Source organism: Podarcis melisellensis, assembly GCF_964234715.1.
Source record: "Podarcis melisellensis genome assembly, chromosome: 1".
NCBI classification, from domain to species: Eukaryota; Metazoa; Chordata; class Lepidosauria; order Squamata; family Lacertidae; genus Podarcis; species Podarcis melisellensis.
In genome coordinates, this window is record NC_138528.1 from 17,641 (window position 1) to 155,886 (window position 138,246).

The following is a 138,246-nucleotide window of genomic DNA, read 5'->3' on the forward strand; positions in this document are numbered from 1 at the left end:
CCCATCTCGAGTCCAAAATCTCTGTGACCTCGTTGAGTGGTCCTGCTCTCGGCGACCCTCCTCCTGTTGGCGATCTGCGGGGTGGGTCTGGTACGTTCCCTGGCGCCTGGAACCTGTGGGGTTCCTTGTAGGGTGTAAGCACTGATCTATGAAAGACCGGGTGCATTCTGGAACCCTCCGGGAGTGTCAACCGGAAGGCTACCGGATTGATTTGTGCCTCGACTTGGTAAGGCCCTAGCTGTTTGTGTCTGAGCTTCTTCTTAGCTAACGTCCTGGCTGGCACTGTCTGGGCTGCTAACCAGACCCAGTCCCCTACCCATATGTCTTCCCCGACTCTCCTGTGCCTGTCTGCCTGCACCTTGTATGCTTGCTTTGCCCGTTCTAAATGCCTTCGGAGCTGCTCGTGGACCTCCCGCAATTCCTCTGCCCAAGCCTCTGCTCCCTGTGTCTCCCCCTCCCCCCTTTCTCTAACCCCAGGAAGGTTCTGGGATGCCGTCCATTGTTGGCGAAGAATGGTGTCACCCCTGTGGATACATGCTTCGTGTTGTTGTAGGCAAACTCGGCTAGCGGTAGGTAGTCCACCCAGGTCGAGGGCTGTTGATTCGCGTAGCATCGCAGGTACTGCTGCATGATGGCGTTGACCCTCTCCGCTTGTCCGTTGGTTTGCGGATGTCTTGCTGACGCTAAGTTGATCTTGACGTTCAGGATGCCCAGCAGCTTCTGCCAGAAGCTCGAGATGAATTGGCGACCCCGGTCGGACAAGATGGACCACGGCAAGCCGTGAACCTTAAACACGTGGTCGATGAACAGCTTGGCTGTCTGTTCCGCCGTGGCCACCTTCACGCAAGGGATGAAGTGCACCATCTTGGTGAACAGGTCTACGACCACTAGCACCGCTGTCTTGCCTCGCGAGCTGGGCAGATCTGTGACAAAGTCCAGGGCCACTTTCTCCCACGGCTCGAGAGGCGTCTGTAGCGGTTCCAACAAACCCGCTGGTGGCCTGTGTACTGGTTTGGCCCTTTGGCATGTGTCGCACCTCGTGACATAATCCGCGACTTCTCTCCTCATCTTGGGCCACCAAATGTCCCTGGCTACTAATTCCGCCGTCTTGTCCTTGCCAAAGTGCCTGGCGCTGGGTGCGTCGTGTAACTGCTGCAGCACCTTCGCGCGGAGATCGTCCCCCGGCACGTAGAGGGCCCCCTTGCGGATGAGCAGTCCGTCGCGTATCTGGAACTCGTTGTCCTTCGCTGTGCCTCTCCGCACCTCCTCCATCTTGGATCGTGCGAAGGAATCCGTCTGCAGCGCGCGGCATACGGCATACGGCGTCCAGGTCCATGGTGGCCAAAGCGTTTGGTTGCCACCGGTGCCGCTTCCTCGAGGTACTGCGGCTTCCTGGATAGCGCATCCGCCATGACGTTGTTGCCTCCCAGGATGTATTCTATTCTGAAGTCGAAATCCGCGAAGAACTCCGCCCAGCGGATGTGTCTCTGGTTCAGGAACCGCGCCGTGCGCCAGTACTCCAGGTTCTTATGGTCCGTGCACACCTGCACCGTGTGTTTGGCTCCGATGAGCAAGTGCCGCCACGCTTTGAAGGCTGCATGAATGGCCAGCAACTCCCTGTCCCAGATGGTGTAGTTCTGTTCCCGCTTGCTGAGTTTCCGGGAGTAGAATGCGCACGGCCTCCAGTCCCCTTGCGGATCTTGTTGCAACAGGACCGCCCCCATCGCTCTGTCCGAGGCGTCTGTCTCAACCCTCATTGGTTTGCTGGGGTTGACGTGTAGCAGCTGTTCTTCGGATGCGAAGAGACGCTTAAGTCCCTGAAAGGACTGTTCCGCCTGGTCCGTCCAGGTGAACTTCTTCTTCTTGGAGCTGAGGGTGTCCGTGATAGCTGCCGTCTCCATCGCGAAACCCTTGATGAACTTGCGATAAAAGTTGGCGAAGCCGACGAACTTCTGGACCTCCTTCTGACTGCGCGGGCTCTTCCAGTCCAACACCGAGCGGACCTTGGTGCTGTCCATGGCAAGTCCCTTGTCGGACAGCTTGTAGCCCAGGAAATCCACCTCCGTCATGTCGAACTGGCACTTCTCCCGTTTGGCGTAAAGTCTGTGCTCCCGTAGTCTTTGCAGGACCTCCTTGACGTCCCTCTCGTGAGCCTCCTTTGATTCCGAAAAAATCAGGATGTCGTCCAGGAAGCAGTCGCACTTCTTGTAAAGGAGTCCCGCTAACACGTGGTGCATGAAGGCTTGAAAACAATGGGAGCCATTTTGTAAACCAAATGGCATAACTCTGTATTCATAGGTGCCCAAAGGCGTAAACATGGCCGTCTTCCACTCATCGCCCTCTCACACACGTATGAGGTTGTATGCCCCTCGAAGATCCAACTTGGTGAAGATGCGTCCCTTCCTCACCGTCGCGAGTAGGTCGCCGATCTTGGGCATGGGGAATGCCGTGGCCTTCGTCCTCAAATTTATGACCCTGTAATCACAAACTAATCTCCGTTGGTTCGTGTCTTTCTTCTTCACGAAAAACATGGGACTGCCCCCCACTGCTTTGGACTCCTGGATGAATCCTCGCTTCAAGTTGTGATCTATGAACTCCCTGGGTTCTTGCAGTTCGTCTTCCGACATGGAATACAGTTTCCCGGTCGGCAGCGTCGCCCCCGGCAGGAGGTCAATCTTGCAATCGTAGGGCCTGTGGGGAGGCAGCTTGTCCGCTTCCTTCTCGCAGAAAACCTCCAAAAACGCTGCGTACTTGTGGGGTACCGCTTGCAGCGTGCCTAAGTGTAGCTGCGGGTCATCCTCTTGCCCCTCTCCCTCTGGGCTAGTCAAGATGCAGTGTTCTGCGCAGTAGGAGGAGCAGAAAGTTAATTGACGCTGGTACCATGCCAATGCCGGGCTGTGCCTGTGCAGCCAACTCATGCCCAATACTGCAGGCGTGTCCGACAGGTGGGTGACATTGAAGCTGATGACTTCCCGGTGATTTCCAATTTGCATCACCATCGGCGGTGTTTGCTTGACCACCTGTCCCCCCAGCAAGTCTCTTCCATCGACCGTGATGACTCTCAGGGGCATCGTGGCTGGCAGGAGCGCTATGCGATGTTGCTTGATGAAATCCACTCCTATAAAGTCTGCATTACTACCAGAGTCAATGGTAATGGGCACTTCCATAGTGAGTCCATTGGGCAGCTGGAGCGATGCAGTGAGTTGCACCACTGGTTTGGGTGGGAGTGGGTCTGTGGGCTGTAAAATCTCTGGGGACCACTTCACTGACTCGCCTGGCTGGGTCCCAGTGCTTCTGCTTCCAGCCAGGCTTCGTCGTTTCCCTGTAGCTGTGCCTCTTGCTGCACTGCTCCTTTTACTGTTGCTGAGGCTGCAGTGTGCTTTTGGAGCCTCTGGGGACACTCTTTGGCCATGTGCTGTGCACTGTCGCAGATGTAGCACTTCCTGCTTCCTCTAGGAGGCTTCGCCTTGACTGCTCCTGGTGTTAGGGCTCTGGTTGCTGTCTGAGCCCTGGCGCCACCTATCTCCATCGGCTCTTCTCCCCCTCCCAGTGGAGGCGTGGATTGGGCGCGCGCTGGCTCTCTGGGCAGGAAAGGAGCTGATCTGGCTGGCGTGCATCCCAAACGTCCGTCATCTTTGTTCCAAGGGCGTTCTTCCAGACGCACTCCTATCGCCAGCGCTCTGTTGACTACTTCCGTTGTGCTGCTGGGTCTGTCCCCCCTTGCAATTTCATCCTTCACAGCCCCATTCAGCCCCTCCCAGAACAGGTCTCGGACGGCTGCTGAGTCCTTTTCCCAGCCCAGTGCATTTACCAACGCAAAAAAGCGGGAGTGATATTGCCTCACAGTGGCTTTCCCCTGCTGCAACCCATGCATTTCCTTTCTGGCCAGATCCACATCAACTGTTGATTGAAAACAAGCGTCCATCGCTTTGATAAAGGCTGTTGAATCCTTGAGGGCGGGGTCATTTTCGCGCCACAAATTGCGCAGCCACGATTTGGCTTCCCCATGCAAATGAGTTATTATGAACCCCACTTTCTCCTCCTCATCTCTAAAGTCTTTCCGAAGCAAACTGAGCGCGAAAACTATGTCTGCCCTGAAGTTAGGATACTGCTGCAAATTCCCGTCGAAGTGGGATACGACGCTGCCCCCCCTCTTCCCGAGGCCAACTCCCTCCGGCTTGGGTCCTGGCAGCCCCTCCTTCCTCAAAATTTCCCACCTGATTTGCAGATCCTGGCAACGCGCTGCTGTTTCTTCCTCTCTCTTTCTGGATGCTTCTACTTCCATGGACAGCCTCGTGACTGCTTCTTGCAGGGCTGCCACTTTTTGCTCTGTAGTCATCCTCGCTGATCTTCGTGAGCTCGCAAAATGCCAAGTTTTGCCCCTCGCAGTGCCAACTCACGCTGCGAAGGTTTTTATTGAGACGGAGCTTGCTGTCAGAGCTGCCCAAGGTCCCAGCTCACAGAGGACCAACACCAGTTCTTGTTATATACAAAAGTCTTTATTAAGGTTCAGTTTCGATTCCAAAGCCGTGGTGCGCAGCTCTACGTCTCAACCCTAGACTGCTGAAGCTCCGTCTGAATCTCCTCCCCCCAGACACCAGTTCAAGACCCTAGCCTTGCTCCACCTCCTCCTTTGCTCCTTTCTCCTCTGGGTCCTTCTGCCCGCTGGGGTGTTGCCCTTTCTGGACTCTTCTGATGCTGATGCTGACGAGTCCCCAGATTCTTCCCCCTGCCTCCGGCGTGCTTTAGGACCTGGCTCCCAGTCTGCGCTCCCGGCTGTCCCATGCGCCTGTGCATTTGAACTTGGCGCACGCGCCCATCTGGTAACCTTCCTCCTGACTGTTACACTGCTCCCTCCTTCGGGGGGGGGCTAACTGGATCTGACTTCCCCTCTATTCCCTCACTCAGCGACAGGGGCGTGGTCAACCCTGACTCATCTTCTCTTTCCCCTGGAGTGGAAACCGGTCCTGACACCTGGGACTCTTCCCCCCCGCTACGCTCTGGTGGGGAACTTGGTCCCAATCTCCAGCTGCTGCTCTGGGAGTCACCGCTGGTTCCTTGCTTCTGGTGCCTCTCTCCCGGGAACCCCCTTGCTCTGGCTATCGGTGCCCCCTTCTGTGAATCTTCCGAATCACTGGACAGACTCATGGAATCTCTTGCCCCACTGTCTTCCTCACCTACACTGCCCTCGGATTGTTCCCCTTCGCTCTCCGCTTCCTCCTTCCCCTGTGCCTCCACTCCTGAACCCCTGACACAAGCGTTTCCTCACATGCGCAAGCAGACAAATACCTCTGCGCATGCGAAATGCTTTGCTCTGCCTATTTGCTTCTGAATCCCAGTTGCTGGAAACCTCAGGAGCAGGGAGGGCTCATGCGCTCGGATGCTGCTTGCTGGTTTCCCATGGCCATCCTGTTGGTCGCTGTGAGAACAGGAGGCTGGACTAGATGGGCCATTGGCCTGACCCAGCACAGCCTTTTCTTCTGTTCTTAAGCAACCATAAGGCCTGATTGAAGTGGAAGAAGGTTGCGCTGCATAGACAGAGGGGCATGGAGCTGAGCATGGCTGCGAGGCAAAAGGCTGGGGCAAGTTTTTGGAAAATGCTCCATTCAGTTCTGCCAAGCTTCACCTGGAAACCCAAATCCCCTCTATCGTAGGGCAGCAGTATTCTGAGGGCATCTTCCATGGGCCATGGGCCTGATCCAGCAGCCTCTTCTTGTGTTCTTAATGTAGAACGGTAGCAGAGGAGGGGAATCAGGGTTTCCAGGTGAAGCTGACCTTCTGATCGGCAAGGGTTTAGCGCGTGTGCCCGCAAACGTCTAGTAGCAGGGAGTTCCACAGGGCTTGGTTTGTCACACTAAAGGGTACATCCCTAGTGAAGACTAGATGAAACTCAGGGGTGCTGGGAACCACCAGAGATTCTCCGTGAGGGAGGTGGAATCATTTGGGTCCTAGTCGTTGAGGGCTTTTCTTTGCTTCTTCCCCAGCTTGGGCCTCCCCCCAATTCTCTGCATCCAGACAGTCCATGACACCCCTGTCCTGAGACCAAGCTTCTGGTCAGCAAAAGCAGGAAGGCCTAGAAGGCCTGGCAAGGCCTGCACAAATCTCTCCAGCCTAACTGTTAGCAGTCAAATGCTGGGACTCCTCCCTGTGATAGGAATTTTGAGGTCTTAGATATATGTTAAATGTTCATAAGTGCACCAACCAAGCACGTACATAGATCAGCACAGGAAGACTGACCTGGAACCATTTTGATTCCCAAACTGTCCCAAACTGACCAAATGTTTTCTCTGCAAGGTCAAAGGAAAATGGAAAAGTCTCCCCATTGACTTTTCCTTCACAAATCCTGTCTTAAGGGTATGTCTGTGTTTGAATAGGATGAGCCTGTGACCATCCCAGGAACTAAGTATTTCTCATTACAAAAGACTGGCTAGGCTCCCCAGGCAATCCAATCAAGTAACCTGCCAGACAGGAGATAAACAAGGACAGGAGAAAAACAACATTCAAATTTCTGTTTTAAACATCCCTCGAAATAGTCGAAATAGTCGCCAGGTGCTCTGTGGGCCTGAGGGTGTCTCAGGCAGGAGAAGTCTGTGGAATTGGGCTGCTGCTGCTGCTGTGTAAACTAAGGCAGAGTGGCTCCAGGAGCGCAGTTAATCTGTAAGGAGCCGCTCTGAGCACTCTGTGTATGCTCTTTGGCTGTGCTGTTTAGGAGCAAGTTTATTTTCTCAAGTCAAGTCTCACCGCTGCATGACAACCACTGCATGACAGCTTCCATCGGCTGCCAATCTCCCAGAGGTCTGGGGGAAGATGGAATTGAAGCAAGAGTTTCTTAGCCAATCAAAATGACCAAGGATTTGAGGGAAAGCCGCCCTTGATTAGTTGCAACTAGTCTCCAATCTCAAGAGACTGAAGCGATGTATGCACTTCAGACCAGACCTTGGACCCATTTCGAAAGGCAAGCCCTCATGACATAGGAGCAATGAAAACTGCTGCTCTGACATCATTTATGACGCAGGATGGAATTCTACAGCGCCGCTTTCCTATCTTCAAAGGGTCTTCCATTCTCCGGAGTTGGCCAGTTTTCTCGCTTCCTGGGTGAATGTGGCCTAGGTCACAAGGATTTCCTAAAGAGCAGTCACTTACTGTTCTCTTCTTTCAGTGTTGGGGTCTCCCTATTAGCTTTGGGGGTACATTCTGTCCTTTTGGTCTCTTCCGAGCAATCTTAAATCTTACAAGCTTCTTTTTAAGGCATTTATTCTCTTGTTGCCCTGTGTCTTCCTTGAGCTATTTTAACTCCCCTTCATTAGCAAGCTCTTGCCTTCCAAGGTAATATCTCCTGACAAGGTTCCAGCTGCTAGTTTGCTGTTGTTGTTGTTTAGTCGTGTCCGCCTCTTTGTGACCCCCTGGACCAGAGCCTGCCAGGCACTCCTGTCTTCCACTGCCTCCCTCATGCTGGTAGCTTCAACAACACTGCCCAACCATCTCGTCCTCTGTCGTCCCCTTCTCCTTGTGCCCTCCATCTTCCCCAACATCAGGGTCTTTTCCAGGGAGTCTTCTCTTCTCAGGAGGTGGCCAAAGTATTGGAGCCTCAACTTCACGATCTGTCCTTAGTCTTCCTAAAATAGTACTCATTATAAGCAGTTTTCCAAGACTTTTCTATATTTATAGATAATATTGGGGTACACAACAGCCTTCTGTTCAGAGAGACTCTCTACTCAGCTTTTAGGGTGTCCTTGTAAATAGTACTCTTTGAGGACAGACAGTCTCTTATATAGATTTTGATCACCTTTAAAATCATTAAACTTGTAGCAGGAACCCCCCCACCCCAATCATTCAGTTTTGTTACGGCTAAAATCTGGGTGCGAGGCTGCTCTGCCACCCAGCTCATCGGACTAAGTTCGTGGGTCCCTGCAGAGGAAAATGAGTTCAGCCGTAGACAGGAGCAAACTGCAGAAGATCCAGGTTTATTGCACAACAGGTTCAAGGCGAGATTGAACAGCGAGAAAGGGGTGACATGAACTTTTGAAACTCCCTCCATGTCCCAGAATACAGTGCAAAATACATCCCAGTTACATCATGAATACATTAAGGAGAGGTTGGGTTACACAGATTACATAATGAATACATTAAGGAGAGGTTGGGTTACACCGGATTAACATAAGGAGGAGGGAGGGGGGAATATGCAGAGCTACACCGGATTAACATAAGGAGGAGGGAGGGGGGAATATGCAGAGCTACACCGGATTAACATATGGAGGAGGGAGGGGGGAATATGCAGAGCTGGAGATATGCGCAGATAAGCACATCCTGAGTACTGGTGATGAGAAGACAATGGTAGTCTGCCACCTGGCATTGCCCGGAGGAAAAGTTTGGCAGAGTGATTTGACAGTGATTTGTAGTGAAGAAGACATGCCCCCCCCCTTCTGTAACAGTCCCCCATTCGGAGATAGATTTGCATTAAAGTTCTGTGAGAACTTGCAAATCTTTTCTCCGCACCCCTAAATCTCGGTGAAGGTAGGGGTGCCCTGTGAGTGGGAATAGGATCTAATGGAAAAGGAGGTGGGTTGAGCAGGGCAGCAAAGGAGGGAGCAACACTGACCAATACAATGTACGTTTATGTTATATAGATATGCACTAAATAATAACTTTGTATCTACCGTACCAGATGTGTGGGTTTATGCAAACCTGAAGGGGGCTTGCAAGCCATGCCTCTTAAGGTCATTTGCAAGTATAGTAGTGCAGATAGCTGGATATAGGATATCACATAAAAGAACACCTGTTGTATTTTGTTCAGTAGTGGTCTATGCTTTAGATTTAGCAGGAAGGTCCACTATTGACTGGAAAAAAATGCAGTTTGCTTTGTCCCCCGCCATTTTTTGTGTTCTCAGGTGTCAAGGTAGCTCTTCTGTGGTCTCACACCGGCATGGTGTCACAGTAGTGGCAATCCCTGGTGAATCCACTTAGGGCTTTCATATTAACCATGTTGCCTGGCACTCACCACAGCTGGCACAGGTTTGGGCACGTCAGGAGAGAAATGTCCTTGCCTGGCCTATGGGATTTTATTATTATAGGCTCTGGTCTTGCAGTCATGGGAAGTTGCTCACTTGTACATTAAGGACCAAAAAGCTAATTGCAGCCTGGATACACTTGCCCAATTCAAACTGAGTCCAATTTGAATTTCTCTTGCCCCATGGTTCTCAACTTTTCAAACCAATCTGTTAAAGCAAAACCATTCTTAAGGGGCATTTCTCCAAATAAGTCAAATTTAACTCTATAAGGGATTATTCCGGCTAAACCAAAGCATATACACCTTCCTGAAGCTTCTCCTCGGTAAAGTGAGTTTTAGCACATTTTTAAAATGGGTAGGGAAGTTGGCAGAGTGCCAGGTGAAACAACTAAATGTGGTTATAAATTTATCTAATTCTAAACATTGGACGACATAATAGCCTGATCTGTTAAAAAAAAGCATAAAATGTATGAGAATCCTCCACTGGGGTGTAAGGAATAAGACATTAAACATAAAAACAATTACACACAAAAATAGCCACAAAATAGCCCCCCCCCCATTTGTGGAAATAACACACTGTCAGACACATTGCAACATTCCTACATAATAACACATAATACAAAACAAACTAAGTATCAGTTGCATATCTTGAGACAATTGTGATATTGTTACGCATGTATCAAAAGTGAGAAAATGTCCTTGCAATTCAACTCCCCCCCCCCTTTGTCAGCCCCACTCCCCCGTCAGTCTATAGCCTTTGAAAGAGATAGCTGTAGGCACTTTGAAACTTTGGTGTCTGTTGCTGCAGGTGGTCTTGTGGTGGTGAAGAACTGAGTTGAGGGGTTGTTGCTGCTTTTTTCATCATTGCACATCTGTAGAAGTGATATCCTGTAAGGGGCAGGGGTTTTTTGGGACTTACTCCATATGTAGAGAAAGAGAACCGTAAGAAAATACAAGGTTAAACTAATAATCACACACACACACACACACACACACACACAATGACCTATGAGGAACGAAAGAGAATCGTAAGAAAATACAAGGTTAAAAAAATAATCACACACACACACAAAATGACCTATGAGGAACGAAAGAGAACCGTAAGAAAATACAAGGTTAAAATAATAATCACACACACACAAAATGACCTATGAGGAACCAAAAGTAAATAAATGCTAAGACACACAATTTTAAGAAATCTGAAGTAACAATGAAAATAAAAGAGTGTTTCTTGATGTGACAACATCGGCTAGAATGTTAATAGCAAAATACTGGGAAATGATTTAATGGCAATTTAAAGTTGTGCAAGTACCTTGAATTAGCCAAAATGACAGAATTAATAAGAAATGCTCAGGCAAAAGGTAAACAAATACCATTCCACAAACAATGTTTGGTTGTGCTTCGATTAACTTCATAGACATCATGGAAAAACGGATTAAATAAGTGAAAACAGATTATTTGTAACTCTAAAAGTGTCAAAACCTCAAAGAGATGGAAGTCACTAATGTGGAGTTTGGAACAAACAGGGTTAAAACTCCGTGGTGCCCTGCATCTGGGAGGGGCCGGAAGCAGGGCTGTACGTCACAGGCTTTGTCTGTGAGAGTTAGTTTCAGTTCTCACTGAGAGACGCTGAGAGACACAGCTCAACGGAGCTGTCTGTGTGCTTTTTAAAAAGCACGGAGGAACGCCTTTGGAATGGCGGAGGTTTCCGATGGAGAGACTGATTTATGACTTGTAAATAAACGCTTCTAGAGATAAGAACCAATCTGTCTTTGGACTTGATTTATCCCTTTCTCACATGGACTCAGGACCGCTGCATTGACTCTGCTGTTACTCTGCTAGGCCAGCTCAGAGCTTCCAGGGATACGGAGCTGAACTGGGAAGCTTGCTGGACCCAATATTCCGGACGGGGAATTTATTTTCATTCCCAGAACTAATATAGTAGGGATTCAGACTTGTTTCACAGAACAGAAAAAAAGTTGCTGTGGGAGGAAAAGGGACAAACACTTTGTTATCGGGGTTTACATATCCTGTTAAAATGCACACAAACAAAGTGTGTGATTTAAATCCCATTGAGGGGTGGAATGCTTTGATATTTACCTGTGAAAAGAATTTGGCATGTTAAGATTTCAAACTTGGGACACATTAAGGGTGATTTCTCTCAATGGTTCCAAGTTTTACATAAACCTCCTCTCCCCCCCCCCTACAGTTCCCCTCCTTCCCCTCTCTCTCTCTCTCTCTCTCTCTCTCTCTCTCTCTTTCCTATCTTTTTTTTTTAGCTGATCTAGCCTCTGTGCATGTGTGGAGTTCATGTCTCAGCAAACCTTTTATACTATTGAAATGTTGCATCTTTTGGCAAAATTAGAATTTGAATAAGGGAAGGGTAAGGAGTAGATTTTAAAAGAGGATTAGATTTAAAACAAAAAAAGAGAAACTCAGCAATTGAAGTATTCACCAACAAAAGCTAGCAATTTCAGCCCAAGCAAAGTGACTGTTTCCTTTATGTACAGGAAAGGGCTAATATCCCTCTGGCCATTCGCGGAACAATGCCACGCCCTTATATATGGGAAAAAAATGGCCAGAGAGTCAGAATTCATAGGATTTTTTCCCTTAACATTCTAAGTTATTTTGGCCTTACCATTTGCAGACAAAATTCCTGCCCCTTTATTTACAGGATTGGTCAAGGCCCATTTGTATTTGTATGTGTTTAAACTTTGAATTGACTTTGAAGTCTGATTTTTAAATAGTAGACAAAATGATAAACACTGTAATCACTCAAATGCTTGATATTACCAGTTGTGCTTCAAAACATCACATCTTTACCTCTCACCTTTTAGAACTAAAGAGCAAAGCTAGGCTGAATTTCAACCCCATCACCACACCAGAATTTAAGAATTATCCTGCAATGCTTGCGGACACATGTCCTTCCACACAGCCACAAATTGGGAGAGTCGAAAGGGACCCTGGGGTCATCTAGTCCAACCCTCCAAAATAAAGGGTTCACAGCAAGATTTCACAGCAAGATTTGTACTACACACACATACTTATGTACACAGGCACTACTGGGGAAGAGAGCACAATCAATGCTCCTATCATGTACTAAGGAAGAGGGAAATAAAAGTACCCAGCTTTATACTGAACCCTCTAAAGGAAGAGCAGTTTTCCTAAGATAAGATAGGGAGAGAATCTGGGAGAGAATATTTTATAAGCATAGGGTTATTTCAGTTGATATACCCACTCAAATAATAAAACCAGTCCTGGATTTGATTTAAACGGGATACAAAAGTTAATAATGTCTCTGAACTTGCATAGGAATAGTACGCCTAACTACGATTTTTAAATAACGATACATAGGAAAGTGCGATGTCGGGTACTTTTACCAAAGAATGTGCCCCCCTCCCTTGTTGAAGGAAGCTTACTCAGGAGTAAATTCACTTGGCACAGAAGTAAGAAGGGGGGGAACCTGAAAGAGACTGAAACAAGTGGGGGAGGTATTTTCCAATGAGAAGCCAGGAAACCCTGGTTGATCTTAGAGACTGGTATCAGGACTGGACTCTATAGATAGACAATTGTTGTCTATCAAAGCTTCTACCTTTTATGTGCTTCATGAAATAAATACACTGCATTTTAGCTTGAGAGAGCAGTTGGCTCAACTAGGCTTTTGCAGCAGAAACATTAGTTTCTTCACAGCATATTTCAAAATACTGGAAAAAGACTGGAACCCGGATGTAGAATCACAAACTCAAAGGTTGCAACATAACATTATCTACCATCAACTTAAAATCATACTCCTCATTTAAGCTACTTGGAGAAAGACTCTTCGGAGCCTCTCTCAAATAACAAACATTTGCACCCTTCATTCTCATTTTGTTTCCCTAGATTTAAATTTTGAAGCAAGCTTGCAGTTTAAACTATGCACACTTTAGAAAGCCAGTCTGTCAGAGACAGAAGGAACAGACAACACACATAACAGACAACATGTAAACATACATATTTTCATATATGTATTAACAGACAACACACATAACAGATAACATGTAAACATATATATTCTCATTCTTTAGTTGGTTATTGCAAGGAGTTGGGCCGCTCCCTTTGGCTTCATTAAGTGAAATTAGTAGGAAGGTCCCACATGGTTTTAAGAGCCTCCTTGCCTCTTCAAACACAACCAGTTAACCAAACTGGCAGGGCTCACAATGCTTAGTTGACTGGGTACCCCTTTATATATGCATGCGTTGTTGTTGCTTTTTTTTGGTTGTTTTTCTTTTGGGGGGGATAGAGAAGGGAGAAAGAGAGGGGTTGATTTGGATTTGGGTAACTTGTACAGGGGGCTATTTAGGGTTTTTCCTTTTCCTTGTTGCTTGGCAACTTCCTAACAATTTAACGAGCTTCACCCACTTGGTTCTTTTCCTATTCCTGTCTTATTTCCTATTTATACGTTTTTAACGAGCTCTACCCGCTCGGTTCCTTTCCTATTCCTGTCTTATTTCCTATTTATACGTTTTTAACGAGCTCTACCCACTCGGTTCCTTTCCTATTAACTTGGGGTTCCTTTCCTATTCCTGTCTTATTTCCTATTTATACGTTTTTAACGAGCTCTACCCACTCGGTTCCTTTCCTATTAACTTGGGGTTCCTTTCCTATTCCTGTCTTATTTCCTATTCCATAACTTGGGGTTCCTTTCCACTCTGCCGATCCTGCCCAATTCCTCATGGGCTATCCCTCCTGGCAACCTCCTACCTATCGTCACAATCTCAGGAAAAGGGGCCCTACTGAACGCCCACGCCATGCGGTGCCAGATCGGGTGATCCCTGGATAGACTTTCGAACCAAAAATCCCCCTTGCTTTTGGAAGCGGGCTCACGCACGATACACGTGTTACGTGGCACCGACCAATGCGGCTGGGATTAATTGATAGAAAGCAAGACCCCTTCCTGCCCCCTCCGTAAGGGCGCTCGGGAAGTTTGGAAGAAGAACTCCAGCCCCTTGCTTTCAACTGAGATGCCCGTTGCGGAGAGTCGGCTGTCTTTCCAAGCCGGGTCTCTCCGTCTTACTTTCGGACTCTCAATTGGTGCGGCTGACTAGAGGGTTTGAGAGGAGAAAGAGATAGAGCTCAGAACCCCCCTTTTGGGTCGAGCAGCAGTCCACGGTCTCTCTCACCAATTGGACCAAGAGACAGGCGAGAAGGAGCAATAGAGAGGAGGGCAGAGAATTCAGTTGCCAGGAGATTTCCACCCCTTTCCCACCAGTGCACTGGATTTTTCCTTTTCCTTATACTCACGTGTCTTCTATGATGATCCCGGGATTGATGAATAAGCCGGCTGGATCCCTCTTTGCTCCCCAGCTGAACTCCTGGGGCTTTTGATTACCGCCCGGAAGATGGCCGGGGGTCCAAAGGATCTTCCCAGACAAAATGGCCTGGTGCCGGCTGAAGATTTCGGGGGCCCCGGTCAGCAACGCGGGAGAACCGCATGCCCCACGTTGGGCGCCAACTGTTACGGCTAAAATCTGGGTGCGAGGCTGCTCTGCCACCCAGCTCATCGGACTAAGTCCGTGGGTCCCTGCGGAGGAAAATGAGCTCAGCCGTAGACAGGAGCAAACTGCAGAAGATCCAAGTTTATTGCGCAACAGGTTCAAGGCGAGATTGAACAGCGAGAAAGGGGTGACATGAACTTTTGAAACTCCCTCCATGTCCCAGAATACAGTGCAAAATACATCCCAGTTACATCATGAATACATTAAGGAGAGGTTGGGTTACACAGATTACATAATGAATACATTAAGGAGAGGTTGGGTTACACCGGATTAACATAAGGAGGAGGGAGGGGGGAATATGCAGAGCTACACCGGATTAACATAAGGAGGAGGGAGGGGGGAATATGCAGAGCTACACCGGATTAACATATGGAGGAGGGAGGGGGGAATATGCAGAGCTGGAGATATGCGCAGATAAGCACATCCTGAGTACTGGTGATGAGAAGACAATGGTAGTCTGCCACCTGGCATTGCCCGGAAGAAAGGTTTGGCAGAGTGATTTGACAGTGATTTGTAGTGAAGAAGACATCCCCCCCCTTCCGTAACAGTTTGTACAAACTTCGCACACACTCACACACTACATACGCCACACTTCTGTTATAAATTCATAGAAAAATCAACCATACTGTTACACTTTTATTTTACTCCATGAAGGAAAGACTACAAAATGGGGAAGGTTTGATACAGGGCACCATAATCCCTTCATCATCCCAGCACTTCCACAGGAGCCCTGCCCAGTTGCTATGCCAACCCTGATGGTCCTAGACAGAAGACAATCAAGATCACAAAGAACTTGCATATGGGAGTGGGTTCAGCATGGACTGGAACAAAGGACAATGATCAGATCTTCCCTCTGGGGGCAGGAAACTGCAAACTCCTCTCTGTCACCTGGAAAGTACTCATGGGGAGTGGGAAAGGGGGAACCAGCCAGGTGACAGGACACTCAGGTTACCACCGCAACTCCTCCCTCAACCCCTCCTTTCTGTAATGTATGCAGGATGTTTCTGGGGGTGGTCTTGACCTAGAGGATGGGAATTTCAAAAGTTTTTATAAGGTCTTGCACACCATTTTTCTGTGTCTTTTCTCTCTCCTGCAAGTGAGGGGAACACCCTATTGCAACAGTTCAATAAAGGCCAAGCCTACAGGCTGCTGTTTTACTCCAAGTTATCCTGGTTGGTGTCTTTGTTTTTGTCCAAGGGAGCCCTCGGATTTTTGCGATAACAAACTGTACTGTTTTGCTTTCATAAAATTCCATTGTACGCATTCCCTGTACAATTTGTCCCTTGGGAGACCAGAGTTCGAATCCCCACTTGGCCATGGGGTGGGGGGTCAGTCAGTGCCTGTCAGCCTGGTCTACCTCCCAGAAAGTGGGAGAAGCAACAAGGGGAACAGCCATTTTAGATCTGGTCCTAACCAATGTTGATGACCTGGTTAGTGGGGTAGAAGTGGAAGGATCATTAGGCGCGAGTGATCATGCTCTTCTGAAGTTTACTATACAGCGGAAAGGAGCAGCCAAGCATACTAGGACTCAATTTCTTGACTTTAAGAAAGCCGACTTCATAAAACTTAGGGAAGTGCTGGGTGAGATCCCATGGACAGTAATACTAAAAGGAAAGGGAGTTCATGATGGCTGGGAGTTTGTTAAGAGGGAGATAGTAAAAGCACAACTTCAGGCAATACCAATGAGACGGAAACATGGAAGGTGCCTAAAGAAGCCAGGGTGTCTATCTAAAGAACTTTTAACTGAGTTAAGATTAAAAAAGGATGTGTACAAAAAATGGAAAAGGGGGGAAACCACGAAAGAGGAATTCAAACAAATAGCCAGCACGTGTAGACACAAAGTCAGAAAGGCTAAAGCACAGAATGAACTCAGGCTTGCTAGAGAGGTTAAAAGCAACAAAAAAAGGCTTTTATGGGTATGTTCGTAGCAAAAGGAAGAACAAAGAAACAGTGGAGTCACTCAGAGGAGAAGATGGTGAGATGCAAACAGGGGACACAGAAAGGGCTGAACTCCAAAGGGTGCTCATCAATGGTTCCTCTTCATCCTGGAGAAGAGTGACTAGTGGGGTGCCACTGAGTTCTGTCTTGGGCCCGGTCTTATTCAACATCTTTATCAACGACTTGGCTGATGGACTCAAGGGCATCCTGATCAAATTTGGAGATGACACCTGTCAGAGTTGCCTCCAGGTCCCAGCTCACAGAGGACCAACGCTAGCCGGTAGTAATGTACAAAAGTCTTTATTGAAGTTCAGTTTCCATTTACAAGCTGCAGCGTGCAACTCTACGTCTAGAAGCTAGATCGGCGAAGCTCCGTCTGAGTCTCCACCCCCTGTACACCAGTTTAAGACTCTAGCCTTACTCCACCTCTTCCGTCTCTCCTTTCTCCTCTGGGTCCTTCTGCCCCCCGGGGTCTCCTCCTTACTGGACTCCTCTGACGCTGACCCCCCTGACTCCTGTCCCTCCTTTCTGCGGGCTTTAGGACTTGGCTCCCTATCCGGGCTACCCACTGTGCCGCTCGCCTGTACATTTGGCGCGCGCGCCCAGCTTCCAACTTTCCTCTCGACTGTTTCCTCGCTCTCCGATGGAGGCGTGGCCAATCCTGACTCATCTCCTCCCGCTGGCGGTGAGCAGCCTGATCCCGATACCTGTGACTCCTCCCCCCTACTGCGCTCTGGTGGGGAAGCTGGTCCTGATTTCCAACTGCTGCTCTCTGAGTCCCCTCTGGCCCCTTCTTCCTGGGGTGTCCCCCTAGGCACCCCCCTTGCTCTGACCATGGGAGCCCCTTTCTGTGAGTCTTCCGATTCGCTGGAAAGACTCAGAGACCTCGGACCACTGTCATCGCTTACGTTTCCTTCGGATTCCTCCCCCTCGCTCTCCATTTCCTCCCTTTCCTGTGCTTCTGCTCCTGAGCCCCTGACAACACCAAACTGGGAGGGGTGGCTAACACCCCAGAGGACAGGATCACACTTCAAAACGACCTTGACAGATTAGAGAACTGGGCCAAAACAAACAAGATGAATTTAAACAGGGAGAAATGTAAAGTATTGCTCTTGGGCAAAAAAAATGAGAGGCACAAATACAAGATGGGTGACACCTGGCTTGAGAGCAGTACATGTGAAAAGGATCTAGGAGTCTTGGTTGACCACAAACTTGACATGAGCCAACAGTGTGACACGGCAGCTAAAAAAGCCAATGCAATTCTGGGCTGCATCAATAGGAGTATAGCAACTAGATCAAGGGAAGTAATAGTGCCACTGTATTCTGCTCTGGTCAGACCTCACCTGGAGTACTGTGTCCAGTTCTGGGCACCACAGTTCAAGAAGGACACTGACAAACTGGAACGTGTCCAGAGGAGGGCAACCAAAATGGTCAAAGGCCTGGAAACGATGCCTTATGAGGCACGGCTAAGGGAGCTGGGCATGTTTAGCCTGGAGAAGAGGAGGTTAAGGGGTGATATGATAGCCATGTTCAAATATATAAAAGGATGTCACATAGAGGAGGGAGAAAGGTTGTTTTCTGCTGCTCCAGAGAAGCGGACACGGAGCAATGGATCCAAACTACAAGAAAGAAGATTCCACCTAAGCATTAGGAAGAACTTCCTGACACTAAGAGCTGTTCGACAGTGGAATTTGCTGCCAAGGAGTGTGGTGGAGTCTCCTTCTTTGGAGGTCTTGTGACTTGCAAATTCATCTAATGTTAGCAAGAGCTAATGGAAAGTGTCAGGGAGCTAGCAGTGCCTTTTACCAGCTTTGTCTGGTTCGCTAGCTGCAGTAGGGCCATTCCTGGACGACAGATTGCCCCATTCCCCACTCCCTATAGGTCTTCAGCCCTTCTTATTTCTCTGAGTCCCCGTCATGGGATAGGGCAGGACTACTGTTCCTCGCACCATACAGTTGTGCTAGCTGAGGCTGATGGGCTTTGGACGGATAGTCCAAAACATCTGGAGGGCACCAGGTTGACAAAGGCTGTTCTCTATCATGGCCTGCGATGAAGTCTTCCTGAAGCAAGCTATGCCTGGTGTCAGGGGCTCAGGAGCAGAGGCACAGGAGAGAGAGGAAATGGAGAGCGAGGGGGAGGAATCCGAGGGGAGCGTAGGCGATGACAGTGGTCCGAGGGATTCCCTGAGTCTCTCCAGCGAATCGGAAGATTCACAGAAGGGGGCGCTGATGGCCAGGGCAAGTGGGGTGCAAAGGGGGATACCCCAGAAGGAAGGGGACAGCGGGGACTCCCAGAGCAGCAGTTGGAAATCAGGACCAGCTTCCCCACCAGAGCGCAGTGGGGGGGAGGAGTCCCAGGTATCGGGATCAGGCTGCTCACCACCAGCGAGAGGAGATGAGTCAGGATTGACCACGCCTCCATCGGAGAGCGGGGAAACGGTCAAGAGGAAGGTTGCCGGCTGGGCGCGCGCCAAGTTCAAAAGTACAGGCGAGCGGCACAGCAGGTAGCCCGGATGGGGAGCCAGGTCCTAAAGTCCGCTGGAAGGAGGGACAAGAGTCAGGGGGGTCAGCGTCAGAAGAGTCCAGGAAGGAGGAGACCCCGGGGGGGCAGAAGGACCCAGAGGAGGAAAGAACAACGGAAGAGGTGGAGTAAGGCTAGAGTCTTAAACTGGTGTCTAGGGGGCGGGGACTCAGACGGAGCTTCGCCGGTCTAGGTTCTAAGATGTAGAGCTGCACGCTGCGGCTTGGAAATGGAAACTGAACTTCAATACAGACTTTTGTACATTATAACAGACTAGCGTTGGTCCTCTGTGAGCTGGGACCTAGAGGCAGCTCTGACACCTGGCTTTCATCTTTCCCCATTATTATTATTATCTTCATCCACAAATCTCAGGGTGGTTTACCACCTAAAACTGCAATATAAAAAACACAAAATGCATAATAAAAATAAGAAGAAAAACAAGCACCCCCCCACCCAACATATTTAGAAAGATATCAGGTGTCAATCAGCCAAAGGCTGGGTTGAAGAGGAACATTTTCGCCTGACGCCTACAGATAGGTCGCAAGGTGCCAGGCGAGCCTCCCTGGAGAGAGCCTTCCACAAACAGGGAGCCACTGCAGAAAAGGCCTGTTCTTGTGTAGCCACCCTCCTCTCGGGGAGGAGGCACCCGAAGAAGGGCCTCAGAGGATGAATTTCCCTCGGAAATGCCTTTATCCTTTGTAGAAAGCACCGAGGCCCAGTTCGCCATCCCTAGGCCCCCTTGAAAGGTGGGGTGGTCTGTTCTTCTCATCGTGCGGACTCTCTTCTCTCTTCCAGTTGCCACCCGCATTCTGAGATCTGGTTTCTGGACCGAGCTCTCTACTGGCATTTCCTCACCACAACCTTCACCGCTTACTGCCGGCTCCTGATCACCCACCTGGGGCTGCTGCATTGCCAGTATGCCTTCACCAGCTACGGCATCAGCCCCCAGGCTAAAGTGAGAGAACGACAGGCGGCCCGTCCCTTTTCCTAGGCTCTGCCACTCCTGCTCATTCTGTCTTCACAAAAGCCCTGCGAGGGAGGTCAGGCTGAGAGTGAGTGACTGGCCAGATGTCACCCAGTGAGCTTCATGGCCAGACGGGAATTTGAACCCCGGCCTCCCGGGCCCTAGACCGACATTCTGATCCACTGTTTCTTCCCAGCTGTTGTCTGGACCCAAGGTTGAGAAACACTGCTCTTACCACTATGCCACACCACCTCTATACTGACTGGCTGCTGCTCTCCAGGGCTTCAGGTGGCATGTGGGGTCTCTCCCAGCCCTCCTTGCAGATACCAGTGAGGATTTGCCTGCAACATAAATGCTCCTGCCTCTGAACTTGAACACTGACTCTCCAGGATTTGGGCCCTGGATCTGCACACTAGACTTCTGTGGAGGCAGCCGAGAAGAGCATTCGCCTTTTTTGCTGCTGCTGCTGCTGCTGCTGCTGCTGCTGCTGCTGCTGCTGCTGCATCACAGCGTTAAGCTTCTGGTCTTCGCTCGCCCACCTCCCCAGCCTAGCCCATTCCCTGCTAGGTTGCATCTGTCCATGGAGGTCCCCCTGCAAGAGCTATGCTTCTCGGCCATACTGGCATCCCATCCTGCATTAACTCAAGTGAAAATCCCACGGTGCCCCCTGCCCCCCCCATGCTCACTGCCAAGGATTTTGCTGCACTTGCCTGTGCTTTTGCTGGTTTTGTAAACTGCTTTGAGGTTTTTTGTTCTACAATCAAGCAACACATACTTTTCATGAAATAGTGAAATGGAAACATGGCCACCTGCCCAACCTGAGGAGGTGTGTGCAGATCTCCAAAAACAGATTGGGTTTTCGTTGCAAGGGGACAACACCTGCTTCTGGTGCTCATGAGCAAGTGAGTGAGGGTCAGTTGCAGTCAAAGTGTACTTCCTGCATTGCAGGGGGTGGGCTGGATGACCCTTGGGGATCTCTGAAGCCTACAATTCTCTAGAATCTGAGCCAAACTGACAGAGTGCTTAGCTTGGCTGTTGGTTTTTCTTTGGGCCTTTCCCTGAACCCATACATTTGGGACTTGCTTTCAGAAAAATGTGTAGGACAGACCTGCAGCCATTCCATGTAAAGACAGGGGGGGAAAAACAACCTCTATGCTGACTTGCCCGTTTCAGGATAGCTTCACCCAGGTTCCAAAATGTCACATTGATCTCAACAAAATTTATTTCAAATTAGTGTGCATATAGCCATAGCCTTATATTATTGTTAAGTTTGCTTCAGATGATTCAGTTGGTTTCACTTCTGCCCTGTGTGTTTGCCAAAGGACTGGCAGTGGACTTTTTCGCCTGTTCTTAAAGACCACAAAGACCACAGAGAGAGCAACCTGCGTAGGGGAAACTTCTGCACCAAACACATCAGCGAACCCAATGCACCCAGGTATCTCTGCCTCGTGTGAGATAGAGAGAGGTTGCCAGTCAGTGCAGAGCAACCTTTCTCCACCTTGGTTCACCCAATGTTGTGGGAGTACAAGGCCCATCATCCCTGACCACTGGTCCTGCTAATGAGGTCCTGACCACTGGTGGCTTGGGCATGCTGCAGGCCTCGTGGTGAGTGCCGCCCAGCATCTTGTCACCCTCCTCGGTGGTGACGCCCAGGGTGGCACCCACCCACCACACCCCCTTCCTCTGCCCTTGCCTGCAGAGACAATGGAATGCATCCCTCCTGTCATAACCCTGTTTTTATCAAGGGACAGAGTTAAGAGCTTTCAGCAGCAGTAGCAATCTCCAAAGATGCTGTGTTTTGATAATCAGTTGGTGTTTGTTTCAGGCTGCTTTGGGCACCATTCAGTGCAGTGACATAGCGTATGAGCACACTCAACTAAACTTGCCATTTGTGGGCACTCTCAGTTGGCATCTCTGTGGTTGGCAATGATGGGAAAACAGAACTGAGATGTCTGTAAGAAGCTGGTGAGGTGGGCAAGGGGGCTTGGCTTAGCTCAGGCAAGGGACTGTTGGGTGGCCTCCTTAAGTACAACTGATAGCCAGTTTGGATGAAGAGCAAAGAACTGAAGAGGTTGTGCCTCAACCTACCAGGCACTTTCTTGGCAGAAACAGTGACGTCGCAGAGGGGTGTGTGAGATGGGTACCTTAGGGGGTATGGAAATCAGCAGCTCTGCAACTTACATCCGTTGGAGGGGTCGGGCCTCTGAGCACCCCAAGTGCCTCACTTCACAAACAGGCAGACTTCAGAGCCAGCTCCAAGTGGGTGCTGGTGTGGTAGGTTCTTTCATGGAGCTTTGACTGTGTTAGGCCATGGAAGGCTGGGATGCTAATGAAACTGCTCCATGGAGTAAATATTGTGGGAGTTTAGAAATCAAATCTAAAAATGCATATTCTTACTAGTAAGCAAGTTTGCAGTTGCCGAGTCTAAACTCCGCCCTTCCTCTTCTTCCAACAGGGGGAAAAACCCTTTTGCTTCCGCTCTTTCCCCTCCTCTCACTGACCTGCTTCCGCTCTTTCCCCTCCTCTCACTGACCTCTTCGCACCTTTGAGTTTTTGGGCTGTCTATTCCCAGCCTCTCCCCTTCTGTCTCTGAGCTAAGATTGGTATTTGGATCTTTGCTATCTGCCGCCTGCTCTCTGCTTTCTGAAGCTATGCCACTGGGCTGCCTCTCCTCCCTCTCACATTCCAGTGTCCTTCTCTCTCTTTTCCTGCTTTGATTCCCAGCATCAGCTGACACCTAGTGACACCGTGGAAGACACCAAGTTCAGAGCCCATGAGGAGGGGGCAGTGTCAGCATGGGCGCTGAAGTCCCCCAAAACCAATAGGTTAGGGAACTCCAAGGCCCAGCCTGCCACCACCTCCAGCAGGCCTGACTGGGCGGCTGCCAGTGCTCTAGGTGGTCGATACACCCGCCAGACAGCCAGGCTCTCCTTGGTGCCCCACACCAGGCCAACACATTCAATGCTGGAGATCTGTGGCTCTGGCATTACCCTGAAAGAGCAATTCTCCTGGATTAACGACGACACCCCTCCCCACAACCCACAGTCCGCAATTGAACTACGCTTCATTCTGGTCTTGCTTTAAAATGTGAACTGTTGACAGTGCAAAAAGATATAATTGCAACTGTTCACTTTGCAAAGGAAACCATCATTTGTAGTTACCATCTTTTCCCATGTGTTAGTCAATGTTTTTTGCTTTAAAAAACTTACTCAAAAATTGAGGTTTGTCTTATACACGGATGGTGAACCCCAAATTAAGAAATCAAAATTTTAAACATCAAACAGAACTTTGATATTTTCCTAAATATTCAAAACACTGGTATTTTTAGTATTGTATATTTAAACATCACCGGCAGTGAGCTTTTTTTAGGTGATTGCAAGCTCGCCTCCACCCCCTCCGTCTGCCGCCACTGCGCCAAGCCCACTCGTGCCTGAACCTGAGGCCGAGCCATTATACCTTCTATTTATATATGACGGGGGGGGGGGTCATTCATCCAGAAACAGTGAAAAGATTCCAGAACAGTCGTATATAAGTGGGATTGGCACTCTGAGCATGCACAGCTTCAGCTGGAAGTGCTGATAAAAGTAGAACTTTTGTTTTTTCCTTTTGCAAACAACTGACCAACAAATGCTGCCTACAAACTGTAGTGTCATGACTGCCTATAGACTGTGTCCGCCTGCATCTCGCTGCTAAAAAGAAAGAGTGAGACTTAAGTATGACGTTACAGCTCTTGCTATAATGATTGTAAATAGTGTTACCGTGAAGCATTTATGACCAGTCAAGCAATAAAACACTTGACTGAGTTTTACGGTGTCTGTGAATGTTTCTTCTCAAAGTGTAGCTTCAACTGCTGACGACTGCTTCCAGAAACTCTGCTGAAGGACTGAAAGCTGCTAACAAGGTGCCTACACATGAGTATACTTATGCAGCAAAAGTGTGATGGACTGTGACCTTTAATTCTCCTTGGAGGAAAAGGTGGTATAAAAAGGCAATAAACGAATTTTAATAAGGACAAATGTAAGGTTCTGCACTAACACAGGAATAATCAGCTGCACATATATACAATGGGTAATACTTGGCTTGACACGAGTCAGCAGTGTGATGCTGCAGTCAAAAAGGCTAATGTCTGCATCAACTGAAGCATAGTGTCCAGTTCAAGGTCAGACTAGTCCTTGGACAGACTACACCTGGAATACTGTGTCCAGTTATGTGCAGAGGAGGGTGGTTAAGATGATCAAGGGTCTGGAAAACAAGCCTTGTGAGGAATGGTTTAGGGAACTGGCTGTGTTTAGCCTCGAAAAGTGGAGGCTGAGATGGTGGAAATAGCTCAAGGAAGAGCTTTCTGGTGGTGGAAGCTGTTAAACAGTGAAATGAACTCCCTCAGAGGGTGGGGGGTGCTCCTTCATTGGAGGATTTTAAGCAGAGGCTGGATGGTCATGTCATGGATGCTTCAGCCGAGATTCTTACATTGCAGGAGGTTGAACTAGATTAACCTTGTTGTTGTTTAGTCGTTTAGTCGTGTCCAACTCTTCGTGACCCCATGGACCAAAGCACGCCAGGAACTCCTGTCTTCCACTGTCTCCTACAGTTTGGTCAGACTCATGTTTGTAGCTTCGAGAACACTGTCCAGCCATCTTGTCCTCTGTTGTCCCCTTCTCCTTGTGCCCTCCATCTTTCCCAACATCAGGGTCTTTTCCAAGGAGTCTTCTCTTCTCCTGAGGTGGCCAAAGTATTGGAGCCTCAGCTTCACTATCTGTCCTTCCAGTGAGCACTCAGGGCTAATTTCCTTAAGAATGGATGCGTTTGATCTTCTTGCAGTCCATGGGACTCTCAAGAGTCTCCTCCAGCACCATAATTCAAAAGCATCAATTCTTTGGCGATCAGCCTTCTTGATGGTCCAGCTCTCACTTCCATACATCACTACTGGGAAAACCATGGCTTTAACTATATGGACCTTTGTTGGCAAGGTGATGTCTCTGCTTTTTAAGATGCTGTCTAGGTTTGCCATCGCCTTTCTCCCAAGAAGCAGTCTTTTAATTCGTGACTGCTGTCACCATCTGCAGTGATCATGGAGCCCAAGAAAGTAAAATCTCTCACTGCCTCCATTTCTTCCCCTTCTATTTGGCAGGAGGTGATGGGACCAGTGGCTATGATCTTCGTTTTTTTGATGTTGAGCTTCAGACCATATTTTGCGCTCTCCTCTTTCACCCTCATTAAAAGGTTCTTTAATTCCTCCTCACTCACTTCATGGATCACTGCCTTGCCGTGGTGAAGGGGCTTGAATAACTCGGAGAAGCTATGAGCTATGCCATGCAGGGCCACCCAAGATGGACAGGTCATAGTGGAGAGTTTTGACCAAACGTGATCCATCTGGAGCAGGAACCGGCAAGCCACTCCAGTATCCCTGCCAAGAAAACTCCCATGGACAAAGACAAGAGATTAACCTTAGGGTCCCTTCCAATGCTACAATTCTCCCCACGGTGAATTATTTAATGGGACGTGAGCTTGGTGCTCTTACTGAAGTTCTTTCCACATTCCAAGCACTGATACGGTTTCTCCCCTGTATGAATTCTTTGATGGACCACGGGATTCCCCTTGGAATTGAAGTTGTTTCCACATCACAAGCATTTTAATGGTTTCACCCCTGTATGAATTCTTTCATGTGAAGTGAGACTTCCTTTCCAGGTGAATCTCTTTCCACATTCCAAGCACTGATATGGTTTCTCCCTGCTGTGAGTTTTTTGATGGGAAGTGCGATGGGAATTTCGACTGAATCTCTTTCCACATTCCAAGCACTGATATGGTTTTTCCCCTGTATGAATTCTTTGATGGGAAGTGAGATTTTCCTTTTGGTTGAATCTCTTTCCACATTCCAAGCACTGATATGGTTTCTCCCCTGTATGAATTCTTTGATGGGAAGTGAGAGTCCCCTTGGAATTGAAGCTGTTTCCACATTCAACACACTGATATGGTTTCTCCCCAGTGTGAATTCTTTGATGGGCCGTGAGATGGGCCCTCTTACTGAAGCTCTTTCCACATTCCAAGCACTGATATGGTTTCTCCCCTGTATGAATTCTTTGATGGGAAATGAGATGGGTATTCTGATTGAAGCTCTTTTCACATTCCAAACACTGATATGGTTTCTCCCCTGTATGAATTCTTTGATGGGAAGTGACACTTTCTTTCCGACTAAAGCTCTTTCCACATACCAAGCACTGATAGGGTTTCTCTCCGCTGTGAATTCTTTGATGAGAAATGAGATTATCCTTCCGAATGAAGCTCTTTCCACATTCCAAGCACTGATATGGCTCTTCCCCTCTGTGAATTCTTTCATGTGATGTGAGATGGGAGTTCCGACTGAAGCTCTTTCCACATTCCAAACATTGATATGGTTTTTCCCCTGTATGAATTATTTGATGGGAAGTGAGACTTACTTTCCAGGCGAAGCTCTCGCCACATTCTAAGCACTGATATGGTTTCTTCCCTGTATGAATTCTTTGATGGGAAGTGAGACCTTCCTTCTGGGTGAATCTCTTTCCACATTCCAAACACTGATACGGTTTCTCTCCTGTATGAATTCTTTGATGGGAAGTAAGATTTACCTTCCAAGTGAAGCTCTTTCCACATTCTAAGCATTGATATGGTTTCTCCCCTGTATGAATTCTTTGATGGGAAATGAGGCTTTCCTTGCAGGTGAAACTCTTTCCACATTCAAAGCACTGATAGGGACTCTCCCCACTGTGAGTTCTTTGATGGGAAGTGAGTGGGCCCTTCTGACTGAAGCTCTTTCCACATTCAATGCACCGATACGGTTTCTCACCACTGTGAGTTCTTTGATGGGAAGTGAGATGGAAGTTCCGACTAAAGCGCTTTCCACATTCCAAGCACTGATATGGTTTCTCCCCTGTATGAATTATTTGATGGGAAGTGAGACTTGCCTTCCAGGTGAAGCTCTTTCCACATTCCAAGCAATGATATGGTCTCTCCCCGCTGTGAGTTCTTTGATGGGAAATGAGATAGGAGCTTTGACTGAAGCTTTTTCCACATTCCAAGCACTGATATGATTTTTCCCCGCTATGAGTTTTTTGATGGGAAGTGAGACTCCTCTTGGAATTGAAGCTCTTTCCACATTTCAAGCACTGACAGAGTTTCTTCTCAATGGGATTTTTTTGATGGGAAGAGGAATGGAAGCTCTGACTGAAGCTTTCTCCACACACCATGTAGTTATATGGCTTCTCCACTGTGTGGATTTTGCAGTGATCTCTCTTATTCTTAATTTCCAATTCATCAGCACCTGCGACAATAAGAGAAATGGATTAGAGCCTTAGGAAGAAACTGAGACCCAGATTATTGAACAATGATAATCAATGCTTGTGAGAGAGAAAAAAGAGAAGGGAGTTAGACAATTATTTATTCATTCATTTATTGATAATAATTAAATTAGTAATAATAATAATAATAATAATAATAATAATAATAATAATAATAATAATACCCTGCCCATCTGGCTGGGTTTCACCAGCCACCCTGGACAGCTTCCAACAAAATATTAAAATACAATAATCTGTCCAACATTAAAAGCTTTCCTAAACAGGGGTGCCTTCAGATGTCTTCTAAAAGTCTGGTTTTTTTTTTCTCTTGACAACTGGTGGGAGGGTGTTCCACAGGGTAGGTGCCACTACCGAAAAGGCCCTCTGCCTGGTTCTCTGTAACTTGGCTTCTCGCAGTGAAGGAACCGCCAGAAGGCCCTCTGCACTGGACCTCAGTGTCCAGGCAGAATGATGGGGGTGGAGACACTCCTTCAGGTATACTGGACCGAGGTTCTGATTTGAAAGAGAGGTAGAGCTGGATATTATATGCATACTGATGAACACCCAGGTCTTACTACAAGGTTCAGTGTCTTTGTATTAACTGACATATTTATAGGAACCTGAGGTCAATAAAGCCTGACTCTTTTCTGGGATGGATTTTGCTTGGCCCAATCATGGACTCTTCTCCATCTCCAATGTTAGTTTTCTCGAGTCAACCAAAAACCCTGACAGAAGCTGTTTCTCCAACATGCTTTTTATTGATTTCCATAATAAAAGAAAAATACAAGAACATAATACACAACGTTAAATGCTCATTTTCACCAATCTAGAATGTGACTTCCTTCAACCTTTCCACAAATCATCCGTACTAATCTTTTTTATACAATTTCGCGTTTGTTATTTTGTAATGTCGTTGATCTATCTGATTCTTCCATTCCTCTTTAGACAATACCCTTTGCTTTTTTTTTACAGAGCTCCCTTAAAACCCACCAATGTTATTTGTCCCTCACTTAAATTTTCCAGGTAGTTCGTAAAGCTTTCCCAGTCCTTAATAAACCTCTGATCCCTTAAGTATCTGATTTTCCCTGTCATTTTGTCCATCTCCACATATTCTAACAGCTTCGCTCTCCATTCCTCAATTGTTGGTATACCCTCTGATTTCCAGCTTTGGGCTAATAATACTCTAGCCGCCGTTGTTGCGTACTGGAACAGCTTATGGTCTTTCCTTTTTATCTCCCTTCCTAACATACCCAGCAAGAAGGCCTCGGGTTTTTTAACAAAGGTGTATCTTAAAATTTTCTTCATTTCGTTATAGACGCTCTCCCAGAATCCTTTAACCTTTTGGCATTCCCACCACATATGGTAGAAAGACCCCTCCCCTTTCTTACACTTCCAGCACTTTTTACAGGAACCATACATTTTGGCTAATTTTACGGGAGTTAGGTACCAGCGGTAGAACATTTTCATTAGGTTCTCCTTCAGTATCACGCAAGCCGTAAATTTAATATGTTGTTTCCAAATCTTTTCCCACTCTTCAAAGTATATATTATGACCGAAGTCCCTAGCCCAGTGTATCATTGCCGGCTTAACTTCTTCGTCTATTAAATTCCAATCTAGTAACATACTGTACATTTTGGATAGGGTTTTGTAATTATTGTTTAGTATCTCAGTCTGAAATCTGGAGGCTTTATCCATATATCCTTTATCTTTAATGTCTTTCCTAAACATGTCATTTAACTGAAAGTAATGCAGCCAGTCATAGACTTGTTCTTTAACCTGCTCGTACGGCTTCATTGTCCACTTTCCTTCTTATTTTCTTAGCAATTGTTCGTAGGTGGCCCAATTGGCCCTCATATTTATCTTTTTGACACCCATAACTTCTAGTGGCGACAGCCAGTGCGGTGTTTTGGGCTCTAGCATGTCTCTGTACCTCTCCCATACCTCAATCAGTGGACCCTTAAAGATATGATTTCCAAAGTCTTTATGTACTTTCCTGCGCCCATGCCATAGGTAGGCATGCCAACCAAACCGGTTGTCGTGTCCCTCTAGATCTAACATTTCCCTATCTTCCAGTTTTATCCATGTTTTTACCCAGCATAGGCATGACGCCTCGTAGTACAATTTCAGGTCTGGCAGGGCAAAGCCCCCTCTTTCCTTTACATCTGTTAACAATTTGTATTTTATTCTCGGTTTTTTGCCCTGCCAGACAAATTTTGAAATTACCCTCTGCTAATCCTTAAATATCTTCATGCCTTTAATCACGGGGATATTCTGGAATAGAAACAGTACTCTTGGTAGCACAGACATCTTAATTGTGGCTATTCTGCCCCAAAATGACAGTTTAAGCCTGCCCCATGATTCTATATCTTTCTTGACTCCCTTCCATACTGTTTCGTAGTTGTTTTTAAATAGATCTATATTTTTTGGTGTTACCCATATTCCTAGATATTTCACCTTTCTAGTCACCTCTATTTCTGTTTCTTTTTGTAGTTCTTCGACTTTGTCCGTGTTCATATTCTTAACTATCATTTTTGTTTTCCTTTTATTTAGTTTGAAGCCGGCCACCTTTCCAAATTGGTCAAATTCTGCAAGTACCTCTTTTAGTGAGACAGTTGGATCTTCCATTGTTACGACCAAGTCGTCTGCGAATGCCTTGATTTTATATTCGTTCCGCCCGACTGTTACACCTTTTATTCCTTTGTTTTCTCTTATTGAGTTTAATAACACTTCTAGCACCATTATAAATAGCAGTGGGGACAGCGGACATCCCTGTCTTGTTCCCTTTGTTATTGTTATTTCTACGGTCTCCACATTATTTATGATTAGTCTTGCCTTTTGATCTGTATAGATTGCCTTTATCCCATTATAGAATTCTGTGCCCACTTCCATGTATTCCAATTGTTTCAGTAAGAAGTCCCAGATTATGTTATCGAACGCTTTTTCAGCGTCCACAAATAACAGCAGACCTTGTTTGTCACACCTATCCGTTAGGTACTCTATAATGTTTACAATGTTTCTTATGTTATCTTTTATTTGCCTACCCGGCAGAAAGCCTGCTTGATCTTTATTTAGTCTTTCTACCAGAACCTCTTTTAGTCTCCTTGCCATAATTCCCGCAAAGATCTTATAATCTATATTTAATAGGGAAATTGGTCTATAGTTCTTAATCTGTTGTAAATCCGAATCTTGTTTGGGAATTAGTGTGATTAATGCCTCCTTCCATGTTTCTGGAATTTCTCTCTCTTTGAGAATATTATTCATTACCTCTTGCAGTGGGTTCAGTACCACTGACTCCATTTCTTTATAGAATCTGCCAGTGAACCCATCTGGGCCTGGGGCTTTCCCTTTTTTTAAGTCCCTTATTATTGCTTTGATTTCTTCTTCTTCTATTGGGGCGCTGAGTTTCCCTTTTACCACTGTGGGGATCTTTTTTATGTTCTTACCTTTTAGAAACCTTTCTATTTTCCTCAGGTTATTCCTTTCGGTGTTACTGCAGAGTCTTCTGTAGAAATCCAGAAATGCCTTCCTTATTTCTTTAGGCTTGGTTATTTCTTCACCTTCCACCTCTATTTTATTTATTGTATTCTGTTCTTTCCTTTTTTTGAGTTGCCAGGCTAGTAACTTCCCTGATTTGTTGGCGTATTCAAAGCTTCTCTGTCTTATTTTTTTGATTTTCCATTCTATTTCCCTATTTATCAACATCGCAAACTGGGATTGTAAAACTTTAATATTCTCTTTTATTCTCTTATTTTTGGGGTTTTTAATTAATTTTTGTTCATTTTCCCATATTTGCTGTAAGATTTCTTTTTTCCCTTTTTCTCTTTTTTTATTCTTGATTGCACTCTGTTGAATAAAAAAACCCCGCATCACCGCCTTTCCTGCGTCCCACACCACTTTCGGCTTTGTGTCATTGCCTAAATTGTCTTCAAAGTATTCCTTAAACCTTATTTGAGCTTTCTCTACTACCTCTTGGTCATCTAACAAGTAATCTTTCATTCTCCATCTGTATATTCTGCTTTCCAACCCTTTCAGTACCATTTTTATTGGATTATGGTCCGAAATCGTTTTTGCCTGAATCCCCACCCATGCCGATCTTGGGACTAGTTCTGCCGAGATCCAGATCTGATCTAGTCTCGAAGATGAGTCATTAGGTTCCGAATGGAAAGTAAATTGCTTTTCCAGGGGGTGTTTAAATCTCCAAATATCTACCAGGTTACAGTTTTGTACCATTGAGAAGAAGGTTCTGGGTAGCTTTCCTTCTTTGCTGTCAGGGAACTGACATCTAAAGCGCCGCAGGTGCAAAGGCTCCCTGAGGTTGAGAGAGCAGTAGCAGCGGAAGAGGGAACCAGTAGAGGGCGAGCAAGAACTCCAAGGGAAAGTGAGTCGGAGGGATGGCTCAGAGACGCTTCAAGCGAAACCAGTGGGGAGGTCTCAGGACCTCCTATAGGGACACCCACACCTCGACGGAAACTGTCACGCCGAGAGGCCAGACGACGTGTTTCCGTTAAGGAGCTTTTATGTTGGAAACGTTTCCGAAAGCAGCCACTTTCGGATTCTACTAGTGATTGACGCAGCCATGCTGGAGGGGCTCCGTCACAGGCAGAGGTTTGAAAACCTGATCAAACTCTGAGGGACTTGCATTTTACGCACAAGCAGCTCATCGTCCCATCACATTTGCCTATCCTGTCCCTTAACCTATCCATCTCTAACGACACCACCCCGTTCATATCTCCTAATAAAATGATTTTCTGATCGGAGTGGTCAGATAACATTCTTTCCAACTCCTTATAAAACTCCGATTTATTGTCATTAGGTGCGTATATCCCCACTATTATTATCTTTTCTCCTTGCCAATTGATCTGAACTCCCACTACCCTCCCTTCTTCGTCTTTAAAGATTTGTTGCGCTTCGATTTGTTTGTTAGTGTAAATGACCACCCCCCTTTTTTTGCTTTGGTCAGACGATACAAATTCATTCCCTAGTCCTTTGCTAATCAGGACTCTTTTATGCTTCCTTGCTATGTGGGTTTCCTGTAGACAGATGATATCTAGGCTTTCTTTCTTTAGAATATGTTCAATTTTATTCCTCTTACTTTTATCGTTCATCCCATTCACATTCCAGCTCCAGACTTTTAGCGCCATGATTATTTACTTTTGTGTGGACCTACTGTCTTCCCTTAAGCTCTTCCCGCTGCCTCCTCCTCCTCTTCCTCTACCTCTCCCTCTGCTCTCTCTACTTCGCCCTCTGAGTCTTTTTCTTCTTCTGCCTCCTCGTGTTTGTTTTCTTCTTTTTGTATTTTTAGTTCTTTATATTTCCTTAGAAATTTGCTGGTTTCTTCTGGGTTTGTCAATTTTTGCCTCTTACTCCTATAAGTGAAGGAGATTCCTTCAGGGAACTCCCACTTAAACTCAATATTGTTCCTTTTCAATGTCTGCACCAATTCTTTATATGGTTCCCTACGTTTTAGAAGCCTGATAGGAAGGTCTTTGAAAATTTCAACTTTCCTAACAGCTCCGAAGCCTAACTGGAGGGAGAATATGCACAGACAAAACAGTTGATAGTCCTCCATTGGGGAGTTAGAATCCTTGATGCTGTAGATGGTGCTGTTGAGCTCCATCCAATTACTGGAGGTTTGTCACAATACTCAGTATCAAAACAGAAATTATGAAGCAAGAGGGAGTCTTACTGAGAGAGTCCATGACCTCACGATTCTCCTCCATGACTTCCTTATGCAGAGTTCTCTGGTCAGGATTCAGCAACACCCATTCCTCATCTGTGAAATGAACAGCAACATCTTCAAAGCACACTGGACCCTAAAAGAAAAAGGTTGTCCTCTTAGACAGCATGAAGAATATAAACTGTACACTGCTCTGCTATTTTCTGCCTGTGAATTGCTGTGTTGTTTTAATTGGATGGGTTTGCTGCACATTTCAATTATGTGAGCTTGTTTTAACATTTTAATGGAATTTTTGTTGTGTATGTTAATGATGGGTATTAATTTTGTGTAAAAGGGTGGAACTTCAAATCCTTCTCTCTGTGCAAGCATTCCAGCTTGCCATATGGAAAGATCCCCACTCCACTCCCCAATGTGCTGTTCTTGGCGGCGGGGGGGGGGGGGCTAAAGCCAACTGCAAGGGGTGCATGGGGGCGCAAGGAGCTGAGCCCCATGGTGCAACTGATGTGGCTGGCTAGAGGACTCCTGGCCACTGCTTAGAAGCCTGTCTTAGCATTCAACAATAAATATATAAATAAAAGTGCAACAACATACCTTATTTTTCACTCCATAAGACGCGCTTTTTCCTCTTAAAAACTAAGGGGAAATGTCTGTGCGTCTTATGGAGCGAATGTGTGGTCCCTGGGGTTGGGAACCTGGGCTTCCCCTACCAGCTCCACAAGCTCTGGGAGCGGAGGCAAGGCTGCGCTCAACCTTGCCACCGCTCCCCGACCTGTTCTGGGGGCTGGTGTTGGGGGAAGCTCGGGCTTCTGCCGCCCCAGCCCCGTGGCTAAAAACAAAGCTAAGGCAGCGCGCAACCTCTCCAGCCAGGAGAGGTTGCGCACGGCTAAAAACGAAGCCAAGACAGGGAACCCGGGCTTCACCTGACAGCTCCAGAAGCCTGTCCGCTGCTCTTTGGGGCTGGGGTGGGGAATAAGATTCCCCCCAAAAAAACTAGGTGCACCTTATGGTCCAGTGCGCCCTATGGAGTGAAAAATACGGTAAATAATACTACCAACACTCAGAAACCTAGTTAAGGAGAGGTGGCTGTTGATTATTCACAGCACACAAATCTTCTGGAATGGCATGTTCAGACTTTGTTAAGGGCAGTTTCACAGCAGCAAGAGGAGGGGGAGAGATTCATTTGTGCCCGGAGGCACCCAGGCAGCCCCACCCCTCAGCCTCTTTCCCCACAAGGCTTCTTCCTCCTACTTGATCTGGTTCCACAGCCGCTGCTTCCCCTCCAGCACCATGAAAAGATGGAGGAGCATGTCTTGATGGCATCATTTGGTCACCTGTAAGTAAGAAGGCAAGTAGGAAGACACAGGTGCATGCTTCTCTCAGAGGTTAAGCAGCACGGCTCTAACTTCAGATGGGCCTTACATAAAGTCTTGCCTGCTGAGTGCATTTGGATGTTTGTACTCATTTCACATTTTCATGCTACAAAAATGGATCTCCTCTCCTTGGGGTTCTTGGGACTCAGCTACACAGCCACAAATAAAAGGCTTTAAGTGTGTTTTCAGTGCAATATACAATGTGACACTAAATGACGGTGGTGAGCCTTATGGAAAATTCAATGTATTTTTTAAAAAGCATTTTCAGAACAGTTTTTATGTGTGTGTAGACTCCATGTTGGGCCCAAATGTCTTCCTCAAAAGAATTCAAAGAACCCATTATATTCGTTTCAAAATCAATAGCATGTGCCAAAATGTAGAAAGAACTCATCAATCCTTACCCAGCAGCCTCTCTCTGGTTTCCAACAGAGTCCTCTCTGAGGAATCCAAGCCCTTTTCTGCAAACAGTTCCTTTCCCTGAAAGAGCAACAAGGATTTAAAACAGAGAAATTGGAGAAGTACTGGAAAAGGAATGGCAGAGGCATTCCTTGGATGCTTTCCAAAAAAGGATGGGATTTAGGGATGTTCTCCCTCATGTTTGGAGCCCCTTAGGAGCATCCAGAGGAAAGTCTCTCTCACCTGCTGCTCTGCCTGCTTCCTCTCCTCTGCCTGACTCAGGAGAAAACCTTCAGCCAGGGCCACTGCCTGGGAACTGGTCTCCGCTCCACATTCCCTCACCCAGCTCTCCATCTCTAGTGGAAGGACAGCCAGGAACTGCTCCAAGATCACCAGGTCCAGCATCTGAACTTTTGTATGCCTTTCTGGCTTCAGCCACTGACCATCAAGACGGTAAAATTGGTTGCAAACTTCTCGGGGTCCTTCAGTCTCCAGGGAATGGAACTGCCTGAACTGCTGGCTCTGCACCTCTGAGCAGAGGGTGACCTCCTCACCCAGGACCTTCTGCAGAGAGTTTCCCCAGAAACTCTCACTGCTCCCAGTTTTGATAACATGGCCTCTTCCTGCTTCAGGGTCAGCTGACTCTTGCTCATCCATTTGTGCTCTCATGAAGCCTCGCGGAGATCCCTTTTTCTTCTGCCAAGTACTGTCTGTCCCAATTGGAAGCACTAGCAAGTCCTACAAAACAAGTGCATTGTTCTGTTATAAAATTGGTACACTGTCAGGAGAAGAAAAATGTTCCCTGAGTAAGGGTGGATGAGTCTTACTAGGAACCAGGGTTGGACTGCACCACAGCACAGTCTCTGAGCTTTCTCTAAAAGAAAAAGGAAAACTTTAGCCCTCCTAGAAGTAATGTTGCCATACAAAATGTGCAGACAACTGAGGGGATTTCTGTGAGATGAATACCCCGCTGGTTCCTGCCTTTCAGTCAATGCATGAAGTCAGAACTGCAACTGACGAGTGAGTACCAAGTGCATTGTGGACACTAGGCTGTGGTGGGTCCCCTAAACCTGGGGCCCTCAAAAGCTGCTCCCCGTCCTGTCCTCCCCCGCTAAACACACATTTATTTCCTGTTTCTGTCTCATTTTTTAGCACTTGGAATCTCCAATGTTCTCAAAACATACTACTGGTGTGGAGTCTCCCCTTTTTTGTTCTGAGGGCCAGATACTTACCTGGCCAACCCCCTGAGGATGACGCGGGTAAGTTCAAAGCACGTGGGGGTGGAGCCAAGGGACAGCACTAAAAAGCAAGTAAAGAAAGACTCATCTTCTTTCTGAGATCGTAAGTTGTTTTAAACGGTTTTAATGTGGTTTTTAATGTTGTAATCTGCCCTGGGAACTGAAGGTGAAGGGTGGATTAATAATGATGATGATGAAGATGATGATGATGGTGTGACAAAGCTTAACCCACACACAGCCATATATGCCTGGGGGGTACTCCTGAATCCAGCATGGTCACTTGAGGCTCAGGTGGCCTCAGGGACTAGAAGTGCCCATTTCCAGCTCTGGGCTAGTTTGCCATCTCTGTCCCTTTGGGACTGTGACGAGGTGTCCTTTGTAATCCATGCTCTGAATCAGATTGAATTACTGAAATACCCTCTGTGTGAAACTGTCCTTGAAGAGAAGAAGAAGAAGAAGAGGAGGAGGAGGAGGAGGAAGAAGAAGTTTGGACTTGATATCCCACCTTTCACTTGCCTTAAGGAGTCTCAAAGCGGCTCACATTCTCCTTTCCCTTCCTCCCCCACAACAAACACTCTGTGAGGCTGAGAGACTTCAGAGAAGTGTGACTAGCCCAAGGTCACCCAGCAGCTGCGTGTGGAGGAGCGGAGACACGAACCCAGTTCACCGGATTATGAGACCACTCTTAACCACTACACCATGCTGTAGGAGGACTTGGAAGATGGTCCAAAATGCAGTGAGCAGATTGTTGGCTAGCTGGTGGGCTCACTCTCTTTATTAACTGTATTTATATCCCACCTTTTTCTCCAAAAAGCTCTACTTGGCATACACCCCTCCTCATTTAATCCCCACAATGACCTGAGAACACATTTACTTGCTTTTTTAAAACTGCTGCATTGGTTGTGAGTTCATTTCTGAGCCCCATTCAAGGTGCTCACATTATCTGAAGAACCACCTCCTTCTCTAAAATACCAGTTGGATGTTTTTGAATTGGGAGAGGTCTTGGTAGTCTCACCATGCTCAGAGTTTTGGAAGGGGGATGTCCCAAGAGAGGCATTCCTTGGTTGGGGAATTCCCTCCCACAGAGGCACATCCGGCACCTTCACCAAAGCCTCTGACACCGCAGACATGTGTTTACAGGACCACCCTATTCCTGTGACTGTATTTTGCTTCAACTCTGTTTAATGTTGATTTTAAAAATTGCTGTATCCCGCCCTGGATAATAAATGGAGTAGTAGTAAAAATAGTGATAACAATAACAACAAGAACAGCAGTAACATACATCCTCAAGAAAGTGGGGAAATTGCCTGCTGGAATTTGCAGAGGTTTTGTTGCCCCTTGAGGTTACAGAAGAAAGCACACACATCATCAGGAGGGCTTTAAACTGACTAATGTGGGGGAGGGAGACAGTGCTCCTGAAGGTAGGAGTCTATCAATTGATGAAGATGATCATCCAAATGTCATAGACCGAATGGAGCAAACAGCCCACAGACCTAGTGGTGGGAGGAAAAAATCCTTAAATAAGAGACATGGGGGAATGATTAATGGACTTCAATGTCTGTACACTAATGCACAAAGCATGGGAAATAAACAAGATGAGCTTGAGCTCTTGGTACAGCAAACTAAATATGACATAATAGGCATCACTGAAACCTGGTGGGATAAGTCCCATGATTGGAATGTAATAATGGAGGGATACAATCTATTTCAGAGAAACAGACCAGACAAGAAAGGAGGAGGAGTGGCGTTATATGTCAGGGATGTGTATACATGTGAAGAGATCCAAGATTTAGAACCTCAAAGCCAAAGTGAGAGCATTTGGGTCAAAATTAAGGGAGAGAAGAATAACAGGGACCTCATTGTGGGAGTTTACTATAGATCCCCAAGCCAAACGGAGGACATAGATGATGCCTTCCTGGAACATTTGGCCAAGCATGCAAAAGGAAGGGAGATAGTAGTAATGGGGGACTTCAATTACCCGGATATTTGTTGCATGTCAAACTCAGCCAAGAGCATAAGGTCAAACAGATTCCTCACTGGCCTTGCAGACAACTTCATTGTCCAGAAAGTGGGAGAAGCAACAAGAGGAACAGCCATTTTAGATCTGGTCCTAACCAATGTTGATGACCTGGTTAGTGGGGTAGAAGTGGAAGGATCATTAGGCGCGAGTGAAGTTTACTATACAGCGGAAAGGAGCAGCCAAGCATACTAGGACTCAATTTCTTGACTTTAAGAAAGCTGACTTCATAAAACTTAGGGAAGTGCTGGGTGAGATCCCATGGACAGTAATACTAAAAGGAAAGGGAGTTCATGATGGCTGGGAGTTTGTTAAGAGGGAGATAGTAAAAGCACTACTTCAGGCAATACCAATGAGACGGAAACATGGAAGGTGCCTAAAGAAGCCAGGGTGGCTATCTAAAGAACTTTTAACTGAGTTAAGATTAAAAAAGGATGTGTACAAAAAATGGAAAAGGAGGGAAACCACTAAAGAGGAATTCAAACAAATAGCCAGCACGTGTAGACACTAAGTCAGGAAAGCTAAAGCACAGAATGAACTCAGGCTTGCTAGAAAGGTTAAAAGCAACAAAAAAGGCTTTTATGGGTATGTTCGTAGCAAAAGGAAGAACAAAGAAACAGTGGGGTCACTCAGAGGAGAAGGTGGTGAAATGCAAACAGGGGACACAGAAAGGCTGAACTCCTCAATGCCTTCTTTGCCTCAGTCTTCTCCGATAAAGAAAACAATGCCCGACCTGAAGAATTTGGAGCAAATGATTCAGCAGAGGAAACACAGCCCAGAATAACTAAGGAGATAGTACAAGAATACTTGGCTAGTCTAGATGTATTCAAGTCTCCAGGGCCAGATGAACTGCATCCAAGAGTATTAAAAGAACTGGCAGATGTGATCTCAGAACCACTGGCAGTCATCTTTGAGAATTCCTGGAGAACAGGCGAAGTCCCGGCAGACTGGAGGAGGGCAAATGTTGTCCCTATTTTCAAAAAGGGGAAAAGAGAGGACCCAAATAATTACCGCCCAGTCAGTCTGACATCAATACCAGGGAAGATTCTGGAGCAGATCATTAAGCAAACAGTCTGTGAGCACCTAGAAAGGAATGCTGTGATCACCAATAGTCAGCATGGATTTCTGAAAAATAAGTCATGTCAGACTAACCTGATCTCGTTTTTTGACAGAATTACAAGCATGGTAGATGAAGGGAATGCAGTGGATGTAGCCTAATTTGATTTCAGCAAGGCATTTGACAACGTGCCCCATGATATTCTTGTAAAGAAGCTGGTAAAATGCGGCCTTGACTTTGATACCACTCGGTGGATTTGTAACTGGCTGACTGACTGAACCCAAAGGGTACTCATCAATGGTTCCTCTTCATCCTGGAGAAGAGTGACTAGTGGGGTGCCACAGGGTTCGGTCTTGGGCCCGGTCTTATTCAACATCTTTATCAACGACTTGGATGATGGACTCAAGGGCATACTGATCAAATTTGCAGATGACACCAAACTGGGAGGGGTGGCTAACACCCCAGGGGACAGGATCACACTTCAAAACGACCTTGACAGATTAGAGAACTGGGCCAAAACAAACAAGATGAATTTTAACAGGGAGAAATGTAAAGTATTGCACTTGGGCAAAAAAAATGAGAGGCACAAATACAAGATGGGTGACACCTGGCTTGAGAGCAGTACATGTGAAAAGGATCTAGGAGTCTTGGTTGACCACAAACTTGACATGAGCCAATGGTGTGACGCGGCAGCTAAAAAAGCCAATGCAATTCTGGGCTGCATCAATAGGAGTATAGCATCTAGATCAAGGGAAGTAATAGTGCCACTGTATTCTGCTCTGGTCAGACCTCACCTGGAGTACTGTGTCCAGTTCTGGGCACCACAGTTCAAGAAGGACACTGACAAAATGGAACGTGTCCAGAGGAGGGCAGCCAAAATGGTCAAAGGCCTGGAATCGATGCCTTATGAGGAACGGCTAAGGGAGCTGGGCATGTTTAGCTTGGAGAAGAGGAGGTTAAGGGGTGATATGATAGCCATGTTCAAATATATAAAAGGATGTCACATAGAGGAGGGAGAAAGGTTGTTTTCTGCTGCTCCAGAGAAGCGGACATGGAGCAATGGATCCAAACTACAAGAAAGAAGATTCCACCTAAACATTAGGAAGAACTTCCTGACAGTAAGAGCTGTTTGACAGTGGAATTTGCTGCCAAGGAGTGTGGTGGAGTCTCCTTCTTTGGAGGCCTTTAAGCAGAGGCTTGACAGCCATATGTCAGGAGTGCTCTGATGGTGTTTCCTGCTTGGCAGGGGGTTGGACTCGGTGGCCCTTGTGGTCTCTTCCAACTCTATGAATCTATGATTCTATGATCATCAGTATTTGGCTCAATCTGGTTGATTTAAATTTAAATGTAAACATAAATCATCATCTTCACTTTGAGCCTCCCTCCCACAACTCATAAATAGACCAACATTTCCATTAAGAATCACAGATTTGTAGAGTTGGAAGGGACCATGAGGGCATCTAGCATTCTTCCATTTGCAACATGAAAAGGCGGGGGGGGAGAGTTAACCTAAGAGCTTGCCTCTTTAGGAGTTTGGCTATGCTATGTTGCTTCTGTTTAAACCAATTCAGGAACCAAGGAATCGAATCAAGAAATCCTACGCTGAACACTCATAATGAAACATATATTGCAGATATTCCTGCAGATGTATTTTGCTATTTTTGTGATATACAAATGACATGAGAAGACTCAATCTAATTATTGGTATCATTCATTACTTCTATTATCCTTGTTTATAAAGTTCAATTAAAAGTTATTCAAAGAAGAAAGGAAAAAGCACGCCCAGGCCACACCTGCAATGTACCTTCAAAGCAGAATCAGACCCCTTGAGAGTCATGGCTTCCAAAGGATCCTGGGCAAGGTGGTTAGTTAGGAATGTTGGGAATTTCAATCCTCCGTGCTGCAGATGTGTGGGACTGTTATACAGGCACATGTCTGCATTTACATTCCGGCACTGATTGTTGGAGTCTTGCGAGGGCGGAGAGCTGCCAGGCGAGACTCCCCCGTCCCGCCCCCGAGGGTTAACAGCCCGTCCTTCCTGCGGGAGGGAGAGCCATAGTTCACCGCAGGAAGAAGCGCTTTCTTGTCTCGCCTTCGATCTCCCGACCGTCTTTCTCTACGGATTGCGTGGCTCAGGTTCTCCTTTTTATTTTTTGCACAGATATTTCTGTCCAGATGGTTCTGTCTGGCTGCCCCGCCTGCTAATACTCAACGTGCTCTGTCTCTCGTTCTTTGCACGCCCGTTTCCCCCGAGGAAGAGCCGAGATGCTCGCCTCCCTCCTGCCCTGGGGGCCCCGCGCACCGGCCCCGGGACTGGCTCCCCCTCCCCGGGGGAAGAAAGACTCACCTCCGAGGCTCCCGGGCGGAGAGAGACCCGAGCCGGAAGAGACCCGCGAGGGACCTGCGCCCGCCCTCCTCTCTTGTCCTCTCTAGGCATCCGGCGCCACGCCCTTTAACCCTTCGCTGGGGCTCGGGATGCCTTCCTATCCTGTCCTCTCTAGGAATCCGGCGCCGTGCCTTTTAACCCTTCGCTGGGGCTCGGGATGCCTTCCTATCCTGTCCTCTCTAGGAATCCGGCGCCACGCCCTTCAACCCTTCGCTTGGGCTCGGGATGCCTTCCTATCCTGTCCTCTCTAGGAATCCGGCGCCGTGCCTTTTAACCCTTCGCTGGGGCTCGGGATGCCTTCCTATCCTGTCCTCTCTAGGAATCCGGCGCCACGCCTTTTAACCCTTCGCTGGGGCTCGGGATGCCTTCTTTTCCTGTCCTCTCTAGGAATCCGGCGCCATGCCTTTTAACCCTTGGCAAGCCTAGCGCGCCAAGCTGGGCCGCCCCCTGGCCCGGGAGGGAGTGCCCGCCTTGTTCCCTTGCTCGGGGCCTGAGCGGGTCTTCTTCGAAACTTTCCTTCGTTTGTTTAAGACCCTTGTTAACATCTCAGCCAGGGCTTTGCGGAGCTCGGGGGTTTCCTGTACCGGAAAAGGAAGGTTCTCCGAGGGACCTTGGCTTTGGACTAGTTTGAATGGCGGGAAGGGAGAGAGAGCGAACGTGTCCTTCCTCGGGACTGTGCGGCCCGTGCTGCCCGCAGATGCTTGTTCGGGGGACAAGGAAGAGACGCGCCTCTGGCTCACCCCCCCCCCCCGCTCTCCAGCCCCCAGCCCCGCTCTTCAGCCTCCGGCAATGTCGGGGGGAACTTCCCGGTCCACCAAGGACGGGGTTTGTTCTGAAGGAAGCACTTGGAGCACTTGGGAATATACTCTGCAGAGGTCTGGTTTATCTCCCAATGTTCTGCCAGCCCGTCTTTCCTTGGCGTGGCTCTGGCACTGCCCAAACACCCCTGCACCAAACTCCCATCTTATTTGCTGCCGCCACCACAGAGAGCTCCTCTTTGAACACTTCTCTCCTGAGGTAGCAAAGAAGGAGGGGTGTGGTGGACTATAAAGGATTTATTGAAAAATAAACAAGGGTTTCAAGATAACTGTGTAAAAATGTTCATTTTTGCTACTTTATTACAGCAGGAGCAATGGGTAGTATAATGCTATTCCTATAGTACTAATCTAACCAACCTGCTTCAGAACTGCCACTGCTCTCTCCCCTGTTAAGGAAAAAATACAGGGTGAGAGACTACTCAACAGCCCAGCTTGCCAGGGTGCAAGTCCCCCGCGGTTCTATGTGGTCAGTAAAAGAAAAAAGTTCCAGCCAAGTAATTTGGAGCAAAACAGTGATCAGTAGACCACGATCTTTATTGCTGCACAGCAGGTTCCCACACGGAGTAAGAACCCCAACATAGATTACACGCTCATTTAAGACCTTCCCCCACTTCCCATAATACCTTTCCCAAAGCATCACTGATACATCACTGATACACCATCAACATGTCATAAAGAGGGAGAGGGATCTTGAGGTTACCCCAGTTCATCAACTTGCTCCGCTTATCAGATTTAGTCCCAGACACCTTAAGTACCCGCCACCCAAAGAACAATAAAACTTCTGCTTCATTGACTATGCAAAAGCCTTTGACTGTGTCGACCACAGCAAACTATGGCAAGTTCTTAAAAAAAAGGGAGTGCCTGATCACCTCATCTGTCTCCTGAGAAATCTCTATGCGGGACAAGAAGCTACAGTTAGAACTGGATATGGAACAACTGATTGGTTCAAAATTGGGAAAGGAGTACGACAAGGCTGCATTTTGTCTCCCTGCTTATTTAACTTATATGCAGAATTCATCATGCGAAAGGCTGGGCTGGATGAATCCCTAGCCGGAATAAAGGTTGCTGGAAGAAATATCAACAACCTCAGATATGCAGATGACACAACCTTGATGGCAGAAAGTGAGGAGGAATTAAAGCACCTTTTATTGAGGGTGAAAGAGGAGAGCGCAAAATATGGTCTGAAGCTCAACATCAAAAAAACAAAGATCATGGCACTGGTCCGATCACCTCCTGGCAAATAGAAGGAGAAGAAATGGAGGCAGTGAGAGATTTTACTTTCTTGGGCTCCATGATCACTGCAGATGGGGACAGCAGCCATGAAATTAAAAGATGCCTGCTTGTTGGGAGAAAAGCAATGACAAACCTTGACAGTATCTTAAAAAGCAGAGACATCACCTTGCCAACAAAGGTCCGTATAGTAAAAGCTATGGTTTTCCCAGTAGTGATGTATGGAAGTGGAAGCTGGACCGTTGAGAAAGCTGATCGCCGAAGAATTTATGCTTTTGAATTATGGTGCTGGAGGAGACTCTTGAGAGTCCCATGGACTGCAAGAAGATCAAACCTCTCCATCTGGAAGGAAATCAGCCCTGAGTACTCACTGGAAGGACTGATCGTGAAGCTGAGGCTCCAATACTTTGGCCACCTCATGAGAAGAGAAGACTCCCTGGAAAAGACCCTGATGTTGGGAAAGATGGAAGGCACAAGGAGAAGGGGATGACAGAGGACGAGATGGTTGGATAGTGTTCTCGAAGCTACCAGCATGAGTTTGACCAAACTGCGGGAGGCAGTGGAAGACAGAAGTGCCTGGCATGCTCTGGTCCATGGGGTCACGAAGAGTCGGACATGACTAAATGACTAAAACAACAAAACAATCCAATCAAAATGTAGCAAGTTCTTCCGGAAGTGAACCTGTCTTTGAACTCCTTTTGACAGCTTTCGTTATAAATTCATTATTCATTATTTATTTCACTTTATACAACAAGGACTATCAAAGGTGGGTGGCTTGGCACTGGTCAGCCATAATCCCTTAAAGGAGAAGACACTTACTCTGCAGCCCTACCCAGTTGGCATGGCAACCTTGATAGTCATATTGATGGGCTCAGACACAAGACTATCAAGAACACAACAGGGGGCTGCATACACGAGTGGATTCAACGCAAGGACTATGAAGAAAGGACAGTGATCGGATTCCCCCTCAGGGGGCAGGAAACTGTGCCTACCCTTTTGTCTTCTGAAAATGACTCATGGGGAGGGGGAGAAGGGGCATCGGCCAGGTGTCATGATACTCAGGTTACCTGTGCAACCCCTCCCCTGACCCCTCCTGTTTTTAATGTAGTCATGATGTAGTTATGATGTATTTCTAGGGGTGTAACTTAGGGGATTAGAAGCTAATAAAAGTTGGGGTCTTCTTTTGTTCGGGGCTTCCATTTTGCTTCACCTTGTGGGCGGTGGGAGTCCTGTCGCGACAGTCTTCAATAAAGACCAGGCCTACAGGCTGCTGATTTGCTCCAAGTTACTCTGGTTGGTGTCTTTACTTTTATCCAAGGGAGCCCTCGGATTTTTCCAGTAACAACTGGGCTGAGACCCCCAGGAATCAGCAGAAGGGGGGAGCTATCCCTCCTCCTTCCCCCGTGGGTGAGGGGGCTGCATGCAACACTGCCCCTGGGAGCTGGTGGCTTCTTCATGGACATTTCCGCAGACTGCCCCCCTCTGTGCAGGAGGTTGAGGGGTGGGGTAGGGTGAGGCGAATCCTGGGGTTGGCTGATGCTCCTCTCCTTCCCCATGGCTGGCTCCCTCTGCCCCAGCCTCAGCTGCAAGCAGATGGGCCCCTGGGACCAGTGGGGGGAAAGAGGTGATGTGGGGCGGCCAGGCAGGTGTCTCTGGGGGAGGGTGGAACATACATGTGGAAGAACCAAGGGGTACACAATTACTACGGTTTGTTGAATTTGTTAGTTGCTTTAACTTGCTCAGCCCAAAGTGACATGCCACCAGCTGCTCCCTGGAAGAGCAGCCGCCTGCAGCCAGCCCAAGCCAAAAGGGATTACCCAGCCCCACACCCGCCTCTTCTCTCAGGGGCCCAGCAGAGGTTTTGTTGCCTTCCTGCAGCTTCCCCACAATGCAGCGTCAATGTCTCAGCTCAGTCTTAGCAAATGTAAAACCTGTGCATAGAACAGCTTTTTGTGCCATGAGTTATAAACCTTAAATTTCCTTCATCCTTTCCACCCACCACCCGTTTTTCTCTTTGCCCTTTGTTGTAATCTATTTACCAATCTCCAACAATTCACCCCCCTCCCGGCTTTCAAGAACCCTTCCAAGAGGCAGGTTACAATAAAAACAGAACATGCCACTGAGCCATGGCTGTGGCAGCTGTGGGGGTGGCCACCTTCCCACCCTTCAGCGAGGGGCAACGCGGAGCCGGTAGGCTTTGGGGACCATTGTCAGGAATGCTGGTGCTGGCGAGGCATCGAGGTCCTCAGGAGCCACAAGAGGGACCAGGTCAAAGTGTTGCAGGATGGATGTCAAGGCCACAAAGATGGTCATGTCCACCAGCTTCTTTCCAATACAGGCCCGCTGGCCTGCAAGCAGAAAGGGAGGTGAGCCCTGAAAGTGCCTTCCTGGCTGCATTCTTGGAACAGCAAAGCCACACCGGCTGGGGTGGCAGGAAATGGGACCAAATGAGATGCTAAATTGTCGGGGGGGGGGGAGGCAGAGCAGCTCTTCCACGCTGTGGGCACAAAATCTACGGCTGTCTGTGACCGCCCCCTCCAAGCAGCCAGAGACTCCAGCCATGCATTGGAATTAGGATGAGGCGTAGGAGAACCTGTTTGGCTGCAAGATTCCTTTCAGCTGTAAAATGAGGATTCATCTATTTACCTACGGAAAGTGGGATGAAGAATTTGCTCTCCTTCAGGCCTCCGTTATCATCCAGGAAATGCCCAGGATCAAACTGCAGTGGGTTGGGGAATTCTCTGCTGTCGTGCAGCGAAGGCTTCAGAGCAGGGAAGACTGTGGTGCCCTGGTGGGGGGACAAAGAGAGGAGACCCTCCTGGGCTCAAGAGGTTCTTCTCCAAAAGAGAAGGAAGCAGAGAGTTCTGCCCTGCAGGTGCAATCGCAGACAAGGCCCTCGAGGTCTGGGGTCAGGTGGGGAAGCCCTCAGTAACCTCCTCTGGGAACCAGGTGCCTGATGGAGAAATGACTTACTCTCCCCCCCCCCCAGCCCTGGCCTCCGTTCTGGGCACTCCTGTGCACCTCAGGAGTCTCAGGCTTGCCCTGGTTGCATGTGTTTGGAAAGGCCTTGAGCGTGCCCTGCCCAGCTTTCAAATCCTCTCCTCCACTATAACCAATAGCCACAGTGTCTGCTGTGGATGAAAGGAAACTGCACACAGGTTTCTTTGTGGCCATTTTAGAGACCACCTGGGAGGCCAGAAACTGACCTTGGGGATGAAGTATTGCCTGAAGAGAGTGTCCTTTGTGGTTGCATGTGGCAGATTCAGTGGCACCAGCACCAGGGTTCGATGGATCTCATGGATCACAGCATCTGTGTAGGGCATCTTTCCCAGATCCGCCATGCAAGGACTTCGTGATGAGCCAATCACAGTATCAATTTCTTGATGAACTTTCTCTAAGGTAAAAATAGATGAGATGTAGTGAGTGTGAGATTTTTGTGAGTGTGATTTGATTTTTGTTTTGTCTTCTGTTCCTGCCCCTCTTCTCTGCCCCCTTCTTTTCCAAGCTCCTCAGTCTCCCAACTAGAAGCCCCCCACTTCTGTCAGGGTGCTGCCCACCTTTGACCTCTGGGTGCTTCATGAGAGTCAGGAGGGCGTAACTCAGGGTGAGGCTGGTGGATTCTGCTCCTCCAATGAAAAGGTCTAAGATGCTCCTCACCAAACCTTGAAGATCAAACACAGACCCACTGTTCTGTTTCTCCTGTAGGGAGGTTGGAAGAGACGACAGATGCACAAAGCACATTATTTGCCCAAAGTAACTCTGCCATTACAGAATTCCACCACAAGCACCTCCCAAGGATCTGGGGCTGGGCCTGTCTGTCATGTTTGCAATGCAGAGATAAGTCCCAGTCCTGGAAAACTCTTCCTCTCATCCTGTGCGAGGGGAGAGGACTTCCCCAACCTGCCACCTTCCAAGGATCCCTCTCCTCAGCACACCCACCACTACCCAAGCCACCCCCCACTCCCTCCTGACCTCCTGCGTAAAGCTGGGGGGAAGGGGGTGCAATGAGAAGCAGAACAAAGCCTTTTGTGCTCCCTCCTTCTGCCCCTGCTGTCATGGCCCAGCATAAGGTGGGAGCAGGGGGTGCTTTGACCCTGGATGTGGGCTTCCAGAGCAAAAAATGTGCCCTGCTGCCCCCTTTCATACAGACATGTTTCCCTGCCACCTCCAGTCTGGAAACGTGGCAGAGAGGCTCTGCTGAGCACACAGCCAGGGGTGGCACAGCACCACATGCACCACATGCACCACATGGCACCTGCTCTCGGATGGCCGCCATAGTGAGACCCAGTGAGACAGCGGATCGGCTTCTGAGCAGGGTGTCCCAGGGATCACTGCAGACAGGACAGCCAAGGAGGCAGGTGACATGCCCCCACCTGTTCCATCTTGACGAGAAAGGCATCAATGAAGTCCTGCGGCTGGCTGGGCTTCGTTGTCTCCTGGTGTCTTTTCACCCGCCTTGAGATGAAACGCTTTAACTCCTCTGTATTTTTAAATATCTTCTTGTGAGATCCAGGGAAGTATTCCAGGATTGCCGGGAAAATATTGTACAGCTGTGAAGAGCAGGAAGTAAAACTCATCATGTGATTCCTGCATTGCAGGGGGGTGGAGTAGATGCCCTTTGGCTCCCTTCCAACACTACAGTTCTGGGGTTCTGTAGTTGCCTGGCCATAAAAAGGAGCATTTCTTACCATTCGAATGGCATTTCCAGTCTGCCTGCCCTATGTTCAGGTTGACCTGAGTAGCCCTATAACTGCTCACATCAGGCAGCCTTTTCCAAAATCTTAAACTGGAAACCAGCCAGCCAAGCTCCCTGCTCACCCCCAGGGTAGTGCATAGAGTTTACACAGGAGATGTTGCTCCTCTGCCCACCCCACCCCCCGCAACCTCTTCCTCCTCCTCTGGATGTTCATAGCTCAGCTCTCTGTTCTTGCAGGCTACCTTGCATGCTGCAGCCCAGGAGTGAGTTGGCAGGTGGGGGGCAGGCACTCTGACCCACTCCTTGGTCAGACGGGGTCCAGCGTCTGAGTGGCTTAAGGGGAGCAAGCGGGTTGGAGCTGCTCCCCCCTGTTCAGCCCTTGGTTCACGAACTTGGGACCCGTCTCTGTGAAGGGGGAAAGCTGACCTCTCCAGCCCCACACCCACTGCTGGGGACCCGCCCTAGCCAGCCCCACCTGCTCCCCTCACCTGGTGGGCAAGGGGAATTGCAAGGGCCCGGCTGATGGGAGCAGGGGCTGCCTTTTCGGTGAGACGGTGCAGGTATTTTAGGGAGTTTTCCATAAAGGGCCCCAACTGTGTGGCTGTGTGCACATTACTGTACCTGTTTTTTTCTCAATTCTGATCAAAGCTGATTTAGAGGAGAAAGACATCAAAATGCAGCATTTCATAGGGTAGATACAGGATAGATATGGATTGTGGCTTCCCCAGTCGGCAGTGGGGATGCCCTGGGTGCAGTCTGAAAGGGAGCGTGTCTTCTGTCTGTGCCTCTTGGCAGAGGGAGATGGGAGCAGCAGGAGCAGACACAGACCAGAGTCAGGAAGTGCTGGTGGGGGGCACCATCACAGAAGGGCCCCCATGCTACCTCAGGCATAGATTGCATGACGGGTCACTTCTTGCCCCACAGGAAGAAAGGAACCTTGGCCATCTTCTGCCCTCCCTGCACATTCGGTACAGAACGTTGCACCCCAGTGGCTGAATGGCTGGAACAGAAGCCCCTCCCCTCCTGCTGCCTGTGTGCTCACCTTTGTCATTGGGCTGGACTGGAGAAGGGCGTTTTCTTGAACCAGGTGGATGAATCCCAGGAACTCCTCGTCTTCATAGTCAAAACGACTGCCAAAGGAAACTGAGCAGAGGATGTTGGCAGTTGCCTGGCTGAGGAAGCGAGATGGGTCGAAGGGCCTTCCTGCCAGGGCACAAACAGAGGCATCATTTCGAGGCCGTGGGGAGATCCCGGCTGCATCCAGTCAGGCTCCCCTCCAAGGCCAGGAAGGGTAAGGGCCCATCTCCAGACCCAAGGGAGAGGACTAAGGATGGCTTTTGGCCACGTTGACTCTGCTCTGCTTCCACAGCCAGAGTTAGCAATGATTCTCAAACCCACAAGAGGGACTGTTTTTGCTCTCAGATCCTGCTTGGGGGTTTCCCATGGGGGCAGTGGCGGACTTTGGGCTTTCACGTCTATGCAACACTACAATCCAGCCCCCCCCTCTGTTCTACAGCCTTGTTTTGGTGCCCCCTGCAGGGTTCTCACGCTACCCTAAAACTGCCTCTGATGGGGTATCTGCTTGGCCCCTGTGAGCACGGGAGGCTGGCCTAGATGGGCTCCCCTTGGCCTGATCCAGCAGGCCCTTAGGTTCTTCTGCCCACAAGGCCAATCCTGATCAGGATCTGTCCTGTGGAGCCAAAAAGTTAGCGCAGTCTGGCATATTGAAGGTGGTTGGACTAGAAGACTCTCGGGGTCCCTCCCAACTTCACAGTTCTATGATTCTATGAGCCACCAGCCATTTGCTACTTGGAATAAAAGAAGTCTGCTTGGAACAAGGTCTGCTTGAGGAGCCCGTAGCACTGTGTGGTCTGGAGGTGAGGAAAAGAGGCCTCCTTACCATTTGTGTTTCTGAGTCTCTCCACCAGGAAACTCGCCTCCTCCTGGATCCTCTCCTCAAAGCTCCTTTTCCCCACCTCCAAGCTGCCCAAGGTGGCAACAGCAAACTGCCGCAGCTGCCTCCACGTCTCCCCGTTGCTGAAGCCAATTCCTGAGGACACGCAGAGAGGAAGGCAATGCATGAGGGGCAAAGGGGCCTTGTGGGGCCAGGATGCTTCCCCCCACCGCAGGGCTGTGCTGTCCCTCTGCCGTAAGCTGAGCAGCAGAGGGTGGAATTTGTCTGTCTGTCTCTCACACACCACAGGAGCCAAGGAAGCTCAATAGGGCAATTAGAGAGAAGGCGAATGGGGCGTGTACAGGATTCGGCCTCATTGCACAGGGGAAAACAATCTGCCTTTCTGATGCCACAGACTTGGATCTGTATTTCTGCAGGAAAAGAGAGCAGGAATGGGGATGGGGAGGGTTGTCCAAAGCAGAGAACTACTTGAATGGCAGATGAAGGTGATAGACTATATGGGACTGGCAGAAATGACTAGCAGAATCCGAGACCAGGGAAGAGAGACGGCGGAAGAAGATTGGAAAAAATTTAAGGACTATCTAAAGAAATATTGCAAAATTAATGAATGTTAGAATGATGTTGGTTTAGAAAATTAAGGGGTTTTTCAGCTGTAATGATTAAGTAAAAAGAAAAGAAAGGTTGAAAATTAAATGATAATTAAGGGAGAGGATTTGCTGAATTAATAATTAGAAATTGGAATACAAAAAGGGGAGGTATGAGGAGGTCGGGGAAGTAAGTTATAAGAAAATAAGGGAATGAAACTTTACTTGTTTTTAAATAGTTTTTAGTTTTTGTATTTTGTTTTTTATATTTGTTATTTTTTGTGTTTGTGTTTCGTTTTTATTACTGTTTTTTTGTATAATCTTTGAAATGTCAATAAATATCTTTAAAAAAACAACAACAGAGAACTGCTTGGAACAAGGAGCTCCCCCAATACTTACTTTTCCTCGGTTCCTGGCCTCTGGACCTTAGCCAACACCCCCCCACCCCCATGAAGGGGAGCTGTGGACCTTAGTCAGTCAAATGCCCAGCAGAGACCTAATAGGTGGCGCGGGGAGGGGGGCATTCCTGTGTTGCGTTCACTGCATTGCACAAGCCACACCTTAGAAAGCAGCCCATAAATACTTTTGACAAAGCCCCGGTGGGCTCTGCCTAAGGGGCTGGAGGCTGTGCATGTGCTGGCGTGCAGCTCTTCTAGAAACCAACCTGTTCCATTGGCTGTTTTAGCCAGAATGGGGTTGCTTCCTCTGGCCCCAAAGGAGTCTCCCTGGGCCAGCAAGGCCTCCTGCGCCACTTCGTGCCCATAGAGCACCACGACCCGTTGAGAGCCCAGGTGGATGGTGAAGATGGGCCCGTACCTCTGGCTGAGCTGTGAGAAGAGAAGGGAGGTGGGCAGGCTTCTTTGCGCAAGTACAGGCTGACCTCTCTGGGGGGACCCTCAGGCTGCACCCCAAGAGCCCCGGCCCAGCCTCCACTGCCGAGGGATGTGCCCTTCTGGTCTCCTCACTGGGAGCACTAGAAGAGGGCTGCTTATTGTGGCAAAACAAGCTGATGGACTATGCTGAAATGGCAAAATTAACTGGGAAGTTCAGAAATCAAGAAGACAAGAACTTTACAAAAGAATGGGGAAAGTTCATAATTTATTTACGAGACCATTGTAAGCAGGTTAAAACGTTAGCAGGATTTTAAACACACTTGTAAAGTAATGGAAAGTATGGATAATTTGGAAGGACAAAAATTTGGATAAGTATTGATATGCAGTTGTAAATATTATCATTAGGACCCATGGAAGGGATGTGAGGAAGTCAGGAAATTCAGAGTAATCTTGATAGTTGGATCTTGAATTGTTTTTTGTTGTATGTTTATATATATTTTAAAATCAAATAAAAATATATTAAAAAAAAGAAGAGGGCTGTTTATTTTGAGCCAGGTGCCTTCGGCCCGCCTACCTGGGCAGAGTCTCCTTCGCTGGCGGTTTCTGCAGCCATTTGGTGCTGCTGTAAGGAGGAGCTCCTAGGTGGTGCCTCTGGGCAGCTGAGAAGGGCAGGGCTGCCCTTATTGGGCCCCAGTGTGTCCTGCAGCCTCACCACCATGCGTGTCTCCTTGAGACAGGGTGGCAGAAGCACGCTGCAGGATGCGGTCCCCCCTTGCTCCAAAGCAGTCCTCCTGGGAACCCTCACATTGCAAAGTGAATCTCAGTCTGCAAACATCTGGGGCCTCCTGACTGTGAAGACCAAGAGGGTGAACTACTCAGGTCTCTTGCTGGGCAGGCCTGGGGTGGTACAGGCCCCATCTTGCTGTGGGGCTCCATGCCAGGCTAGCCTGCCAGCCCCCACCGGCCCGTACTGCATGCTGGCTTACCTTCTCCAACGATCTGGGGAAGTCCTTGGTGTCCAGCTGCAGGATGTTCCCCACCCAGGGCAGGGGCTGGGGGCCTGGAGGGAGCCTCTGGCGGCCAGGCGCCTTCCTCCAGACTGAGAGGAAGAAGAGGCAAGCAGCACATAGCAGAAGAAATATGCTAGGGGCCCCCCAAGTCTCCATGACCAAAAACTGCATTTCACCAGATTGCAGGACGAAGGGGAGCTGTTTTTTACAGTCCAAAATATGCAAAACTGCTCAGATGAAGGTGGGGCTGGATTGCTAGCCAATCGCCTTCTGTTGGTCTTCAAGATAACAACTGCAACCTTCTGTGCCCAAAGGTCACCGCCGGAGGTGTGTGGGAGGCCCTTGAAGGAAAGCCAAGGCAGATGCAGGCACACGCAGCCACCCACAGAGCCTCCAAAATGCAGGACTCTCCTGGCACGTCCGGATCCATGAGAAGGTTCCTGCTGGCTCACAGCAAGGTGGGCCCAACGTGCAGCATCCCCCCCCCAAAGGCCCATCAGGCACCTCCCTGGAACCCACAAGCCCCAGCCAAAGCTCCCTGCTTTGGGGCGTCCCTGCTTCTCTCTTTCACACTGCTGCAGCGTCTTTTCTGTCTCCTGCAGCCTGTCCCACTCTGAATTTTGTGTCGTTTTAAGGCGGCCCGGAATGAGACACAGTATATTTCATCATACAGCGAATCTGCTTTTCCTTCCAGAACAGCTGGCCATCTGCTTGCCCAGGGAGCCACAGCGACTGACCAACCAGAGGTGGTGGCAGGGAAGGAGCTGCTTGCTCGCTGTCTGGGGGTGCAGGTCCCAGGGGATTCAATGCACTTCGTGGCTTCAGGGCTTGTCCCCATGATGTCACCCTCAGCCAAGTGACAACCTGAACTTTCCTCCCAATTAATTGGGGTTTCCCCAGTCTATGAATAATCTGATGCGGGTTGATAGTGGGGGAGATCAACATAAAATCACATCCTCCCCAAGTGTGGACACTGAAGCAGATACTTCCACAAGATGTTCTTGAGAAGACCCTGCTGGACCAGGCAAATGACCCTTTCTAGTCCAGTGGCCAAGCAGATCCTTTGGGAAGCTGTCAGCAGGATTTGAGCACAAGAGCAATTCTCCCCTCCAGTAGTTTCCAGCAAATGGGATTCAGAAGTATTGCCAAGCAAACAATCACACCCTAGGCCAACCCCAACCTCTCTCACCACCAAAGAAACACAAGTGAACAACGCAAGCACGCTGACACCAAACTCTACATACATTAAGCATAATAGAAACACCGCCACCCGACCCCACCCCCATCCATCTTCCCTCTCTCCACCCCCTGTCTTTTTTCTTTCTTTTTTCTTCTCCCCCTAATGCCTCAACAAATGAAACAGATTTGTAAAAACGCTACGTGGAAGAAGAAGAAAAAAAAAATACGAGGCACTACACTTCTGTAAAACAAGAAAATCCTTAATAAAAAATATTTAAAAAAAAAAAAAAGAAGTATTGCTGCTTCTGACCAGGAGACAGAGCATAGACATCCTGGCTAGGAGCCATCCATGGCCTCTCGGCCTTTCCTCCTCCTCCATGGATTTGTCTCATTCTCTTTCAAAGCCATTCAAGCGGGTGGCCATCTCCGCCTCTTCTGAGTTCCATAGTTGAACTCTGTGCGGCTGACCTGCGTTCAAGATGGAGGTCTATTTCTATTCTGGACACTTCTGACAGACCTTCTTAATAAGCTCCAGCTTAATATCAAATAATGGAAAGGTACTCTGAATGGGCTCACTGAGCTTTGCATTGCAGGCCCCCAGACAGTGGGTCCCTGAGAGACAGTGTGATTCACTTTAAACTTGTTTTTAGAGCCTTTGAAAATCTGCACAAGCTTCAGTACAAGGATTCTGAATTGCAAGCTTAGTATCATTGTGTCTGCCCAGAGACTCAGGCAAAAATGTTCCTATGCAACCAGACCTTTGGCTGATTAGCAGTCAATGTGCTTTTAAATGTGTTTTTTGGACGGGAGCAGGAGCATTACTGTTTTGTTTTTGTTCTTGTTTTTATTATGTACTTTGAGGGTTTTACATTGTTAACTGCCTTGTGGTTTTCAGATGAAGGATGATATTTAATTAGGAGACAGAGGAGTAATAGAGGTCAATATCACTTGTAACAATACCAGTCTTGTTTTTCTCTTTTGTTTTTGAAGACACAAGTGAAAGATTCAGAAAGTCACAAACTGAAAACAGGAACAAAAGAATATCTGAAGACACCATGCCAGAAGCTGCAAAGTCTGCAACAGGTATAAACCTGGGGTGGGGTGTGGAGAACATTTTTCAGGTTTCTAAGATATGTCAAAGACTTATAGGTCAGCCATACTGAAAACAGGCGTCTGAACTGCACCTAGCAGCCCCTTTCGTGATGGCAGCCCCTCATGGGTGCGACAGCCCCTCAGCTGCCCTCTTCAGCCTCTGCTCTGAGGTGCTTATGGGGAAGAGGTTCTGTGGCCTTTGTGCAGTGGCTGTATCCTGCCATGTCGCCCTTCTGGTTTCTCTGGCCTGGTATCAGTGCTGCAATCACGAGAGGAATCCAGAACTGCCCCCAGCTGCAACTGCAAGACAGACAAGGCAAGAGCTGGGGGGTGGGGCAGAGTCCTGTTTCCCAGCAGGGGCCATTTCCCACAATGCTTAGGGAAGCAGCAGCTGCAGCCTCTGGAAGGCAGGTCAGGTGAGCCCTAGAAGCCCAACCCCATGGGGGGGGGGGAGGAGGGGACGAAACCCTGACCAAGGGTGTGCCCTGCACCGTTGCCCTGGAGCCTGAGAGCAGGACTTCTAGTGGATCAGGCCCTGTTTAGAATGCTGATCTCCTGCTTTATCAACCTGGGTGGCTCTCACAGGCTCTTTTACGCAAGGCAAGCCCAGGAGCTGCTGCTTTGGACAAACACAGCGAAGTCGCCTTGCAGCAAAGGGCTCTGCTTCCCCCAGGAAAAGCACCTTGTGTGCCGAGTGCTTGGCTGGAGGGCACCTCAGAAGCCCCCCAAGGAGACAAACTGTGCTCTGGTGCCAGAAGTGCAGATAGATATTTTAAAAATAGGAATGATCCACAGGCGTATGGGTCGCATAGAAGCCAACTCCTAAGGGTCAAGGTACCTTCACCCCCCCCATAAAATATTTGAGGGCATTGCATGGCGGGGCTTACCTGTGCCCCTCATTATTTTATTCACGTTGGCCCTCCTGGTGTGCTGGACAGTTGAATGACTACCTCTGCACATGTCCACAACAGACATCAGGTTTCCTAGGTTGGAGGAACCCGTGCATGTTTCCCCCATCTTACTATTTTTTACTGCAATTTGGAGCAAATCTGCAATATTGGAAAATGTAAAAAAGAAAGAAAAAGGGAGAGGGAAGTTGAGTTTCCCCAACTGCCTTCCTGCCATTTTTCTTAGCATTTTGGCTCATCATTTGGTTTACATTTATTTTAGAGCATAAATAGAGGCATTGCATGCGTTTAGTGATACCTTATAGTTTTTATAAACTCTCAGTGTGCTTCCTGCTTTTCAACATCACAGGCAATAAATAACAGAAGAACCACTGAGCCCATACATGGGATGCATCCAAGCCGGCAGCCAAAGAAGGGGTGGACAGAAGAAGAAAAAAGGAATGGTCTAATTGTAGAGCAAATCACTTGTTTACAGGTGGAAACCTATTTGGTAGCCAAATCAAGTGGACAAGAAGTTGAAAGAATAAGGCACTGAGGTACAGGAAAAGAATATTTAGCATTATAATTTGTCACCATGTTTTGCGGTGGGTTTTTCTACCCACTCCTGAAGCAGAGTAGCCAAGGAGAGAGAAAAATGAATTAATAGCAAGGACCGTGGAGCAAGTGCATATTTGAAAAAGCAACAGAAGGTGGGGGTAGTGTTGGTAAGCTTTTGCTGCCTGGCGGAAGCCTAACGACTCTGTTGTCAAAGGGAGCTTGCCTCCTTGCTTGAATTTAAAGGGGGGGGCAGAATTCTGCAGTTAACCTAAGGGCAGTCAAAATATAAAAAAAAATAAAAAGTCCAGTAGCACCAACTAAGTCTGTTCTGGCTATAAGCTTTCGTGTGCATGCACACTTCTTCAGATACACTGAAACAGAAGTCACCAGACCCTTCTATATAATGGGAGGGTGGGGAGGGGTTTTTCTCAGGAGGGGAGTAGGAGATGGGTGATTGACTCAGTGGGTATGGTAAACCTGTTGACAACTGTTAACAACTGCAATTAGTCCTGCAGGAAAAAGCAAGGGATAGTATGCAGATGATTAGCACAGGCAACCTCAGCCCTCCAGATGTTTTGGGACTACAAGTGCCATCATCCCTGACCACTGGTCCTGTTAGCTAGGGATGATGGGAGTTGTAGTCCCAAAACATCTGGTGGGCTGAGGTGGCCTATCCCTGGATCAGCATATGTAATGAGACAGAAAAACCCCACCCTCCCACTATATATAAGGGCCTGGTGACTTCTGTTTCAGTGTATCTGAAGAAGTGTGCATGCACACGAAAGCTTATACCCAGAACAGACTTAGTTGGTCTCTAAGGTGCTACTGGGCAATTTATTGTGTTTTATATATATATTTTGACCATGTCAGACCAACACGGCTAACTACCGGAATCTAAAACCTAAGAACATTCACTCAATCTTGTCTCTCTGAAATGCAAATTTGGCTTGTCTACCGAACCTTCTCCCTCCTTCCCTTAGCTCCACCTCCCAACAAAGGAAGGAGGAAACTGCATGGACGGACTAGTATCGGCATCCATTAGCCTAGCTAATTAGCAGTTAGGAAGAGTTCAGAAGAACATACATAATAAATTGTTCATCACTTTTCGTTGTCATTATATTTTTTAAGCTGTATTTTCAGAAATGCTCTGGGAAAGACTTACCTCTCATTTACCATTAAGAAGTTTTTCTGCAGGGACACTCAACAGAGTCTTTGCCCTACAAGTAAGTTGCCCTCCTGAATCGTGAATATAAACTGTGAATGGGGTGTTAGGAGAGCAGGACAACACCCCAAAGCAGCATTTTGCTCTTATGGCAGTTTAAAAGGGTTCTACCCTCCACCTTCAGGGGGGCTGTGGAAGGCAAAGGTTAGCAGACCTTCCTTGAAGAATTTTCTCAAAAGAGACCATCTTCTTGAGGATGTTTCACCCCTCCCATTGAAAGGATCTGCTGACAAATGTTTCAGAAAGGAGGGGGCGGATTTTGCTCATTGCTTCTTCCGCTCCAGCCTGACTTCAAAGTGAGTCTGAGTGTTGTCTGTATATAGATAAGGTGACTGCTCAAGCAGCTGTAACACTCATGCAGCCCAGCGTCTCCGATTAGTCTTTAGTTAGTTTATGCAGTAGCTGCAGAGAATAAAAGAAGTTATACTTCAGAGCTGCCGTTTGTGTGGTTCATACTCTGCTGTGCTCCGCTGACTTTTGGAATGGACTTTGGTGCTCACAGCTCTAAGTTGTGAGCCCACAGCACTTAGACCTGCTCCCTGCAGTGGAAGGTCTCTGGAAATGCTTTTCCCGCTCGCTTGGCCCAGTCGGGGCTGAAGAGGTTGAGCCCAGTCGTTGGCACTGGCTCAAAGGCGAAGCTGACACTTCCCCCGAGTTCCGCTGGTTAGAGCCTGGTGCCTATAATGCCAAGGTTGCAGGTTCAAACCCTGTATGGGACAGCTGCCTATGCTTGCATTTCAGGGGGCTGGACTAGATGATCCTCAAGGTCCCTTCCAACTCTACGATTCAATGATTTGATAAGAGCCAAAATGCTCCTCTCATTCCAGCTGGTATCTCCATGGGTGGGAAGGTCAGTGGGCCCAGAAGAAGCCACGAGGCAACACCCTCCGACTGTCACATTACGGCTGGTATGAAATGAAGGTCCTTTGGAGCAGCCATTAGCCACCCCTTCCCCTCCACATCCCTCCCTCTCTGACAGCCACAGCCCCAACCGACTAGCCAGGAGCAGACGGGCTCAGCTCATGTATTTAAATATATAAAAGCACCCTTTTATTTGAGGATTTTCTTATGACAAAACACTTTTTTTTACAGTACAACAATCCAACATATGTTCAAATTATATACACCCTCCTCAGAGCAATCCTTAGGAATCTGCCTTTGGCCGGCAGTTAATATTTCCCAGCAGAAGCAGGAGCCGCATCTTCTGAGCTGAAGCCAAGCCATGAAGAGGGGAAGGGGAGTCTGCCCTGCCATGGCCTCTACTGCCCATCCTGCCTGGAGGACCCTGTAGCAGAGAGACCCCTCTCTCCCTGAACCTCATAGGAGATGCTCGGTGTGGGGGGAGTCTGCCTCTGTTTCAGAGGGAACAGCTGCCTTCCTTTCCTCCACAGCACAATCTGGAGTTGTGCGCAGGACCCCCACTTAGACCCAGCAGCCACCTCTGCTCTGGAAGCCAGACAGGCCAATGGTAGCTGATCCGGGGTGGGGGGTGAGGGTCCGGTGGATGTGGCTGGCCACACTCCCTCCAGGCAGGAAGTCAGTCTCTGTGGCCGTGGAAGAAGAGCCCTCGCAGGGAGGGAAAGGAGGCTCCTCACAGGAAGAGAGAGGGCAGGATCCAGCTGGCTTGTGCTGCCGCCTGCTCACTCCCGGCCTGGCCCTTAATCTTCCTGGGCGAGGTCAAAGGGCTCAAAGGCCTGGCGGAAGTCTTGGGCTGCCGTGGCTTCTTCCTCCTGCCCCGCCTGGCAGCTCCTCCAGTCTGCCCGCCCAGGCATGGCCAGGATGGCTTCGCTGGCGAGGACCTCCCTGAGGGGAGAGAGAGGACGCCCAGAAAAGCGTCAGCCCGGCCTGCTCTCTCCAAGCGCCCCCAACCCCACCAGGCCCACAGAGCAGTTGGCTTCCTGCCCCCTCCCCAAACCACTCCTGATTGGGGCATCTTCTGCTGGGGGAGGTTGAAGGGGCAGAGATACTGGAGGTTTCCAAGCAGAGGCTGGATGGTTTCAGCTGAGATTCCCACGTTGCAGGGGGCTGGGCTGGATGACAACTGGGATCTCTTGCAACTCTACAATTCTAGGATTCTCTGACCAAGAGAATCCTGGGGCTCAGCAACCCCCCAGCATGTGCAGAGCCCCTGTTATTGAGGGTGGGGACAAATGACAAACCTTCCAAACTGGAGAGGAAAGCTCTTCCTAATACGGTGAAAGAGCTTCTCCCCATTATCGAGCTCCACATAGAAATAAGGCGTCCCTGGCTGGACTATCTGAAAGACAAAACCAAAGCCTCAGAACGAGGCGCTGGGGCAGCATTTCCGCTGCTGGGACCCCAGGGCTCAGAGTGGACAGAACACCAGAGCAGCCTCGCTCTTGCCTTGCCAGCCCCAGGCTGAGCTGGAGGTGCTGGGCCCAGCCTTGTAAGAGCTTTCAACAAGTTATTTGCTAAGTTTATCCTGCCTGTTGACCCAAAGGCAGCAAATACGCCAGGGGTAAGGTAGGACCCTGCCCACTTGCAGCCAACTTGCAGTTTCGGTTCTCAAACATTTTGGAAGTCAAAGGTCTTCCGGAACGGATTACATTCAAAAACTGAGGTACCACTGTATTATTCTTATTCATGGCTGCAGCAGGACCCAGGAAATCTGGAGACCCTTAAAGCAACCGCAGAGTGATGGAGAGGCCAATACTCCCTCCCCGCGGGTGGCTCTGTGGGCTGGCCCAGGACACAGATGGTCTGGGCAGCTGCCCTAATGGCTACTGAAGAGGAGTCTTCACACAGCCTAGGAAGGGGAAGCCAAAAGGACTCCCGTTCAGGATCTGTCAGCAGCAGATGCTGGGCCTGCATGACTCTCAGGCCTTCCTCTGATTACACCTGCCCCCCCCCCCCGGGCCCTGCTATAGGCCTACTTCCCTCTAAGTGTCCCCTCGGCTGATGGGGAGAGAAGCAGAAATGGCTCCAGCTTAGGTGAGCCACTTGGCAGTCAGTGACTATGGGGCAGGCGGCAAAGGAAGGATTAGTGACTGAGGTCCCCTGGATTAGCTGTGATTCCTGGACCAGATGACCCTTGAAGTCCCTTCCAACCCTGCAATTCTGACTCCTGGACATCCAGATGAATTTTGCATAAAAAGGTGGCTCCATGCAGCCACTAGCCGTCTCTGAGCATGGCCCACCCAAAGGGGTTGCTCCAAGAAGGGGGAGCTCCAGCCGCGCCACGGATGAAATGGACCTCGTGGCCCCAGGAGACCCTGGTCGGCTCCTTCTACCTGCTTGAGAGCCGAGTGCTCTGGGATCTCCAGCAACTCGATCCGCTGCTCTTCTGCCTGGACGATGAAGGCCTCCTTGATGTCTTCCGTAGTGCAGCAGTTCAGGGGAACAGGAACCACCTGGGGGATGGGAATCACAGCACAGAGGAGTTGGCATCGCAGCCTAAGAGCAGAACTGCAAAGCAAGCTGAGAGTACCATCACAGGGGCCCACAGGGCGTCCCTCAGTGCAGCTTGTCATCATGGTGAAAGGCAGAGAGCCTCTCCTGCAGGCTTAAACTTATGAAATTTGAGGAAAGAAGGAAAGGAAAGCTTTCCTGTAGCTGTAGGAGGTGAGCAGCAGCAGCCGGGGACTCTGCACTCTCCAGGAGCCCTCCACTCTCTGGCCTCCTCCACACTCTCTGTGACAGCCAGACGCCGCTCAGACACTGTCTCTGGCCGGCTACGCAGAACTGCCACAACAGCTGCCCAGGCTCTGAGAGCCCAGCAGCAACTGCAATCTGCTCCCCAGAAGGATGGAAGGAAGGAGGAGCACCCCACTGCTCTTACGCCCATGGCCATCCCTCGCCTGTTCCTGAGGGACTAACCCAGAGGCCTCTCACCTGGAGCTGGAGGTGCTGACTGCGGTAGTTCCTCTCAAAGGCCACGAATCTCTTCCCTCTGGCCCCAAAGAACCTTTTCAGGGCGGACTTGTACTGCTCTACTTCCTCCACCACCTCTGATGCCAGGTCCACCATCGACTGGCAGTGCCCAATGGGCAAGATGAGGACGTGGTCTGGAGTCAAGCCCCCTTTGGCCAGAGCCAGGTAGCACTGCAGCAGAACCAGGCGCAGAGGAACACAAAGGGTTAGCACCCCACCCCGCTAGCTCCGGCAGCGACACCAGCCGGGTCAAAGCTGAAGCAGCCCAGAGCCCCAAGGCGGCTCTCCCGGTGGTCATACTGAGGTTTCCCCGGATCAGCTGCTGCTTCCTTGCACACCGAGAGATACCAAAGAGCAGCTCAAGAGCAGCATCCAGGGACGGGACAGAAAACCACGGGAAGTCCTTTAAGAGGGAACCAAGCCTCCCTGCCAGACTTCCCAGCAGCCTCCCCTCCAGGAGGCCAAGTCATGGCCAGCCTCCCTGCAGCAACTCCTGTCCTCAGCTGTGAGTCCATCTCAGACCCACACAATGCCCGGCAAGCTCCGAAAGGGACCAAGGCAGAAAGAAAGAGGGACTCACGTGCGTGCCGATGCTCACCACCAAATGCTTCTCGACTTCTGGGCTAGCAAGGCAAAACCAGCAGGCGGCCGTTGGCAGGGCTTAAACAGGCAGGGGGAGGGGGAGAGAGACAAACACTCGCACGTGTGTCGCAGGATGGCCAGCGGGAGGCAGAAAGAGCACTGTTTGGTCCGGGCAACTTGGTGGGCCAGGCCTCCAGAAAGACCCTCCTGCAGGCCAAGGCTGTGCTGGACTCATGGGGGGAAGCTGACATTCCCTCGCTTCTTGCCCCTGAGCCCCCAGGCATGGCCACTGCTTCTTCCCAAGCACAATGGGGATCTCAGGGGGAGCCCCACAGGCAGAGAACAGGCATGTGCTACGAGGGGGCTCAAGCTGACTCAGGCAAGGGAGCCCTCTCCCTTGAGGATCAAAAGCCCATCCAAGGTGGGAAGACTCTTTCGCCAGCCAGCCACAGACAACTCCCTTCTCTCAGCATAGGACAGTAGCCTAAGGGGAACCCTCTGGGCAGGGGGAACTTGGCAACCTAAGGCTGGACTACTGCAATGTGCTTCATTGGGGGGCTGCCCTAGGAAGTGGCTTGGAAGGCTGAATTTGTGCAGCTGCTTGACAGTTGACAGGTTGGGGGCAAGCAGATCCTATAACGTGAATCCTGTTGCAGCTCCGCTTGGAAGTGATTGGGCACTTCCAAGCCTCATTCAAAGGGCTGGTTTTGACCCAGGAAGCTCTTTGCGAATTAGGGATAAGCCCTAACTTTTTATCATGTATTATTCTTATTATCATCCTGTTGGTAGCCGCCCAGAGTGGCTGGACAATCGCAGCAGATGGGCAAGGTATAAATAAGAAATTATTATTATTATTAGGACCCTGTTATCTTCTGGAGCCCCTCTCCCACAAAAGAGACCTGCCAGACCCCCTGAGGGAGACTGGGAGGGTGGTGCAAGAGAAGGGCCTTTTCTGCTATGGCTCCACATCTGCAGAGTCCTTTCCCCAGCAAGGTCGCCTGCTGCTGCCTCCACTGTGTGTGTGTGCTCTTTAATGGTGTAGTGCAATTACCTTTATGTTTTGTACTGTGTTGTAGCAAGTGAGTAGCAAGTCTAGAGCCTCCCCCTTAAGTGGCTCTGTTCTCTGCCTGCCGCCCAGTCAGAGTCTCCATGGAAGAAGTGCGGAAACAACCCCACAAAAGGCAAATCCAATTCCTGGCCTGAAGGGAGAAGTCCACCCTCTGCCAGCCCATGGAGAGAGGTGTGGGCCTGGTACTCACGGGGCTTGCCGGGGGCACGCTTGGGCTGCTGCCCCTCCCCACCTTCTGGTCTGCGCTTCCTTCCTTTTGGCTTGCTGCTTAAGTCAAAGAAGAACTGGGGAGCCGGCTCCTCCTGCAGAGGAAAGGAGAAGGGCTGCTATCAAGCCACCATCTGGAGAGCAGGCAGGGGAAGGGCTGCTTCCATGCGCCTTGAGGCCTGGCAATCCTTCCTCTGGAACCCTAGGAACAAAACTCTTTTCTGAAGGAGACCCAAAATAGTGAGCAGCAGGACGAGCAGACAGGGCACAGCCTGCTGGAAGTTTCTTTCGGAGGAAACTTGGGAGATGATCCAAATGCAACTCTGTGCAGAGGGAGGATCAGTGGAACTCAGTGTTGTGCCAGGATGAAGGCTGTGACTGAGAAAGCATCTCAGCTCCCCAGGTGGAACAACCTCCCCTGTCCTCCCCCCATGAGCTGTTTCTGGGGGATGCGGGGGGGGGGGGAGTGGCAGTCCTGCTGGGCATGAAGTGAATTCTGGCCAGGATCTTCTGGATGCAGAAAAGGGAATGGCTCCTTCTACTGACCATTCCCTGGCTGCTGAAGCCACCAGCTCCGCAACCTCCCTCCCCCACGTGCCTATCACCCAGCCGGCCAGAAACGGCCAACCCTCCCAATCCCAAATGCTGAGCATCGCAAGTGGCTGGCGTGCTGCTTGGGGGCTCCCCATAGTGGACACTTGGCTGGCCATAAGAGAGGAAGAGGATGTGGGACTGAATGGGTCCCCTTTGGCCTGATCCTGCTGCTGGGCTCTCCTTAAAGGTAAAGGTAAAGGTACCCCTGCCCGTACGGGCCAGTCTTGACAGACTCTGGGGTTGTGCGCCCATCTCACTTAAGAGGCCAGGGGCCAGCGCTGTCCGGAGACACTTCCGGGTCACGTGGCCAGCGTGACATCGCTGCTCTGGCGAGCCAGAGCCGCACACGGAAACGCCGTTTACCTTCCCGCTGGTAAGCGGTCCCTATTTATCTACTTGCACCCGGAGGTGCTTTCGAACTGCTAGGTTGGCAGGCGCTGGGACCGAGCAGCGGGAGCGCACCCCGCCGCAGGGATTCGAACCGCCGACCTTTCGATCGGCAAGTCCTAGGTGCTGAGGCTTTAACCCACAGCGCCACCTGCGTCCCTTACATGTTCTTAAACATGTCAGATTTAGATCCCACCTTCCTCTCAGGTGACACACTATCCCAGGGCAGGTGACACACTAACGATAAGCCAATTAAAGTTTGTGAAGACAATTCCAATGCAGAGGCAAATGGGGGGGGGGGCTTTGCTGGAAATGCACATGTGCAGCCCCCGCCCTGGTACCTTTTCATCCGGCAGCAGGTGGGCACAGCTCTTGCCGCCCCCAGGCCTTCGATAGGGGTTCTCCGTCACATCTTGCGGCTGCTTGACCAGCTCTGCAGGCTCCATGGAGCTCATTGGGAGGATGCTGAAGGCGTAGAGATACTGGAGAAAGTGAACAGCAAAGAGAGTCACAAACAAGTGACTTGTTTCCATCAATGAAACGGTGATTACTTTGACAATTCTCATCAGAGGAGACAGGAGGTCCCTGGAACTCTCTGTACCTTCCTCTTGTCGGGATTGCCCACCCCGGCCAAGGCGATGAACCTGCTGACATGCTGGGCTGCCTCCTGGAGAACTGCGTGGTTCCTGCAGAAGAAAAGAGTGAGGCCACTTCCAGCAGGAATCAGAGAAGCCAAAGAAGTGCCATGCACAGGTCCACATGGAATCTGGACAGAGTTCAGCTTCTTCCAGAGCAGCTCAGCAAGTCACACATTGAAAGCCTCCAGGGAAGGAGATTCCAAAACTCCCACGCTGAAAGGTGTCCTGCTTCACAGCACCGCTTTCCAGTTATGGGAGGGGCACGAGATGGGCTACAGGCGGAACCATCAATGCAGAACAAATTTGGAATTCTATAAAATCCCAAAATATCAGGGTAGCAAGCAGATTCCCCCTCTGCCTCTCCAAGAGGACTCAATGCAAAGAAATTGCTTGGAGAATTTCAAGAGGCCACTTATGCACAGCAATAGTTATCATATAAATAATAATAATAAACAATATTCCTCCCTGGCCTAATGCATGGGACTGCAAAACACAGAGACACCAGCCAGTCAGCAAACTGCGATCCCAGGCTCTGTGTACCTGTAGGGAAGCCTTTCGTAATAGACCTTCTGCAGGGCAGCAAAATGGTACCGTGGTTTCAGACTCGCAGCTAGTAAAGACACCAGGCCGGAGCCACATTTCTTAGTGTCTATGTCACCCTGTTTAAAACACAAACACACATATTTTGTTTCACATTTCTGTGGATTTGTTAGCAGCCCCAAGAAAGAACGTCCCCCTCTGCCCATGTTTGTGAACTGCAGAAGGAAAGGACTGTTTTCTTGGGGAAGGTAAACCTGCTTCCGAGAAAGCCTCTCCCTCCAGCACAGCCCCCTCCACATCTGGGCCAGGCTGCTGAAAGGCTGTCTGGCTTCCATGGTAAACGGCTCACCTGTGGAGGTCTCTGAAGGGGGCCTCGTGCTGCACCCCCCTTCGTCTGATCTCAGGCTGGGGCTTGGTGGCTTCCCCATGGTGGGCCCAAGCCTGAGAAGGGTCTCCAGCCAGAAGCACAGCTGGCCTTCTGGCTCTCAGTTTAATGGAGACTTTCTTCTTCTCTCAGACTTTTGAAACAATGACAGCATTTGGTTTGATAACTGTTTACCACAGTTTTGGATATACTGTTATGCATTTCCTTTGCCCATTTTAGAAAGGGTTGGGCTATTTCCTGTTCCTTTATTGTCACTGCAAAATTTATTTATTATGCCTGCATCCCACTCTTGTAGTCAGCATTTATTTTCTTCCAACGCTGAGCCACATTTATCTATTGCCATCCTCTGGGTTCAAGTATTGCACATCACCACATATTTTTGTTTCAGTTGACTTCGTGGTATTCCTTACTGTTCCTGCTTTTCCAAAGTGGTGTATAATTTCAAGCACAGATTTACAATCACCACCACCACCAATCCAGAATGTGGATTTCTATGCAACAGAACATACAAGCCCCTCCCACCCAAAACTGGATACTTACAGGGCTATTTCCAAAAATTTCTACTCCTTTTGGCCAAGAAGATGTCAGCAAGATGTCTACGCCTTTGAACTTAGAGGCAGACAGCAGGGAGGTTTTGAGATCAGTCACATCCTTGGTGCTGAAGCAGTGGGCTGGAGTTGGCTCCCCCCCTGTGGACTCAGTCCCACTGAGGTAGGCAATCTGCAGCCCAGAGGCTCCGCTGAAGACCCCTTTACGCCCTACATGCACAGCACAGAACACAACGGTCAGGATGGAACCCTTTGACACACCAGCAACGTGCCTGAAGACTGAACACAATTAATTCTACAGGGAGAACCAGAGAGATCCTAGTTGGGTGTATATGCTGGAATTCTGATTTGTTCAAGAGACAGGGAAGGAGCCTCTCTGCCTTGTGCTGGAAAGAACTTTTCCCTGGCCAGTAAAAATTCCCAGTCTTTTCCCAGTCCCTGGTAGAGCCTGGCAGATGCCTGCATTATGACCCATTCAATTCATGGGTCAGGTAGCTTGGCCTGGAGTGGGGTGGGGGCTGAGTGAACAGGGGGAGAAACCTTGGGGAGCCCCACACCATCACCTTCTTGGGAGCATTGAGAGAGGTCAGAGAGGCACCATCCCTCTCCTCTAAACAAGAAGGCTGAAGATCAAAAATCTTTGTTCTCCACTAAAGAAGGGGCAGGTGGCAGCCGTGCTCCCAAGCCCAGACCCCAGCAAGGAAGGACCCAAGTGAGAAATCTCATTTGGCACAGTAACTTTCCATTTGGAAAAAGAAACAATTTCTGGTCTTGCTGGTTTGAAGGAAAGTAAACATATGGTTCCCACAGAGCCCTAAATCGGGGCCCAAACCATGTCTGAGTCTCAAGAGCAGTCAGCTCCTCCTCCCCTCATCAGCTTTTAGGTGCAAGCCTGAAACCTTTCTATTTGCCCGGGCTTTGGTGGTTCTTCACCTCTATTGTGGTGCTCATCTTTTAGTGGGCATGGGGAGGGATCGTCCTTTTTATTGGATTGTTGGACGAACAGTTTTAGGATTCTGTATGGTACATCATTTTAAATTTGGTTTTTAGCTGATTTATCTCTCTGTATCTCTCTGTGGTCTAAACCACAGAGCCTAGGGCTTGCCAATCAGAAGGTCGGCAGTTCGAATCCCCGTGACAGGGTGAGTTCCCGTTGTTCGGTCCCAGCTCCTGCTCACCTAGCAGTTTGAAAGCACGTCAAGTGCAAGTAGATAAATGGGTACTGCTCCGGCAGGAAGGTAAACGGTGTTTCCGTATGCTGCTCTGGTTTGCCAGAAGCGGCTTAGCCACATGACCCGGAAGCTGTCTGCGGACAAACGCCAGCTCCCTCGGCCTATGGAGCGAGATGAACGTGCAACCCCAGAGTCATCCGCGACTCTAACAGTCAAGGGTAACTTTGCCTTTATTTTTTTAAGAAGCTACTCTCAGACATTTTCCTCCTTCCTTTTAATTAAATGTAGTAAACAATAAGCATAAAGTTACCCAGGTAAGTGATGTTCTCCGCTAGTTCGCATCCGCTGGCATCTGGAAAACATTGTGCTGTTTCACTGTTGTTGGCACCCAAGACGTATGTCTGTATAGGAGCTGAGGGAGACAAAGCCACCATGGCCCAAATGAGATGAACTTTGCAGGGCTGTTATTTCTCGGTGGTGGCACCTGATGGGAACGCCCTCCCATCAGATGTCAAAGAAATAAACAACCATCTGACGCTTAGAAGACATTTGAAGGCAGCCCTGTTTAGGGAAGTTTTTAATGACTGATGTTTTAATGTATTTTTAATCTTTTGTCAGAAGCCACCCAGAGTGGCTGGGGAAATGCAGCCAGATGGATGGGGTATAAATTAATTAATTTTTATTATTTCTTTCTCCACAGACAATTCATTTCAGAGAAAGTGCTGGCTTTTGAAAAAGATATGACTGGGCACTGTGGTGTAGGCTAGAGAGAGAGTGAGCTTCCTACATGGAAAGGGGTCCTTCACAGGGAGAACAATGCAGATGTGTGACCCCACAGTGAAAGTCTGAAGGGCTGCAGCCCAGACACAGATCATCACCTTGGCTGGAAAACAGCCTGAGGTGAGGGAGAGGGGCTGGGAGTCAGGGTTTGAAATGCCCATTGTTCTGGGCACATTTTGTGAAAGGCAATTTCATTAGCACGAGCAGTTTCTGAGCTCTAGGTGCAGGAGTGTGCCGAGGATTTCAGATTAAAACTACAGAGTGGAAGGGTAGGAGGATCCTTTTCTGTCCCCCACTTCCAGCCACACTCTGAAGCCTGGAGAAGGGACCCTCCTAAGAACATGAGGGGGGCGGGCAGGGGAAGCATGGCTTTGTTTTGTGCAGTCTTCAGGTGAGGACTAGAGCGAAGACTTTAGCTGCCGTTCATTCATGTTCAGCTTTGGATCAGCTCCCCGCCTTCCTGCCTCCCGCAACCTCGCCCTACCTTTCTTGGCTCCTGTCTGGTATTCCTCCCATTCTGGGTCTTGGGCCGAGCCGAAGAAGTTCCCCACGCACAAGAGGAGCTGCAAGAGAAGACCGGGGAGACGTTCAGGAGGAGGCCCCGGAGGAGGCGAGGGGGGAGGCGAGGGGAAGGGGCGCCCTTACGTCGAAAGAGCCGCTCTTGCTCTGCGCCGCCTGCACGCGGCTGTACAGGGAGCCCAGGCGACCCTCCACGTCCCCGCAGACCAGCCTGGAGGGGGGGGAGAGAGAGAGAGAGAAGGCGCGTCAGGGGGGGGGAGGAAGGCGGACGGAGGCGGCCTTGGCCGGAGCCCCGGGAAGGAGGAGGAGGGGAGGGAGGGGGGCCTGTCCGGGGCTCACACTCTCAGGGCCCCTCCGGGCGCCATCGCTCTCCCTCGCGCTTCCTCTTTCCGGCGGAGGCCACTTCCGGCGGGGGCGGGCGGTGCGTCGCCCAAAGTCCTCCGGCCTCCTGGGAACCGGGGGCGGGGAGGCGCTTCTGCGCATGCGGCGCCCGAGAGAGCGAAAGGAGGAAGGAGGCCAGCGCCATGTCCTCCTCCGGCGGCGGCGGCGGCGGCGGCGGCGGGAGCAGCGGAGGCCTGGCCGGGGAGGGGGAGGCCCGCCGCTGGCCCGGCCCGGCCCCTCCGGGGGCGCCGCGCTCCTCCCTCCCCGCCCGCCCGCCCCGCTGGGCCGGGGCCAGTCTGGGCGGGGCGGCGGCGGCGCTGCTCCTCCTGCTGGGCGCCTCGGTCCACAAGGTGCAGGAGGGCCACCTGGCCGTCTATTACAGGTGAGGCGGGGCGAGGGAGGGGCGAGCCCGGGACCCCCCCCCCGACCCCTCAGCCCCCTCTCCGCTCAGCCCCCCCTCTCTCTCCCGCAGGGGCGGGGCGCTGCTGGCCACCCTCAGCGGCCCGGGCTACCACCTCATGCTGCCCTTCGTCACCACGCCCAGAGCCGTCCAGGTCGGTATCTCGCCTGCCTCGGGAGCTGGGCCTGCCAGGCGGGAAAGGGGCGCCGCCCACCCGCGCGGGGCTCCGGCCGGGGAGGAGCAGGCGGGCCCTTCCCCGCTCCAGGCCCCCGTCCCCCCCCCCGCAGCCCTGCTGCTGCTTCTGGGGTTGGCGGGGAACCTCCGCCCCCCCTCCCCCCTCCCAGGGCTGCTCAGTCTCTCTTCTGTTTCAGACAACGCTGCAAACGGACGAGGTGAAAAACGTGCCTTGCGGGACCAGGTGGGTCGCCCTTTGTATGGCTCTTGCTGCGTCGGAGGCTGTGCAGGGAGGAGCACCTTAGGCTGGGTGCGGCGGAGCCTGAGCGGCATTTTCTGGGCTGGAAGCACCCAGGACCTGTCAGTGGCGCTGCTTCTTGGCTGCTTCTTTGAGATGTCTTGGGCAGGATTCTCTTCCGGAACCAAAGGGCTCAAAGGCAGTTTGCTTAAGGGAAGCTGCAAGCAGCCAACAGGCTCATCTTGGGAAAGATGCTCTCCTGTGGGGCTGCTGGCCTTTCTCTTGCGGGGGGGGGGGCTAGTCAGGTGTATGGCAGGTGCCCCAGTCTGGATCAGTTATAGCAGAGTGAAGGCAAAGAAGGGAGCTGGGGTTGCCTCTAGAGTCCTGTGTTGCTTCCTCTTCATTTTCTCTTGCACGTTGCTCAGTAGAGGTGTAGGTTAACCTTCAGTCTGTGCCAATAGCAGTGCAGTAACCGTGGGACCTGCGTCTGTTCCAAGTCACTCAGCCGGCAGCTTCATTGCCACCCGCTCCGTGACACAGGCTGTGAGGAACCACACACTGTGCACGCTGTCTCTGCCTCTCTCCCTCTTGGTGTAGAGAAAGGCTGCAGGAAACTGAGTTTGCCCCGAGGGGTGGCATAGCTCATCTTCCTCCTTTTTTCCTTGCAGTGGAGGAGTCATGATCTACATTGATCGGATAGAGGTGGTGAACATGTTGGCTCCACATGCAGGTATGGCTCCTTTTCCTTTGCCTGAAAGCAAATCCTGGAGGAAGGAGAGAAGCAGAGCCCCTTGGAGACAGGGGCGGGTGGGCTCACCAGCAGCAAGAGCTGAGGGAGGTGGAGGGTTGGTGGGCATGGAAAGGGGCTTGCAGAGGGAAGTTGGAGGGGCTCATGTTGCTGAAAAGGAGGGCTTCCTGTTGACTGTTCCTGACTTTTAATGTTGGCTCAGTAAGGATTGCTAGGTTGATGGAAAACAGCCAGGGAGGGTGGGTCCGGATTCTGATGCTCTTCAGTGTTGTTATTGGTGACTGGCATGAGCGAGACTTACACCCTCTGAAGGAACTGATTTTGGTCCAGCCGAAAAGGCTAAATTGCTTCTGAATCTGTCAGAGTCAAAGGCGTGTTTGTCTGTGTGGGGCAGGCTGAGCAGGCAGAGAGACTCTCCTTGGGCACCTGCAGGGGAGGCAGTGGGCAGAGCTATTCTGGTGGGGGGAGTGGCTGGGGCGGCAGGAGGAGGGGGAAGAGAAGGGAAGTGGGGTCCGGAAGGGCACCAGCTGGAAAAGGAGTGCAGGACAGGGCTTCTTGGGGATGGCAGAGGGTGAGCTCTGAGAAGAAGCTTCACAGCTGGGCTTCTAGGAAAAAGCAGAGACTGACTCCCGCTGGGGCCTGGCTCTCACCACAGTCCCTGCGAGGCTTTGCAGGATGTTGGGAACTGCTGCTCACTGGACTTGTAAAGGTGGACTTCTGTATAGAAGCCTTCAGTTGCAGTTGACATAGGAAGAAAAATATTATCAGTCTCCCGTAACATCACATTGTAATGTTTTCATTAGAGCTGCTCACTTTGGAACTGCTGAGTAAAAATTAGGACGTTTGCTCATTAGGCCACTGCCATCTTTTTGGGGCGGCAGCCTTAAGCACACTTTCTTGCAAGTAAATCACACTAAAATCAGTTGGACTTCCTTCTGAGTAAATATAGCTAGGATCTGGCTTCAGATGTGTGGGCAATCTTTTATACTTACAAGTCATATTCAGTTGTTAGATAGAAATTGTGATTAATTCAGAGAAATAGCTCCTATGTGTTCAAGAAACGCTGAGCACCAGCATCTTGAATTTGCCTGACAGGTGAGAGAGCACCAATGGCATCAGAATGACTTTCCGGTGACACTTCTGCTGTTCCTTTTCTTAGTATACGATGTTGTGAAGAATTACACTGCAGATTATGACAAGACCCTCATTTTCAACAAAGTCCATCATGAGCTCAACCAGTTCTGCAGTGCCCACACCCTCCAGGAGGTCTACATTGAGCTCTTTGGTAAGCAGCTGATGAGGGGCTTGCTTTTGCTGGTACCATTTCCCCAAAGCACATCCAGTGAATTGGAAATGGAGCAAGGATGTTTACAGTTCCATCCCTCCTCTTCTGGGACTGCATGGAAGAGGAAGCCCACAGAGGTCTTCTGCCTCTTGCTGGGTCAGGACTTCGTCTTCCAGCTCTCACCTGATAACGATGATGATGGTGGTGATGATGAAGATAATATTTTCTCATATATACACCACCCATCTGCTTGGGTTTCCCCAGCCACTCTGGGCAGCTTACAACATATCTAAAAAATAATAAAAACATCATTCCTTAAAAATTTATCTTAACAGTGCTGCCTTCAGATGTCTTCTAAAAATCAGATAGTTGTTTATTTCATTGACTTCTGAAGGGAGGGTGGAACCACAGGGAGGGCACCACTACCGAGAAGGTCCTCTGCCTGGGTCCCTGTAACTTCGCTTCTTGCAGTGAGGGAACAAGCAGAAGATCCTTGGAAGAGGACCTCAGTGTCTGGGCTGAGCGATGGGGGTGGAGACGCTCCTTCAGGTATACTGGACCGAGGCTGTTTAGGGCTTCAAAGGTCAGCACCAACACTTTGAATTGTGCTTGGAAACGTACTGGGAGCCAATGTAGGTATTTCAAGACCGGTGTTATGTGGTCTTGGTGGCTGCTCCCAGTCACCAGTCTAGCTTCCGCATTCTTTATTCATTGTAGTTTCCAAAGGTAGCCCCACCTTTGCATTGCAGTAGTCCAAGCAGGGGATAACCAGAGCATGCACCACTGGTGAGACAGTCTGCAGGCAGGGAGGGTCTCATCCTACGCACCAGATGGAGCTGGTAGACATCTGCCCTGGACACAGAATTGACCTGCGCCTCCATGGACAGCTGTGAGTCCAAAATGATTCCCAGGCTGCGCACCTGGTCCTTCAGGGGCACAGTGACCCCATTCAGGACCAGGGAGTCCCCCACCCCCATCCTCCAAGAACAGTACTTCTGTCTTGTCAGGGTTCAACCATCTGCCAGCTGCCTCCAGAGACTCACACAGGACCTTCACTGCCCTCACTGTTTCTGATTTGAAGGAGAGGTAGAGCTGGGTCTTCCTGGTCCTCCTGAGGTGCTGGATCAGGAGGAATGCAGGAGCCTTTTGTGTTGTTGGACCTGCTCCCATTTCAGAATCTGCACTCCTGTTTCCTTAGATGTCTGTCAGGCAGGGGAAGAGGCTGCATGACCAGACTGGGATGGAGTGCTTGGGGAATTTGGGATTTCTGAAGGAGGAAGAATATTTTTAGGAGAGAGATGCAGCTGGCAATTGGGCATTGTGTAGAGACACCCACAGAGTTTCAAGTATTCTGCTTCACATTAAGCACCACAGAATTACTCTTGGTAGTGAGAACAATATTTATTATGGCATCCTGATATTTGGCCAGCTGTTCTTGGGCTTGTCTGGCAGATCCGATTCTCTGCTTTTGGGAATCTTCGACTGGGTTGCCTGAGGGCCCCATCCACAGCTGGGCAGTTGGCAGGGCGGTCTGGTGCCTTTGTTGACTCTTGCCTGTGGTTGGCACAGGGGGGGTGCATGTGGTTCAGTGGCGCAACATCTGTGGTGCATGCAGAATCCCTGTGGGTCAAGTCCTGGCAGCGTTTCCAGTGAGACTGACCTGAAGCCCTTGCGGCTGGTCAGTGCAGGCAGCACAGAGCCAGCTGGAGAAATGCTGGGACTCTTGTGTAGCTAGCGGACTCTCTTTGGCTGATGCTGCTTCTCATCTTTTCTCCCCCTAATCCTAGATCAAATAGATGAAAATCTGAAGTTGGCCCTGCAGCAGGATCTGAATGCCATGGCTCCAGGTCTCACCATCCAGGTAATGCCCCCTTCCCTTTCCCCTTTCCTGGCTCTTGGTGGATTTAGGACTGACCCACTTCTCTGCGTGGGAAGGCAGGTTGAGGAGGGAGAGCTTCCCTCTGTCGAAAGTGGAAGCTTGCCATATTGCTGGCTGGGGGGTCCAGTCCAGCAGGACGGGCCCAGATGCAGGGCCGCTTCCTTTCTTTGCAGCAGAGGAGCTGGCACTTGGGGGGCAGCTGCAGTCTTATGAGGTCTGCTGGCTTTTGTGTGTGTGCAGGCGGTGCGTGTGACGAAGCCCAAGATCCCAGAAGCCATCCGAAGAGATTTTGAACTTGTGTGAGTATTTGCTGAGAGCATCAGAGAAAGGTCAGGCCAAAGCACAGGGCCAGGGAGGGGCTCTAGGCTGGTGTTTCAGGATTCCCACGGGGGCCAACCAAACGTCTCTTCTGGGAAGCCCTGGCAGGCAGGCTGGACCTGAACTCCACCAGTTTTCACCTCCCCTTGGGCTCCTCAGCCCCTGCTCTCCTGAGGCATCTCCTCCGTCCGGCAATGAAGGACAGCCTCCTCCTCTGTGGATTTGTGCCCACCATTTTCTCAGAGGGCTCTCCCCATTCTGTGCAGCTGATGCAAAGGCCAGGGTGGGAGAAGCGCCTCTCAGGCGGCTTTGCTTGACGTCTCCTTCTCAGGGCTTTCAAGCCTGGGCTGCCCTCCAGTTGCCAGGGGAATCAGAGGGGAGTGTCTCTGCTTGCCAGGCCCCTGCCAAGAAGAAAGGAGCAACCAAGGCTGTTGCTGGATTGCTCTGGGCTATGCCTGAGATTGCTCAGGTCTGGCCCTTCTATGGCGGAGGGGCAGGCATGTGAAGAGAGAGATGGTTATTTGGGGGGGTTGGGGCTTAGATTCTGGCATATGGAGAAGTAGGTGGCCGTCAGTTGGACTGCTGTAAACTAGCAGAAGATGGCAGGAGTTGGAGACCACCGGTGGCGCCTGGAGGTATTTTGCAGAGCAGGCTGAGAGATGTGGCTGGAAGGCTGAAGGAAAAACATCTTGGGCAGCTCATTAACTCTTCAGGGCCGGTGACAATCTGAAGTGCAAATGTTTATCCTTTGGGTTCCCCCCCCAAACACGCCATGCATCTGAATGAGAAAACATTCTGTCTAGTGAAGGGAAGGGCCAAGATCCAGTGCTGGAAAAGGAAACACGTGAGTCAGGAGCAGGGCAAAAGTTGGAGGGGATTTAAAGGCCAAGCTCCTGCTTTGCGCAGCACCTTGGGATGCCAGGGCCCCTTCCTTCGCGAGGGGGCGGGGGGCGGCTGGGGCCCCACACCAAGGAGGAGCAGGGAAGGACCTTTCCTGATTTGCCATTCAGGGAAGCAGAGAAGACGAAGCTCCTGATAGCGACCCAGAAGCAGAGAGTGGTGGAGAAGGAGGCCGAGACGGAGAGGAAAAGGGCCGTCATAGGTAACCAAACTCCCTATGGGAGAGTCTCTCTCTTCCCCCCACCCCCGGTCCCTTATCTTCCCTTGGGACAGAAAATGGGGGTGGGGCGGGGAGGCATGTGTGGCACGAAGACCTTAGATTCTAGGCTTCTGGCTTGATCTAGACACATCCAAAAAGCATTTCAGGTAAATGCATTGCAAACCTCATGAAAAACGGAACTCCACAGTGCCATATTTGTTTCATACAATTTATATACCATGTGATTGTTAAAAAACCCTAAAGTGGTTTATGAAATGCATAAAATGAATAAAGCAGTTAAAAACAGCTATTTAAAACAATTAGATAAGAATTGAAACAAGCAGCAAGCTAAAGATGGATAAAACATCTTACATTTTTGGGCAGGCTTGTCTTAAACAAAATATTCTTAGCAGGCGCCAAAAAGGCCATAGTGATGAAGGCACCTGCCTGGGTGTCAATAGACAGGGAGTTCTGAAGTGTGGAGGCTGCTGCAATAAAAGATCAGTTTCTGGCAAATGCGGAACGAGAATCCTGTGGCAGCTGTGTAGCTTATTGCTTGACATGGCAAACAGTTGCTAGTGCCTGGTTGCAAAGATAGCCTGGAGCAAGAGACTGGAGAGAGGCCTGTGGCACCCACAACTTCACTTCTGGCAGAGGCCAGAGTGTCTTCTTTCCCCAGGCCCAGCAGGCCTGAGAAGAGGACGTGGCCTGTGAGGTCCCAGTGACGGTGTGTCGCAAGCCAGGCCTGCGGGCCCTTTGGGGCTCTTGGTTGCCTGCTGCTAGAGCGCTGTTGCCACGGATTTCCTCTCGGGAGTCCTGGAGCGCTGGCTGTGGGACTCGGCTTTGCCTGGCTCTGGAGCATTGGTGCCCTTGGCTGCTGGTGTTTGACTGACTGCTCTCTCCTCACAGAAGCAGAGAAGGCGGCTCAGGTGGCAAAGATTCATTGCCAGCAGAGGGTCATGGAGACTTTGATGGAGAAGCAAATTTCTGAGCTTGAAGGTAGCTATGCAGCCCTTACCTCTACCTCCTCCCTGCCTGCAAAGCAGAAGCTGTGAGCCAAATAACCCCGCGTCTCTGGCTGTGCTACCCACAAGCATTTTGCCTGCAGCCAAGCAGAGCACTGGGACTTGCCTGTCTTCTGGGGACTGAGAAGCCAAGTCCGGTTGCAGCCTGGGTGTCTGGCCATAGTTGAGCATTGATGCCTTGTGGATGCCACTGGGGGTGGCACAAGGCAGGGGCTCCTTTGCTCCAGATTCACTTGTGTTCACTGGCTCAGATTGCTTGCACAAGCCATGTGCCTCATGGAGAGTGAGAAGGGGTTGTGTGTTTGTGTGTGTGTGTGTTTTGTCCCCAAAGCCTTGTGCGCAAAGCATAAGCCAGGTCCCCAAAGCCAAGGTGGGCAGGGAGGAGGCAGGCAGAAAAGGGGCTGCTTTCTGCTCTGGTGAATCCTCTGGACTGTGGGGTTGGGGCTGTTTATTCTCTTTGTTATGGGTGGAACCAGTGAGAAACCAGCCTGTGCTTGAGTGGGATGTTGCTTTGCTGTGGGTTTCCAGGGCCGTATCCCCATGGGGCAGCCTGGTGATCCTCCTTTCTCCTGAGCTGCCTTCCTTGGTCCCTTCCCAGACACGGCTTTCTTGGCGCGAGAGAAGGCAAAGGCTGACGCCAACTTCTACATGGCCCAGAAAGCAGCTGCCTCGAACAAGGTGGGTGTTGACTCTTGGCTGCCTGTGTGTGTGATGGGGGTAGATCCTGAGCCATCCTCTGGGAGAAGGAAAAGGATTTTGCCTCAGAAACGCAGAACTCCTGCTCATTTGGAAGGATGGCTCATGGCACAGAAATCCTTGCCTCATTCGTTCTCCTCCTCTCTCCCCCTGCCCTGTGCAGCTGAAACTGACACCTGCCTTCCTGGAGCTGATGAGGTACCAGGCCGTGGCCTCCAACAGCAAGCTCTACTTTGGCAGCAGCCTCCCCCCGAACCTCTTTCTGGGCTCTTACGCCTTTGAGCCGGCAGAGGCCAGGACTGCTAGAGACAGCCGTCTCCTCTCCAAAGCAGGGAAGCTGCGCCTCCAGCACGGGGGAGGCGGGGCCAGCTCTGCCACGGCAGCCGCCACTTGATGCCTCTGCTGCACCAGCCGTCGTGTCTGCTCCGCGGTCTGAAACTGCAACTCACTGGCTGCCTCAGATCTGCCTTATTCAGGGCAGCACAAACCGTCCTTGAAGTTGCGTGGTCCTCCACAGCCCAAGGGCCAGCTTTCATGGGAGTTTTATGGCTGCTGCATCTGCCCCACAGAGGAGGGGTGGGGTGGGGGGGATGCTCTGGAGGACCTCAGCCGTTAAGTCCGTGGAGGGTAGACTCTACCGCAGACCTCCTGTGAGGACAACATTGACACAGCAAAAGTGGGGGGGGGGGATCTGATTTTACCACTGGTGCTTGCATGGTCATGGGTTTTGTTGGAAAGCTGCTCCTTAGCCTCCTTGCAGGGTTTGCTTGAGATGAAGGAGCATCTGCTGTCCTTTTGGAGAGTGTTCCTCACTCAAAACCTTCCTCCAGGTAGTACATTTAAGCAGATGGGCTTAGGGGGCAAGCTCCCTTGGGTGTGGGTGTGTTGTGCTGCTTTATCATTGCTGCTTTCTCTGTGTCCCCTGGGTGGGGCATTGCCCCTCTGCGGAGCCCACCCCACAGCATGGTACTGGATGCTTCTTGCAGAGATGCCCAAAGGCTCAGAGTGTCTTCATTCTGGGGGCCAACAGCCAATGGCCAGGTTGAATGAACCGCGATGCCAGGGTGTGTGCAGAAGTGGGGACGCATTTCTTGGGTTGAAACTGTAAACTGGATTAAACTGGTGGGCAGACTTTGCTTCAGAACTTAAAAATGCATTTGCGGAAGGTAAACCTGCTGCCTGGAAGTGTTTCCTGACTTTTTTTGTATGGCTTCTATTTCAAGAGAGCGAGAGAGAGAGATATGCAAAATGTTGAACTTTGGATTAAGGGAAAATAAAGTTATTTTCATAATCTTTCCCTGTGGCATCTGCATCTGTGCTGCATCTCCTCGATGGTTGCCTTCTAGCCTTTAACAAGCTGCTCTTCATCTCACACACACTGCATTTCACCAGAGCAGATTAGTTTCTCTCCCAGCTCCCCTGCAGAAAACTAATGGGGGGGGGGAGCGTTGAAGAGAGTGAGTCTGAAGTGCCAAGTTTCTCAGCTCCAAAAAAGGCAGGTTGCAGCAACATTGCCAATGCCGTATGAACAAGCAAGAAGAAGAAGAGTTTGGATTTTATATCCCACCTTTCACTCACCTTCAGGAGTCTCAAAGCGGCTAACAATCTCTTTTCCCTTCCTCCCCCACAACAAACACTCTGTGAGGTGAGTGGGCTGAGAGACTTCAGAGAAGTGTGAGTGGCCCAAGGTCACCCAGCAGCTGCATGTGGAGGAGCGGAGACGCGAACCCGGTTCCCCAGATTACATGACTACCGCTCTTAACCACTACACCACACTGGCTCTCATCCTCCTTGCGGGTGTGTGTGTGTGTTGGGGTGTTGTCGTTTAGTCGTTTAGTCGTGTCCGACTCTTCATGACCCCATGGACCAGAGCACACCAGGCCCTCCTGTCTTCCACTGCCTCCCGCAGTTTGGTCAGACTCATGTTTGTAGCTTCAAGAACACTGTCCCACCATCTCGTCCTCTGTTGTCCCCTTCTCCTTGTGCCCTCCATCTTTCCCAGCATCAGGGTCTTTTCCAGGGAGTCTTCTCTTCTCATGAGGTGGCCAAAGTCTTGGAGCCTCAGCTTCACGATCTGTCCTTCCAGTGAGCACTCAGGGCTAATTTCCTTAAGAATGGATGCGTTTGATCTTCTTGCAGTCCATGGGACTCTCAAGAGTCTCCTCCAGCACCAGAATTCAAAAGCATGTTGGGGTGTTACGAGGGAGCTTTCAATATATGGTGTGGGTGTCCTCTTTGGCAAGCCCATAACTAAGACAGTCTAATGGAAAGGACCCTCTTTCCCAACAGAGCATGTAGGACGCAGTGTGGGTGAACATCCACCCACCCACTGCCCCAAGGTTATGGGGTGGGGCCTTGCTGTGCCCCATTTGGCTCCATCACCATCTCATAGGCCTCAACGCCTCCCTCCCGCCACTGTGTCACATGACAGGACTTCAGGAACTGCTTACAGGTACTTTTTATGTCAAGTAAAATACACCAAATTGTTCAGCTGCGCTGTTAAAGTAGAAGCATCCAGAAAGGCCACAATTCTTTATGGACAAGCAACGGCGGCTGCAGCGGGAGTGTGTTGCTGCAGCTCTAGGCTACCTAGGCAATAAAAGTGCTAAATTTTCCCGGGGAGTTTTGGGTGCAGCCCCCGGGGAGAGGAAAGGGGGTCACTGGGTGGCCACCAGAGGCCTGGGGGGGCCCGCCTGCAGCACGGCTTTCTGGCTCCGCTCGGCAGACATGTGCTCCAGCCGCTCTGTGTAGAAGCCGTTGAAGTCCAACCTGGGGGCGGAGAGAGAGAGGGAGAGGAGGGTGGAAGCAGCACAGGAGCGTGACCAGGAAGTCCCTCTGCCAGAGCAGAAGAGCAGGGTCTGCAGAGTCCAACCTCCTCCTTCCTGCCATGGCCAAGCAGGCGCCATTCCCTGCACAGCCGCCCTGATGCTGGGAGGAGGACAGAGCCTCCACACGAGCCCCAGGCTCCCTCCAGCTGCTCCCTGCTCACCTGTAAATGATGTTGATCATGCTGTGCTCGCAGTCGTTGGTGCTGTAGATGCTCAGCTTGTCCAGCAGGTCCAGGAGGTGGGCTGAGAAATTGCTGTCAAACTTGTTGATTGTGGCCTCGAAGCCAGAGGTGACGTGCATGGTATCGGCCTGCTCTGCTGACAGCTGCAGAGAAGGAAGTGGCGGGGGGGGGGGGGAGTTAAGGCAAAAAGGGAGAGCAGGCAAGGAAGCGGCCCTGGCCTTGCTGCCATGGCTCATCCCGGGGCAGGATTTCCTGGAGAGCACAAGGACTTGGGAAGGAGCCAGATAGTGCTCAGCACCACGAGAGAAGGGCTCTGACAACACCTGAGGTGCTTTCCTGAGCAAATGAAGAGGCACCTCCACCCTCCCCTGCACCCCTACCTTGTTCGCCTGCTGCTTCCGGGAGGATTCCTCTGTGCGCTCCTGCTCGGTGGGGGGCCCCCTCATGGTCCCGTGCTCCACCGTCAGGCGTCCCAGCTCATTGTCTAGCCTTATGCTGTGGGATAATCTCTGGTGGGTAGGACAAAGGCAGGCATGAGCCCAGAGCACGCTGGCGCACCCAGGGGGTGCCCCTCACTCCCCGTGGCACAGAGGAACGCAAGAGGAAGCCCACCTGCATGCAGTTGGTGAACATGACGCAGACAGACATCATCTTGGAGAAGATCTTCAGCAGCTCGGGGTTGGTGAGCATGCAGTCCTTTAAGCAGTTGTCCAGGAAGCTGGTGTGGTGGCTCAAGACATCATCAATATTGGAAGCCTGCCCAGAGGAGACAGCAGCCCATCAGAAACGCCCCCCCCCCTGGCACCAACGAGGGAATCGGAAACAGCCATGGCCAGAAATAGTTCTCTCTTCTTTTGCTACAATCAACATGCAGAGCTAGCGATGCCAAAGCCTTATTTTCAGGGGCTGAGGCAGGTGGCAAAGGGAGCTCCATCTCACTGTCACATTGGAGGAAAGGGAGGACTAGAAGCCAAAATGTAGCCAAGGGGGTTTCTGGGCCAGTGGCCTCCTGTGAGCAGCTACGTCAGGCTCTCTGGCACAGCAGAAAGCTCCCAAAAGAGCCTGACACCCTTCCAACTCACAAATGAAGCCCCTGTTTTAGCGGAAAAGAAGAAAGCCCCTTGGGAACAGAGGCCCCACCCAGCCCCACCATTGGAGGGCGAAAGGAGGACTTGGGGGCCTGGTGTGGCCCACAGAGGCTCTGAGAGCCACTGGCCAAAACTGACCGACTTCAGGTTCTTCTCCAGGATGTGCCAAGTTGGCTCCATCACTTCGAACATCATGTAGTACTGGATATTCTGCACAAAGTTGAGCATCCGTTGGCGGAGAGTGAAGGCGCCAGCAAACCTGGGAACGAGAGAGAGGGAGGAGCCTGGAGGGGTAGATGGGAGGAGAGCCCCTGTGGGGCTGCAGGATGCTGCCCAGAAGCCCAGGAAGGAGCCCAAACCAGTGCCAGGCAGGAGGAGCCCTGCAACTGGGGGGGGGGAGGAAGGCAGCAAGGAGAAGAGACACCCCCCCCCTGCCCCCAGTTCTGACTACCAAGGTCTTTGCCCCTTGAGCGGCTTCTGAAGCCTCAGTGCCTCCTTCCAGAATCTGAAGGGGGGGCTCCCAGGGCCAGAGGACTTGCAGGGAGAGACCCTCTTGCTGCCAGGAGACCCAGCAGCCCAATGCCCTCCCGTTGGCCTCGTCCATCCAAGAGGGTGTTTGTTCTGCAGAAAGCAGGAAGGCCCAGGAAGCGGCCACAGCTCAGTGGGCTGAGCACCCACGGCAGATGTGGAGGGGCCAGGCTCTGCTCTAGGCCTCCGCCTTCAGAGACTCTGCTGGCGACGTCACCTGCTTGGCTCTGGGAGAGCTCACCATTTGGAGGAGTGCAGGGAGCACTGCTTGGCCGTCTTGCTGCTGATCCAGACGTTGCACAGCTGGCGCTCCACATGTTTGCAATAGAACATGTGCCGGAAGAGCATCTGGTAGCGCGTCAAGGCCTTCCTAGGAGACGGGGAGAGGCGTGGGCCAAGGCCGGTTACCTCAGGGCCAGGGGCCAGCCCGCCCTCTTTCCTCCAGAGGCACCAAGGAGGCCTTCCCCTCCAGTTATGATGCATTGACTGAGGCACACGCACGGAGGAAGGAGGATCAGGATCAGGCCAATGGCTGGCTGTGCTCTGCCCCCTCTGGATGGAAAGGATGAGCCACCATCAGCTGAGCTGCTCTGCCTTACCTGTTGATGATCAGCGAGAGAGGCCACTTCACGATGTAATCGAAGGAAAAGGCTTCCAGGCCGCTGAGCGAGAGCTCCGTGGGGTCTGCGTGGATGATGGCCTTCTCCTGCTTGGTTTCGATGGCCAGGACTCTCAGGAGCTGCGTGATGAGATCGTGGGGCATCAAGTCAACCTGGAAAGAGGGGAAAGGGCCGCGAGAGGAAAGAGGCCAGTCAGACACTCAAACTGCCAAACAGAGCATGTGACCAGACTGTCAATAAACAAATGATAGCAAATATTTGAATTTTCATTCACTGACAGTCCGTGAGGCCAAAGTCAAACCCTGAACCAGCAGAAACGCTCCATAGTAGTCTTTAAAAACCTGGAATAATAATAATAATAATAATAATAATAATAATAATAATAATAATAATAATAATTTATTTATACCCCATCCATCTGGCTGGGTTTTCGCAGCAATTCTGGGTGGCTTTCAACAAAGTATTATAACACATTGGTCCGTCAAACATTAAAAGCTTCCCTAAACAGGGCTGCCTTCATATGTCTTCTAAAAGTGGGGTAGATGTTTTTCTCTTTGACATTTGGTGGGAGGGTGGGTGCCACTACCGAGAAAACCCTCTGACTGGTTCCCTGTAACTTGGCTTCTCACAGTGAGGGAACCACCAGAAGGCCCACAGCGCTGGACCTCAGTGTCTGGGCAGAACGATGGGGGTGGAGACGCTCCTTCAGGTATACTGGACCGAGGCCATTTAGGGGTTTAAAGGTCAGCACCAACACTTTGAATTGTGCTTGGAAATGTATTGGGAGGCAATGTAGGTCTTTCAAGACTGGTGTTATGTGGTCTCGGTGGCCGCTCACAGTCACCAGTCTAGCTGCCACATTCTGGAATAGTTGTAGTTTCCGGGTCACCTTCAAAGGTAGCCCTACATACAGCGCATTGCAGTAGTCCAAGCAAGACAGTCCGCAAGCAGATAGGATTCCAGCCTGCGTACCAGACGGAGCTGGTAGACAGCCACCCTGGACACAGAATTCACCTGCACCTCCATGGACAGCTGCAGGTCCAAAATGACTCCCAGGCCGCGTACCTGGTCCTTCAGGGGCACAATTACCCTGTTCAGGACCGGGGAGTCCTCCACACCTGCCCGCCTCTTGTCCCCCCAAAACAGTACTACTGTCTTGTCAGGATTCAACCTTAATCTGTTGGCCACCATCCATCCTCCAGACACTCACACAGGAATCATAGAATTGGAAGAGACCACAAGGGCCATCGAGTCCAATCCCCTGCCAAGCAGGAAACACCATCAGAGCACTCCTGACATATGGTTGTCAAGCCTCTGCTTAAAGACCTCCAAAGAAGGAGACTCCACCATACTCCTTGGCAGCAAATTCCACTGTCGAACAGCTCTTACTGTCAGGAAGTTCTTCCTAAAGTTTAGGTGGAATCTTCTTTCTTGTAGTTTGGATCCATTGCTCCGTCTCCGCTTCTCTGGAGCAGCAGAAAACAACCTTTCTCCCTCCTCTATGTGACATCCTTTTATATATTTGAACATGGCTATCATATCACCCCTTAACCTCCTCTTCTCCAGGCTAAACATGCCGAGCTCCCTTAGCCGTTCCTCATAAGGCATCGTTTCCAGGCCTTTGACCATTTTGGTTGCCCTCCTCTGGACACGTTCCAGTTTGTCAGTGTCCTTCTTGAACTGTGGTGCCCAGAACTGGACACAGTACTCCAGGTGAGGTCTGACCAGAGCAGAATACAGTGGCACTATTACTTCCCTTGATCTAGATGCTATACTCCTATTGATACAGGACCTTCACCGCTTTCACTGGTTCTGATTTGAAAGAGAGGTAGAGCTTGAGTATCATCCACATACTGATGAACACTCAACCCAAACCCCCTGATGATCTCTCCCAGCGGCTGCATGTAGATGTTGAAAACATTTGGGGGGGGGGAGAGGACACAACCCTGAGGCATCCCACAAGTGAGAGCCCAGAGGTCTGAACACTCATCCCCCCCCCCACTTTCTGATCACGGCCCAGGAGGAAGGAGCAGAACCACTGTGTGACAGTGCCTCCAGCTCCCAGCCCCTGTAGACGGTCCAGAAGGATGTTATGGTTAATGGTATCAAAAGCCGCTGAGAGATCCAGCAGAACTAGGAAGCAGCTCTCACCTTTGTCCCTAACCTGCCAGAGATCATCGACCAGCACGACCAAGGCAGTTTCAGTCCCATGATGAGGCCTGAATCCCGACTGAAGGGGATCCAAATGGTTCACATCCTCCAGGAGTGCTGGAGTTGTTCAGCAACTACCCGCGCAATCACCTTGCCCAAGAATGGAAGATTTGAGACTGGGCGATAGTTGGCCATATTGGCCGTGTCTAAAGATGTTTTTTTAAGAAGTGGTTTGATAACCGCCTCTTTTAGCGGGTCTAGGAAGGCTCCCTCAGAGAGAAGCATTTACCACCCCGCAAAGCCCATCGCCCAGCCCTTCCCGGCTAGCTTTTATAAGCCAGGATGGGCAAGGATCAAGGAGACAGGTGGTTGGTTTCACTCGTCCAAGCAGCCTGTCCACATCCTCAGAGGTAACAGATTGGAATTGATTCCATGCAACTTGACTAGACAGGATTCTAGCACTCTCCTGGCCTGACCCTGCTTCCATGGTGGAGTCTACCTCTTCCCGAATCTGAGCAACTTTATCTGCAAAAAGTCTTTTCTTTGGTTAGGTGGGCAAGGGCTCCTCACCAAACGTCCCCCAGAGCCCTGCTAGACAAGCCAAAGCCACTCGCGGGTTTGCCCAGGCTCAATGGGGAGACACCGGCAGCACCTCTGGGGCTCTGAGGCCTTGCCTTTGTGCCGGGCATCCTTTACCTTCAAGTCATCCTTGAAGGGGTCTGTGTTTGCTGTGCTCATCCGCAGGGCCAGCTCCAGCAGAGCCTCCAGCCGGGTGGGGACAATGTCGTCCACCGGCTTCTTCAGCTCCTCTTCGGTGAGGTCCATGAAATGGACGTAGAAGTCCCCCTGGTCCATGAGGAAGTAGTGCTTGATGGACCTGCTCACAGAAAGGGGCCACCAGTCAACTCCCTGCGGCAGGAACAGAGGAGGCAGGAGGGACCCCTCACCCACCGCCCGCCTCCTCCCGCCCGGTAGAAACAGGAAGAAGCGGACCTGGCTTTTGGAATAAGAAGTGCTGCAAGTATCTTTATGCCATCTGCAACAAAGCAGCCCCTTGCAATTCAGCTGGGAGGCAGGAAATGGGAGGACTCTCTCTTGGAGCGGGGGTCCCATGGCCCCTGCCCCTCCACCCAGCTCCTCCTGCAGCCTCAGGGCAAGTCTATGAAAGGGCCTGCTTCCTGCCCCCCGCTGGGAAAGCACAAGCTCCTCCACACTTTTGCCCCTTCATTTCCCAAATCAGCAGCCCCTAAAACTGTCCCAGTTGGCATGGAGAAGAAAAGCAGCCTGCAAGAGACGCCACTTGGAAGGAAGCAAACCTTAAGTGGGCCACAAGCTCTTTTTCCTCCATGAGGAAATCGAGCAGCACTTTGCTGGCGTAGTTGTAGGCTTTCTCGATCTGCTCCACATATTCTCGCTCCTTCAGTGTGTAGATGACCTCTTTGGCCAGGGGGCAAGTGACATCACGGCCACACTCCCGAACAACATTCAAATACTTCCCTGCAGGGCGGGAGGGACAAAGGGACATGAGGACGGGCTCAGCTCTTCACTAAACGCTCTTCAGACCTTGTACACAAACAAATGAGCACATTTCCTCTCCCTTCCCTGCTGCCCTCTCATCCTCCCAATGCATGAAGCTTAAGCACAGAACCTGACATGAGTATCCTCTGCAAATTTGATGAGGATCCCCTCAATTTCTTCATCTGTCATCTCCCTCCTTGACGGAAGGGCAATGGAAAGAAGCCAAATAAATACAACGATCGGCTTTTGGAGCTTGAGAAAAAATCTCACAGGATATCCTCCATACGACTCGCCCAGAGGCAGAAGGGAAGAGCTGCAAAGGAACCAGACCTCCCAGGCACTCCACAACCGCTCCCCCCCTCGCCCCACCTAGGGGCTTCTCCATCCACTGCATGACCCTCCCTCCTCCCCTCCCGCCTTCCTGTCAAGCAGGAAGTTGGCTCCTCACCTGTGCTGAGAATTTTGTCTGCAATCTTCTGGAGGAAGGAGGGGATCTGCTGTTGGACAATCGTGTACCTCTGATCCCAGTACTTGTCATTATAGTCTTCTTGGATCTTCTCCTTCTGGAGCTCATGCTCTTCCACCATGAATTCACTGTGGAATTAAAAAGCGGTTAGGCCCATGGCAGGGAGGCGCAGAGCAGGAGGCTCCCCAGGGCTCTTCATCCAGGCAGTCCCAGGACACAGCACCCTGCATGGACTCCCAAACAGACCACAGAGGTTTCTTCAGCTCATATGCCAAGAGAAGGACCACAGGTTCCTCCGCCCACCTGTAGGGATCATTGATGATGCCTCGGTAGATCCATTTCTCCAGGATTTCGAAGTAGGGGACACTGGCAGCCTTGGTCAAGTAGAGGCAGAGCTCCTGGGCTTGGCTGTCTCCCGTGTAGTTGAACGTCTTATCATGCAGCAGGCTGAGTGTTGACCCTCCAACACACTCCCCTTTGTCCACAGAAGTGGCTGCAGCAAGAAGCAAAGGCCAAGAAGAGTCACGTCCCGCCGAAGCCAGGGTTGGGCAGGGCACAGGTGCCCATCCATGGCAGACATACCTGGATGTTGCAGGAGCTCCCCCATCTGAAAAGGGGTCAGCAGGAGATGGCTGCTCTGGACCATGGCCTGGGACACCGGCTTACGAGGTGAGCACCCAGAGCGGAGACAGGGTTTCCGCAAGGCTCAATAGGCCCTTGGGGTTGGTGAAGCGAAACCTGCCTCTCAGGGGTCACATGTGGCCCCCAAAGGTGCCCAAGAACCTCTGAAAAGAGGCTACTGGCAACCACTTCAGGAACAGAACCTCTGCCACTCCCTGGTTGTCCTCAAGTGCACTTATCGCAATTGAGGTGCTCCAGCCAATCCGCTGTGCTGAATCTGAATCTGAACTGTTTATTCAAAGAATGTCCCCCCACGCCACCCTATTCAGCTGATAGAAGCTTCTGCAAAATCAACAAATAGTGTACAGCTCACGGACTGCAGACACACAGAAACAGATAGCGAGCACGCCAGCATTATTCCTACAGTCAGCAGGAGGGGCCAGGGGATTGGTTTTAATAACTGTATTATAAGTTGGTATTGTTATAATGAGGCTATTATCGGATTGTAATTGCAAACTTCTTCTTCTTAATTGAATTTATGTACCACCCTATACCTGGAGGTCTCAGGGCGGTTCAAAGAGATGAACCTTAAAAACTGTAATATATATACAGTAATCAAAATGAAGACATCCCGACATCCCTCTGTGGCAACTTTATAAAAATTATTACCAAAATAAGGAGGGGGCAGAGGATGCCCCCTTCTGCTCTGGGGCACCAGGGTAGGGGGGACTTGGAGGCTTCCACAGCATTTGGGGGGGTGTACAAAGGAAGCTCCCCTGCAGCTCCTCTTTCTAGGGCTGAGGGATGGGGCTCCTTGTGGGAAGGAGGAGGAGTGGCATTCCCAGGGGGCCCTGGTCTCCCCTCCAGGGGGTGGGTAGGCCCAGAGGGAGCCCCTTTGACTTTGCTGCCCCCAGGAAAAGGAATGACCCAATCACTGGCCTCACCTGAGACTGACTGTGGCACGAGGGAACCCCTTTCAGCGCTGGGCTGCTGGACTCCCTTGGAAGGACCCTCCCTGCAGCAACATCCCAGCAGTGGGCAGAGCCAGAGCCCCACCTGGACACACGGACCCAGCTCCTTCCACCGCCCCCCTTGATGAAGGAGAGCCATCTCAGCCTCTCCTGGCACTGGGGCTCCAAGGTCCAAGCCTCCCTCCCTGCTCACTGCCCCCCAGAGAGACCTTGCCCCGCACTCACCCAGGGAAGCCAGGATCTCCATGGTCCTCATGGTGGGCTGGATGTAGAACCAGAGCTTCTGCAGGGAGAGCAGGCCTTGGCGCTGCAGGTGCTCCAGCTGCGTCACCAGGGTCATGTATTCCTTGACCAGGGCCCTCATGGCGGCCGCCAGCGCGTGGTTCACCTGCCCGTACTCAAAGGAAGACTTCTCTTCCACGAACCTGTCAGGGCGTGGGACAGAGAGCTGCTGCTGGAAGCCAGCCCCAGCCCCTCTGGGCCCCACCAGAAATGTGGCCCACCAATGCCACCCCCCCCGCCCCACCTGCCTGAGATGCAAGGAAGTCTTGTTCTTGTGCAGCTCAGCAATGAGAGGAAGCAGGAAGCTCCCTAGGGTCCCTGAGCTCCAGGGGCCTTTGGGGCTCTGAGCTGCTGCAGCCCCCAGGTGGGAGGAAGCCCAGAGGCCCCCCCGCCCAGTCCTCTTCGCCTCCCCCAGCCCCGTCCCTGATGAGGAACCCCAGGCGGCTGGCTACCTGGTGACAATGGAGTAGCTCGCTGCCACGGGGAGGATCCTGGTGACCAGCTCCTTGACTGACATATCCAGGTTGGGATCCACCAAGAAAGTGCGGCTCTCTCTGCCCACCAGCGGCTGCGCAGTGATGTACCGGCCATCCACCCCAATCAGGACGTAGAGCAAGTCCTCCACCACAGCAGATTCCTGGGCTGCCAGTGGCAAAGTCCCTACCAGAGGAAAGCGGCGCGTCATGCACCGGCGCCACTCGAACAAATGCATCTGGGGAACCCGCCTGAGGGCCAAAAGGGCAGCTGGCCATTCTTAAAAAGAGCAGGGTCTCCCACCAGCGGGAGAGGAGAGGGCATTTGACAGGTGGCTGGCTTGAAATGCTCTTTGACTTTATCCCTATTGATATTTTGTGTACTTGGACATGGTTCTGTGGGCTTATTTTTTTACGTCAAGCTGTTTGACACTTTTTATTGTGCCTGCTGGGCTCACGAATAAAACTCTACTCGTATTCATGTGTTTTTAATCTATGATAAGCTGGCAGTTGTTGGCGGCTATGGGAGAGGAGAGGGCTCTTGGGCTTGGATCCTGCCAATGGATTTCCCATTGGGGGCACCTGGTGGGCCCCTGTGAGGACAGGATGCTGGAATGGATAGGCCCCTTTGGCCTGATCCAGCCGCCCCACTCTTCTTGTGTTCTGGACCTTCCGCGCTGCACTGCCCAGACCCACGTTGGCAGAGCATCACCAGCTGCCCATTAAGGGTCCCAGAGAAACATCCAGCAGGCAGGGGAGGCAGAAATAGCCCCAGGCTGTGAGACTCTCTGCTCCTCTCATGCAAGACTCACCTATAGGCACCGTGGTGTCCAGGCTCAGGCTGGAGCTCATGAGGAAGTCCCCGATGAGGGCCGGCCTCTCATACACCCAGGCGGGAAAGGACGGGATGGGCTGCCCAGAGTTCTTCCTGTTCTGCTTGTCCCTGAGCGACTTCCGCACCAGCTCAAGAGACTGCCAAGGAAGAGAGCGAGTGGCAGACCAGCCCAGACACTGAACTATCAAGCAGCCATGGCAGCAGGGTGTGTGGCAGCTGGGCTCCCACTCGTTGCCAGTTCCTGCCCCCTTTGCTCAGGGAGCAAAAGAGGCTGGCACAGTATTTCCACCCAGGGAGGCCTCTCAGGACCCTCCCCTAGTCCCCTTGGCAAACCGAAGAGCAGCCCACCCGCCTGGAGCGTTGGACAAGGCAGAACTTCTTCTGAGGTAGGCACTACAGGGAGCCCAGCTAAGGACCTCCTGCAGCTGCCCACTGAGGTCCCAGGCTTCCCATCCTAGGCTTGCCGTGTGAGAGAGAGAGATCCCAAAGGCTTTGGCTGCAGCAGAACCCTCCCTTCCCAAATAACAAATCAGGAGAGAAGAGAGGGACCTGTGGGGCGCTGGAGCTGGTTGTGACGGTGCCCAGCTGCTTCCGTAGCTCCTCCAGCTCCTGGACGGTCATTTTGGCTGTTGTTGAGGGGATGGAGAACGTGACGCTGCTGCTGCTGGCTCCGCCACTGTTGGCTGCTGCATTGGCTGCTAGCTCTGCCCTTTCCTTGGCATTTTGCTGCAAGTACTGGAGGGTCTGCAAAAGCCCCGCAAAAAGCAGAACTCAGGAAGGGCACCAAAGAGCCACAGCCCACAAGGAGAGTGGATCTCCCAGCTGCCTCCCCAGTCTTGATATATGACAGCCGAGGTGGGCAACCTGCAGCCCTCAGGGGGACGAATTCAAATTCAGGCCTCAGGCCAGAGCAACCTGTCTCTCTCTTGTCAGTCTGCCGGGTGGGAAGGGAGAGAGGGGAGCCGGGGCTCTGGACCCTCCCACCCTCTGCTGCTTCTCTTGATGGGGAACCGGTGAGCCAGCGCTGGGCTGGGCTGAGGAATGGCTGGCTGGGGCTGCTTCTGGGGGGACCCCGCCGAGGTGCTTTCCGGGTCTCCTGTCCGGGGGGGGGGGTCTCCTCACCTCCTTGTCCTCGGTCAGCTTGGAGAGCAGCTGCACCAGCGAGTCCAGGTGCCGCGTGTTCTTCGACTTCAGCTCGTCGTACTTGGTCAGAAAGTCTTCCGGCGTCCGAGAAAACTCCGCGATCTTCACCTGCGGGGAGACGGGGGGGGGGCGCAGCGGGGGGGGGTCAGCGCCCGGCGGGGGGGTCCCGGGGCCACCCAGGGAGGACGGGGCCCGGCGGGGGGGTCCCGGGGGGGTCCTTCCCTCCCTCCCCCTCCCCCCGGGGCCTGGCTCGCCTTGGCTCCGAGGGCGGCGGCGGAGGTGGCGAGGAAGGGCCCGCTCTGGCTCCTCTGCAGCAGCTCCACGTAGCCCTCGGCGCCGCCTTCCCCGCAGGAGCCCCTCGCGCGGAGGAGCCGGAGGAGCTCGTTCACGTCGTGGTGGAGCCGGAACTCGCTCATGGCCGCCATGGACCGGGAGGCGTCTCCCCGGCAACGGGGCCCGGAAGCGGGAGAGAGAGAGAGGCCCGCCTCTTCCGGCAGCGGGCGAGGAAAGCGGGAGGATGCGGGACGAGGAAGGCGAGCGAGACGGGGGCCCCTTCCGCTTCCGCCCGGCCAGGCTCCGCTTCCCCGCGCAGCACCCCTTCTTCGAGGCAGGCGGGCGGGCGGGCGGGAGGGCGGCGGGCTGGGGGGGGGAGAGGGGAGCCCGGGGGGGGGCCCTCCCGGAAGTGGCGTCATCCGGGTCTTTCTTCCTTCCTCTTAGGACGGCGACGTCCAGCGGCATCTCCGCCTCCAGGATGCGCAGCCCAGCGCCCCCCCGCCCGGAGGGGCCTCCCGGTGAGCGTCGCCCTCGGGGGAGCCCCGGCGCCCCTTCTCCCCTCCCGCGGGGCGGGTCTGGATGGCCTTTGGGTGCCCCTTGCGACCCCCTCCCCGTGTCTCCCGCAGGCCCCCCGCCGCCTTCTCGTGCCCGGCCGTGGGCTGCGCGCAGGTCTTCGACTCGCTGGCCAGCTGCGAGCACCACTACGGCCTCCTTCACCGCAGCGCCTGCTCGGCCTGCCAGCGCGCCTTCCCCTCGGCGCACCTGCTGCACCTGCACCTGCTGGAGTGGCACGACGCCCTCTTCGGGGTCATGGCGGAGAAGCGCAGCCTGGTGAGAGCCAGAGGCCCCTGGAAGGCCACATCCTCCCCCCTGCTCCATGAAGCCATGGCACCAGTAGCCAGCTGCTGCTTCATGATAATAATTTTATTATTTGTATCTTGTCCCCCTGACTGTATTGCCCCAGCCACTCTGGGCTGCTTCCAGCAAAATACAAAAACGCAATAAGACATCAGAGATTTTTTTTAAATGCCCACCTCTGCTTGAGTGGTTGGGACCCCAAATTCTGACCAGCCCCCTCTTGCCCCCTTTCCTAGTACCAATGCCTGGTTGAGAGCTGTCCGGAGAAGTTCAAGAACAGCAAAGAGCGCAAGGAGCACTTGGTCCGAGTTCACTGCTACCCATCGGACTTCCGCTTTGATAAACCCGTGAAGGCAAAGACGTAAGTACTCAGGTGTGGGTAACGGGGGGGGGGGAGGAGGCAGACATGCTCACTGTTCAGCAGACTGGCTTCGGAGATGGAGCAGGGGGGGGGGAGCAGACAAATCTTCTAGACAAATCTAGTACTGTTTGGCTTTCTTTGGAATCCTGCCCTTTTCGCCCAGGAGCCAAGGTAGGTGAGGCAGAGAGGAAGTGCCTGGCCCCAAAGCCACTAGGTGAGCCTCATGGGGGGGATTTAAATCCTCTTCTAAAAAGTCTTTGCCGGCCACTGTGACTGCTGCAGTACCCAGGCTCCTGCCTGCATGCTGCAGGAAGAAAAGCAAGGCTGGGGGGAGAAGAAGCTGACAGGGGAGAAGGGCCAGGACTCACAGACAGCCTCCATGTGGTGAGAGAAACTGGGGTGGTGGCAGCAGCAAGGGCCTCATGTCTTATCATAAAGTTTTCAAGGGTTTTGCTCTGGGCTGTGTTTTTGTGCCAGCACAAAGGCAGCGAGATCTCCCTCCAGAGAAAGCGCCTTCCCGATGGATGTGTGGGAGGGAGAAGACTGCAGGGAGCCGGCAGCGGACGATGCCATGGAGGTCGGCCCCAGCGAGAGCACAGAGGAGAAGCCGCCCCAGCCTGGGGCAGAGGACACGCCAGCATTTCCGCCACCTGAGAGGCGGCTCTACAGGTCCAGGTCGGTGCCTCTCCTGGAGTGGCTGTCCTCGTCTTAGCATCCGCTTGTTCTTTGTGTGTGGAGAACAGTGTCAACGCTTGCTTCTTCTGTCAGCCACAAACTAAAAAGGGTCACAAAACCTCCAAGAGAAAATAGGTATCTCACCTTAAAATCCTGCCCCAAATCTTTTAGAATGGCTGGAAGCTGCGTGAATGGCATTGTGTGAGTGAAACTCGGGGCGATTTGGCACTACTAACTAATATTGTTGTTTATATTAAAATTATATCCCCTTTCCTCCTGAAGAAGCACAGGGTAGTAACGTCTTGAAATGTGTAAGTCTGGCCTCTGGAATAAGTCAGGAAGAGCTGTTCTGCTTTTGGAATATTGTTTGCATGTATATATGTTTGCATAGCTTAGTTACTGAACTGGTGACTGAGTAATTTTTTTACTAATCAAATGACAACGCTTCATGCACTTGTGGTAACATGAGCTCAATCTGGAGGTACCAGAAATGAGTTAAAATAAGGAACTACACCCATTGTTGAGCCTGAGTGGCTGAGCAACAGGAAAGCGTAACAAATTTCAATAGATTTCAGGGCCTTCTGTAGGTTATCTTAAATGGCAGCGCTCGCATATGGCATTTGGAAACCTGAGAAGCCTCAGCCAAGCCTCTGATCCACCCGGAGCCCTTTTTACTGCTGGCCATGAGGACACTGAAAGCTCTCTTGCTGTTCCTTCTCTTCCAGTGTCCCACACACTGTTTGCTTTGGACAAGGGGCAAAGCGCAGCTTCCAAGGTAGAAAAAAGAAGGCCTGAGGGACCCAAGAGGAACTTCAGGAAGTGGCAGAGTGAAGAAAGACTTTTGCAAAGCCCAGGCGGCCCTTCCTCAGGCAGAGGAGCTGGTTTTGACCCTTCAGCAGAGGCAAAGTGGGCTCTGGTGCATGGAGGTGTGCCTGCCCTACCTGGCAGAGACCGTGAACTGGGTCCTTCTCCAACTGGGAGCTGCTCCTGCAGGCCAGGAGTCCCCAGGACCAGAGTTGCGTGCAGAGGGTGAAAATCGTTTCTGTATTTTTGAGAATAAAATGCTTGGTGTTTACAGAATCCTGTATGTTGAAAAGAGCAGCTGGTTGATTAAGCCACAGGAGGCAAATGGAGGGTCATCTCTCTCTGAACAAAATGCACAAAATACACAATCTGCATCTAAAAATAATCTGTTCCTATGTTGCAAGAAAGGGGACGCGGGTGGCGCTGTGGGTTAAAGCCTCAGCGCCTAGGGCTTGCCGATTGAAAGGTCGGCGGTTCGAATCCCCGCGGCGGGGTGCACTCCCGTTGTTCGGTCCCAGCGCCTGCCAACCTAGCAGTTCGAAAGCACCCTCGGGTGCAAGTAGATAAATAGGGACCGCTTTCTAGCGGGAAGGTAAACGGCGTTTCCGTGTGCAGCTCTGGCTCGCCAGATCAGCGATGTCACGCTGGCCACGTGACCCGGAAGTGTCTTCGGACAAGCGCTGGCCCCTGGCCTCTTGAGTGAGATGGGCGCACAACCCCAGAGTCTGGCAAGACTGGCCTATCATCTCTCCATTAATCAAAAGGGGCCAAAGTATTATCTTTCCAGTCAATATCAGTCTTTTGGCAGACGTAAGGGCACAAAGAGTCCATCTAGATCGACCAGCTGCCAAGCCTCATATAACTGACATGACATTTAGGATAATGTCATCATCTGACAATTTTATTTCCCCCCAAATTAGTATTTATACATCCTAAGACTTTAATCCAAAAATTCATAAACGTCAGACATTGCTTAAACTTATGTTTCAAAGAAGCATTTTCCTAATTACATATTCTGCAACATGTTGTGAATAGTCCCTTTCTGTACAAAAGTACCAGTGCAATTCTAAATATTATCTTTTGTTGCCCAAGAGGTAGTTTATAATCTAAAAAACATTTGCTATGGAAGCTAAGACATTATTATGTTTCTTAGTGGCTATACAAAGAAAATCTCAAAGCAACTTAACAATACATTGTATAAAATAGAACTGGATAAAACCAGTTGAAAATCCCGGTGGAGGGAGACCCCAAACATATCTATGAAACATTTAAATCATCAGTAGGTGCAAAAATGTATTGCGGTGGCCTGTCTTAAAAGGACTGTTTCCAAGAGACACCTAAAAAGCTGCAGGGAGTTCCACGGGCATCCTCCTGCCTGTGGGGCCACCAGCACCTTGGAGTTTCTCAACCAGGAAAGCCCCCCCCCCCCCCCAGCGCAGCCAGGTGCAGACGGCAGGGAGACCCCCTCAGCCGGAGGGGGGATAATCTCGCCCCCCCCCCGCTGGAGTCGGCGCTTCTTTTATTGGGGCTCAGGACATCCCCGGCCACCCAGCCTGCGCCCCTGCACCTGCTCAGCCTGGAGGGGCAGGGAGGGGCCCCTTGGCTGCAGCCCCTCTTCCTCCTTCGCTCCGCGGCTCCCCCCGTTTCCATGGCGACGGGGTGGGGGTGGGGAGGGAGATGCCAGCTGCCTCCCCCCCCCCGGAGCCCGGCCGACAGGAGGAGGCGGACGCCGCGCAGCAGCAGCGACTGGGACGGAGGCGCCGCCAGGTGAGGGGGGGGAGGAGAGGGGCGCCTCCCTGGAGCCCAAGGGGCCCCGCATCCCGCAGAGAAGACCCGGTCGGGGGGGGGGAGTGGGATGGGCAACCTCGCCCTCCCCCGCGGGCGACCCAGAGTTCTCTCCCCCCCCGGCCGGGATGGGCTTCCGTCTGCCCCCATAGGACCCCCCCTCCCGGCCCTTCTTTGTCCCTCCGCCCCCCTCGAGACGGAGGCTTCTGCAAGGAGGCGCCCCTGCAAGGCTGCCTCCCCGGCTTGCCCCTCTTTGGAAGCAAGGGGGACTGCACTGCGCGGGGGGGGTGTGGACTAGATGCCCCGGGGTCCCCTCCAGACCCGGCCAGTCTTGGGTCCTGGAGGCATCGCCCGGCCCCTCCCGCGGGGCTGCTCTGCCCGCGTCCTTCTCTGGCTTCCTGCCTGGGCGAGAACAGGAAAGGTGAGTCATGTTAGCTGAAGGTGGCTCCGTCCAGTCCCGTGTCCGTCCCCCCCCGGCCCTTCTCCGAGGAATCGGACCATGCCGCCCGCCCCCGGCAAGGGGGTCCCCCGGCTGAGAGCAGGAGGCGGCGGGGGCCGGGCAGGTGAGGCGCCCCAGTCCCGAGCAGCAGCGCCTCCCCGCCGCTCTGGGCGCGCCAGGGGCGGAGGTGGCTGCTGGGCACCGGGGGGGGGGGAGGGAGGGAGGGAGGTCCAGGCTCTGCCCGGAGGAGGAGGAGGAGGAGGAAACGGGAGCCTGGTCTCTCCGCTGCGCCAGGAGCTCTGGAGCGGCCGGCAGACGCGCCTTTGGGGCTCAGGACGCGGAGCAGAGATCGCAGCAGCAGCAGCAGCAGCAGGTGGGTCTTGGCCGGGCTGAGCGCTGCCTGCCGGGGCTGGACCGCGCGGCGACGGAGGCAGCGCTGGCCGGGGGTAGTGAAGAGGGGGCACCGAGGAGGGAAGAGTCAGGCCCAGCCTGCTTTGGCCCCTCAGAACCTGGGTCGCTTGGGCTTCCGGCAGGTGGACGGAGGATTTCTTTGGCTCTGCTGACTGCAGGGAAGCAGTGCCTCTTTTGCAGAACTGGGTGGCATGGGCAGGTCTGCCAGCCACTTCGGAGTGGATCCTTCTTGCCAGAGGTCAGCCAAACAGGTGGAGGGGCCTGTGGGCAAGATGCCTTTAGTGGTTCTTTTTTTATGTAATGTGGAACCTATAATATTTATTTATTTGCAGAATTTGTTGAAATTTTCAAGTCAGTGCTGGGGTTTTTGTGCAAGAGAAGTCTAGAAAGTGTGTCTGTGTGTGTGTGTGGGGGGGTTATCTCTCTGCTGTGACTTGGGGGGCAATTTGTATGAAAATAGCTTACATATATTTTTGCCGAGCCCCCCACTTTTCTTTCTTGTTGGTACTGTCTGCATTTGGGCCTTCAATATTTCTCCTTTTAGAAACTCCCATCCTTCTTGGATTCCCTTCTCTTTGACGGTGGGATCCCACCCAGTAGCTCCTTAAGCTATATGAAGTTGGCCTTTTTGAAGTCCAGAGTCTGTGTCCGACTCCCCTTTCATTTCCCCTTTCCTCTGTGTCCTGAAACCCAGGAGAAGAGGATCACTTCCTCCCAAGTTTCAGAGTTTCCAAGCGCTTCCACTTCATCGATCAGCTCCTCCTTATTAGTGAGGACCAGATCCAAGACAGAGGATCATCTTCTTGCTTCTTCCACCTTCTGGGAAATGAAATGGTCAGCAAGGCAAGGAAGGAATTTGTCAGACCTTACACGCTTGGACCAGAAGATGATGCCCAGGGTCCCTTTCAACTCTACAATGGCACAGGGGGAAGGGACTTGGGATGTATGGAAGTTGGTTTGAGGTTTTGATTTTTGCTTTTTTGTCCCTTGGCAGCAACTGGTAACTTCATTCTATTACCCCCCCCCCCCCGGCACTGTGATTGGAAGAAGGAAGGAGAGCCTGGCCAAGGTGCTCCCTGATTAAAGGCTGGTGCTGCCAGTCACCTCCTCCCCTCCTGCCCTGGCACATCCCTTATATGGCAAGCGTCACGAGACAGGCAGTGTGGGCCTGGCATGGGGGGGGCGTGCAATGCTGCCTTATACTGAGTGGGACCCATTGCTGCATCTCGCTCAGTACCGTCTGCACTGACTGGCAGCAGTGGCTCTCCAGGATTTCAGGCAAGGAGTCTCTCCCCAGCCTTGCCTGGAGATGCCAATGACCTTCTGCATGCCAAGCAGCTGTTCTACCACAGACCAAGTTATGGGGAGCAGGGAGGAAAGTGCAGCCCCTCCCCCTGGCAAGTCAGCACAGCCTAAAGGAATCCCCTGCCTTGCGCCTTTCCCTAGGAAGGCCTGTTCTGCAGCCAGATGTTTTCATCTGTTTTAATGGCAGCTCCTGCTCTTTGCTATTGTGGAGCAGCAGACTCCAAAGTGCTCAGGGGGCCAGAGAGGGATCTGGTTGGGGAGCAGGATGTGCCCAACAGAAGCCTGGATCCTGGAAGCTGAGGTGGAAGTGGGTGTCTTTATCACATTTGCATCGATTCTTGGCCAGAGCTGCAGGCCTTATTAGATCAGTGCAGTTAAGTGGATTAAGTCAATTGGCTTAGCCCTGTCCTCCTCCCTGCTGCAAAGGCCAGCTGTGTGCTGTGCAACAGAACAGGCCCCCAGGGTACCCACATCCCTGGCAGAGGGGCAGGGAGATCCAGAGCCCAGCAACGCAGCTGGGGGACAACTCACCAGGCTCTTCAGAGGCATTGCAGGCTCTGCTTCTCCATCAGCAAATGGTGGTGCTGAGGTTTTGCCCATAAAGGTAAAGGACCCCTGGACGATTAAGTCCACTCAAAGGTGACTATGGGGTTGTGGTGCTCATCTTGCTTTCAGGTCGAGGGAGCTGCTTTTTGTCCGTAGACAGCTTTTCGGATCATGTGGCTAGCAGGACTAAACCGCTTCTGGTGCAATCGGACACCATGACAGAAGCCAGAGCACACAGAAATGCCATTTAGCTTCCCGTCACAGTGGTACCTATTTATCTACTTGCACTGGCATGCTTTCAAACTGCTAGGTTGGCAGGAGCTGGGAAAGGGCCACAGGAACTCATTCCATTGTGGGGATTTGAACTGCCGACCTTCTGATCAGCAAGCCCAAGAGGCTCAGTGGTTTAGTCCTGGTTCTGCCCATAAGCACATCTAGGCTCCATCCTGCCCTATCTTTGGGTGGAGGCTCAGTAGAAGAGAGAAGCTGGAAGGCAGCCTGCAGGCGGTGGGGGGCGGTCAGACTTTGCATTTCCCTTTCCCAAGAGCAGCAGCTCTTGCTTGGATTGGGAACTCCCAGTGCAGAGAGATCATCATCGTTGTTTGTGGCCCAATGAAGACATTTTTGTGTTTTCCTGGGGCTTGTGTTTGTTTTAAAGGGGAGGATGTTTGCAGACTTTCTGCTGTGCTGGGTCAAAGTGCAGAGAAGGACCTGAAGATGCAGGTGGGGAACAAGCATTTGGGGTGAGGGACTCCTGGGGGGAGTTTGGCCAGAGTGGCTTCCCCAACATGGTGCTTCATGCCTGCTCAGATGTTCTGAACTCTCCAGGTCCCATCAGGTACCCCAAAACATTGCTGTATGAAGCCGAGGAGAATGGGAGTTGTAGCTCCCAGTTGCAGAAGGTGGAGGAGCCTCAGACTCTTGCCCCACAGCTTCGGCTTGGGCTCTCTGCCCCAGGGCCAAGCGGGGCCATGCCAGCTTCCTCTTCTCCCTGATCCTTATAGAGCCACAAAATGATGAAAGAGAAACCCCAGGCAGCCTCGCCCAGCGTCTTAGTTGTGTATGAAAAGTATTCATAGAGCACCCTTCGTGCAAAATTCCAGAGTGGTGTGCAGCAAGCTTTACAAAAGAGATAAAATATCACTTTAAAACAATGCAGACAGATAATTAAGAATTGCAACGGGCTCCACTGGAAGTCCAGCGAGATCTTGAGAGCCTCCTTTGGCTCATAGAGTAACCGGTCCACCCTCTGGGCCTTCTTTGGCCACTGGAATTAACAGAAGATCTGGTGACGGGTGCAGCTACTCCAAGGTGCTGCTGCCAAGTGGGACAAGGAGGGGTGCAGATCTCCCCCCAAATTCCAGTTCCCCCGAGATTTCCAGAGGCAGCCCCTGCCCTCCGTGGGTCTACCTGCTGACAGCTGTGCTCCTCTTGTTTGGCAGCCCCGGGCTCTGCTGAGCACAGCATGGAGGATTCTCCGGCCAGGAGCGCCAGTCCATCTGGCCTCACCTACGCCGTGGCTGCTTCACAGGTGGTGGGCCTGGCCGTGATCACCCTGACGGGGGCCTGGATGGGCCAATACCGAGGCGGCATTGCCTGGGATGGATCCAAGCTGCAGTTCAATGCCCACCCACTGTGCATGGTCATTGGGATGGTCTTCCTCCAAGGAGACGGTAAGGAAGCGGTGGGAGGGGGGCCTTTTGAGAACTGCCTTCCAAGGGAGACAACTGGGAGCTGCTTATTTCAAACCCCTCCCCCTGCTGTAACTGCATTCACAATTTAGGAGAGGGGGCAGAACAGGATGTGCCACCCCCCCGTCCCAATTGAGGCAGAAGCACATCTTGCACTGCCCAGCCAAGGGTCCACAAACTGTGTCTGCGCATGGTCATTCAGCCACATGATTAAGGCAGATGCTCCGCAAGATGATCTTCCACTCTGTTATTCAAATCCCAGGCTTTTGAGAGACCCTCAAACCTTTTCAATTATTTGTCTGTTTGTTTTTAAAAAATATATTTGTGAATTTATAAGTGTACAAAATACAGAACTGAAGAACGCTACTTGTGGGGTCTGAGCGGAGAAGTTCCTGGCCAGGGGAGCAAGAGCCAAGCCCCCCTCTCGGCCAGCCCCACACCTCATTGCCCCTCTCCCCTCCCTCTTCTCCTCTTGCAGCCCTCCTGGTATATCGGGTCTTCCGGCATGAGAGCAAGCGCTCTACCAAAATCCTCCACGGGCTGCTCCATGCCCTGGCGCTGGTCATTGCACTGGTTGGTGAGTCCTGGGGGGGGGCAGCTGGAATAATCTGCCCCATTTGCTTGAGCCTCAACCTCCTGCCTGCTTTCTCAGAAGCCCCTCTGAGGGGCAGCAGGCTCAAGGGGGTGGTCAGAGGCTTCCCTGAGTCTCAGGGTCAACCTACAGCTCCTCTGAGTTCTCCAATAAGCTGGAGGAAGCGGGCATGTTTTGGGCCTCTTCTCCCATAAAAACATAAGGCTGGGGTGGACGAGGCCATGGGTGGCTTACTGTGTTCCTCACATATGTGGATTGGAATACAGCTAGCAGGGCTCCCCCAGACAGACAGACAGTCTCCACCACCTGCCATTTCCACCCATGTGCTTCTTCCCAGGCAAGTTGGACCTGCCCATCTCCCCATCCCTCGTCCCTCATGTTAAGTGGGGTCCCACTCTGGTGCAGCTTTGCCTGAGGGTTGGGATGGTGGGGAAAGGCAGGGGGTCACCTGAGGCCTCTCCCTCCCTCCAGGTCTGATAGCCGTGTTCCAGTTCCACAAGAAGCAGAGCATCCCGGACATGTACAGCCTGCACAGCTGGTGTGGCATCCTGGCCTTTGGCTTCTACTTTGTGCAGGTGAGGCCAAAGCAGAGCGGGAGGAAGAAAGGGGGCTGGTGTCTGTGCCCCAGAGAGCAGCGAGGGAGAAATGCACGAGGGGCAGGAAATCAGAGCAAGAGAAAGGAAGAAACTCTGGCTGCTGATTCCCCTCTTGAAACCGCATCTGGTGCTGGGGCTCCCCAGATTCCTCAGCAACCTTGGAGGACCACAAGCGAGTAGAGGAAGGACACCCTTGAGCCACATCCTTGCTGCATGCTGCAGCCTGACAGCTTCAGAGCTTCCAGCAGCCACCCACATTCTTCGGGGGGGGGGGGCTTTGATTCCAGGCGCTGGATGGGGGATCTCTGGGAGGGCTCATCTGCACCGCAGAAACAAGACGGGGCTCTGACACTGTCTGCCTGGGGAGCTGGGTCTTGGCTCCCACGATCCTCATCTCTTCCCAGAGCACAGCTGATCTGCATTGCTGGGAGCCTTCCTGCGCCCACCTTCCTCCTGGGTGGGGTTGGGGGTCACTTGCAGTGGCACCACATAAAATCTTAAGAGTTGGAAGGGACCCCCAGGGTCATGTAGTCCAGCCCCCTGCAATGCAGGAATCTCAGCTAAAGCATCCATGACAGAGGGCCATCCAGGCTCTGCTTAAAACCCTCCAAGGAAGGAGGCTGCCACTCTGAATTGCCTTTGAGCCAGCCCTTGTGCCCCCCCCTCAGTCATGGCTTCCTGGGATCAGAAGGAGGCCATGGGGGTGGGTTATTGGAAGGGAGACCTTTGGCCCCTCATCCTGGGGCACCACCCGCCTCTCACCAGTGGCAGCAAGGGAGTTTGCAGGGTTTGAGGGCTGGCTCCTCTTTGCCTCCTGATTATTTAGTCCATTCTGGGGGTGGGATGGGCTCCATGGGAGGCGGGCTGCTGTCTCTTGACTTTGGGATACTGCCTCTCTTCTATCCTTAGTGGCTGCTGGGCTGGAGCTTCTTCCTCTTCCCCGGAGCCTCCTTTTCGCTCCGCAGCAGATACAAACCGCAGCATGTCTTCTTTGGGGCTGCCCTCCTCATCCTTTCTGTCGCCACTGCCCTGCTGGGGATCCTGGAGGTGCTGCTCTTCAACATCAAGTGAGTGGCCCCCACTTTGTGGAAGTGTTTCTGTTTTAACTTACAACCTGATGGCTCTGTCTCTGCTCAGCTTCCTTCTGATAAATCCAGAATTCTGGGCTGCAAAGTGAGGGATGGAGCAGAAATGACTGCCTAGGAGGGGTGTTCGTAAACAGCTTTTTGCAGTTTACTTGGCTAATATATTCTCAAATCAACATCCTGCAAAATGGCAGCAGTGCTGGGCTTGGAACTGAGTGCCGTCTCCATTGCCTCCTCTGGTCTGGAAGGCAGAATGAGATTCTGAACATGTCTGGTCAGCAGACGAGTTGCCCAAAGCCTTGAGCTGCCTTTTTCTTAAATGAATGAATGAATTAGAAATTGGGGGTTGGGGGTGGGGTGGAGATAAAGTGCTTGTGCTAATGTCAACCTTTCTATTCTTGCTCAGGGAGACTTACAGCTCCTTTGCCCCAGAGGGAGTCCTGGCCAACACCTTGGGCCTCCTCCTGGTGGCTTTTGGGGCCATTGTGGGCTACATCTTGACACGGGAGGAGTGGCAAAGGCCCCCCTTGGCTGAGGAGATGGCCCTGTCCATGGATTTCAAGACCCTCACGGAAGAGGGCAGCCCAACGAGCCCCCAATGATGGCCGCCATCACCGCCTGCCTGTGTCTCCATGTGGTGTCTCTCGCTTGTCGTGCAACATGGTGGCTGCCACCTTTCCTGCTGGGCCACGTGTCAGCAAGCCCTCTCCAGAGGACTCTTTGCCATCCCTTTTCCTTCAGTGGCCATTGCAAGGGTCTCATTCTGAGCAGGGGTGTCCTGCCCCTGCTCTGCTCACAGGGGGTCAGTGCCTTGGTCACTCCTGTGATCTGGGGTGTTGTGCCACATTCCCTGTGAAGAGGGGATTTAACAGGGACTTCCAGTTTCTGCTCTGGAAGCGGCTCCTCTCTTCCTGCTCAGTGTTCATTAATGGCAGCAGGACAAGGAGTCCCCTGGGGCCATTCCCAGAAGGGGGGCTGACAGCACTCACAAAGAGGGTTCAGGGGTGTTGGGAGGGCAGCTGCAGATTCTGTGCAGCTGGAGGCTGTGACTTCTTGCAGAGCTGCATCAGTAAAAAACAAAATTCTGAAGGTTTTAGACACACACACCTTCCTTCCATTAATTGTCCAAAAGATTTAAGCAAGCATGAATATTTGTAGAATTTCTCCTGTTTACACAGTGATTATCAGGCTTAACAACTGGGTGGCTGAGGCAAGAATGTTGCTTGTGCAATTCTGTCTCCTCTTTCTCTACCAGCAGATATTTGATTGAAATGTTTGTTTTTTCCAACTCCAGAAAGCCCTAAAGTTGACAGTCTCTCACTTATCCTGTTTTCTGGGGTTTGGATGCAGGCATTTCCTCTGACGCAAACTGCTCTGGGAGATCTCTGTGGGACCTGGATGCTTAATCTCTCCTAATGGCTCAACTATATAAGAAAGATTATACAATACTGTGGTTTGCAAAATCTTTGTAAGAAAAAGGTGGGACATTACTCTATGGAAGTATTTGAATTGAATGCATCAGGTGTAATAGTGGGGTTGTATAAGAATTACTTAGCTAAGGATGAGGACCACTATGAGCACTCAGTAGGCACTATGACAATACTGATCTTAAGTGTGAAATTATTTATTTTCCTGGGGACTCCTTGCCTTAATACAAACACACTCTCTTGTGTACTGACCAGTATATATTGTGTTTGGTGGTTGAGATGAACTTCAATAAATATTTGCAGCAAGTTCTTGAATTGTTTGAAGTTGAATTGTCAGTGAAATCTCAGCAGGGCCCTTTAGGACTGGATCTCGGCTGCTGGTCAAGCTACACTCATGAAGCTACTTAGTCCTGCTTAGCTCTTTCAAGACTAGGTCCCAAATCAAGCCCAAAACTGTTCCAGAGGCCCAGCCATTTTAGCATCTTTGTTGTATTCTGCCAAGGGCAGCTGCTCTTTCTGGATTTGAAGGCAATAAAAATGCTTGGAGTGATGACCACACATTACTCATACCCAGCAAGAATGAAGCACAACATAGCTGCGTAGCCAACCTGCAGAGTGTATTATGTGTAATGCACAGTTCCAGCCTGCATACCGCATGTTAAAGCACAAAGACTAACAGGGTAATGCTCAGCACCACAGTTGGAGTGCCCTAGTGCCATCAGTGCCACCAGTGTGTCCAGCCCCAACTTATAGGACGCCAGGCAAAGCAAGAAGCCCGGTTCCTAGATTGGGCTTCTATATTAAGGCATGAAACAGCACATTAATACCAAAGTATCCGGCTTCCAGGCTAGACCTTACTGCTTACGGCTCTTCAGTAGTTCAGAACCTTGGACAGCAATGGAGGTGGCCCCTCGGAGTCAGCCTGCAGCATCTCCAGCAGCCCTGGGCCTTGCTTTGCTTCTGGGTGGCGGAGTCTGAGCTGAGTTGACGTCTTTCCCTTTCGTCTGGTTCCCTGACTCCTGCTCAGAGTGTCGCACTGTCAGGAAAGGGGAATGTTAGTTACACTGTGGTTATAAAGCACGAGGTACCGTATTTACTTGAGTCTAATGTGCCATCGAGATGCAGGTGGCGCTGTGGGTTAAAGCCTCAGCGCCTAGGACTTGCCGATCGAAAGGTCGGCGGTTCGAATCCCTGCGGCGGGGTGCGCTCCCGCTGCTCGGTCCCAGCGCCTGCCAACCTAGCAGTTCGAAAGCACCTCCGGGTGCAAGTAGATAAATAGGGACCGCTTACCAGCGGGAAGGTAAACGGCGTTTCCGTGTGCAGCTCTGGCTCGCCAGAGCAGCGATGTCACGCTGGCCACGTGACCCGGAAGTGTCTCCGGACAGCGCTGGCCCCTGGCCTCTTAAGTGAGGTGGGCGCACAACCCCAGAGTCTGTCAAGACTGGCCCGTACGGGCAGGGGTACCTTTACCTTTAATGTGCCATCGAATCTAATGCGCACCTCAATTTTCAGAACTTTGAAACCAAAAAAAGTATTTGCTGGCAAATGTAAATGTGTCATCGAGTCTAATGCACACCTAAATATTCACAACATGATTTGGCCAAAAAAGATGTGCATTAGATTCGAGTAAATATGGTAATTGGGGCATATTCAATGTGGTGTGATAATTGAGATTTGAACACAAAAGTCAGATAAACAGGTATTATTTTGCTTTGTTAGGAGACATGGAAGAATGGAGTTAGTAAGGGATGTATAATGTAACAAGTGTTTTGGGTAAAGCCACATTTTCCCAATGCACATAGGGCTTCGCCATCATTCCCATGTCTCTCATTGCCCTTTGTGGCTGAAGTTAATTGCACTGAATATGCTAGAAGATGCTGACTACCAAACTGATGGGCCACTGTCCTTACCCAAAGGAAAACCAAAGACAGCAGGCTAGGGCACCCTGTATTGTGAACTGCTTTGTGATCTTTGGGTGAAGGGCAGAAAACAAATTAAAAAACAAAACAATGTAAAGTAAAGCAAAATAAATAAAACAAAGGAGGCTTTTTTCCTGCCTGCTGACTGCTCATAGCCATGTGACCTAAGCGTCAGCTGTCATGCAGGCTCTTTCTGGTGCTGCGGACGGTGCTCCATGAGTTTCTCCCCCACTCCTCTAGTACTTTCTTTAGGAAGGGGACCTCACTCTTTGTGGAAGCCAGCTCCATATATTTGCTCTGGAGCTGCTGCTGTAGACTTTCCCCACCTGTTTCAGGTGGCCCTCTACCTTGCTGAAGGTAAGTGCTCTAGAGGAACCGGAAAGGATACAAGAGGGTAAGCAGGAGGCAGAAGAGCCACTGGACTATCGAAGTCAAACAACATGGGATGCTCAGGTGTTCCATTCCTCTCCCACTCCCTCCCTTCATCAATTCTCTTATTCTTTCGCTTTATTTTTCTTCCTTCCTTTCTTGGCTGAAACTTCTAGCAGAAGTTGAGCAGTGGGCAATAGTGGAGGGGGCAGTTTCTTAACAATTTTGCTTCCATTTATTTATTTTTTGCTACAAATCCACCCCAAGCTGCATCTCCTATTGACAGGAAGAAGATAATGAGTACAGTTAAATTGTCAATGCTTTAAAACCTGCTGAGTTGTGTGAATATATCATGGTGTGATCCATGACATAAGTCCAGAGGCTTAAGCAGTTGGGAATACATCACTGTGTGATCTATGACATCAATTTAGCTTCTTAAGCAAGAAACCAGAAAATCTTAGCTTTCTTTTTTTAGAGTGTTAATAAAGTCCTTATGCTTTAAAAGAACACAATTACTCTTACAAGTCTGATTCATGGGGCTCAGATATAATTGTACAGATTTTCAATTTTTCTCCCCTTGAGTTCATAAATTCTGAGCTTAAACTTACAAACACATATTTCAATTGGGGGCAGGGTGAGGTAACAAACTTTCATTCACATAGATCAAAGCTCAGATACCCTGAGTTTAACTACATTGTACTAAACTTTGATTTTGTGTACCAAAAATGAATGCATTCTCAGATGGCACTATTCATTCCACCAGCATTCTTATGCTCACGTGAAGTGGGATTTTGTAGCGCAACGCCTAGAAGGCCTGAATGTCGTAGTCATAGGAATCCCCTCAGGGACTTTGAGAAGATGCAGAGTTTGTTTGCTGCCAGGCTTGAGGCGGAAATGCTACACACTTCACCTGGGAGTAAGCCCCACTGAACTCAGTGAGGCTGGCTCTTAGTAGAGATGCATGAAATGGTACTGTAAGTTCAGTGTCTCTTCTTGCTTACATTTCTTTGATAAACTCAGATGCAACATGCCTATAATATTATTAGGCACTGAATTTGTATTCTCAGCTTGAATTCTGTGTGTCCCTATCACAGAAGCATCCAGTGCTTTTTTTAAACGTATGGATTCCCCCTGAATTAAGATGCCATTATTGGAGGCCTGTTCAAGGAGTGCTCCTCTGGTGTGTACTGAAAGCCAGAGCCACGGCACCGATGCCCAGAAGGATCTCTGGCCACAATCCAGACAGGACCTTTGGTTCCTCAGAAGGACTGAGTTGCATTGGAACAACATCCACCTGGGGGGGCCACTAGGGGGCGCATCAGAAGATGGCTGACAATAACATCTCTCCGACCCACACGAGGTAATTTGGAGGCTATGATGGGGGTAATTAGCCTCCTTAACCCCCCCAGGATTGTGGGGGGGACGGCCCTTGCCTGCTGTGCCCTATACCACCCCCGAATTTGTGGGGGTGGGGGCACTAGGCACAAAGCCCTCCTGTGGGATTCCGGCACTCCTTGATGCCGTCCCTGATTCGCACTGCTAGTTGCAATGATCTTTAAAAGAAACAATTTGGGCGAGATTAATTGCACATGCTTCTAGGAAAAAGGGGAATAAAGACTGCTGACAGAAGAGATCTCTGATAACAAGACAAGAATAAAATATGAGAAGATACGTCAAGATACGGTACGACAAATGACTGAGGGGGGAGGGGGGAAAAACTTGCCTTCCCTTTTTTCTATGTGTTTTAACAAGAATCCCCTCCCCTAATGAGTCAGAAATTAAGGACTTAAGCTGTGGATTTAAGGCTGTGTGGAGATAAACTTTCAATCCAAAGCAATGTTTCAAGATGAAGCTGGAAAGCTAAGAGTTTTGGAATGACGCAGGTAAAAATGCCGTTGCCATTTTGGGAGGCATTGTTGGAGCTCTTGGGTCTGTGAGGAGAAAGAGAGAAATAGAGTTGTTTACATATCGTGGATCAACTCCTTGGTGGGATTTAAGAGCGACAAATGCCAAAATTTACGATGGAAAGAGTGATGTTATCTATGAAGGAGATATATGGAAACCATCTGGACTTAGTGGAGGAACGGGAAATCCACAGAGGATTATTATACTTGCTATCGGCTTAAGGAGACTAACAGAAGAGATCGTAAAGGAAAAAGAGAAATTATATGAACAAGATATGATGTGGAAACACCAAGATAAGACTGGATAGAATTATGAACTTTGTTTGGACTGATTGGGACTGATTTGGACATTAACGCAGTAATAAGATGATCTGAATCCCCCTTTGGATCTTGAAGTATGGGTTCCCCCAACAAAATTTAAAAAATTGGCTTTGTAATTTGGAATTTATGCGATGTGATTTAATTTGATGTGATTGGCCAGCTAATAAAAAATATTTTTTTTTAAAAAAGGAACAACATCCACCTTGCCAGAAAGGGCACAAGCAGGGCGGGCAGCTGGTGAAGGGCCAAATCCCCCCCAGGCCATGCCATGCTGGCTGCGGAAGACGGGTGAGCCGGCCGGGGCCCAAGGAAGCCTCTCCTCCCAGACACACACGGACGGAGCCACTGCAAATGCCTCACAAGCACTTCCTACGAGATAGGAATGAACCTACAGAATAAAGGATTTATTTCTGCCTAGACATTGCTTATTTATGTAGCCAAGGCCATTGCAAAGCAAGACACACAGAAACAAAACAAAACACACCAGGCAATTAAACTAAGAAGAATTTCCCTGAGCATCCTCACAAACTTCTCACTGAAGGCGAAATGGCCCCCTTCTGAGAAATGCAAAGGGAGCTGAATGGAAAGCGAGCCGAGGGCCCAACGGGTCGGCCAGGCGCTTTCTGGCCCTCTGCTCCCTGGGAGGCGGACGCCCTTCCCCCGCCTCGGCCAGCCCCGACCGACCGGCAGCTCCGCGAGGCCTCTGACTGGGCAGGCGGTGGCGCAAGGAGGGGCCGCATGTTGACAGGCAGGCGGAGCAGCCAACGCCGAGAGCGGAAAGGCGAGCGCGGAGGGGAGGGAAGGCCCGAAGCGGCTCTCGCGCTGCCGCGCCCGACGTTTCCCGCCCTTTTCTTCGTTCCGCCTGAGGCGCTGGAAAGGGCGGGAAGGAGGCGGCGGCGGCGGCGGCGGGTGTCCCTCGGCCCCTGGCGAGAGCGAAGCGGGTCCCTCCTCAGAAGTCGAGGAGGGCCCGGGCCCCCAACAAGCAAGGCCGCGCTCCCCGCCCGCGCCCCGCCGAGGAGCTGCTACAAGCGAGGAGAGGAAGGCCGCGCTCCCCGCTCGCCCATCCCAGCAGCCGCCGCCGCCGCCATGGACAGGCTCCCGCGGAAGCCCGGGAAAGAAGGGAAGAGCTTCTGCCTGGTTCCTTCCCAGCCTTGGTCCGGCTTGCTTTGGCTGCCACGGGACTCCTCTCCTTGCCTCTCCAGCCAAGAGGTGGTGCCCTTTGGAGACCTGCCCTGTGGGTCGAGCCCACCCCGGAGCCCAGCGGCCTCTCGCCTCGCCCAGGACCCCGCCCGACTCCCTTTCAGACCACAAAACCCACCGGAACTCCTCTGTGGGGAGATAATGCCATGTTTCCCCTGTCAAGAGCAGAGATTTAGAAATAATCACCAGTAGGAAAGTGCTTATGTCATTTGAGCAGGATTAGGCTGAAATAGAAACCACGGAGATGAGGAATTATATCTCTCGCAATCAAATTAAAGCGTTTCTGCCTTTTGTGAAATGCCAGGCTTCATTTGCCTTAATAGGTTGTGACAACCTTAGGCTTGGGTGAAATCCTCTTAGTAAGATTGTTGGGTGGCTTCTTTGTTCTCCACCCTGTAATCATGGAGCTAAGAACAAAGGTGACATCTCTTGCCTTTGTAGAAGCACTAATAGCGCCTCCTGCAAGTGTGGAATAGTTTTAGCTTTGGCATAGTCCTATCCGCTTCTCAATGGATGCAGCATGCAGCTCTGGATAACCTGAATTAAGAAAGAACAAGGATTACAGGGGGGAAAGATCCCAAAGTTTCAGGCAGTGTGATACCAAGGTTTTGTGACAAAGTATTTGTGAAGTCATAGAGTGCTTACTCTTGAAGTGACCCACCTGCTGCAAATTCCATACAATACTCCAGTGAAACATCAGGAACAACTCCTGGGTAAGACCCCATGGTCAGAAATACTCAGAGAGAAGGGAGTCCAAGACTGATGGGAGCTTCCTTAAGATGAAATTTTGAAGGTCCAAATGCAGACATTTCCAACAAGAAAGAAAAGTGGGAGGCATCTAAGGAAACCGGTGTGGCTACATAAGGAGCTTACAGATGAACTGAGAGTTAAGAAGGGAATGTAGAAGAAATAGAAGTTGGAGAAATCACAAAGGAGGAGTATATACAAGTAGCCAATAGATGTAGGGTGAATGTCAGGTGGGCTAAAGCTCAGTATGAGCTCAGGCTTGCAAGAGAGGTTAAAAATAATAATAAAGGTTTATTCAGCTATGCTCGAAGGAAGAGGAAGAACAAGCAAGTGGTAGGTCATTTGCATGGAGCAATGCTCTTGGGTGACAGAGGAAGGCAGAACTGCTTAACATATACTTTCTCTCTGTCCTCACACAAAAGGAACGCAATGACCAACCTAGTGACAAAAGAAATGATGCAAAAAAGGGAGTTGTAGCTCATGAAAGGAAAGGAGGTAGTAAGGAGACATCTAGCTACTTTAAATGAATTCAGATTTCCAGGGCCTGATGAGCTGCATCCAAGGGTACGAAAGGAGCTTGCAGGTGTAATCTCAGCCTTTGTGATCTTTGAGAATTCTTGGCGATTAGGTGAGGAGGTGGGCAAATGTCCCCATTTTCAAAAAGAGAAAAAGAAGCCCCAGGTAACTACCGACTGGTGAGCATAACATCAATACCAGGAAAGGTCCTAGAACAAATAATTCAACAGTCAATCTATGAGCACTTAGAAAAGCATGCTGTGATTACTAAGACCCAGCATGGGTTTCTCAAAAATATGTCACGCCAGACCAATCTCAATTCTTTTTTTGATGGACTTACAGGCTTGCTGGATCAGGGCAATGCTGTGGACATAGTGTATCTTTATTTCAGTAAGGCTTTTGATGAAGTCCCTCATGATGTTCTTGAGAGGAAGCTGGTAAAAGGTGGGCTGGATGAGATAACTGTTAAGTGAATTTGTAGCTGGTTGACTTACTGAACCCAAAGAATACTCGTTAATGGTTCCTCATCATGCTGGATAAAAGGTGAAAAGTGGGGTGCTGCAGGGTCTGTCCTGGGCCCATTGTCTTTATAAATGACTTGGATGAAGGAATTGAGGGGATGCTCACCCAGTGACACCAGACCAGGAAGGATAGCTAATGCTACAGAATACAGAATTGGGATTCAAGATGACTTTAACAGATTGGAGAAGACTGGGCCAAAACTAATAAAATGCATTTCAATACTAATACTAATAATAATTTATACTGTGCCCATCTGGCTGGGTTTCCCTAGCCACTATGGGCAGCTTCCAACAAAATATTAAAATACGATAGCTTCCCTAAACAGGGCTGCCGTCAGATGTATTCTAAAAGTCTGGTAGTTGTTTTTCTCTTTGACATCTGGTGGGAGGGCATTCTACAGGGCAGGTGCTGCTACCGAGAAGGCCCTCTGCCTGGTTCCCTATAACTTGGCTTCACGCAGTGAGGGAACCGCCAGAAGACCCTCTGCGCTGGACCTCAGTGTCTGAGCAGAACGATGGAGGTGGAGATGTTCCTTCAGGTATACTGGACCAAGGCCGTTTAGGGCTTTAAAGGTCAGCACCAACACTTTGAATTGTGCGCAGAAACGTACAGTAGGTCTTTCAAGACCAATGTTATGTGGTCTTGGCGGCCACTCCCAGTCATCAGTCTAGCTGCTGCATTCTGGATTAGTTGTAGTTTCTGCGTCACCTTCAAAGGTAGCCCCACATAGAGCACATAGCAGTAGTCCAAGCGAGAGATGACTAGAGCATGCACCACTCTGGCGAGACAGTCTGCGGGCAGGTAGGGTCTCAGCCTGTGTACCAGATGGAGCTGATAAACAGCTGCCCTGGACACAGAATGGACCTGCGCCTCCATGGACAGCTGTGAGTCCAAAATGACTTCCAAGCCGTGCAGCTGGTCCTTCAGGGTCACAGTTACCCCATTCAGGACCAGGGAGTCCTCCACACCTGCCCACCTCCTGTCCCCTGAAAAGAGTACTTCTGTCTTGTCAGGATTCAACTTCAATCTGTTAGCTGCCATCCATCCTCCAACCTCCTCCAGACACTCACTCAGGACCTTCACCGCCTTCACTGATTCTGATTTGAAAGAGAGTTAGAGCTGGGTATCATCCGGATATTGATGAACACCCAACTCAAGCCCCCTGATGATTTCTCCCAGTGGCTGCATGTAGATGTTGAAAAGCATGGGGGGGGGGGAGAGGACAGAACCTTGAGGCACTCCAAAAGTGAGAGCCCAGGGATCTGAACACTCACCCCCCCACTCTCTGAACACGGCCCAGGAGGAAGGAGTGGAACCACTGTATAACAGTGCCCCCAGCTCCTAGGGGGACAAATGGAAGCTTCTACACTTAAACAGGAAGAACCAGATGCACAAATATAAGATGAGGGACACCCAGTTGCCAGTAGTACATGTGAAAATGATCTAGGGTGTCACAGAGTGAGCTGTCACAAAAGCACACTGCTTAAAGTTGGAGTTAACTCTTTATTGTAAAGACACATATAATTGCAGAGACTGAAACTCATAGCTTTTCCACAGCCATCAAAGTCCTCTCCTCTCCGGGGCTTCCCCCAAGCAATCTGAGACTGTCTGCATGCAGCCTGCCCTTCCTCCTCCCATTTCAACCCTTTTTTGGTTCTGGGAGATGGGAGGAGAGCTTGTTGCAGCTGTGTACATCAATGGCTGATCATTACATGGTCCATGACAGTGTGATCCATCCATGCCCCCCTTGAAGTTGCTCTGATTGACCAAAGCCAAGAGACTTGAGTCCATTCATGGATTGGAGGTGACCATCCTAATGAAGCTCGAACTCCCAAGATCCCAGACTGCTGCCAAAGCACTTGGTCTACAGCACTCAGCTGTCCGTGCTTGGCACTTGCGACTGAAATTATTAGAGGCACTTTGCCCAGTGAATCCCAGGTAGCAAACGGCACATGGTCTCAGTTGCTTGGCAAAGGCTCTGTGTCCAACAGCCCCTCATGATGAAGTGTAGGCCTGGTTACTGAGAAGGAGCCATTTCACGTTTCGGAAAGTGTCAGTGTGACGCTTCTTGGTCTGCACGTTAATCATGGCCCCCTGGCCCAGATTTATGCACACTATGAGCGCCTCCCTTTATTCCATAATATATCTTGCAACTTCTGCTCCTGCTTTGGCCATATTAAAAAGAGGTTTTAATAGCAATTGTGAGTTCCAGGAATGAAACTCCCAGCATGCCATTATCCTCAGTCTTGATTACCTCAAAACACCTTGAACATCTCAGCACTGATAAATTGGGCACCTTGATTTCCCTAATTCAATGATAATAGAACCATTTTTAAAAAATGCAGCTCCTGAATTTTGAAACATTCTTTGTTCTAACAATTCATTCTCATGAATTATTTTGCTTCATTAATTTCATACATAAATTACATTTGAATCATTCTGTTGCTGAGTAAAACACTCGAGATTAAATGTATCATGCACATGAGCTGCAGATGCTGTACATGGACACATTAATCAACCCTCCCATTTTCTCCCATCTGGTCATGCATCACATTTTGATCACATTCTTATTTCAGCCACTCAAATGACTTCAGGGCTGTGCCTTGGAAGCCAAAGGGGGCGGGGCGGGGGATGAAGACAGGGCATGGCAACCCCACCACAACATGAGCCTGTGACGTGGCCCATGACCAATACTCCAGCCACCCCATCGCACCAGTCCTCAGCCATGTTATTGGTATAAGGCAGGTGAAGAGCACTTGACAGACCTCTCAGTGTGGCAGGTGAGAAGGCCAGCTGGATTCCTGAACTGGTGAGCCTCCCAACTTAGTGTCCTGGTCACTGATGGACTCTGGGATTGTGGCACTCCAGATGCAATTCATCAGGCCCAGAGAAAGATTGGTTTTCATTCCGAATGCCTAGGAGTTTTCCTTCCCAACCACAGGCTGCCCTTGGTGGATCTACCTCTTCCTTGGTCCTCCTCTTCCTCTAAACATAGTCCCAAAGCCCCGTCCTCCCCTCTAGGTGCCAGCTGGTGGCAGCAGAGCCTACCAGAAAGTGCTCCCAACTGAGGCGAGTGCTGCCGCGTGAAGGGAGCATGCCTCTGGGACACTTGGACGTGTTTTATAAGGATGAAGAATGGGCTGCTTGTGCCCCTCGTGACAAGGAGGGCCCTTTTGATTACACATTGTCAACTGCATTGTGTCTGCCAAGGTTGCCGTTAGTCAACGGCCCTTGTGGCTAAGCCCTTCCTCCAGGATGTAAAGAATTAGCCACATGTTAGCAGACTTATTGAATCCTTTCTGAGTCATTAAACTGTCACCTGTACATCATGTCTTTGGGGTTCACTTGCCAGCAACACTGAAGGAAAGATTCACTCAGGAGTAACCTCTGCTGGTGTGCCAACAGACCCCTTCAAATGCTCCCTTCTGTCACTGGCTGTGGCATTGTCCAGAACCATCATAGCACAGCTTCTGTCCTGTACAAATGTGCGGAGTCCCAATCCTCCTCCGCTGCTGGCACTGCTCTGTGGGAATGTCTGACAGCTCCACAGGCCTGTCTGTTGCCCATGGTGAATCAGCACCACTTTTGCTGGGAGCAGTAAGCCATTCCATGGGAACTCCAGGCTGGGCCCCAAGATCTGATCACCCCCAAAAGAGATTCCCTACTTGCACAGGCATTCGTGTCGCTGTTATTGGAGGGGCAGGAAATAAAACTTTTGGTTTGCTTATTGAGACACCCCCAATCTCACACACAGAGTGAACAAAAGCACCACATAAAAGCTTTGGAAGAGCCTGCTGGAGTCGAGCATCCTTTCCTCAGTGGCCAGCCAGATGCCTCAGCGAGAAGCCAGCAAGAAGAACGTGAACACAAGAGCACCTCCTCCTCCTCCTGTGGATCCTAGCAGCTGGTCTTGGGCAGCATTGCTGTCTCCCCGTGGCTATTGGCCTTTGATAGCCCTCCTCTCCTCCATGAATTTGTCTCATCCACTTTTAAAGCCACCCAAGTTGGTGGCCATCACGGCCTCCTGAGGCAGAGAGTTCCATAATTGCTCTCTAAAAAGAGAGGCCCTTTCCCTTTGAACTAGGGTGCCTTGTATGACGGATGGGAGACAATGGGGGCTCAGACTTGCCTGGAGGGAGAAGATGATTCCAGAAGTCAGGGCAGAATTCCCTCCTCAGCCCCAGGAGGTCCTGGTTCCAGGAGCACTGGAGCAAACACAGCCACGTCTCAGCCCTTGGCGGGGTGGGGGGAGGGCTTTGCTTCAGGGCTGCAGTTATTAATTACTGGCATTTATTATTCTTGTCAGCCTCTTAATGCCCATTAGATTTTTCAATAGAAGCACTGCAATAAAAGTACAGTTCTTTGGATGGTTTATGATGCATGTTAATGAGGACACACAAAGGCCTTCTCAGTTATGCACTTTCTCTTCTGGAAGACAGACGTTCCTGGGAAAGGTGGTGGCTGCAGTTGCACAGGATGTCTGGCCAAAGCCAAGTTGCCATGTTTTCAAGTAAGTAGTCTTGCAAGGAGTGATGCTTCTGAGTGAAAGGACATCAGAGTCAGCTGGTGAGAGATGACCAGGGTCCCTGTTGGGACAGCCACGTGTGTATCCCCTTCCTCTTGAAAAAGAAGCAGTAAGAGGACGGGGACCTGCATAAAATTTGCCTATGCTAACTTCAAGGCATAGATACAGATTTAGAAATATTTATTATGCTTTGTAGAAACTCTCTGGTGGGAAAGGGTATGACATCACACTGTGATGGTGCTGTAGAGTTCAAACCTTCAGCAACGTGATTTCCCATTATGAGCTTTACAATGCGTTTTCCTGAAACGTTTTTGGAATGTGTCTAGATCCAGCCCAGGTGAGCTTTGTGAGTGCCTGCTCAGTCTGTAGTCCAGACGCTGCTCATTGTTGACAGGCAACTTCATGGCCCCGACTGCTCTTCCTCCTTCGAGTTCTTGTATTTGAGCTGGACTCAGACTGAATATGATGCTAATTGGCTACAGGCCTGGGTACAAAGAAATGTTCTCGCCTGGCACTTAAAGATATGCAATGAAGGTGCTAGGTGAGCCTCCCTGGGGAGGGAGGGAGAAAAGGCTCATTTTTGTGTTGCTGCCCTCTGGACCGTCTCCAGAGGCAGCCCCACATATAATGCATTGCAGTACTCTAACCTAGAGGTTAAATAACAGTAATTTGGTTCCCATAGTGTACAGGGTGAGGCCATTCAGCAGAGAATCCTGCTGACTCGCAGAAGGACTTACTGCTAAATGAGACCAGTTTTGAATAGCTCCAGATTCATTCAAACCACAGGACTATGAATCTTTTGCAAACTGCCTGGCAGAGATTCCTCCCCCCTCCCCTAGAATACATTTTCTGCAAGGTCTTGCTCTGCTTCTTGACCATCTGCACCCAGGGGTGCCTTTCACATGATTTATGCATTGCCATATTGCTTTCAGCACTCTGCACCAGGAGTGCTGCTGGGCTTGCCTTCTTCGTTGGCTCTGCCATCTCATGAGAGTCATCGCTGGCTGGCTTTTCTTTTCCACCTATCAGTTATCCAGATGCGCTGTAATGTTGAGTAGGGCATGCCCTCCTGCTCTTCTCCTCCGCTTTGACCAGAGGGCTACATCATGCTTTGAGGCTGGGAGTAGCAGTGGTGCCCTGTTCAGGCAAAGACCAGGCAGTGCTCATGACAAAGGTAAGGACACCTTATTAGTATTATTACAGTTATGTGTTGTTTTGCAGCCAGAAAGACCCTTGAAGCAGCAGGCAACAATAATGAGATGAGCATCAATAAAAATAAGCATCAGGAAACAATAAGCAAGAAAACCAGCTTCTCAAGGGCCGCAAATCACTCAAGACTGAAAGTCGGTCTGAGCGAGTCTGTTTTTGCCATTTTCCTAAGAATGAGAAGAGAAGGCGATTGGCGGGATTTCTGACAGATGCAGGTCCAGAGACCGGGGAACAACCAAGAAGGCATCACATACCCCACCCAATACTCTCTGCATACTCACCTGCCTTATTTTACAAGGTCATGGATGTGGAGCAGAGACTCTGTGGGCAGGGACAGGCATAGAAGAGCAAGCTGTTTTTTAGACAGCCTGGATCAAAAAGGTGATGCTCACCTTTAAATCAGGCTTAGGGAGGAACAGGAAGCCAGAACAGAGCCATTTAGAGGATCCCCCATTGAGTTAATCCATGGCTGTCCAACTGGGCTGGATTCAGCCCCCAGTGATGCTATGGGATTTTAGTCAAGGTGGGATTAAAAGGTTTCCTGATTTGTGAGGATCTCTCTTCCTAAAAAAAAAAATGATAATATTTCACTGGAATTGAATAGGGGACTCAGCAAGCATGGAGGTGATTGGACTGGATGGCCCTCAGAGTCCCTGAGGGATGATGCTGAGATGCTAGCAGTGGGCTTCCAGTGCCCCTCAACCTTCCTAGCAACACCTATGTAGCACCAAAGAGTCAGCAGACAGGAGAGTGGTTTTGTAGCACTCTGAGCCCCCTCTCTTGCACTGTCTTGGGGGCAGAGGGCTCCGTGGCTTACAGCACTTCTGAGGGGATGCTTTTGCCCCCAGAGTCCTCTTGCGCTTCCATGCACTGCAGAAAAAGGAAACGGCACCCCACATTTGACCCCATTTACTAATGAATGCTGTTTCCTCAACAGGGAAGTCCATAATCATGTTGGTGGGATTTGAGTATGTTATTTACAGAAAATATTGATAGACCACCTTTCTTCAGCTCAAGGCAGTTTCCATAAATTTCAGTAAAATATAATGCTAAAAGGAAAACCAACATAAGAAGAGTCTGCTGGATCAGGCCGGTGGCCCATCTAGCACAGCATCCTGTTCCATTATGGCAGACCCCCAAGCAGGGCCTGAGCGCAATAGCTCTCTCCCCTCCTGTGGTTTCCAGCAACTGGCATTCAGAAGCCTGGCTGCCTTTCACCGTGGAGACAGAGTCCAGCCACCGACAGCCCTCTCTGCCTCCATGGATTCATCTGGTCCTCTTTCAAAGCCAGCCGAGTTGGTGGCATCACTGCCTCCTGGGTGAGCAAGTCCCATAGTTTAGCTCTGTGCTGGATGAAGAGGGACTTTCATTCGTTTGCCCTGAATCTTCCAGCGTTCGGCTTCATTGGATGTCCACAGGTTCTGGAGTTAGGAGAGAGGGAAGAGAACTTTTCTCCGTCCATTTTCTCCATGCCAGCCATCATTTTATAAACTTCTGTCATGTTGCCTCTTCCTTGCCTTTTCTTTAAAATAAAAAAAAGACTGCAGCAAAGCAGCCAATTCAGCAGCCCAAGGCAGAGTGGATCAGAGCAGCAGCCCCATCAAAGGTGCCCTGACAACGTTTCCCTTCTTTTGAATGAGATAATTACTTTGTTTGCATGTTAAAGTCTTGTTATTCTAATAGCTTCCTAATGCAATTAGCAAGTTTATACTGCATTATGCAAATATATATATAGAGGGGAAAAGCAAGTGATGTGAAATCAGCTTCCCTACCATCATGGTGTCAGGCTTAATCTGGAATGATTTGGGAGCAAGCTCCACACTTCCTGTTTTTGGCAGGGAGAAATTGCACCTGAGGCTTTGCTAAGCAGAAGGAGCACATTTGACCAAAAAAGGTGATGGATTTTGAGGTGTTGCCAAATAGGCTGGCTGGCTTTTCTTTCTTCTATCATTCACCTCACAAACAGCCTCTATTTATCATCATACATATATTCCCCAGATTTCAACAAAGAGCTTGTTGTCTGTTAACTATCCAGCTGCAGCTGGTGGTTTTTCAGAAATTCAGTGGAAATGACTAGAGTTGGGTCTGTGGTTGTGTGAACGCTTCAGAACTGGCTGACAGCCCATCACCAGGAGTTAAAGGCTGGGCCCCTCAGAGCTCCCCTGTGCCTTTGGCCACCCAGATGGACTATTACCATCAGAAGCACAGTCCTGCACAGACAGGAACCGGAAATGGCCTGACCTTGGCCCCACGTTCCACATCCTAAGTCAATAGGCACTGACAGGGAGCCCCACGGGCAAAGAGGGGCTCAGGAGCTCACTTTAGCCTCCCATTGGAGCCATCTGGACTTGCCCCATGCTGGGTGGGCATGGTTGTGGGGAATGGCCTTGTGGGTCAACATAGGACCCATGTTGCACCTCATGAGACCTGCAGGCCAGGCATTCCCCATCTCTGATCTAGCAACACCATGAACCAGGAAAATCATAGAATCATAGAACTATAGAGTTGGAAGGGACCCAGAGGGTCATCTAGTCCTGCCCCCTGCAATGCTGGAATCGCAGCTAAAGCTCTTAAAAACCTCCAAGGAAGGACGGTTCATAACCTCCCAAGGGAGACCTGTCCACTTGGACAGCTCTTGCCATCAGAAAGTTCTTCCTTTCTTGTAACTTGAAGTCATTGGGTTGAGTTCTGCCCTCCAGAGCAGAATCCAAGGAAATGTTACTGAGGTAAACCAAGAGATCACCACGTTGTAGGCTTTGAGAGTTTTTTAGGGGGTGACCTTTGGCTCCCTTCTGTGTGGTGGTTCTACAGTAAGACTGAGGTCTATACAAAAGGACGACTGGTCTTGCCTACACATCTCTTTGGTGAGGCAGGTGTGTTGCCATGGCAACATGGCACTGGGCTAAGTGTCCAGCCATTTCCCCAGAGTCTTCAGGACTGTTCTGAATGGGGCGCAGCCTGCCTTCCCCTCTCCCAGCAAAGCAATTCTGCTACTTAAGAGACACTGTGTGAAAAGAATTGGCGGGTCACTTTGGAGCCTTTTAGGTTGTGGGTGAACATATCAGACGACACAGCGATTCTTCAAACAGCTCTTGTTTACTGGAATTGGAGACTCTGAAGAGCTAACTTGGGAACAACAGCTAACTGCTTTCCTAGAAATAAGAGGGGGCTTGTTGGTCCTTAGGAGGCCAAGTTGATGACCTAGATGGGGCCTCTTTGGCCTGTTTGCATGGATTTGGGACTATCTGTTGGAGTGTTTAAATTGCACTTCCACAGATGTTCAACCTATGTGTAAAAGGTCACAAGGGAACCAGACCCAGATCTTCAAATATCTGAAGGGCCGTCCCATGGAAGATGGAGCCAGCTTGTGTTCTGCTGCTCCAAAGGGTAGGGACCTGAACCTATGGATTCAAATTACAAGAAAGGAGTTTCTGCCTCAACATCAGGGAGAATTTTTCTATGGCAAGAGTTATTCAACAGCGAAACTCCCTTGGAAGGTGGTGGATTCTCCTTCCTTGGAGGTTTTGAAGTAGAGATCGTATGGGCATCTGCCTTGGATCATTTAGCTGTGATTCCTGCATTGCAGGGGGTTGGACTGGATGACCCTTTGGGGTCTACAATTGGGGTCTCTGATCTGCCCCTGAAATTCCCCATCACCCCGAGAACTGGGACACATCTATCACAGCAACAAGTAAGGAAACAGTAGCAGCCAAGACCTGAATTTGCCCAGCAGGATTCAAAACAGAGCCTGCCTGCTGTGGGTGGATTTAGGGAAAAGCCCTTTTCTCCACATCCTGGCTAGGACCAGCAGGGGGTCAGCATATGGTAGCCCTTAGGATGGGGCCAAAGTGGCATGCAGGGGCCCTGCCCTCTCTTTGCTCCCTAGCAAGGGGCCTTTCCAACCCACCAACCCCATCATAAGGCCTGATCCAGGTCTTATGTTCTTATGTTGTATGCTGTGTCTGTTTCTTGATTCCTCATAGCAGATCAGAGAGGCAAGTCCGCTGGGTTCTTTCTCCTATATATATCCCCTGCACCCAGCATCCTGGGGTGCACAGCCAGTTGGGGTCACATCCTGCACATCCCCAGTTGCTGGGGAGGAGCAGCCATGGGTGGCTTGCAAACCCCCCTTCCAGGGGCACCTGCCTGAACTTGCCTGAGTCCTTGCAGGGGAATCATGGAATCATATGGAGCACAGGCCAGGAGCCACTCTCAGGCCACCTGCCTCCTTGGGAGGCACACAGCACCCTCCAGGTTAGGCTGGTTTTTAGTGCTGGGTGCTGATAGCCGAAATCTTTCCCTTCCCATTTTGCTGCTGAAGGAGACAAAGGCCAGCCAGCAGAGGGCGCTGCTGCACCACGGATACTGAGGACATGGCAGTGGTTTGGGGACCCGCTGCCATAATCAGTGTGAGCTCTTTGCCTGGCTTCAAATGAATGCTGAGCTGCACCGAGTTAATAATTTTGTACCTTTCTCAGGTTGAGAAGAGACAGAAATGAGAGAAGCTGCCTGACTGCGAGGCTCTCCTGCCCCCCCACAGTCTTTATGCCTTTTAAACATTTTGTTTAATGAAGGCATCCCGTGTTGCTGCTTCAGATGCACAGTGGCTTTTCTTTGCCCTCCTCCCAGTGGTCATTCCTCCTCTGGTCACTGCTGTGAATGTACTGACCACCTGTCTGTCTCCAGGCGCTGCGGTCGTCTGCAAGGGATTTCCACATGGCGGGGTTGATGTTACCAGCCTTCATGTCGCATTTGCAGGAATCTCTGCTAAAGCATCCCTGACAGGTTGCCATCCGACCTCTGCTTAAAAACCTTCCATGAAGGAGAGTCCGGATCTGCTTGCATAAGGGTTATGTGGAGGTTGGGCTGTCTCTAGTCCTTATTCAGGAGTGACTCTGATTTGTTTGTAGAGCAATGGATGAGCTAAGAGGCCTCCCTGCCCCCGCCTCCCTCCTGGTTTGCTTGGGAGGGTGGGGGGGGCGCAGCTACCCATCTTCCCATCAATCATCCATTCATCCTTCAACCAAAGGTGGACCATCCTGTTAGTCTCCACCCCCCACCCCCACCCCCCATGAGGCAGACAGGCAGAAGTTTTTTTCTGAAGTACCGTATTTTTTGCTCTATAAGACTCACTTTTTCCCTCCTAAAAAGTAAGGGGAAATGTGTGTGTGTCTTATGGAGTGAATGCAGGCTGCGCAGCTATCCCAGAAGCCAGAACAGCAAGAGGGATTGCTGCTTTCGCTGCGCAGCGATCCCTCTTGCTGTTCTGGCTTCTGAGATTCAGAATATTTTTTTCCTTGTTTTTCTCCTCCTCTTGTGGTCTGGTGCGTCTTATAGAGCGAAAAATACGGTAGGTAAAGTTACCTGGACCTCCAAGCGTGGTTTCCTTTCCCCAAAGACTCCACCTCCCTCCCAGCCAGGCGAGAGTCAGGTGACCCTGGAGGCTTGGCATTTGCCCTGAGGAAAGTGGCAAGCTTGGATGGGGGGAGCCTGGTCTGGATAACCTTTTGGTTGCAGGTGATTCCTCAGGAGGCTTGAGGATGCCTCTTGGCTGCACAGGCTCCCCAAGTCTCCTTCTCCTGGTGCCTCCCCACTCCCTTCCCTGCTGCCATTAATTTAGGAAAGTTTTTAATGTTGGAAGTTTTATTGTGTCTTTATATTTTGCTGGAAGCTGCCCAGAATGCCTGGGGCAACCTAGTCAGATGGATGGCATTTATTATTATTATTATTATTATTAGATTTGGGAGTTGAGCCAACCAACAGTCACAAGGCCTTTGGAGACGTTTCCCTGACCCGGCAGCCATTTGACCATCTCTTGGGTGTGAAAGTGCTCTTCTGTGGACTGGGCCGCTTTCTGGCTCTTTGGGGAAAGCCCCGTAAATGTTTACAGCAGAGAGGAAATGGGAGCAGTTGGGCTTCAGGAGGAGGAAGAGTGTGTGTTTGCTTTTGCCCTCGGCCTCTTTGGTGAGACGCTGCAGCCCTGAAATCTCCTGCTCCGTGGGGAGTTGGGGGCACGCGCAGCGCGATCCTCAGCATGTCTGCTTGGAAGTAAGATGACGTGTGCACAGGACTGCAGTGTGCAAAAGCTACTACAGAGGCCAATGGAGGAAGCCTTTTGACTGCAAAAGCCTTGATCATTCTGCCAAGGAGCAGGAGCTGAGCATTTGCACAGGGGGATGGGAAGCCATAAATCTCTGCTATACTGTGCTAAGGTTTGGTTTCCTCTCTGAAATGGTTGTTCCTTCTCCCTGAATCTCCATAAGATTTGCCATTATACGATGAGTGAGCTTCTAATTGCTCTTGAGAAAGGCTCATAACGCCCCAAAAGCACCTGAGATTTTTATAAGAGTGGAAAAATATATTTTAAAGATGTAAACGATTTTAAGATGATGGGATAAAAGTAAAGTTACCAGATTTTTTCCAGTGAATCTGGGGACACTTTTCAACTTCAATGGATTTTGTATGGGGACTGATTTGTAAATCCGGGGACTGTCCCCGGGAAACGGGGACCTCTGGTAACCTTAGGATACCCTGTGGAACGCCCTCCCATCAGATGTCAAAGAGATAAAGAATTACCTGACATTCAGAAAACATCTTAAGGCAGCCCTGTTCAGGGAAGTTTTTAATATGTAATGCTGTACTGTTTTTAACACTGATTGGGAGCTGCCCAGAGTGGCTGGGGAAACTCAGCCAGATGGGCGGGGTATAAATAATAAATTATTATTATTATTATTATAAAGAGCACAGAGTGATTAAGGCTAACAATGGTGTGTGGCTGGCTCTTAGTTCAGTGCCCGGCTGTTGTTCCCTCTGGGTGGATGGGGCTGTTTCCCCACAATGCCTTGCTCCATGTGCCTGGCTGGCAGAAGTGTGGTGCCCACTAGGTCATGGCAGCAAATCTCACAGTGGCAAGGAGTTCCCTGGTTCACCAGTGGCCTAACCCTCACGCAGATAGCAGCACAGCCTCATTCTCTCTCTCTGCCACCCCAACCTCTCCCTGCTTTGATCCTTGTCTCTTGTGATGCTTAGGTAGGAAGGGAAAGGTATAAATTCAATTAAAAAATAAATTGTTTTCTCCTGCTGTGGAGGGCAGGACTCAAATCAATGGCTTCATGTTATAAGAAAGGAGATTCCAACTAAACATTAGGAAAAACTTTCTGACAGTAAGAGCTGTGGAACCGTCTCCCTCGGGAGGTTGTGGACTCTCCTTCCTTGGAGGTTTTTAAACAGAGCTTGGGTGGCCGTCTGTGAGGAATTCCTCACCTGTGATTCCTGCATTGCAGAGGTTGGACTAGATGGCTGTCAGGGTCCCTTCCAACTCTACAGTTCTATTATTCCAGCTGCAGAGGTCTTCTAGGATCTCAATTCTTTCTTGGAAGCTAAAGAAGTCATTGGAAGGAGGGAGATGAGCGGAAGAGGACTTTCCATTGACACCCCGTTATGAACCAGAGTGGGGCACTGAGCAGCCTCCCTTGTGGCAATTCTCCCACTCTCTGCCTCCCACTGAAGCTTCCTTTGGCGCACAAGCCCCGTGACTTGCTCCAAGATGGGCTTTGGCCACGACAGGGGCTGGGATCCAGCAGGCACTGGCCATCTTGGCCTGGTGGGCAGGTGGCTCCTCAGCCCTCCCTATTCCCCTTGCGGCTCACAATGTAAGACAAGCCCTGCTGGATCAGGCCAGGGACCCATCTTGTCCGGCATCGTCTTCTCTTTTTTTTTTAATGAATGTTTATTAACATTTTCAAAAACCACACAAAAACAAAAATAGACAAAAATCCAAAACTTAAAAACAATTAAAAACACATAAAATTTCAATTACTTATTTTCTTTTAACTTATTTCTCAGACCTCCTCACACCTCCCCTTTTTGTATTCCAATTTAAATTATCAGCTCAGCAAGTCCTTAACTGGCATCGTCTTCTCACCCTGGCCAGCCAGATGCCCATTTTGGGAAACTCACCAGCAGGATTTGAGCACAAGAGCGGCCCTCTTCCCTCCTGCAGATTCCAGCAACTGGATTCTGAAGCATGGCTGCCTCCAACTGCGAAGGCAGAGCAGAGCCATCCATGGAGAGCCCTCTCCTCTGTGAATGTCTCCAGTCCTCTTTCAAAGCTGACCAGGTTGGTGGGCATCACTGCCTCTTGTGGAAGTGAGTTCCATAGTTTAACTGTGCGCTGCATAAAGAAGGATTTTGTGCAGTAAGTCCATGTAAAGAAGAAGCCTAACCCCTCAACTCAGAGGTTTCCTGACCCCTCCGTAGGGGCTGGAAGGACTTTTCCTCTGGCAGGAGAGAAGGTGTTGCTCCTCCTTGCAGGGGCTCCTGGTTCTGTGAAGCCTTTTGCTTTGCAAGGACCTGCCTGGCGCTTCCTGGGGAGGGTGAGCAAGGAGACTCAGCCGTCTTTAGCCTGAGCCCCAGGGACTCCCCTCCACAAGAGAGAAGAACCCCCTGGAGCTTCCCTTGCCCCACTTAGGAGAAAGCCCCCCCCCATGTTTCCCGCTGTCTTTGGGGTGCCACAGAGAGCAGGCAGGGCCTCTTCGGAGCTGCTTTACCCAACATCCAGTTCCCATGGCAACTGCTGCCTTGAAAGAAGAGAGGCCCTGCCATGTTTTGCCGGGGCTGCTGACAGAATGGGCTGGGGGGCTTCAGGCCTGGCATTTTTAGCTCCTCTTCCCCCTCTAAGTTGCTCAGAGCTCCTCCTTAGGCACTGGACACCCCAGAGCACCTAGCCTGTGGGAAGGCAAAATGGCCCAGTGGGAAGACGCCAAGTGGAGCTGTGAGGGGATGGCTTCTTCATTCAACCCCAACATTTGATGATCCAAGCTAGACTCTCTCTGACTGTGGAAGCTCTATTTAGCCATCTCAGCACCAGCCACTGTGCAAACCCTCCTCCCCCATGAATCTGTCTCATCCCTGTCCACCTGCTCCTCACCAAAGGCCTCGTAGTTTGCACATTCTCATCCAAGAGCTGGAAGAGGCAAAGCAGAGAAAATCTTCCTGGTGCCAAAGGCACAAGAATGCCTGCTTCACAAACAATCCCTCTCTGCAAATCTCTGGGAAGGTGGTGGACTCTCCTTCACTGGAGGTTTATAAACCTGTCAGAGCATTCCACCTCTGCAATTCTATGATTCTATGAATATGTGAAAAGTATTGCAAGGAGGAGGTCACACAGAGAAAGTAGCACCCAGGGAGGGAGAGAGACCCTTCCTCGTGGCAAAAGAACATAAGCAAAGCCTGCTGGATCAGACCAATGGCCCATGCATCACACCATCCAGTTCTCATAGTGGCCAACCAGATGCCCATTATGGGAAACCTGCGAGCAGGATCTGAGCACAAGAGGCCTCTTCCCTCCTGCAATTTCTAGGCACATTGCTGCCTCCGACCAGTGGAGGCAGAGCATAGCCACTGTGGCCAGTAGCCCCCGACAGCCCTCTCCTCCATGAAGAGAGCCGCCATCCAGTGTTTTCCCCACCTGTTTTGGCTGAGGTGGCCTTCCTGCCCTTCCGATGTGGGGCAGGCTGAGGCGGCTTGGCAGAAGGCGAAGAATGGTGCTCCAGAGTCCAGCTCGCATGCGAGAGAGTTCCTGTCATCTCTCCTCCATCCCTTGCACTGAGAGGTGCTTTCCGCTTCCGCTGTGGCCATGGCCAGCAGTGATGAAAACATACTTGGTACTTGGACCATCACAAGAGTGGGAGGCCTGGCAGCCCCCCTATCAGTAGCCACAGAGACCTCCTCCTCTTCCTCTCCCGTGCCCTGGCTCTCCAGCCCAGCTGCTCCTTCCCACAAATGAGGGGAATGGATTAATCCTCTGAGCCAGCCTGGCATTGTGAGGGCAGCAGCCAGTAGAAGGGGCGCCAGCCTCTCTCTTTCTCCCCACAACTAGCCAGCTGCCACCCCTGGCAAGTAAAGAGGAAGGAGGAGGAAGAGGAGGTGCCTCAACAAAACAGGTTTATAGCAAAACAGAAGTTGAGGGCAGGAGGTGGCATTGACATCCAAATATATTTAATAGAATCACAGAACTGAGGAGTCGGAAGGAACCCCAAGGGTCATCTAGCCCAAAGGCCCGGGAGAGAGGCAACTCAGGGCCAAGGCAGCTGCTCTGCCCACCAACCCCGTCGGCCATGAAGGCGGCCCCTGCAGGACTCCGGGGGAGGCCAAAGGATCTCCTGCAAGTTCATCTCTCTCTCTCTCTCTCTCTCTCTCTCTCTCTCTCTCTCTCTCTCTCTCTCTCTCTCTCTCTCTCTCTCCATGGGCTCAGCCAGGATTTATTTTAGGGGGCAGGACACCCTCCTGTCAACATCCTCTGCGCCATCCCATGGCGCTCAATGTGTTAAAAAGAACAGAAAAATAGTAATGGGCTTACTTGAAATATCCACTTCAAAACAATTGGTGTGTCCTAGGTAGGCTGACTCGGCTGGAGTTAGAACAAGTCAATTTCATGTAAACAGGCACTCAAAAATGACCAAAACAGTTTCCCCATCTGTTTGCAATCTGTACAAAAGCATGATTTTGGTTGCTGCTTCTTGCTTTTGTGGGGCAAGTGGCTTTCCTGATGCCCCCCCCCAGCCAAAGAGCTGCCTGTGCTGGGGATGCTGCTTCTGAAGGGTGATCAGTCCGTCTCTGGATTTGCCAGTTGCCTCCATCAGCAGCTGGGTCAGTGCCTGGTGATGCTCTCTCTCAAGAACCGCTGAATTCAGTCATGTAGAGAATTTTGGGGAAATGCAGAATCCATTCATTCCAATATTTGCACCCAGCCTCTTCCAGGGCAGCTGACATAAAACAAGCAAAACATAAAATCAATTCTTTAGAAAACACTTTTTGACGCCTTCTCTTCCTCTGGGGAGAGGCTGAAGCTTCGTCGATTTGTAGAGTTGGAAGGGACTCTGAAGGTCCTCTAGGGCAATCAAATCCTAGAATCCTAGAATCCTAGAGTTGGAAGAGACCACAAGGGCCATTGAGTCCAACCCCCTGCCAAGCAGGAAACATCCTGCTTGTGGGTTTCCCATGGGGGCCTCTGGCTGAACACTGTGGGAACAGGATGCTGGACCAGGTAGTCCACTGGCCTGATCCAGCTGGAGGCCCCTCTTGCATTCTTAGCTCTGGAGAAAACTATTTCTGTTTTCTCCAGAGAAGCAAATGGGTGGGGAGTCTCCCTCCCTGCCTTCATCCAGTTGCTCTTGGTGGTCTCTGGGTCTCTTCTGACTGGACAGCTGGAGCCCCCAGGAGAGAGCGGGATTGCTTTGCCTCCTGCAGATCTAAGCAGATGACCCAGAGGCTTCTGAAGCCTGTAGGAGTCCCTTGTCAGGTGCCCAATAGCCTGGAAAATTATGGGAGGCAGTTAATTACCTGCAGTCAATGCAAGGAGGTTGTGCCTCATCATTGGTGTGTTTTGCTACACAACATTATGCCCCCCTACAAAGCTGCCAGACTCTTCTCACTGCTCCTGCTCTTCGCCTTCACCTTCCTGGGAGGTGTCACTTGCTCCTGCACCCTCTTCCTCCCTCCCCTGATTGGTTTCTATCCCCTGTGCTCCACTGAAATTGCCCTCAGGAAAATAACTGAGGGTCTCTTAACTATACGGTCTGAAGGCTTCCCTCCAGTCCTCACCCACCTTGACTTTTCCAACACTTTGAATACCATTGGACACTTTCTCCTGACGCAAGGCTATCAGAAGACCACAGCTGCCCAATCAGGCCAAAGGCCCGTCTCCACCTTGTTCCCACATAGCCAAGCAGGAAGCCCCAAAGCAGGACCCAAGTGCCACAGCCCTCTTGTGCTACCCAACATCTGTTTGCTAAGAGCCTGATCAGGGGAGCTTTAAACTAAATCCTGAGGTGGAGGGAGACAATATTACAGATGACAGGCGGAACACTTGATACTGGGGAGAATAGCTTCATGGATGCACAGGAAACAGGTGATGCTCCAGAAACCTGCTAAAGGGCTGGAAACTACAAGTATGAATCAGCTGAAGGGCATGACTCATGGTTTCAGTTGTCTCTACACAAATGCACAGAGTATGGGAAACAAGCAAGACAAATTGGAGCTCTTAATACAGGGTGGCAAATATGACCTAATAGGCATTACTGAAACCTGGTGGTATGAGACTTGTGTCTGGAATGTTGAAATTGAGGGGTATAATCTGTCCAAAGAGAATAGACTAAACAGGGAAGATTATATGTAATGGTTGTGTACACTTGTGAAGAGATCCATGACCTGGAGCATGGAATGCAGATTGAGAGCATACTGTATGTGTAAAAACTTACTGTGTGTGTCTGCCATAGACCTCCAAGCCAGACTAAAGACTTCATAGAACAGGTTACGGAAGATTCAAAAAGGAGAAATATAGCAGTCATGGGAGACTTCAACTTCTCTGATATCTGTTGGAAGTCAAACTCTGCCAAGAATGCTTACTAAGGTCCAACAAATTCCTCCATTGCCTCACTGACCATTTCTTTTCCCAGAAGGTAGAAAAAGCAACAAGGGGATCATCTATTTTGGACTTTGTCCTCACCAATAGGAAAGAACTAACCGACAGAGTGGAAGTTACAGGTAGGTAGCCATGTTGGTCTGCCGTAGTCAAAACAAAGTAAAAAAATTCCTTCCATGTAGCACCTTAGAGACCAAGTTTGTTATTGGTGGAAGTACTGGGAATGTGGGCTCATCACCTCCTGGCAAATAGAAGGGGAAGAAATGGAGGCAGTGAGAGATTTTACTTTCTTGGGCTCCATGATCACTGCAGATGGTGACAGCAGTCATGAAATTAAAAGACGCCTGCTCCTTGGGAGAAAGGCGATGGCAAACCTAGACAGCATCTTAAAAAGCAGAGACATCACCTTGCCAACAAAGGTCCGTATAGCTAAAGCTATGGTTTTCCCAGAAGTGATGTATGGAAGTGAGAGCTGGACCATAAAGAAGGCTGGTCGCCAAAGAATTGATGCTTTTGAATTATGGTGCTGGAGGAGACTCTTGAGAGTCATAAAATCATAGAATCATAGAGTTGGAAGAGACCACAAGGGCCATCGAGTCCACACCCCTGCCAAGCAGGAAACACCACCAGAGCACTCCTGACATATGGTTGTCAAGCCTCTGCTTAAAGACCTCCAAAGAAGGAGACTCCACCACACTCCTTGGCAGCAAATTCCACTGTCGAACAGCTCTTACTGTCAGGAAGTTCTTCCTAATGTTTAGGTGGAATCTTCTTTCTTGTAGTTTGGATCCATTGCTCCGTGTCCGCTTTTCTGGAGCAGCAGAAAACAACCTTTCTCCCTGCTCTATGTGACATCCTTTTATATATTTGAACATGGCTATCATATCACCCCTTAACCTCCTCTTCTCCAGGCTAAACATGCCCAGCTCCCTTAGCCGTTCCTCATAGGGCATCGTTTCCAGGCCTTTGACCATTTTGGCTGCCCTCCTCTGGACACGTTCCAGTTTGTCAGTGTCCTTCTTGAACTGTGGTGCCCAAAACTGGACACAGTACTCCAGGTGAGGTCTGACCAGTGCAGAATACAGTGGCACTATTACTTCCCTTGATCTAGATGCTATACTCCTATTGATGCAGCCCAGAATTGCATTGGCTTTTTTAGCTGCCGCGTCACACTGTTGGCTCATGTCAGGTTTGTGGTCAACCAAGACTCCTAGATCCTTTTCACATGTACTGCTCTCAAGCCAGGTGTCACCCATCTTGTATTTGTGCCTCTCATTTTTTTTGCCCAAGTGCAATACTTTACATTTCTCCCTGTTAAAATTCATCTTGTTTGTTTTGGCCCAGTTCTCTAATCTGTCAAGGTCGTTTTGAAGTGTGATCCTGTCCTCTGGGGTGTTAGCCACCCCTCCCAGTTTGGTGTCATCTGCAAATTTGATCAGGATGCCCTTGAGTCCATCATCCAAGTCATTGATAAAGATGTTGAATAAGACCGGGCCCAAGACAGAACCCTGTGGCACCCCACTAGTCACTCTTCTCCAGGATGAAGAGGAACCATTGATGAGCGCCCTTTGGGTTCGGTCAGCCAGCCAGTTACAAATCCACTGAGTGGTAGCATAGTCAAGACCGAATTTTACCAGCTTCTTTACAAGAATATCATGGGGCACCTTGTCAAATGCCATGGACTGCAAGAAGATCAAACGTATCCATTCTTAAGGAAATCAGCCCTGAGTGTTCACTGGAAGGACAGATCGTGAAGCTGAGGCTCCAATACTTTGGACACCTCATGTGAAGAGAAGACTCCCGGGAAAAGACCCTGATGTTGGGAAAGATTGAGGGCACAAGGAGAAGGGGACGACAGAGGACGAGATGGTGGGACAGTGTTCTCAAAGCTACAAACTTGAGTCTGACCAAACTGTGGGAAGCAGTGGAAGACAGGAGTGCCTGGCGTGCTCTGGTCCATGGGGTCAAAAAGAGTCGGACACAACTAAACAATAACACTGGGAATCTTGGGAGGAAGTGATCATGTCCTCTTGGGTTTCATGATGGAGAGGCATGAGAAAGCTGAGAATGGTTGGACATGCACTCTGGACTTTAAGAAGATGCTGTTGGGAGACAGAGGGAAGGTGGAACTGTTCAACACCAACTTTGCCTCTGTATTCCCTGGAAAGGAAAACAATGCTCAGGTGTGCCTAGATGAGCCCCTCCCACCCCACAGCTCTTTGAAGACTTCTGCACTTAGATGTTGGATGATGGGAAGGCCAGGTGGGCTAAGACTGCCCCCCAAACCCCCCAGCGCAAAGGCTGAGTCTGGACCTAGCACATGGTGGTGGTGGGTGCTAATGCCCCCCACCGTGTTCCTTCCAAAGAGGGATCGACTGCCAGATGTTCGCATTATGACTAGGAGGCGTCAAGCCATTAGCACAACACTTTCCACTCTCCTCAAGAACATTGACGCTGCTATCCTGCTTTGCCGCCAATGCATTAATTTTCCTGCTGCCATATGATGGATTTCGTATATTACCGTGTGCAGTGTGCTGTCATTATAAGCCTCCTGAAGGTGATCTGCTATTTCATTTCTAATCCAAACCCCCTCACATCAAGGCCAAGAGCGGCTGTTGAGCAGGGGCGGTGACACTTGAGGCGCAGTGGGACGTGCTGCCCTGCCCTGCCGTTGCTGCTGCCGCCAGTGCTGGAGAAGTGGCTCCAGGATCAGGACCCACTTTGGGTGAGAACTTGGGCGGTCAGCAAAACTGTCAAGATCGCACCTGAAATTGGTGCTGACTCTGGCGCTGCTTCTCTGCCAGTGGCGGAGGTTGTGGGGCACCCACAGGGGTTTCTGCCTTGGGGACTTCTGTTGCATGAGGCGGCAGCATCGCCCTGTCTAATGGCTGGGCCGGCCCTGTTCCTGAGAAACTTCCCCTTCTGCATTTTTCACTTGGCAAGTGCAGACGGGCGGCTGAGTTTGGGGCTGCATTCTGCTCCCCACACCTTCCCCTCTCAGCTGGAGGTGGGAGGGGGCAGCTAGCCAAGCAGGATGGGACCAGGAGAAAGTCCACATGGAGCAAGAAATGAACAGACCTTTTGTGGGAAGCCACGGCCTCTCCTGGTGCCTCTGACAGATCACAGCTGACCCCACTCCTGCCTGGCTCTGGGGGAGCGGTTGCCCATCCTGTAGTAGAGCTAGGGCAGGATGCTGAGGAGGGAGCAGATGTGGGCACCAGGGCCAGCTAGTGGCATGGAGAAAGAAGGGGCCCCCAGCCACACTGGCACCAGGAGGGCCAAGGCTGTTGGGGGCAGGAGCGAGGGTGGAGATGTGGCTGGGCTAGGCACCCACACTGTGTGGGGCAGCCCAGAGCCCCCCTTCCGCCATGAGGCCCTTGGTGGCAGCCCCCCTTGGGGACCCTCTGCCCCCCCCGCCTCAGCATTGAAGCACATCGACATGACAAACTATCCCATTCCCCTCTGGCTTAATAGCATCCCATCAAAATGCATCTTCCAACCTTAAAGAAAACTTCTTCTGTGTGAAAGATTTGTTTTGCTTCATTTCCTTTGCAATTTCATTAATGTTTAATAAAAATAGATTATGAAAAATGTTTGGAATGGTAATCTTCCCGAAATGATTATGTCTGTGGAGGTGGATCAGGTGCTCAAGGTAAAGGGAATGGATCTTTGCTGCCGTCTGTGGGAGTTGGGGGTGTGTGTAATTTATTTCCCGAGGGTTTGCTGATTTATTGATTGGCAATGGAAGCTCAGCTTAGAAGTATTTACTCAAATCTAATGCTCACTGTTTTTGGCCAGATTATGTTGCAAAAATTAAGGTGCACATTAGATTTGATGGCACATTTACATTTGCCAGCAAATACTTTTTTGGGTTTCAAGGTTCTGAAAATTGAGGTGCACATTAGATTTGATGGCGCCTGAGATTCGAGTAAATGCGTTAATTCTCCAGATGCTGAGTGGCCAGTGAAGGAAGTGGCTCCTTCCTCTGGAACAACTTTGGAGATTTCCAGAGAGGGGCCTGAGAACCCCGAGGAGGTGCCAGTGGCTGGAAACCCCCCAAGGGAAGAATTGCTCTTGGGCTCAGATCCTGCTTTCTGGTTCCCCACATGTGTCTCCTTGGCCACTGAGAGAAGGTGGGGCTGGACTAGATGGGTTTAGCCACACCTCTGGAGCAAGTGTCCATTGGGTTTTCTCCGGATTGACTTATTGCTCTGATTTATTGCTGAAGAGTGGGTTTTCCAGGGGAAAGTGATGAGGCAAAAGAAAACTGCTTGGCTGCTGCTTTCTAGGCACAGCGCAAGCTTGTATGAGCCCTGAATCAGATCAAGCGTCAAGCAGGTTTTCTGTGGATTGACGTTTGTTCTGATTAAGCAGTAAACAGTGTGTTTTCCTGGGGAAAAGGCCGGACAAAAGAAAAGCCTCTTGGACCCTAGAAATCAGGGAAGAAAGGATGTGTGGCGAAGCCCTATGGCCTCCCTTGATCTGTGAATGCAGCTGTCCAGTCTAGCCTTTGAATATTTCTTCCCTGCTGTCCCTCCTCTGCAATTTTGTGATGAGGATCCCCTCCCCCAGCCTGGCCGTTTCTCTTTCCCCCCCTTAAATAAGGAATATTTTGCCCAGACAGAGGAGGCAGGAAAAGGCCTCAAATATCTGCTCAGTTTGGACAGATTATAAAGTTCGGTTCTGTGTTATGACCAGGACAGGCAGGGATCAATACTCAATGATCAGAAGGAGCCAACGTTTTGTATTTGGGTTTTTCCTCTGCTGGTGAGGTTAATGCCCCCAGACAGATTAAATATGAAGTGCTTTCTTCACCCTCAGCAATGATCTACAGTTTATTAACTTCTACTGGGCTGGGAATTATCTTCTCATAGACCAATTTATGTTCTCCCGTTGACTCTCACTTTGCCATAAATATATACAAACATCTCTTCATTTTAATAGGTTGACATTTCAAGCTGCTTAAGAGTATATCTGAGAGCCCTTCTGCTCCGAGGGTCTTCTGGATGCAAAGAAGCAGCCACTCCGAGTCCCAGTGCCACAAGGCCCTCCTTTGTGGGCCCAGAAACCCCTCACCCTCTTGGCAAGTCACAGAGCGCAGGCACCCCGGAGGTCTCTCAGAGGTTGGGCCAGCACAGCTGTCTTTCCTCTCCTGTATGCAAGTCTCTCATTCTGTGCCCCACTTTCCAGGCAACACGTGAATGGGAAGCAAACTCCTCTGTGGAAGCTGGATGGAAGCAGACACACAATTCTGGACCTGCAGAACATGCATTATGTCTGAAAACTAGATTTCAGTATCTCTAAATTTCAGAAGCCTCCAAGCTCTGACAGTTTGAAAAAGAGGTTCATTAATTTTTAACTTTATTTCCAGAGTGAACATTTGTTTGGTCTCTAGCAGGAGCGCCAGAAAGACAAGCCCTAGGAGGACAGATCTGGAGAAAGAGAGATTTGGCCTGAGGAAAAAGCTGGAAGGAAAGGAGGAGGAGGAGGAGGAGGAGGAGGGAATATCTTCTGTCCTTTTCCAAGAGGTATGAGGCAGGCATCCTTCTGCCCGTGGTTCTTCCTCCCCAAGAGCTGGGCACTGGTGACCCACAGACATCCCTTCTGGGGCAAGCCCTCCTCTCCATCCCTCTCTGAGCTGTGTGGGTCACTCCTGGCAGCAGGCAGTTGCTGAGCAGAAAAAACCTGCTGGTGTGTGGAAATCCAGACAGCAGCCAAACGAGAGGTTTGCACTGATGGCCCAATGTGGGAGTGGGAGCTGAGCCTGGAAATCCTGAGAGCAGTTTTGTGATTTTTAAATTGCTGACTGTGGCTGATGTGTGTGTGTGTGTGTGTGTGCGTGAGAGAGAGAGAGAGAGAGAGAGAGAGAGAGAGAGAGAGACTCTCCTCTGCCTCTCTTCTGTGGGGCTGGGGAGGGTGTTAAATTGGCTCCAGAAGAGAGGAGTTCTGTGGTGGGGGGACCCCCACCTGCCCCTCTGGCAAGCCTTATCCTTGTATTCTCATTCTCCCCACAAGCCAGCAGCCACAGGGCAGCCCACCCAAAGCCCAGCGTACCAGGGAGATGCAGAAAGCGGTTGCTAAGCAACAGGAGGAGGAGGAACATCAGTATTTTGGAGCTCCTCTTGCAGCCAATGGCAGGATCTGCTTGTGTCAGGCCTTCCTTTCACCATTTTGGCAGCAGCAGCAGCAGCAGCAGAAGATACCAAGTGAATCTGGACAAGCAGGGGGGTTGGGTCATCAAGGTGCTACAATGGGGGGGGCAGCAGTTGTGGCAAAGGTTCACAGAGACTGTTGACCTTCCCTCCTTATGAGTTGTGTCTCTGCAGGGATGGAAGGGACTTGCTACTGGTGGCTCCTTGCCCAGGATGAGGGGCTACAGTAGCAACTCTACTGAGGTGCCAAAACGCAACAAAGAGGTGCCGGTACTCAGTTCCTGTGAGTTCCAGCTGAAAAAGCCCTATAATAGACTCTTAGAGTTGGAAGGAACCCCCAAGGGTCATCTAGTCCAACCCCCTGCAATGTAGGAATCTCAACTAAAGCATCCCTGACAGGTCACCAACCTCTGCTTAAAAACCTCCAAAGAAGGAGAGTCCACCACCTCTCGTGGGAGTCTGTTCCACTGCCAAACAGCTCTTACTGTCAGAAAGTTTTTCCGAATGTTTAGTCAGATCTCATTTTTTGTAACTTGAAGCCGCTGGATCAAGTCCTACCCACAAGAGCGGAGAAAAGAAGCATGCTCCCTCTTTCCTGTGACAGCCCTCGAGATATTGGAAGAGGGCTCTCATATCTCCTCATTTCCAGGCTAAACATACCAGTCTCCTCCAAGCACTCCTCATAAGGCTTAGCTTCCAACCCTGGATCATCTTGGCTGCCCTCCTGTGCACACATTCCAGCTTGTCTTAAATTGTGGTGCCCAGAAATGGACACAGTATTCCAGATGTGGTCTGACCAAGGCAGAATAGTGTGGGGCTATGACTTCCCTGGATCTGAACACTAGACTTCTGTTGTTGCAACCTAGAATAGCATTAGCTTTTTTTGCTGCTGCTGCTGCATCATATTGTTGACTCATGTTCAGCTTGTGATCCACCAAGACCCCTAGATCCCTTTCAGCCAGGTGCCCCTCATCCTATATTTGTGCATCTGGTTCTTCCTGCCCAAGTTCAGAACCTGACATTTGTCACTATGGAAATTCATTTTGTTAGCTTGTGCCCAATTCTCCAGTCTGTTGAGGTAACTTTGAATTCTGGCTCTGTCTTCTGTGATATTAGCTACCCGTCCTGGTTTGGTGTCATCTGCAAATTTGATGAGCATCCCCTCAATTCCTTCATCCAAGTCATTTATAAAGATGTTGAACAACAACGGACCCAGGACAGAACCCTGTGGCATCCCATTTGCCACTTTTTTCCAGGATGTTGAGGAACCATTAATGAGTCCTCTTTGGGTTCAGTCAGTCAACCAGCTACAAATCCACCTAACAGTTACCGGCACCTCCTTCAACCCACATTCTACCAGCTTCCTCACAAGAATATCATGGGGGACTTTGTCAAAAGCCTTAATGAAATCAAGAGACACTATGTCCACAGTATTTCCCTGATCCACCAAGTTTGCAGTTCCATCAAAAAAGGAAATCAGATTGCACTGGCATGACTTATTTTTGAGAAACCCATGCTGGGTGTTAGTAATCACAGCATCCTTTTCTAAATGCTCACAGACTGACTGTTGAATTATCTGTTCTAGGACCTTCCCTGGTGTCAGTGTCAGGCTCACCGGTTGGTAGTTACCTGGGTCTTCCTCCCCCCCCCCTTTGAAGATGGGGACGGCATTTGCCCACCTGCGGTCTGTAGGGACCTCCCCTGTTCTCCAAGAATTCTCAAAGATCATAGACGAAGACTCTGAAATCACATCCTTTAGTACTCTTGGATGCAGCTCATCAGGCTCTGGAGATCTGAATTCATTTCAAGTATCCAGGTGTTCCCTTACTACCTCTTTTCCTATCTGGGCTGCAGCTCCCTCCTTACGTCATTTATTCTGTTATCACCAGGTTGGGCATCACTTTCCTTTTGGGTGAAGACAGACGTAAAGTAGGTGTTGAGGAGTTCCGCCTTTTCTCTCTCACCCAATAGCATTTCTCCACCATCATCACAAATGGGATGGCACTGAAAAACGCCAACTTTGTCCCATTGTGGATTGTCATCAATGCTTCTGGTCAGCCTTATGGTTTTCGTGTTTGTGATCAGGACACGATAAGACCCTTTCTCATATCCTAGGAAAATACCATGTTCTCCACGCTTACTCAGTTTGTCACCCTGCGAGGTGTGCACCCAAACTTCCGAACCAAAAATTTTAAAGTGCTTCACACATGGCTTTCTTCCGTGAAGCATCTCATATGGGGTGCAATTTACACTAGACTGGTACCTCCTGTTATACACGTAACAGAAAAACGAAAGAGCTTCGGCCCAAAAAGGATTGGGCAGCCCCGAATCATGTAACAGTGTTCTGATTCCTTGCTGCAGGGTCTGGTTCAATCTCTCACATAAACCATTCTGCCAGGGCGATCTGGGCGTGGCGGTCCTATGCTCAATGCCCTGTTCAGAAAGAAAAGCCTCAAACTCTTCTGAACAAAACTCTCCACCCCTGTCAGTGAAAAGACAATGTACATTCTCATTATGTACATTCCTGAGCCATTTACAAAACTGACGAAACTTAGTAAAGGCTTCAGACTTTTTCTGCAGCACATAGACCCATGCATATTTAGAGTAGGAGTCTATCAAAACCATGAAAAACCTTGAATTGCCTCTAGAGAGCGCTAGAGGCCCCACTAAGTCTGCATGAATGACTTCGTATGGTTTCTTGGCCTCTCTCCCAGACTCTGTACCTTTGGGAGCTTGCCTTGCCTTACTCTCAGCACAAGAAACACATTTCATGTGGTAGGGACATTCTTTCAGCTTCATACCCTGAACCATATCAGGCATTTTTGCCACAGCCTGGAAATTCAAATGACCATAAACACGGTGGTAATAATGAATACATTGGTCATGCATCT

General features: G+C 50.6%; 7 protein-coding genes across 13 annotated transcripts; 3 read left to right on the plus strand and 4 right to left on the minus strand.

The window, feature by feature from the left end:
• Positions 1-23,944: 23,944 nt before the first annotated feature.
• On the minus strand, positions 23,945-41,231 carry LOC309365073 (uncharacterized protein). 3 transcript variants are annotated; one of them, XM_081903206.1, is made up of 7 exons: positions 40,833-41,231; positions 37,262-37,291; positions 34,960-35,454; positions 34,722-34,797; positions 34,199-34,281; positions 32,960-33,086; positions 23,945-27,257 (listed from the first exon to the last, which is right to left on the minus strand). In XM_081903206.1, the coding sequence occupies exons 1-7, from the start codon at positions 40,959-40,961 to the stop codon at positions 25,582-25,584; spliced, it is 2,616 nt and encodes an 871-aa protein (XP_081759332.1). In that variant the 5' UTR covers positions 40,962-41,231; the 3' UTR covers positions 23,945-25,581. The 3 variants fall into 3 exon arrangements, with proteins under 3 accessions (XP_081759332.1, XP_081759334.1, XP_081759333.1); XM_081903208.1 differs by lacking the exon at positions 37,262-37,291 and adding an exon at positions 35,949-36,015 and having other exon boundaries at positions 40,833-40,938; XM_081903207.1 differs by lacking the exon at positions 37,262-37,291.
• A 3,923-nt stretch (positions 41,232-45,154) lies between these two features.
• On the minus strand, positions 45,155-53,303 carry LOC309354861 (cytochrome P450 2H1-like). 2 transcript variants are annotated; one of them, XM_081885124.1, is made up of 9 exons: positions 52,477-53,303; positions 51,322-51,484; positions 50,059-50,208; positions 49,201-49,361; positions 47,836-48,012; positions 47,020-47,161; positions 46,669-46,856; positions 46,109-46,250; positions 45,155-45,810 (listed from the first exon to the last, which is right to left on the minus strand). In XM_081885124.1, the coding sequence occupies exons 1-9, from the start codon at positions 52,669-52,671 to the stop codon at positions 45,629-45,631; spliced, it is 1,500 nt and encodes a 499-aa protein (XP_081741250.1). In that variant the 5' UTR covers positions 52,672-53,303; the 3' UTR covers positions 45,155-45,628. The 2 variants fall into 2 exon arrangements, with proteins under 2 accessions (XP_081741250.1, XP_081741251.1); XM_081885125.1 differs by lacking the exon at positions 52,477-53,303 and adding an exon at positions 52,065-52,335.
• A 5,162-nt stretch (positions 53,304-58,465) lies between these two features.
• Positions 58,466-69,168, minus strand: CWF19L1 (CWF19 like cell cycle control factor 1). 2 transcript variants are annotated; one of them, XM_081912282.1, is made up of 14 exons: positions 69,090-69,168; positions 68,877-68,961; positions 68,716-68,794; positions 67,762-67,863; positions 66,272-66,489; positions 65,347-65,465; positions 64,770-64,854; positions 64,510-64,650; positions 63,171-63,282; positions 61,928-61,989; positions 61,291-61,500; positions 60,690-60,809; positions 59,598-59,695; positions 58,466-59,241 (listed from the first exon to the last, which is right to left on the minus strand). In XM_081912282.1, the coding sequence occupies exons 1-14, from the start codon at positions 69,113-69,115 to the stop codon at positions 59,097-59,099; spliced, it is 1,602 nt and encodes a 533-aa protein (XP_081768408.1). In that variant the 5' UTR covers positions 69,116-69,168; the 3' UTR covers positions 58,466-59,096. The 2 variants fall into 2 exon arrangements, with proteins under 2 accessions (XP_081768408.1, XP_081768407.1); XM_081912281.1 differs by having other exon boundaries at positions 61,910-61,989.
• A 63-nt stretch (positions 69,169-69,231) lies between these two features.
• Positions 69,232-78,289, plus strand: LOC309371394 (erlin-1-like; the record flags this gene model as incomplete). The annotated part of the gene is given in 12 exon segments (XM_081914010.1): positions 69,232-69,242; positions 69,244-69,513; positions 69,604-69,685; positions 69,903-69,949; positions 70,612-70,673; positions 71,851-71,976; positions 73,764-73,837; positions 74,096-74,154; positions 75,184-75,275; positions 76,182-76,271; positions 76,896-76,975; positions 77,157-78,289. Coding segments are annotated over 12 exon segments (1,224 nt in total). The 3' UTR covers positions 77,388-78,289.
• A 1,147-nt stretch (positions 78,290-79,436) lies between these two features.
• TUBGCP2 (tubulin gamma complex component 2) lies at positions 79,437-91,163 on the minus strand. The gene is made up of 17 exons (XM_081922907.1): positions 90,954-91,163; positions 90,679-90,807; positions 90,106-90,300; positions 89,534-89,693; positions 88,701-88,908; positions 88,192-88,391; positions 86,678-86,867; positions 86,357-86,502; positions 85,707-85,887; positions 85,087-85,267; positions 82,219-82,391; positions 81,861-81,989; positions 81,230-81,350; positions 80,616-80,759; positions 80,384-80,512; positions 79,983-80,146; positions 79,437-79,762 (listed from the first exon to the last, which is right to left on the minus strand). Exons 1-17 carry the CDS (start codon positions 91,122-91,124, stop codon positions 79,651-79,653), a joined length of 2,733 nt encoding a protein of 910 aa, XP_081779033.1. The 5' UTR covers positions 91,125-91,163; the 3' UTR covers positions 79,437-79,650.
• A 17-nt stretch (positions 91,164-91,180) lies between these two features.
• Positions 91,181-93,946, plus strand: ZNF511 (zinc finger protein 511). Its single transcript, XM_081922908.1, has 6 exons — positions 91,181-91,306; positions 91,417-91,490; positions 91,599-91,803; positions 92,067-92,191; positions 92,669-92,866; positions 93,592-93,946. The coding sequence occupies exons 1-6, from the start codon at positions 91,217-91,219 to the stop codon at positions 93,659-93,661; spliced, it is 762 nt and encodes a 253-aa protein (XP_081779034.1). The 5' UTR covers positions 91,181-91,216; the 3' UTR covers positions 93,662-93,946.
• Positions 93,947-95,303: 1,357 nt separating this feature from the next.
• Positions 95,304-103,853, plus strand: CYB561 (cytochrome b561). Of its 3 annotated transcripts, XM_081927570.1 has the most exons (7): positions 95,304-95,335; positions 95,385-95,437; positions 99,599-99,829; positions 100,326-100,424; positions 100,911-101,014; positions 101,945-102,102; positions 102,527-103,853. In XM_081927570.1, exons 1-7 carry the CDS (start codon positions 95,319-95,321, stop codon positions 102,720-102,722), a joined length of 858 nt encoding a protein of 285 aa, XP_081783696.1. In that variant the 5' UTR covers positions 95,304-95,318; the 3' UTR covers positions 102,723-103,853. The 3 variants fall into 3 exon arrangements, with proteins under 3 accessions (XP_081783696.1, XP_081783697.1, XP_081783698.1); XM_081927571.1 differs by lacking the exons at positions 95,304-95,335; positions 95,385-95,437 and adding an exon at positions 95,789-95,876; XM_081927572.1 differs by lacking the exons at positions 95,304-95,335; positions 95,385-95,437 and adding an exon at positions 96,117-96,267.
• The last annotated feature ends 34,393 nt before the right edge of the window (positions 103,854-138,246 follow it).

Bases quoted from the DNA above. Each gene is read 5' to 3' on its own strand.
- LOC309365073 (XM_081903206.1), bottom strand. From the start codon at position 40,961: ATGTGCCTGTATAACAGTCCCACACATCTGCAGCACGGAGGATTGAAA. The intron at 35,455-37,261 runs GCAATTTCCCCA...CTTGTTTTGTAG, and splicing joins ACCTCTGCAAATTCCAGCAG to GACTTGCTAGTGCTTCCAAT. The intron at 34,282-34,721 runs GTAAGGATTGAT...TCTTACTTACAG, and splicing joins AACCAGAGAGAGGCTGCTGG to GTGACCAAATGATGCCATCA.
- LOC309354861 (XM_081885124.1), bottom strand. From the start codon at position 52,671: ATGCAGTTTTTGGTCATGGAGACTTGGGGGGCCCCTAGCATATTTCTT. The intron at 47,162-47,835 runs GTGGGGGCATGT...ACCTCCCTACAG, and splicing joins TTCTCGTCAAGATGGAACAG to GAGAAACAGAACAGTGGGTC. The intron at 45,811-46,108 runs GTAAATAGATGA...TTCTGCTTGCAG, and splicing joins CTTCATCCCACTTTCCGTAG to GCCAGCGGGCCTGTATTGGA.
- CWF19L1 (XM_081912281.1), bottom strand. From the start codon at position 69,115: ATGGCGCCCGGAGGGGCCCTGAGAGT. The intron at 68,795-68,876 runs GTAAGGGCGCCC...CTTCTCTTGCAG, and splicing joins GCAAGAGCGGCTCTTTCGAC to CTCCTCTTGTGCGTGGGGAA. The intron at 60,810-61,290 runs GTGAGAGGCCTC...CCCATCCCCCAG, and splicing joins GTCAGCACCTCCAGCTCCAG to GTGGTTCCTGTTCCCCTGAA.
- TUBGCP2 (XM_081922907.1), bottom strand. From the start codon at position 91,124: ATGGCGGCCATGAGCGAGTTCCGGCTCCACCACGACGTGAACGAGCTC. The intron at 90,301-90,678 runs GTGAGGAGACCC...GGGCTTTTGCAG, and splicing joins AGCTGACCGAGGACAAGGAG to ACCCTCCAGTACTTGCAGCA. The intron at 80,760-81,229 runs GTCAGTTTTGGC...TCCTCTGGGCAG, and splicing joins TGGAGAAGAACCTGAAGTCG to GCTTCCAATATTGATGATGT.
- ZNF511 (XM_081922908.1), top strand. From the start codon at position 91,217: ATGCGGGACGAGGAAGGCGAGCGAGACGGGGGCCCCTTCCGCTTCCGC. The intron at 91,491-91,598 runs GTGAGCGTCGCC...TGTCTCCCGCAG, and splicing joins CCGCCCGGAGGGGCCTCCCG to GCCCCCCGCCGCCTTCTCGT. The intron at 91,804-92,066 runs GTGAGAGCCAGA...CCCCTTTCCTAG, and splicing joins TGGCGGAGAAGCGCAGCCTG to TACCAATGCCTGGTTGAGAG.
- CYB561 (XM_081927570.1), top strand. The intron at 95,438-99,598 runs GTGAGGGGGGGG...CTTGTTTGGCAG, and splicing joins TGGGACGGAGGCGCCGCCAG to CCCCGGGCTCTGCTGAGCAC. The intron at 102,103-102,526 runs GTGAGTGGCCCC...ATTCTTGCTCAG, and splicing joins GTGCTGCTCTTCAACATCAA to GGAGACTTACAGCTCCTTTG.